Source organism: Phoenix dactylifera, chromosome 10 (assembly GCF_051530095.1).
Source record: "Phoenix dactylifera cultivar Ajwa chromosome 10, Ajwa_hap1_PhDact_Kaust_v1.1, whole genome shotgun sequence".
NCBI classification, from domain to species: domain Eukaryota; kingdom Viridiplantae; phylum Streptophyta; class Magnoliopsida; order Arecales; family Arecaceae; genus Phoenix; species Phoenix dactylifera.
Window position 1 is genome coordinate 26,232,124 of NC_143199.1, and position 143,184 is coordinate 26,375,307.

General features: G+C 38.4%; 9 protein-coding genes and 1 pseudogene across 31 annotated transcripts in view; 4 read left to right on the top strand and 6 right to left on the bottom strand.

Moving 5' to 3' along the window:
• Positions 1-5,148: 5,148 nt before the first annotated feature.
• On the top strand, positions 5,149-17,281 carry PRMT7 (protein arginine methyltransferase 7). 2 transcript variants are annotated; one of them, XR_015969408.2, is made up of 15 exons: positions 5,159-5,632; positions 6,327-6,549; positions 8,215-8,340; positions 8,920-9,084; positions 9,165-9,283; positions 9,358-9,458; positions 11,041-11,306; positions 11,762-11,998; positions 12,163-12,236; positions 14,711-14,804; positions 14,923-15,072; positions 15,217-15,291; positions 15,459-15,502; positions 16,650-16,746; positions 16,914-17,281. XR_015969408.2 is itself a non-coding variant. In XM_039115556.3 (14 exons), the coding sequence occupies exons 1-14, from the start codon at positions 5,235-5,237 to the stop codon at positions 17,054-17,056; spliced, it is 2,268 nt and encodes a 755-aa protein (XP_038971484.3). In that variant the 5' UTR covers positions 5,149-5,234; the 3' UTR covers positions 17,057-17,281. The 2 variants fall into 2 exon arrangements, 1 of the variants encoding a protein (XP_038971484.3); XM_039115556.3 differs by lacking the exon at positions 15,459-15,502 and having other exon boundaries at positions 5,149-5,632.
• A 1,206-nt stretch (positions 17,282-18,487) lies between these two features.
• Positions 18,488-36,114, top strand: LOC103710741 (uncharacterized; annotated as a pseudogene). The gene is made up of 16 exons (XR_016396664.1): positions 18,488-19,280; positions 21,768-22,310; positions 22,414-24,655; positions 24,738-24,854; positions 25,191-25,373; positions 25,473-25,535; positions 26,655-26,726; positions 26,849-27,115; positions 28,586-28,705; positions 30,899-30,958; positions 32,041-32,081; positions 32,245-32,322; positions 32,413-32,497; positions 34,174-34,513; positions 34,628-34,692; positions 35,573-36,114. The product of XR_016396664.1 is annotated as an uncharacterized LOC103710741 (transcript).
• Positions 36,115-40,933: 4,819 nt separating this feature from the next.
• On the top strand, positions 40,934-45,560 carry LOC103710708 (putative glucuronosyltransferase PGSIP8). The gene is made up of 5 exons (XM_008796581.6): positions 40,934-41,373; positions 42,661-42,916; positions 44,088-44,289; positions 44,380-44,527; positions 44,744-45,560. Exons 1-5 carry the CDS (start codon positions 41,132-41,134, stop codon positions 45,288-45,290), a joined length of 1,395 nt encoding a protein of 464 aa, XP_008794803.3. The 5' UTR covers positions 40,934-41,131; the 3' UTR covers positions 45,291-45,560.
• Positions 45,561-46,355: 795 nt separating this feature from the next.
• LOC103710706 (Thioredoxin superfamily protein) lies at positions 46,356-53,496 on the bottom strand. Of its 5 annotated transcripts, none has more exons than XM_008796576.6 (7): positions 53,338-53,496; positions 52,826-52,936; positions 50,586-50,705; positions 50,093-50,171; positions 48,219-48,305; positions 47,559-47,621; positions 46,356-46,802 (listed from the first exon to the last, which is right to left on the bottom strand). In XM_008796576.6, the coding sequence occupies exons 2-7, from the start codon at positions 52,879-52,881 to the stop codon at positions 46,725-46,727; spliced, it is 483 nt and encodes a 160-aa protein (XP_008794798.2). In that variant the 5' UTR covers positions 52,882-52,936; positions 53,338-53,496; the 3' UTR covers positions 46,356-46,724. The 5 variants fall into 5 exon arrangements, with proteins under 5 accessions (XP_008794798.2, XP_008794801.2, XP_008794800.2 ...); XM_008796579.6 differs by having other exon boundaries at positions 52,826-52,931; positions 53,338-53,479; XM_008796578.6 differs by having other exon boundaries at positions 53,077-53,474.
• A 2,927-nt stretch (positions 53,497-56,423) lies between these two features.
• On the bottom strand, positions 56,424-71,858 carry LOC103710705 (protein transport protein SEC16A homolog). 5 transcript variants are annotated; one of them, XM_039115552.3, is made up of 14 exons: positions 71,672-71,853; positions 69,603-71,540; positions 69,132-69,455; positions 63,287-63,415; positions 63,077-63,199; positions 62,744-62,911; positions 61,958-62,083; positions 61,726-61,860; positions 58,669-58,796; positions 58,487-58,598; positions 58,090-58,401; positions 57,759-57,890; positions 57,363-57,664; positions 56,424-57,240 (listed from the first exon to the last, which is right to left on the bottom strand). In XM_039115552.3, the coding sequence occupies exons 2-14, from the start codon at positions 71,310-71,312 to the stop codon at positions 56,718-56,720; spliced, it is 4,224 nt and encodes a 1,407-aa protein (XP_038971480.3). In that variant the 5' UTR covers positions 71,313-71,540; positions 71,672-71,853; the 3' UTR covers positions 56,424-56,717. The 5 variants fall into 5 exon arrangements, with proteins under 5 accessions (XP_038971480.3, XP_088561815.2, XP_008794796.4 ...); XM_088705689.2 differs by having other exon boundaries at positions 57,759-57,878; positions 71,672-71,852; XM_008796574.6 differs by having other exon boundaries at positions 57,759-57,878; positions 69,603-71,858.
• A 12,485-nt stretch (positions 71,859-84,343) lies between these two features.
• On the bottom strand, positions 84,344-87,262 carry LOC103710704 (zinc finger protein ZAT9-like). Its single transcript, XM_008796572.6, has one exon. The coding sequence runs from the start codon at positions 85,674-85,676 to the stop codon at positions 84,627-84,629; it is 1,050 nt and encodes a 349-aa protein (XP_008794794.3). The 5' UTR covers positions 85,677-87,262; the 3' UTR covers positions 84,344-84,626.
• A 148-nt stretch (positions 87,263-87,410) lies between these two features.
• On the bottom strand, positions 87,411-92,450 carry LOC103710702 (RNA-binding (RRM/RBD/RNP motifs) family protein). Of its 8 annotated transcripts, XR_005506847.3 has the most exons (9): positions 92,305-92,449; positions 91,969-92,052; positions 91,602-91,682; positions 88,903-89,078; positions 88,688-88,820; positions 88,376-88,442; positions 88,051-88,113; positions 87,774-87,960; positions 87,411-87,693 (listed from the first exon to the last, which is right to left on the bottom strand). XR_005506847.3 is itself a non-coding variant. In XM_039115546.3 (8 exons), the coding sequence occupies exons 1-8, from the start codon at positions 92,364-92,366 to the stop codon at positions 87,892-87,894; spliced, it is 708 nt and encodes a 235-aa protein (XP_038971474.3). In that variant the 5' UTR covers positions 92,367-92,449; the 3' UTR covers positions 87,411-87,891. The 8 variants fall into 8 exon arrangements, 7 of the variants coding, with proteins under 7 accessions (XP_038971474.3, XP_038971473.3, XP_038971479.3 ...); XM_039115546.3 differs by having other exon boundaries at positions 87,411-87,960; positions 88,930-89,078; XM_039115545.3 differs by having other exon boundaries at positions 87,411-87,960.
• Positions 92,451-93,710: 1,260 nt separating this feature from the next.
• NOA1 (P-loop containing nucleoside triphosphate hydrolases superfamily protein) lies at positions 93,711-104,575 on the bottom strand. 4 transcript variants are annotated; one of them, XR_015969411.2, is made up of 14 exons: positions 104,116-104,575; positions 103,292-103,477; positions 101,552-101,638; positions 101,364-101,443; positions 100,280-100,361; positions 99,531-99,551; positions 99,329-99,374; positions 97,717-97,835; positions 96,086-96,199; positions 95,893-95,991; positions 95,704-95,793; positions 95,098-95,163; positions 94,919-95,028; positions 94,066-94,092 (listed from the first exon to the last, which is right to left on the bottom strand). XR_015969411.2 is itself a non-coding variant. In XM_039115543.3 (13 exons), the coding sequence occupies exons 1-13, from the start codon at positions 104,503-104,505 to the stop codon at positions 93,840-93,842; spliced, it is 1,677 nt and encodes a 558-aa protein (XP_038971471.3). In that variant the 5' UTR covers positions 104,506-104,572; the 3' UTR covers positions 93,711-93,839. The 4 variants fall into 4 exon arrangements, 2 of the variants coding, with proteins under 2 accessions (XP_038971471.3, XP_088561819.2); XM_039115543.3 differs by lacking the exon at positions 95,098-95,163 and having other exon boundaries at positions 93,711-94,092; positions 104,116-104,572; XR_015969410.2 differs by having other exon boundaries at positions 94,054-94,092; positions 94,919-95,163.
• Positions 104,576-120,518: 15,943 nt separating this feature from the next.
• Positions 120,519-123,748, top strand: LOC103710701 (uncharacterized). Its single transcript, XM_008796565.5, has 2 exons — positions 120,519-121,724; positions 122,172-123,748. The coding sequence occupies exons 1-2, from the start codon at positions 121,183-121,185 to the stop codon at positions 123,556-123,558; spliced, it is 1,929 nt and encodes a 642-aa protein (XP_008794787.4). The 5' UTR covers positions 120,519-121,182; the 3' UTR covers positions 123,559-123,748.
• Positions 123,749-131,673: 7,925 nt separating this feature from the next.
• Positions 131,674-143,184, bottom strand: part of LOC103710700 (protein REVEILLE 8-like) — a 15,334-nt gene continuing 3,823 nt past the window's right edge. Inside the window, exons 3-9 of one of the 3 annotated variants that reach the window (XM_008796563.6) lie at positions 142,089-142,212; positions 141,832-142,020; positions 141,614-141,730; positions 139,693-139,802; positions 137,616-137,675; positions 132,267-132,363; positions 131,674-132,181 (exon numbers count right to left, since the gene is read on the bottom strand). In XM_008796563.6, coding sequence (XP_008794785.4) covers positions 132,280-132,363; positions 137,616-137,675; positions 139,693-139,802; positions 141,614-141,730; positions 141,832-142,020; positions 142,089-142,212 — 684 coding nt within the window. In that variant the 3' untranslated portion in view covers positions 131,674-132,181; positions 132,267-132,279. Of the gene's footprint in view, positions 132,182-132,266; positions 132,364-137,615; positions 137,676-139,692; positions 139,803-141,613; positions 141,740-141,831; positions 142,021-142,088; positions 142,213-143,184 lie in introns of all 3 variants that reach the window. The other 2 variants (XM_008796562.6, XM_008796564.6) reach the window with 2 other exon arrangements.

Sequence of the window (143,184 nt, forward strand, 5' to 3'; positions counted from 1 at the left end):
AGCTCGAAGAGAAAGTCTCTAAAGAGCAACGAGCCATTGTGCCTATAGAACCTATTCATATCGAGCCAGTACATGTTGTACCTCCTCCACCTCGTAGATTTAGTAGGATCTTCCATCCTCCTGAAAGGTACTTAGGTATACTTACAAAGGATGTAGAGGAAGTGTTCCTCATGGGAGATAGGGATCAAGGTAAGGATCCCAATACCTACAACGAGGCGATGTTAGACATCGATTCTGAGAGATGGCTGGAAGCCATGAAGTTAGAGATAGACTCCATGCATTCCAACCAAGTCTGGACCTTAGTAGATTCACCGGAAGGTATAGTACCTATTGGGTGTAAATGGATCTACAAGAGAAAATTAAGTTCGGATGGCTAGGTAGAGACCTATAAGGCAAGGCTAATGGCGAAAGGTTATAGTCAGTGCGAAGGCACTGATTATCAGGATACTTTTTCACCTGTAGCCATGTTGAAGTCCATTCGAATATTGCTTGTTGTTGTAACATATCATGATATTGTGATGGTGATCACAAGGTCTGTAAGCTGCAAAGGTCCATCTATGGACAAAAACAAGTATCTCGGAGTTGGAACACTCGTTTCAACGATATAATCAAATCGTTTGATTTCTTCAAGAACGAGAAGGAACCATGTGTTTATAAGAAGGTTAGTGGGAGGGCTATTGCATTCCTCGTATTGTACGTGGATGATATCCTAAGTCAAGGTTTGGTTGTCTAAGGAATTCTCCATGATAGACTTTGGGAAAGCATCCTATATTTTGAGAATTATGGTCTATAGAGATAGATCTAAGAGGATGCTTATCCTATCACAAAATATGTACGTAGAGGGAGTGCTGAAGAAGTTCGGCATGAAAAATCTCTAAAAGGGGATTATTACCCCTTAGGCATGGGATAAATCTCTCCAAGAAGATGTGCCCCAACACATCTGAAGAGATTCAGCAGATGAGCAAGATCCTTTATGCTTCGGCTATAGGGAGCCTCATGTATACCATGCTATGTACGTGACTTGATATAGTACATGCTGTGAGTGTCACAAGCATATATCGGTCAAATTCAGGCAAGAAGCGTTGGATAGCTGTGAAGAACAATCTTAAGTACTTGAGAAGAACTAAGGACATGTTCTTGGTCTTTAGGAGAAGATCAGAGTTGAAGGTAGAAGGATGCACACATATTGATGTTAGAAAGTCTACATCAGAATATGTGCAATAGTGGTTTAGTAAATAGGAAGAGTTCCAAACAACCGATCATTATAGATTCTACCTTAGAAGCTGAATTTTAAGCCGTATCTAAGGGTGCAGTGGAAACCTTCTGGTTTAAGAAGTTCATTGCGGAGTTAGGTGTAATGTCATCAGATGCCATAACATGCTACTGCGATAACAAAGGCACCATAGCACTAGCTAAAGAGCCAAGGTCTCACCAGAAGCCGAAGCACATAGAGCGGTGGTTTAACCTAATAAGCGACTACTTTGAAAAGAAATAAGTAAAGGATCAGAGAGTAGACTCCACAGGAAATGTAGTGGACCCATTCACTAAGCAGATAAGTCAGCAGAAAACTGAAGCGCATCTTGAGAAGATGGGGCTTAGGTTTATAGCTGATTGGCTTTAGTGCAAGTGGGAGATTGTTAGAAGTATGCCCTAGAAGCCAATTTGGCCGACGCATTATTTTATTCTGGGACATAAATTTGTACTTGACCTAATAATGAATTTATTAGAATGGGCATTCTTTTCATTCATGTTCTTATGTGTCCATGAATCGTCCAAGAAATTAATAAGATGATGACGCATATTCTCAAGAGTTGAGAATTTGAGGCATGTGTCATTGGTGATTAATTTCTGAATTGCTCCTGATCGATGGATCATCACGAGGACGGTGATCGATCCGCTGAGATTAGTGCACAGATCGCTTTCTTTGATGGACGAGTCTTGAGTCCACAGTGTGGCGACATTGGAGCAATTGTGCAAGTGCTTGTTAGAGAACAAGGGTACTGAGCGTGACCATAGCAAGTAGTCACTTGGATGTCTATCCACTCGTCAGTGACTTACTTGATGCTGCAGTTGTATGACTGGTCCTTTGACCTGCGATGCGTCGGCTATTCACAGTGAGGTTGCTGTAGTTTGACGAGCACATAAACATGAGCCCTAGCCAATTGGGTTCTTGTGGTGCAGATTGGCTGCAATAGGTTCATTGTAGGAGTAGGGGTGCATCTAGATGGAATCTATCGATCTTGATAGGTTAAGAGAGATCCTATGTGATTTATGAGACTGAGTTCGTAAATCCTCGGCCGGGGTAGTATGTACAGTGGAAAAGGAGTTTTCCATTCTCGAACTTAAGTCGAATAAATCTTGACATATGACAGACGATGGGGTTTGACGAGTTATCCATGACCTCCGTTCTGTAGGGATCCATGATAGAAGGACCGTATCATATGATAACTGCACCTAGAGGTTCATCATTCCATTCTGCTGGGTTGCCACTACATGCTGCTAGGTGTCACTGGTGGATGGTGAGACTCACAGGGACTATCTTGATGATCGATGGTCCCTGGTGAGTTGAGTTGGAATTGTTCCAACCCATTGAAAGGAGTTTTCAATGATATTGTGATAGAGATCGCAATATATCTCACTACCAGACAGAATAGAACCTATGGGGTCACACACATTAGAGGTATTGACCGATCCGATGGTTGAATTGTGATTAGGAATAACAAATAATCAATTTGATTGATAATTGGTTAACCCGCTAAGAGTTAGTGAGTTGAAGAAGAAATAATTGCAATTGGATTGAAATTTAATTTAATTAATTGGATTTAATTAATTGGACTTAATTACGAGTTCTACTTGGAGTAGGATTCTTAGAGTCCTAATTGGATTAGGATTTCAAATTAAATTAAAGTCCTACTTGGAGTAGGATTTCTAAAGTCCTAATTAGATTATGACTGAAATTGAATAAGTCCTAATTGGATTAGGAGTTCTTAAGTTCTAATTAATTTTAATCTAATAGATTAAGATGACTTCTAATTGGATTAGGATTCAAGAGTTCAATTGAGTCATGGTTTAATTGAAATCCTAATTAGATTAGGATTTAAAGGGAAAGAAAGATTGGGTTCACTCAATCCTCTTTGGAAGAGAATTAGACCCACCTTGTAAATGGCCCCCATGCCCCACTTAATTGGATTAAGTGAGGCGTGTGTGTGATAGGGAGAAGAGGGAGGGGCGTACCCCTCCCTAGGCTGATTACGTGAAGAAAAAGAGGGAGGGGCTACACCCTTCCTCTTGCCTTATAGGATAAGGTTGGAGCTCCTAAATTTTAGGAGCTCCACACCCAAATTAAAGAAGGATAGGGGCTGCCACCTTAAGAGTTTTTTTTTTTTTTTTTTTTTTTTTCTTTTGGTGCCGTGAACCCCTCTCCCTCTTTTGGGTTTTTTCAGCCGCAATGCAAAGAAAGAAAAAGAAAAAAAGGATAAACATGAGCTCCTAAAAGTTAGGAGCTCACGCTTAGATATTTCAAAAGGAGGGCATGCGGGCCCCTTGCACAACCCCTCCTTTGGAAAAACGTGGGATTCTCTCCTCTTCCTTTGAGCCGTGAACAGCACCCTCCTTTCTGAGGGTTTCAGCCGCCAACAAAAAAAAAAAAAAGGGAGGAGGCGTTGGCTCTCCTTTCTCCCTTCCTTCTTCCACCAAAATAAAAAGGCTGCAACTTGTTGCTCCCTTTTCATTCTTCTTTCTCCAATCCTTCTTGTTCAAGGGAGAGCAATCAAGGAGTTGTTTGCTGCAAGAAGAAAGAGATTCATCCATCCAAAGTCTTCTCTACAAGGGAGCTAGCACCCCGGGGAGATTCAAAGGCTTCAATCGGTCCTCTCCTCGTGTGGATACCTGTAGAGGCCGGACGCGTGTGCGGCTTTAAGCGAACCTTCAACAAATACCACGATCATCAGATTGCGGTGATCATCTACCCGCACAAGGTGAAGATCTGATCTTCTTAATCATATAAAAAGTATTTAATCCTAATCTATCTACGAACGACGGTTTTAAAATATGTTCATGCGATGAACGGAATCTCGCGCATGTCTTCCGCTGCGCGCAGAATTTTTCTGAAATTTTCTGCGGCGTGCGAGGGATTCCAACACAATAAGGGTTAGTATCTCCTTGGGGCTACGAGCTAGGGTCAAAAGGCACCATTTTCAGCGATTTTTATCTTAAAGTCGGGAAGAAGGGGAGGAATCGCTCGTCTTCCTCGCCAATCAACTGCTTTGCTCATCTCTTGAAACACATGCACAACTTGAAGAACATCACACTTTCTTAGTATCCGATGGATGTCACCTAGTAGCGAGTGTTCTGTCCCCCTCTGTCCTCTTTTAATATCCACTCAATCAGAGATGATACTCTCAATCTTTAACACACGTCGCGCTTAGGAGATTTTCTTTTATGCTGCTTTGAGCTCTGCCTCAAAAGCTGATGCCTTGAAGGTACGTCGTCTCTTCGTAGCAATTAATTTGGAGTTATGGTCCTTGATCACAAATGTAGCTCCAGCTCTATCTCTACCGGCTGGTAGACTGCCATCAAAATTCATCATGAGATGCCAAGCAATCTGGGTTTTGGTTGGGGACGGTAGCGAACGCCGGAAGAAATAAAGGCTTGCGGGAGCTGGTTAGTTATCGTGATCCTACGGGAGGTAATCGGTTCTCCGCTCTAGACCCAAGGTCACATTAACGCCGTTGCAAGGGTTATTATGACAATTATGGGATTGAATTTTCGACACCGGCAATGCTCATTGATAATGTTGTAATGGATGATAGCAGCCAAACAAAAACAATCATAGTATCTTTTGATAGGCAAAAAAATCATAATTTAACTGCTGTATTAATCCAAAAAAGTTAAACATTTATAACCAATATAAAATTTTGTACTTCTGCCTAATTTGAACTATCAAGTATTGAATCAATATTTGAGGGTGCATTATGCAATGCTTGAATTGTAACATCTTCTGTTAAAAAAAATATAATTATTATATATTAAAAATTATAAGAAACTAGCAAATTCTAAAAATAAATAAAGTAAATAGAGCATGGGATGTGTTATGGTATTTTCGTACTCGTGATGGTTTAGGTTAGTTAATCTGCGCCTTCGTCATATGCTGCACCCTCTCTATCCCCTAAACCCAAACCCTTTCCGCGCCGGAAAAGAAACCCTCTCCTCTCTCTCTCTCCTCGTCGTCTTCGATGCCCAGCCCTCTCCTCTGCTTGAAAGCATCAATTTCCACAAATTACCTGCGCTCCGTCCTTCCTCATCTTCTCCTCATTTCCTCTCCTCGCCGCTTCGCCAGGGGCATTTCCGCCCGAGAGATGAGACTGCGGAGCGCGAGCTCGTCGGCGTCCGCATCGCCGCCGGGTCCGACACGGTCGTTCCAGCTCCGGGTCAACCCCCTGACCGGCGAATCGGAGTGGATCGTCGTCGAAGAAGGAGAGGAGGAAGGAGAAGAAGAAGAGAAGAAGACCCCAAAGTCCCTTCTTGCTACCACCTCCTACCTCGATATGCTAAATGATTCCCCCCGGAATCGCGCTTTCCGCGAAGCGATCGAGAAAACCATCACCAAGCCCTGCCACGTCCTCGATATCGGGTAATTGTTCTAGATTTTTAAATTTTATTCTTTGATTTTTGTTGATTTTATTTGTTATTTAGAGCAGTTTTAAGGGAGCAATATAGGTTGTTCTTAGTAGGAGGAATTAGTGGATGGGCATTTATGAAGCTGAAGTCAGATACGGAACAATTTTTCATTTTCACTTTTATTGATTCTAAATATTTTTTGGTTAAATTTGGTTCTTTTTATTAAGATTTTATCAACAAGCTCCCATGGTTGTAATTATATGGTAATAGGTGACTAAGACAAATCAAATAATGGTGGGAGATACCAGTCACCTCTCCTTTTTGTTCAAGAAAAGCAAAGGTGCAAATTTTATAGATATAGTGCTTTTTACTTGTGAACTATGATATGTTATGGTATGTTTTGGACTCAGTCATAACTCCATTCATGAGACTGTTAGAAGAAGAAAACCTCAAAATTGATGTGATTATGCCCTTTTAACTTTAAAATCCATGTGCCTGTGCCATGTTGCTAGATATATGTTTGAATAATGTATCTTAATATAATAAATAAATGAAGAATGATATCATGTTACAAGAACATCTCTACAGATTTTCTAATTTTTTATTTGCAATTTGGGTGAAAGGGTGGAAGTTTGGCCTTAGCTGTGGGTTACTAATCATAAGAAGCTTACTCTATGAAAATATTTTAAATACTTTTCTGATCCTAGAGCGGGGACCGGACTGCTGTCAATGATGGCTGGACGGGCAATGGCAAAGTTGGGAGGGACAGAGGAGGAGAGGGTGTCGGCTTGTGAATCCTACCTTCCTATGGGGAAGTTGTTGCGGAGGGTATTACGAGCAAATGGAATGGAGGAGAAGGTGAAGGTCTTCCACAAGCGTTCTGATGAGCTCAGGGTTGGAGTGGACCTTGACTCACCTGCAGATGTACTGGTAGGTTGCCCTTGCACTTTAGAAAATTTGAGTTTGGTTATTCTGTGCATGGATACTAGCTTTGATCAGATTTTTTTGAGTTTTTCAAAGGAGAACAAAGAAATAGCAAAAAGTGTTTAACAAAAAAAAGAAAACACCACCTTGACAAAGAAACTTGAAGTTGTAAGCCAACATTTTTTTTCTCCCCCAAAAAATAGCATGTTTCTAGTTCTCTTTGGAAATTCCATTTCCCAGACATACAAAGTGATAGGCAATGAGTTTTTCTATCTAGTAGTTACTAAAGTTTCAAGAGTGGTAGTGAAACTTTTGGATGTCTTGGGTTTTTCTCCTGTACTGAATTTTGATATTGGGAATTATAATATTAGAATGGTAGTTGGAACTTGGAGGGAAAACTGCATTTCATTTATTCATTTTTTCGCAAGAACCTTTCGCTTTTCCTGCAACTATATGTACTGAGTCAATCTTCGAGAAAGAAATTTCTTCTTACTTGTGTCTAAAGGTTGAATGATGCTAATATGTATCTGCAACAATGTTAAAGTGAGCATGCTCCCAAGGGTCTCCCTTTTTTTCTCTTTTATTAATGTTTATGCACATGTTTGATGTGGACTAAACTATATCATCTTTGTGAAGTTTTCTGAGGAAACATGAATTTGAATGCTACTTACCTTTTCCCTGTAGATAACCTGTTAAGCTAAATAACTTTTGTAGGTACCATCTCAGGGCAAGATCCTGATATACTGTCAAATAAAATTCAGAAGGAATATGATCTTCTCGAACAGTATGACCTCCCATTGTCTGGCCATGTTTGCCAGCCAATCTGTAGCTATTGGCCTATGAGTTCCCCAAGGGCTATACATCTTGCTGGATCTCAAAATTTAAGAATTTCCTATAAAAAATTGAGAGCATTTAAAGGAAAAATGTAGCAGTAGGATATGGATAAAATGCACAAAAGGGTTATTTTTAGCAATCTAAATATTTGGAAGAGAGCACGAGAAGGAAAAATATGAAATTTTTATAGAGGACCTTGAACTTCTTCCATTTAGTGATTTGGATGCTTCGGGATTATAAACAACCATTCATTTTTCCAATTCAACTTAGCTTTTGATTTATGAGATATCACAACTTCCTGATGCATATCCAATTCAACTGTCTAATAACAGAAGTTCATATCCATATTTATGTTGACCAATTTCCAGAAATAAAATTTGGCAAATTTAAATTATGTCCCTACACTGCCTTTCTACTCATATGGTGATGCACCATTCATGTAGAAACTAACATTCAGCAAGATATTTTCCATTTAGAGGTTGATTGGATTTCTTAGGACTGGTATATAAAGATTAGAAAGGACAACATTTTAGCAAGTTTAATGGCTAATTGTGTAATGTATAAAACTACAAATAACTGTTTTTGACTACAAATTTGTTCCCCATAAAATGGACCATCTTATATGCAGAAAAGATTACTTCTTATGCTTATATTCTCCATATATTTATGCAATCATGCCTTGTCCAAAGCACATTGGATCAATCCTAGATGATGCAATTGTTCTCTTTTTTTGGTCAAAAAGAGGATGCAATTGTTTGATCTGGGCCTTAAGACAATCTTGCATGCACATGAAACACTTATTACATATATGAAAAAGGAAATTCAACTAATATGCAGGTCAGTGAGATACTAGACTCGGAGTTGTTGGGAGAAGGACTAATACCAACTCTACAGCAGGCACATGAGATGCTATTGGTGAAAAATCCCCAAACAATCCCATATCGAGCCACTACCTATGGGCAGGTACATGTCCTTTGATTTTTATATTTGTCATGCAAGATCTGCCTCAACATATTTTTAAAAAGAATCCCTTTCTACAAATCTTTATAAAAATGCTATGCTTTTTTCTTCCCAAACCAGCATTTGAAAAATTCATGGTTGACATGTTAATCACATTTCTTTATTTTTTCTACAGGATTGCCAATACAAGCCTTTTTCTATAAAAGAAACAATTCTATAGTGCTCTAGTCTGCCTTTTTATTTTTCATTTGGAACCTCAGTGTATGACCCCAGTAATATATGCAATTATTTCCTGTGTTTTCCTTTAGAAAATTCATAAGATTTTTTTTCCTGTAAATTAGAATCTAAGTTCTTGGCTTTGGAAATTACCATCAAACCTCAGGAATTATTTGGCATTAGTGCATTCTAGATTTCGAATTTCTCTGGTCATGCATTTAGTTTTCATGGTGAAGTTTATTTATATCCTCTTTGTAAAATATCTTTCTGTTTTATGATTTTGTGCTCATACCCACAATAAATTAGCATCATATATCCAAGATGCTTGAAGAAGCAAGGCTTAACTATTATATTTTGATGTCCCAGCTAGTTGAAAGCACATTCTTATGGAAGCTGCATGATTTGTATAGCAGTGAATTAAATGCATCGGATGGGATACATCTTGCACCAGCTGGATTAGAGAGGATTATCCATGTAAAACAACAGCAATATGCCATGCATTGTGATGCAATATCACAAGAGATACGATTGGTATGAGCTTAACTGTCTTCACATGCTATTGCTTCCATAGGAAATACAAATGCTTTATTCCTAATGTAGGATCCATCCAGCTGTCAGAACCGTTCAAAATTTTTGAATTTGACTTTTGGAAACGACCAGACAGTCATGGAGAAACTGAGATTTGGGTAAAAGCAATTGATGATGGAAAAGTTCATGCCGTAATTTCATGGTAACGGTCATAATGCAAATTAATTACTGCAGCAGCTTCCGTAGATGACAGTCCTTATTTGGTTCTATTTATAGGTGGGTGCTTCAGCTTGACTATGAGGGATCAATCTTCTATTCAACAGCTCCCAGATGGATGAGATCTTCCGATACTGAGATTGTACCAACACATGCCTCTGGTGAATCGAATCATCTAAATAAATGCTATGCCCTTAAGTTAAAATTTCTTTATATTTTTATTCTAAATCTCTGCATTTCTTCTTATTTGCCAATAGTTTAGACTTTAGATTGTTAGAAACCAAAGAAGTTGAGATTTTAAAACTCGCCTTGATAGAAGTGTATCTATATCTAATGTTTTAGTATATTAGTTATGATAAAAAATAAAGACATATATAAGCTAAACTATAATCAATTTTCTCTTTGTTGATTACATGAATGTACATATCAATTTGGTTAGAAGTTCATAAGTCTATCAACAAAATTAAATCATAGGTAAAGAAAAATATCAGACCGAGTTAATATGGAAAATCATAGAAGTTTTTGAAAATAGCCTTTGATCTGTGAATATGTACAGCAGATGTTGGATTATCCCCAAAAGAAAAAAATTGCGAACATCATATCTTCCAACTCGCATATATTTATCATCAAGAATTTTGAACTATAAATCAAGCCTAACAGTGTCATTATGGATTTATGCACAGAGATGCTCTAGTCTGGGAAAATATTTACAATGACTTTCTAGAGATTTTATAACTTGATCATGCATTCTTTTTTAGGAGAAAGGGGGACTGCAGTCTACCTAGAAGTGAAACATGCATGTCATGTGCTTGATGATGCTAGTCATGAATTAAAATTCCCAATACACACAGAAGCAAAGTATGCTGAACCGGTACCGGTAAGCGTACCGATCGCCTACCAGACCTATTCGAGACCGGTTCGGACCGGTTCATACCAGTATTGAACCGTCCTTTATAAAATAGCGTGCGTGGGCGTGCTGCTCGGTACCAGCGCGAACCGGTCTAGTTCGCATCTAATAAAAGACGGTACTGGGCTTGTACCGGTGCGAACCAGTCCGATTTGCACCGGTACGCCTCCGTACCGCTCTTTTCCGGACCCATAGGGGCCGAAACCATTTTCCATGCTTGAACCGGACCGGTTAGGGACCGGACCGGTCCGGTACGTGTTGAACCGGCCAGTACGAGCCAGTTGAGCATACCACATTAAATATTATATATGTTGTAGAATGCAAAATTCATTCCCTGGACAATTAAAAATGAGCAAAACTGAAGCTATTGATCACTTTCTAGTTAATGAGTTTTGGTTGAGCAGAGGTGCCATAGTGTGGTTTTTGTGTGGTAATACAATTCATGCTTTCTCTCATCATCTTTGTTAGACTAGTTTGCTCATTTTCTTACATGCTGTGCTTTGATGTTGCTATCTGCTGACTTTAGTGCAAGTATTTGACCAGTTTGAAGTTTCCTTCATTGTATGCCGCGTGCAATAGTTGTTGATGAATGACACCCTCTTTTTACGTGTTCCTTTTTAAGTTTTTATTCTTTTTCCCCTTTTCATTTCAAAGTGTCAAAGTTACGAGTCAGATTGCTCCATGCCATAAACGTAGTTATTACATTTTCTTTTCACCAATTCTCTGTGAGAAATGATGAAAGTTTGATGTTTAATTTTACAAATTCATAAATGACTCTCATCTTTTGATGTTTAACTTTAACATTATGTACTTTAATGTTGATATTTTCTCTTTAGTGGGTGGTGAAAATTGGTGCAATCATTGGAAGCAATGTGTTTGGCTCACTCATGGCACAGGAATGCCTGTCTCAAAGGATAAACATGTTCTCTTCAAAGCTGTTCACGATGATACTAGCGTTTCATATTGTCTCAAGTTTGATGAGCAGAGAGCTTATAATGACTTCAATTCTGCAAACTGTCTTATTACGCTTTTGCCAGAAAGGATTGCTCTTTATGGCGACAAAGATTGGAGATTGGCCCTAATAAGAGCCGTAAAAAATGCTGTAAGAATTTGCTTTCATCTTTGGAGATTATTATATTCAGGCAGATCTTTTTCCAGCATTCATCTGGGTTCATGGTGCATGTTTTATGTGATTACTTGATATCGATTCTTTAAACAGCTTTCTGACATGTAACAAAAAAATCAGCATTAATATTGAACATGAATATACTATTGAGGTAGTTTTAGTTCTTGATGACGAATATAAAACTGATTTGTAACTTGGACTAGCATATGTACGAAAAATTGTTATTCCGAAATATATTCCAAAAGATTCTTAATAATTTGCATTTTCGTGGGATTCAGGAATTCTAGTGACCATGGTTGCACTCTTCATTCTCTTCCATTTACTTGACTTTGTTATATAAGGATTTTGCATTTTCTCTCTTCTACCATGCGTGCCTTGCTCATATTCAATCTCTTGTATGTTTACTCATATGAAATCTTTTTTATGTCCAGTTGTGTGTTAGATCATCTCCATTGTGTGTTGTTGCTGATGACAGTGTGTTCTTAACAATTCTTACTGCATCTCTCTCAAAAACTTCAAATGTTATCTCAACCTTTCCCGGGCTGCGAGCGAAAGGTGCTCGATATCTGCAAGCAGTTGCTGATGCAAATGGTTTCTCTATAGATCATATAGAAGTTATTGGTAGAAGAACAGCATGCTTAATTTCAGATGGTTTTAGACAGAGAAAGGTAATGTCATGTTTTCCATGACCATAAATTTCATTGAGAGAGTTTGTACAGTGATTTCTGCATTCCCACTAAAGTTAAGCTGCATATAATAATGTTTTAGTTTGATGATATTGTTTGGTATTCAATTTTAACAGATCGGTGTTGTTATATGTCTGTTCAAGTAGGTTGACTTGTTCGTAGGAGAACCATATTATTACGGAAATGAAGGAATGCTTCCATGGCAGAATCTTCGATTTTGGTTAGTAAGAGATTTCCATGTCCTGTTGTTTTACATTTTTAACTTTTGTGGCCTTTCTAATAGCCATTATATAATGGGAATTTGATGCATCAAAATTTATTTTTATCTCAATTTATTAGTTATTGTTTTCTGTTTTATTTGGTTATTTTTTTGGGTCAAAAGAAACTGTGGTATTTTGCTCACGGGTACTGTTTATGCTACAGTAACTTGAGCAGTTTTTATTTAGCTATTTGAGCCTTTAATTTGTGATTTTTTGGTTGACTGTCTTGTCTTAGTTTTATTTCTTTTCTAGGTTTTGTGATGTAGGACTCTGAGGGGTTAAGGCTGCCTACATGCAATGGTGGACCTTGAGGTGAAGGATTAAGGTTATGAAGGACTTTATTGCCTGGTGTCCTGGTTCTGAGATTAGGATTGTCAATAAGAAAACTTGGATTTAGGGCTATGGCTATTTAAAAGAATGTTTATTTAGGGTGTCTTATATGTAGAAAGATAAACCAAATCACAATCTGGACCTCTCTTAGACAATCAGATATAAATCTATAATCAAACTACGTCAAATAACACACACAGAAATCTGTAGACAGCAATATGATCTATTTAAAGCTCAAAAGAAGCAGGGAGAAACAGCAGATTTATGAAATAAAGTAGAAAATCGAGAGAGGAGAGGAATAAGTAGCAGAAAATAAAGAGATGATGAGAAGAGGGGAAGAGAGATGAAGGAAACAAGAGAGCTGAACCTGGTCTCAAATCTTCAATACCCTTCACAATGAAAAAACCAGCATATAAGTCTTTTGGTCGACCCACTTTATAAAGACTTTGAAACTTGACCTACAAGTTGATGGATTTTAGTCATTTTGGGGACTCTTCACAAAGATAGCGTCACTATCATGCTATAGTGATATAAACAGTAACCCACCTCTAAACTTACCTAAATTGACTCCCTTTGTACCTCCCAGAATTATGGAGTTAAAGATTTTATGTTCAACCTTCATTGGCTATTATTGGATTAAAAAACATTCTAATGGTTTAATCTAAAGCCCACAATTAAAGAACTTTAAATCAGCATAATTAAGGCTAATGAATGTGATACAATTCAGTTCCTGCATCAGTTAGGAAAGGTGGTCTTTTGAGGCTAATGAATGTAATAGCAGCCATTATTTTTGTCCTAGAAAATCCCGCACAGGGAGGAAATGATTGTTATTATTTTCAATTATAATGGAAGATAATGGTTTGGAGGGGGGTGTCTTACATTGGAAATAATGGCATCACTAAAATCTTGCATGAAAAACAATAAAATAAGTACTTCAAGTCATAATACTAAATTTCTCACAGTTCTCCACCTGCACACATCATGTTCCAATGAGTGGGCTTTTTTTTGTTTTGGGGGGGGGGGGGGGGGGGGGGGGAGGCGCCAAGTTGGAAGCATCAGGAATGAAACATTCTTTTCCTAGTTTTTTGTAGGGTTGTAGATGTTTTATTGTCATGTGCCAATCAATTGACGATCCAAGATTTGAATATTATGTTCTAGATCACATCCTTGGATCAAGATCAGTATAAGATCTAGATCTGTGTATGCATCATTCAATCCCTTGGATCATAAGACCCAACTTCACTTGATCATATTAGATGCATATTAGATCATGTGGACGTCCATTTTGTATAATTTATTGGACTATATGGCTTTTAGAATTGCATATTTATCTCTACTTAGCCTGAGCACATAAAGTTAGCAAGCCTGTTAGGTTTTTTTGACCCCTAGAAAATAAAGAAGCAGAAGATTTTGAGTTTACAGAATTTAGATCAAGTGCAGGACTTTGTATTTTGCAACCATTTACTAAAAACTGATTTTTTTTAAAAATAATCTACCTTAAAGATAATTGAATTGATATGTTGAATGTGAATACTTTTAATAATTAGACATGATACATGTTTCGTCGACATACTATATATGGGCATATAGAAATTAAGCTTCTTATATATGGCTCTTCATCCTTCATCTGCTTTGTGTTTGACTCATTTTTTTCCCTGTCACATTTCTTTTATATTTTTAAATTTTTGAAGAAACTGGAAAAGGAATAATTTACCATCTGCAATTTGATACATGACCCAGTCTGATCTAGCTTCCTCTATGATTTATGACTCAGTGTCAATCTTGACAACACGGTCGATCAGTATGCTATAATAATGGTGCAACATTAGCAAATAGATGATGCCAATAAGGTCAAAACCTGTCCCTTCAGATAAACAGGTGTTTTGTATCGTGCCTGCGAGGACACGACATAGAAAATAGTAGAATTGCTCATGTAAACCTTAACGCAATTAGAGTCTGTCACAGTATTCAGGGGATTATACCTTTTTGCACGATAAAGCCAACAATACAAGGCGGGCTACCTTTTGATTTCTTTATCTGTTATCTTATTTATGACATTATATCATAGTCCTAAGCATTCTGGTTCATTTTAAATTGATTGAAGGAAGGAGAGGACTCTGCTTGACTCAATTCTAGCTGAAGATGTATTTATCATGCCTTGTAAAGGAACCTTGAAGGTTTGTGCCATGTCACTTCCGGTGAGTTTCTTTTCTATTTGTACCTCCTTTTTTTTTTCAATTCTATAAATTGATTGCTTGAAGCCAGTGATTTCTTTTCTCGTCATTGTAGTGTTAGAAAATTTATTTTCTTATGCAGAACTTATGGAGAAGTCAGTGCTGCCTCCAAGATGTTGAGGGCTTTGACCATTCGGTTGTGAATGAGACTTTAGGGGCCTGTGGTGACTTACCCCCAATGCAGGAAGGTCCTTGTCTGCCTTATTATATATGGCAATGTGGTGAGGTTAAGGTAAGTATATCAAATTGTAGAAGATAAGTTTGACCTGTGAAAATACTCTAGACATGTACCCATTAAACTTTTTTGGTTTGACTTATATAAATGATTGGTTTTATTCTTGTAAACTGATGTGATTGCTCGCTTAATATCCAACAGAAACTTAGTGAGGCAATTTCAATCATGGAGTTTAATTTCTCAGAGCCAATTCATGCATGTTTTGGAAAAACAAAGGTATTTTTTGTTCAGTGGCTTCTTTGTGTAGCCCTTATGTACATTTTCCTGAATAGATGCTATATACTTGATCTCCAATGCATGTTTTTGTTGGCCATTTTTATTTTATATTGCATGCTATCCAATTGTCCTCAACTGGCTAAAATATTCATTTGCCCATTTTTCAGATTTACATTCATCATATGGAATTTTACTTTTATACATGAAAATGGTGAGGATTTCTCATTAAATTCTGAGTACATCTTTGGTAAATTTCTTTGTCAACTCCTGGATTCAGAGTTATAATTAATAAAAGAGTCTACATGCTTTGAGTTGGTGGGTGCAACTAATATCTAGTCCAGTACTTGATTCGAGGTGATCTTTTGATAATGAAACAGGCAGAAGCAGTCTTTCTCTCAAATGTTGTGACAGGCCTTTACAAATTTTGGCCTGCAATCCATTTAATTAGGCATATATCAGACAGCTTGGCCTGCAATCCATTTAATTAGGCATATATCATTGTTCCCGAGGATTCCTTTCGATTCTCAGACAGTTATAGCTTAAATTTGATCTTCATTATTGATGTTTTCAATTAGCCGAGATTGGAGTATGTACCTTCCCAAATAAAGCCATAATTTTCACCACTTGCATCTTTTCAGATCTTTCAATTCCATTGCTTCCATGCATGCTTCTCACATCGTTTGCACTCATCAAATTTGATATCAACAAGCTGCTCAACCCATAAGCAGAAAGTGGCAACTGAGTTATGTCTTTCCAAACAACAAAAAAGTTTCTTACTTCCCAAAGATCACAACCAAAGATAATAGAAAAGTTATTTTTATCAAAGCCTACAAAAAGCCACTCACATACAATATAATATAATCTACAAATTTCAAAAGAAAAGGCTTATTGTAGAACAAGAAACCTACATTTGTATGGACTAATAAAGGAGGTCTGATGGGTGCAGAACAAAGATATGATAACAATGAAATATGAGAGGTGGTTAATTGTCCTGGCCTTGAAGTTACTGACAGGTCTTGGAAATTAAGATCCTGATGCTGCTGAGGATTAGGTTAAAATTTCAAATTGATGAAAACAATTGAAAAGAAGAATAGGGTACTGAGGTAATGAAAACTGGAGAGGTGTGGCTCACACATGTGCAAGATACAAAATGGCAAAAAAATTGAAAAAAATGAAGTCAACTGGTTAAACAATGAAGAAAAATTACATAAAATGAACAATGGCATGATACCAGGAACTTTCGTTCCAAAGGATACGCTTTTAGCCAACTCTCCATGTACTTTACTAAGGGGCATTCTGATCATGTTGTTTTCTACTTCTTCAGCAATAGTATTCCAACCTCTTCATTCTTTATGCAGATTGAGTTTTCGGAGCCAGGATTATGCCATGGTTTTGCACTTTGGATTGATTGGGTGATGGATGAAAAAAATTCCATTGTTTTGACAACTGGGCCAGGTTTGCATCATTGCGAATCACTTGTTCCATTCCAGTATTCCTGATGCAATACTTCATTGTCCTTGAACTTTTAATGAAGAAACAACTTGTGTACAATCCAAGATATTCCAAGCCGTATCGCCTTTCTTTTATTTATATTTTCATTCTTGTGGGACTGTTGATTTCAGATAGCAGATATTGGAAACAAGGAGTGAAGCTTTTGAGCAAGCCTGTGGCAGTCGATGCCGTTGAGTGCTTTGCTGAGATTGAGGCATTTTTTGACCCTTCAACTGGCGAAGTCACCATTAAATCCTCATTCTCATCATCTTGATTGGATCCACAGAAGACGATGTCTTTAAACCATCTGTACGTTTATTTATTAATTGCTTACTCTATAGTTTGTTTTTCTCCTGAATGATCTCTGTTCTGTTTGTGAGACGGGCACGGCTTGGTAATGCTGATGCGTGTTCAGCCGTTAAATATACATGTTCTGTAAATTGGGATACTTATTAATGTGAAGTAATAGCTGATATCAATCTCTATTATAATAAAGAAAGGAACTCTACTATTAAGACTTAACTAAATAAATAAAGTTTTCATTTGCCGATCTTATGTCCAATCAACAATGAGATATGAAAGCATAATGTATGTAATGTTGAGGCTTATGGATAACTTTTGAAAAACGTGGCAAGAGTTTTTGTGGGCCATAACGTAGGCTAGAGGATTTTAGTGTAGAGAGGAAGAAGATAAAAAAATATAAATTTGTATTTGTAACGGGTTAAAATACATATGGATAAAAATTTAATATTTAATTAATATTAACGTATCTATATCTATCCAGGGAAAAAATATATTTAGCGGCAATTATTTTATAGGTTGGAAGCAAAATAGTTATGATACCAAATGTTAGGGGTCATCTAATATATTTAATATATATATTTATGTGTGTATGTACGTACACACAGGTGTGTGTGTATATATATATATATATGTATGTATGTACGTACGTACGTATATGTATTAAAATGAAGGCATTATTTCGGCAAAGCTCTTGGTATCTATCTTAATAACATTATTAATAAAAAAATTATTTAATACCATATTAAATAAAAAGCTTATGAATAGATTAATAAGAAACTTATTAACTTATTAAATTATATTAAATAAAGCATCGCGAAATTAATATAAAAGTTAATGATATTATTAGCAACCATACTTGCTAATATATGTTGATATTAATAAAAATATTTTGAATTTGTACCTATATTATGTTGCATTAATATTTAATTAAAATTTATTGTATTTTTGTGATCATATTTTTATTTAAAAATAAAAGCATAACTATTAATAATTCTACTATATTTTATTTATATATTCTAGACATACAATACTTTTTTATTTCTTATTTATATACAAATTGGATTATGATCTTATTATTTTATGATAATATATTATCTTATTATAATGATAATTTTGCATATGCTATCGAAATTTTGTATATTAATAATATATCATAATATTAATATTAAAAAGTATTTTGAAAAATAATTAAATAATTATATTTATTTTATTTTAATTATCTATTCTATTATGTTAAAAAAAAAAGATGTTGAGGTGCAAACGAAGGTTGGAACTGGTTCCATAACACAAACTAATGTGCCAGGTGTCCCACTCTTACCCCGCCTCCCAAGGTTCCACCAACCTCCATTTGCGTCTCTCGGACACACAAACAAACACTTTCCGACCGACTCCGCCGCCCGCCATGGATGCCCCACAGCTCTTCGATTCCCTCACTGCCCATATCGCCCTCTACCACTCCTCAAAACCAAACCCGAACCCCAAGCCTCGCGCCGCCGTCCTCAGGTGGTTCTCCTCCCTCTCCGCTTCTCACCGCCAGTCCGCCCTTACCGTCATCGACCCCGACTTCGTCCGCATCCTCCTCCAGATGCTCTCCCGCCTCCGCCGTCACGGCCACGGCTTCTTCTTCCTCCTCCCTGACCTTCCCGCCTCTTCCTCCCCCTCCCTCCCCTCCCTCTGCTTCCGCCGCTACCACGGCCTCCTCGCCCGCGCCGCCGCCTCCTCCACCGCCGAGCTTGACCTCGCTCGCTCCCTCCGCCTCTTCGGGTCCCGGGTGGGCGAGCAGACCGCCGACTACCCCCTGGATTCGCTCACGGTCTCCGAGGACTTGGTCGTCGACGCGGACCGGTTCGTGGAGGTCATGGATGGGATCTCCGGTGGGAGGTTCCTGAGAGAAGAGGAGAGTGGGTTGGGGGCGCCCTGGGCGGAGCTGCCGTGGTTGAAGGATAAGGGGTACTACAGCTTGGAGGCATTCGTGGCGAATCGGCTGGAGGTGGCGTTGAGGCTGGCGTGGCTTAGCTCCCATGGAGGGAAGAATCCGAAGGGGAGGAAGGCAGCGAAGGAGAGGGCTGCGGTCGCTGGTCTAGCTGCCAATGCCTTTTGGAGGAAGAAGGGGTGCCTGGACTGGTGGATGGGGTTGGATCCCGGACAGAGAGAAGATTTTTCAGGCTTTTTTATGGAAAGCAGCGAAATTTCTGGTAATTGTTTTACCATCTTGGATTTCCAATGTAGCTTTGGTTTTTACTCCCCAATTCATCCTACAAAGTTTCTGTTTTTACCGTAAGAGTTTTAAGATCATTAATGGAAAACTTTTGTTACGAAAAAGAAAAGAGAGAACTTTAATATTTGAATAACTAATGATAAAATCTGAACCATGTGAGGATTGAGATCTTTTATTTTTCGTAAAAGGGAAGGTTTAGTTTAGCTAACTTTTGATTCAGATTCAGTGTATGAAAGTGGTTCTTCATGTCAATTGACAGCGCTTGCATCTTAAAGCATATCAGAGGATGTGAAGGGGTGCTACAATCTTATCCTGAATACCAAAAGCACCTTTGTCCTCAAAGTCTTGCCGTATGATTTTGTTACTTGTCAATTCTCAGTGAGAGAGAGTCAGAATGGTTGCAGGAACCTGGAACCAGGTTTTACTTGGGAATTACTTGTTGAGCTGAACTCGTGAAGGTCTTCCTGCTGTTTGGTTGACACAACTATTGGATGTATGTTTTATCAATAATTGGATATCCAACGTGGTCTTCCTTGGTGCTGGTTTAGACAGTGGCTTGTGTTGCATTGCAAGCTTGCTCATTTCATTGCACCATTTTGTGCACTTACTGCTAATCCTACCAACTAGTTACTCAGGTGGCCTCTTGCTAAGGAAAATGACCTTTTGAAGTAGCATGGTACAGAATCTGTTGAGGGTCCAACTTTGATGTCATGCCATAGAAATTAAGGATTCACTCATGATTTACTTTTGTGAAGAGAAAGATCAGATATTTTTTATAGAAATGGCTTAAGAACATGAAATGGGTGGTGATGAAGTTGTAGGCTATGTCTTTACTAGGAACTAATATAATTCATTTATTTAAAAACATTCTTTTGGTTTGTCTAGATTTCCTGTTTTTATATTTAGTTTAGATCCCATTCTCCCCCTCCCAACTCTATTTAAAAAATGTTTACCCTGAAAGTTCCCACATTCTTGAGAAATCTTCATGGACCACCAAGTTAAAGCATGCTAACTAAAAGGTGAGAGAATGATTAATTCCACTGATATATATGGAATACAAAATAAGAACTAGCTTACATCTACAGCATATGGCCAACTTGTTATAGTCCATGTGTGTCTGCATTATGTATGAACTGCATGCACATTGTACTAATCCACTAAATGAGTTTGTTATATTTCATGGTATATGGAATAATCATTGGGCATGAGCCCTTCCCTTCACCCCTCCTGCACCCCACAGAGAGAGAGAGAGAGAGAGAGAGAGAGAGAGAGAGAGAGAGAGAGAGAGAGCAAATGGCTTAGCATACTGAAGACACTTCTGGAGAGAAATGGGAATTTGGTTGAGTCCTTTGACTAATAACTGGGGACTTATTTAGCACTAATGAGTTTATTATAAGAAGCGGTATTATTCTTTTTTATTTCACACGGGTAAATTGAGATCTGATATCTTGTATATACAAGGGTCTTTGTTTCCAAAGCATAATTCGTTATTACTCATTACCTGATCCAATTGGCAAAGTTGGGATTCATGGGCCTAAAATAGAACACCATGATATTATAGCACTCTTCTTTGGTTAGCTGCATGCATTTTTGGGAATTTCTTGCCGAGAAAAGGATCTTCTGGTGTTGGATCATAGGTTTCATTCTTTTGTAAACTGGCAATCTATCATGAAATATGAGTGGTAAATATATTGGATGTTGATGCTTCTTTAAACTTCTGTGGATGAGATCTGAGAGCCTTTCTCTGATATAGCAGACTTACCTTATACTTGGTTTAAAGCTTCCTCTTTACCCATATATAAATTTATTGATAAAGTAAGACATGAAGTCACAGGATTAGTCTATGAGTGAAGAAATCTATCATGTAAAAAGTTGTCAGCTTGCAATTATCTATCATTCAAAGTTAACTCTGAAGAGACTTATTATACTTTTTCCAAAGAAATCAGATTAAGATTCAAATTGTTGTCCAAAAAAAAGAAGTGAAAATCATGATGCTTATTATTAATTTGATAAAGAATAAGTGGAGAGAAGCATTTTCTCCTTGTTTTGTGCCTAAATCCACTCTTTTGCCTCATGTCAATGACCGGCCAAGGATTTAAGTATTGGTGGTACTAACCATACCTCACTGTACTGGTATCAATATGCCTCTTGATACTGTACCAATACATGTTACATAATCTTATTTTTCTTGTGCTGGCAGCAAGAGGCATACTATCTGTTGACACAATAACCAATTATACTGATCTATACCCTACCTGTAAGGTATCGGCATTGGTTCTTCAACTCTTGATCGACACAACGAAGAAAAGTGCCAATTTTTATGTGGAACTACAGAGATTATCTTGATTTCTCGTATTTTATCAATGAGATGAATTTCAGCTTATTATCGTTGGCGCTTTGCTGGTAAACATCTTTCTTTTTATGCATCAATAATTGCTAATATTTGAACATTGTAACTCTTCAGGCAAATGAGATTGTTAAAGGGTCAAACAATGCTTTGAGGAATGAATTTTGTTTCTGTAAACTTGAAGATGAACTGAAACTAAGATATGGTCCTATGGCATCTTGGCAAAGGGTGAAGAAGTCATTGTTCAGAAGGAATCTAGATTTGTCCTTGGATATCATCACTGTGCCATCTCATAGAAGACCACGAATCCTGACCAATTATTTGAACAGATTGCTAGTGGTTCAGGAGATATCTACTTTTTTAACATGTTGGCTTAGTGAATCTGAAGACAAGGCATTATTTTTCAGCACATTAGAATCTCTTGACACCATTTCTGATTGTATAATAAGAAACCTGCGAAGACTCCTCATGGTTGTTTCCATTAGTTATATAAAACTTCAACTTATGGGAGGTGTAAAGTTAAAGGCCCTCCCACACAAAAGTGAAGAGAAGTGCAATGTTGGTTGTCGGAGAGGGAAGAACAAATGTCGCAGTTCAAGAAAGCTAAGTTCTACTTCTAAGCCATCCAAGGTTGATTCAACATTACACAAAACTTCTATGGTATCCACATACTTTCAGCAACTTTTTCCTTTTTCTTTTTTCTTTTTTTTTTGCCCTTTCTGACACAACTTAGTGATAATTAATTTACTGACGTCATTTTCAGGATCAAGGATGTGGAGAAGACTGTGCAGATGATAGCAGCTCGGGGCTTTGCCCCCCAGAAAGCACTCTTTCAGTAGTGGATAATCAGAAGGCAAGGACAACTAGTCCTTGTGTTCCAAAGAAAGATCCTGGGAGGGAAACTCCGTTAACAAAAAAAGGAATAGAAGTAAGAAAAAAGGTGGAAGAAAAGGAGCATGCTGCAGGTTTAGCTGTCAGCAAGGGCCATAGACGTAAGAAAAAAGGTGGAAGAAAAGGAGCTAAAAGTAAAAAATTCTGGCTTAGTGAAAGTTGGATTTTCTGAATTTGATAACAAGAAAACTGCTGTAACATCTGTTGCTCCAGAAAGTGAACTGACAGAATCTTTACCTGACCCCAATGATTCTGCTGCCAGGCATAGTCTGTCTCCTGTTTCTAATTTATGTGATGCTTCTGTTAAGCCTGATTTCATCAATCACAATGAAATGATGAGCATCCAGCTAGATCCTGACCCTCATTCTATTGCAGATTTCTGTTTTACTGGTGTGGAATGTAATATGAGTTCAAACAATTCAGAAGACTATAATTCTATTAAAATGGCTGAAGGCATCTCCCAGATATCTTCAGGATCTTCTGTGAGAAACATTAATGTTTGTTGTGACAAACTTGTAAATTGTATTAATTCTTCCATAAGTTGTTCCAGTAGCAATACTGCATGTGAAGTTATGAGCCCTGCTGTGTCTACACTCGAGCTTAAGGAACATGAGCATGATAGTACCCAGGATATAAATAACACCCATTCACAGTATGTTGCTCCTCCAAACTTGGTTCAAGGTATTATGGATGAGAATAGTTCCATAATCGAGAATAATGGTAGTGAATCTTATGTACGAAACCACACAAGTTCCATGGGAGGCACTTCATATGAGTGGCCTACCATATCGCCTCCTGATTTTACATCTGTTCATTCACAGCATCTCCCAGCTGCCACAGACAGATTACATCAGGATGTTGGTCATAAATGGCCCAGTCACTTTCATCAGTCCTTTCTGCCTTCCAGGCATCAGGGAAGAAAGCCATCAAGTGAAGGTGGGCGCAGTCGAATTTTACCTTCTCTAACTTTGCCCATGAGTTTTGACTGGCCTCCTATGGTCAAAACTTGTAGTAGATTGAGTCAGACTGTGACTGTAAGCTATGATTCTGGATATGATCCAAGGATGCAGTCTTCACTCTGCCCAGGATTTGCTACTTATGGACTGCAAATTAATGGGACTTCCGGTGAGAATGAGAGAAAGCATCCTGGGGATATTTTAGATATGTATGATTTGAAAAACACTTCTGATTTGGTGGATGATACTGAAAGCTGCTGGTTTTCTGAAGAAGAATATGAAACTCATGCATTTTCTGGAAAGGATTATAATCAATTTTTTGGTGGTGGAATAATGTACTGGAATCCTGCTGAACATGTTGGAACGGGTTTCTCTCGCCCACCTTCTCACAGTTCTGAAGAGAGTGCTTGGGCTTGGCATGAAGCAGATATGAATAGAGCTATTGATGATATGGTTGCCATGCCTGGATTATCTGCTTCCTACAATTTGAATGGTCTGCCCTCACCACCTGCTGCCCCATTTTGTTCACCATTTGATCCATTGGGACCGGGACACCAGTCTGTTGGTTATGCTATGCCAGGAAATGACAGTACTGGAAAGGTACTGAACTCCTCATCTTCAGTATCCGATGGTCCTGAAGAGAAAGCCTCAATATCTGTGAATAATCCACCTAATGGTTTTGAGGGAGTGAAAGGGGACACACTTCCATATTCAATGCTGCGGCCGATCATTGTTCCAAGTATATCAAGGAGGGGTTCGAGATCTGAATTTAAGGTTGGTCATGGTCATAAAAGCCCATGTATACCTACTACTAAGAGGGATACCCATCGCATCAAGCGGCCTCCATCACCAGTGGTACTTTGTGTTCCTCGACTACCTCGACCTCCTCCACCTTCTCTAGTTGGAGAATCTAGAAAGAGGGGCTTTCCAGTTGTAAGATCTGGTAGCTCAAGTCCTAGCCATTGGGGTATGAGAAGTTGGTATTCTGATGAAAGTAATTCTGAGGAAACTCGACTTTGTTGGGATGGTGCTGAAGTTGTTTGGCCTTCATGGCGAAACAAAGGGCTGGCTACCTCTTCAATGGTGCAATCTATTCACGGGTCTTTGTTGCAAGATCACCTTATTACAATTTCCCAGCTAGCTCGTGATCAGGAACATGTATGGGCTATATCATCATAGTTTTCCTCACATATCTTGTTTGTTTATGTTATGATCTTTTATTGAAAATTTGATGTTGCAGCCAGATGTTGCCTTACCATTGCAACCTCCTGATTTATTGAATTGTCCATCTAATAAGACATCTGTGTCTCTGATGCACAATCTTCTTCACGAGGATATTGATCTTTTCTGCAAGCAGGTATGGCAGTTTTGACAAATTTTTGTAAATTTTATTTATCAAAAATTCTAAATTTTGCCTTACCCACTTTGGACATCACACTACTGTGTACTGTTGCTCTTGCGTAGGCATTTAATATCATTACTCAAGATGCATATGTGTTGAACAGTGAACCTTACATATACAATTAGTTCATGAATAGTAAAATATAAAGACATCCTTAGCACAAATAAGCTTCATAGGCCTACCAAGATTTTAACTCCTTTATGCATTATCATTTTTAAATTTTTTTTTTGTTTGTATTTATCATCTTGACTCCAAGGTAATTGCTGGTTCATCATTAATGGTAAATCGAAGGTTGCTGCTGAGAATCTGATCAGGAAGCCCTACACTAACTGGGCTGTCAAGAGGGTCACACGATCTCTTCAGGTAATCTGGCCTCGCTCTCGGACAAATATATTTGGTTCCAATGCAACTGGTTTAGCTCTTCCAACTAGTGATGTGGACCTCGTGGTTTCTCTCCCTCCAGTACGGAATTTGGTGAGAAACATACCATAAGTTGAAGAAAAATCCTCATCATTGTTGTGTACAGTTGATTCTGTTGAAACTTCAAATTTAACAAGTGCAGTTGTTTGTCAGGAACCCATCACAGAAGCTGAAATTTTGGAAGGTCGCAATGGTATCAAGGAAACATGCCTTCAGGTATCTTGCTTGATTTGCTTCTGTGCAGACAAGTTATGTTGCATATGTGTCATTGTTTATATCTGTGGTCGTTCTAGTTGATAATTATCTACTTATCATAACCATTCCTCTAACATGAAACCTGAAGGCACATCAAACCAGGAATTAAGACTATCCTTTTGTGATCCTGATTTTGTGGTTATACCTCGTAAATCCTACATCATGGCCTTTTTAATGGCCATTTTGTGCACACTATTTTGCTTTAATTCAAAGAGGCATACGGAAATAGATTTTTCTTGTGTATGAAAAAAAAAAAGATTGTTCTTCATCGAAAGTTTTCATAACGGTTGATTTCTGTCCAATTCAATCCATTTCTTCAGTTTTTTAGGTTTTTTACTTGCAGACCTAAGCCTTTGCATTTTTCCTTAATGGTTTACTTTATGCTAAATATTCTTAAGGATATACTGGCCAATGACATTGTATTATTTGGTCTTTCTGGATGAATAAAGCTGTTCAAAATTCATCTGTTTGATCTCTTCTGAGAAGTTTGTACCCAAAAAAAAAAAAATCTCTTCTGAGAGGTACTATTTTTCCCCTCAATTTATCAATATCCAGATGTTTTTTCATTGGAACATTTGTTGCTTCTTTGAATTTTCATATATTTTCTGCCTCAATTATAAATCAAGGTTCAACTTTTTCCATAGATACAAGTATTCATAGATAATCGATAAAGAATGTCAGCTGACCTTTTATATTTTGAAGATTTAGTACATTTGGTTAGAATTTTGGATTGTTGGAAACCGCTAACAGAAAATCATTTGTTCTCTTCATGCTCTACGGCCACAGTTTTCCATTGCATATTGTCATTTACTGGGACTCACAGAAGAGAGTTTAATTTCCATAGAACCATGATACTACATTTTTGAGAAATGATAGATTATGGATAACAATTGTCAGGACACCTGTGTCTTTCCCTAGGTGTAGCTTAGTTGAAAATTTTGAGATATAGCCATTGACTATGTTGCTGAAGTGAATAGAATTTTGAGATTCTGTTTGTTGCTTCCTTGAAGTAATGCTTCTCATTAGAATCTGTTCTGTGGCTTTTCTCACGTACTGCTTACTCTTCTGGTTTTGTTCCAGCATGCAGCTAGGTACCTTGCAAACCAAGAGTGGGTTAGAAATGACTCCCTAAAAACAATAGAAAACACTGCAGTTATGCCTCGTTCTTTCTCATGTTTTTTCTTAAAATAATTCCAATTCTTTCTTTTCTTGACACTTGGACTCTCTCATCTCACTGTCAACTTATGTACTTTATCAAAATTTGTGGTGTCCAGATACCTGTCATCATGCTTGTGGCAGATGTTCCTCATGACATTAGTCTTTCAAATGACAATTCTTCCATTGTGGAGACACCAGAAGCACATTCAACCAAGATGCCTGGAAAGCAAAGCATCCCTTGTCCAGATCTGTCTAGTTCAGCAAATACCTCTTGGCCAATGTGTTCAAAAATGAAAAAGGATGTTGCTGTTGATGAGAAATCAATTCGTCTTGATATCAGCTTCAAGTCACCATCACACACAGGACTTGAAACTTCTGAACTGGTAATCCATAGCTTTTCAACATTTTTTAATTTGTTGATTGCAGATAAGTTCGTTTCCTTTTTTTATGTTGGATTTTCTTCCTTCTTTTAGATGTGAGGTCTTACGCTTTTTGAGTATGCAATTAAGGGAATGCTATTTGTCATACTATAGTTTTGTCTGTGTTTTTGGAACATATTTGTGACTATATGTGGTGAGCTACACTTTAGATGGCCTGACAAATTGGCTTGAGGTGAACTTTTAGTGTTTTTCTTTTATTTTCTGGATAAGTTTTCTTTGTTTTTTAGTGGAAGTCGAGAATTTATGGTACAAACTAAAATGTTGGACTTGATCTAGGCAAGTTGATTTTCTCAGTTGGCATATACTTTTTAAGTAATGAAAAAACTATTTTGATGTAATAAATCCAATTTTTGCTTCATTACCAACTTATGGACTTTTAATTGTTTTGTGATTGGATTTTTTATGAATATTTATTTATTAAATTATATGGAGGAAGAGATTGTTATATTACTGAACCCATATCTCTATAGGTTAAGTGGGTGACAATGCATGCTCAATTTGTTTGAACTTAATGAATATTAAAGATTATGGAGCCTAAGCTTGAGTGTCAGTCACTCTTAGGCACCATTACCATATCTAGGGGTGGGCAGAGGCCAGCTTAGGGCCTGTTCCATCTCTTACCATAATTGAACCCAAACTCTAACCTAAATTACAATCCTACATTATATTTGATAGTGGATTTGATTTGGGTACCGGATAGCTATTGAATTCAATTGGGAACCCAAACTCAAACCTAAATTACAATCCTACATCACATTTGATAGTGGATTTGATTTGGCTACTGGATAGCTATTGAATTCAGTTGGGTTGTTTCGGTCTCATTTAAAGAGAAAGAGAGAGAGAGACGTATTTGATAGTGGACTACACGTCTGTAACGAGGGACTTATGATAAATCAGGTGTCTGGTCAGAAACCAGGTGGTTGTTGGGTATCTATGGGATCATTTTCTTGCTCATTTGGAGAAAGAGAGGGGAGGGGAAGGCTGAGTGGTGTGGTTGGAGGGGCAGGGTTGATGATGACTGTGGACAGCTTGAGACAGAGATAATGTTGTATACATAATAACAATATTTATGTTGTTTGATGGAGTTTTGAATATGTTGGTTATGGTGTACTCCCAAGCCTTCGTCAATAAGGCATTGATTCCAGTGTGGTGCAATAGCTTGTTGATCTATTTTGTTATTTGACAATTTGACATTTGACCCAAACAGGGGACTCAATTGGTACCTAGTAATGCCATGAGCTTTAAAGCACTTAGACAACCTGAAGCAACTGGAGTCAATCTGTACCTGGTCATGCCATGTATAGATATGACCCTTCAGACAAATGAAGTGTGAAGGATGACCATTAAAGTTTGTTATGGCATAACAATGATTATTATGTCTAGCATAAATTCAATATTAATTTTAATTTGCAGGTTAGAGAGCTTACTCAGCAGTTTCCTGCTGCTGGACCCCTTGCTTTGATACTGAAGAAGTTTTTGTCAGATCGTAGTTTGGACCAGTCTTATTCGGGTGGTTTGAGTTCTTACTGTTTGGTAAGTTATGCTGCATTTTGTTTGCCATTCTATTAAAAAAAATAATTTCCCAATGAACATGAAAAAAGTTCAATTGGACTGCAATAATTTTGTGCTGTTAGTTTTCCTTGAATATTTTTTATATTTTCTGATATTATTGTTCTTAAGTGGAGAATCAGTTATCTTTTTGACTTAGCAGAAAGGTCAAGCCTCCCACCCAACCCAAAAAAAAAGAAAAAAAAAAGCCCTAGTCCTCTTAGCTTGTATCACTTCATTTTTCATTTACATATCACTCACACCATATGTCTTTGCCTCAGTCACCAATTCTGGTTTCTGAGCCTCTCAATAGTTCCATAAAGGGAATGCTTAACTGCATATACCCAAAAAAAACACTCTAACCTCTGCTTACTATAAAGGAATCTTATGTGGAGAGTTGTTGCTTGGAGGGCACAATTTGAAATAAGATACTATTTACATGCTTGCTTGCTTACCAAACTGATGAATTGTCATTGCTTGGACCTCTGACTCGAATGGGTAGCTAAAGGCTGAAGGCTGGAGTTGTCCACCTCTGTTGGTCTTTGATCAGTAGTATACTTAATGGCCTTAGTCTGACCTTGAGTAGTAGATGAAAGTTGGAAATCATAAGAATAAAGAGTGTGTCATGACTGGAAGTGGAGTAGGAAAATTGGACTCCACAAAATCTATCAATAATTTTGTTAGAAGTTAGAAGTTACTGGTAGTAACACTGTTTAGAGTCTTACTAGTAGCCTAGGAAGGAAAACTTAAGATCAGAACAATCAATTTGTTATGCCTCTGTGCTAAGGAATTGATGAAAGAAACACAATAATGTATTCTAGATGGATGAGAGAGCAATGAGGATTTATGATATTTAATCAGGTGTCTTGAAGGCTAGATAAAGATATGAGGATGTGGTCCATCAAACCTCGCATAATCATAGTCAAGTGCTCTGTCAAATATAAAACTACAAAATATATCAGGTTGCCATATTTTACATGCTATTCTTTTTTCAAAGATCTGCAGAATTATTTTCTGGATATTTGACCTTGTTTAGGACCCAAAATAGGTCTGCTCCAAGCCCCTTTTTATCTCTCTTTGTATCTGACTGCGTCACTGCATCAATAGTTTAGCATAAAGAGATCTAACCACATTAGTTGAATGGCAAGCATTAAGAGTAACATCGCTAAAAAAGATTCAGAGCATGTGATCTAAAAAATAATGCCTGTGAAGCCTCTATGCTGTCCTTTATTTGAATAAAAGTCTTGTTACTGATGGTAATATTCTACATTTTAAAATGTTCCTATTAACTCTTCGAACATTTTATATCTTTGTAATTATTTTGAAATATTTTTAGCTCTTTCTGGACACATGAACAGTTTGTTGTTATGGGAACCTAATTTTGCTTTGTGACATCACCATAACATAAATCATGGTTCATGAATTCCTGAGGTAGTGTAAGTCTTGGACTGGACAATAATCAATTTTTATCCTTAATTTTTTGTTTAAGATTTGTTTGGTTGCAAGGAAAAGTGCTTGGAAAACTTATTTTTCTAGGAGATTCTTGTTTTCTTTTTGTTTGTTTCAACTGGAAAAAATGATAAGTTTGGAAAGTTTATCGCCAGAACTCAGAAAAAAAAATCCTGTGGAAAAGCCTCGCATTTCCTTTTCCATGGATTTTCATGCAACTGAACAGACTTTAAACTCCTCAATGATCTAAACCATGGAATGCCGTACCGGCCAGTACGGGCCGGTCCGGTCCTAGACCGGTACCGGAACCACAAGAAAACCGGTATCTCCGGTTTTCTTGTGCGAACCGGCCGGTACGGAGCCCGTACCGGTCGGTACCGGCCTCATACCGGTGCGAACCGGCCGGTTCGCACTGGTACGAATTTTTTTTTTTTTATGAACCACAGCGCGAGGCGCTGTGGTTTTTGGCTCGCGGTACCGGCCGGTACTGTACCGATACCGGCCGGTACGTACCGGACCGGACCGGTACCGTACCGGTCCGGCCCGCCACCGGTACGCCGACCGGTACCGGTACGGCGGACCTTGATCTAAACAAAAATGTTTTTTCTTTTTTGGGAGCTAATGCAATGCAGAGTTTAGCTGTTTATTAGAAAAGAGGCATAAAACTACTCAATATATATTGTATTAAGGTGGTAATTGCCCTAATATGTTGTTATGGACTTTGTGCAGGTGTTGCTAATTATACGCTTTCTTCAGCATGAATACCATATTGGTCGGCCTATTAACCAGGTAAAGCTCGTACCTTTTTGTTAGCTACAATAGTAAGGGAAATAATTCACCGCTGTTGATGGTGTTCTATATATCTAATTGTCCATGCATGTAATTCCAATGGTTTGCAGAGCATGGTTTGACATCAAACACCAGTCTGTATAATTACTTTATTTATGTTACTATCCACATGTCCATCTCCAACATTAAACCAATGATTGATTTCCTTTGGAACTGGGTAATTTATAAGTTCCATTTGTATATCGTAGTTAGCATCATGCTAGATCTGAAAAGTTTTTTTATATATACAGAGTGGAAAGTATATGATAAGAAGCTCTCAAGCACTAAAATACTGGACTTCTGCTTGTTTCTTTTTCTATGTGATAATTCATTCTCATGGAGCAGTTTTTCAGTTCTATGGAGAAAATTTTGCATGTTCTACTTGGGCCTTTGCCTTGGATGAGGTATTTGGGACATGACTGTTTGAGATATGATAGGCATGAGGTGCTTTTCTAACTAAAAAGCCAAGCTTCTGTTTCTTCGTGGGAGGCTGATTATTATTAAGTCACTTTTGCATCCGCTCCATGTTTTAGAGAGTATCCATAGACAACTCCCTTCGCCAGTGGCAAGGGGTGCAAAATGTGCATCTATAACATGATTTTATGTGAGCTGGTGGTTCTGAGTAGAAGAAATGCTGTGCTATGAGTTAGAATATCAAAACGACAGAACAAAAGTTGCTGGATCCTTGGTGACAAGGCTTCTAAGGTAAAGAGGCAAGGTTTTTGCAAAGAAAGGCAGATTTCTCCTAGGTTATATTGAGTCGTTTGATTCTTTTTTTTTAAAAAAAACCTAACCTTTGGTGTCTGATGATATGTAATTTTTTGTATCCATGGATGGCACAAAGATGAGATGACAACAACTTAACTGCTACGTAATACTCATGCTTACTTTTCTTGTTTGTTTCTGTTTTCCTGCTTGTCTGCCACTGGCTACAAATTTAAGTATATGTTATGCACCTGATTGACTGTGGTTTTAATTCTTCGCATTTAATAATCTTCATATTCAACTTCAGCTGTATGATTTAAATCACTTGTTGTTTGCAGAACCTGGGTAGCCTTTTGATGGATTTTCTCTACTTCTTTGGGTGAGGGAAAATTGCTTGCAATTTCTTTTTAGCTATATACAGAGATAGGCAACTTAGTTTCTACTGTGTTGCAAGATTGATGTATGATTCAATTAGCTGGTTTCAGGCTAGTCGGAGAGTCAAATGTATCACTGAACATCATATTTTGTTTTGATGACTTTAGGAATGTTTTTGACCCACGTCAAATGCGTATTTCAATTCAAGGAAGTGGAGTTTATATGAATCGAGAAAGAGGGCTCAGGTTTGAGAATCACTCATAGGATTGAACATGACCTCCATTATTTTTATTGGATGCTAATATCTGGATCATTTCGTTATGTGAGTTTTGCAGCATTGATCCAATTCATATCGATGATCCTCTCTGTCCGGCTAACAATGTAGGGAGGAATTGCTTTCGTATACACCAGTGCATTAAGGTTAGTTGAATATTCACTACTTCATCCATTATTTGTTAGATTTCTTAAAGCCATAGTCATGTAATATGACTGTGGTCTCGATTTTGGCAGCTTAATTTTTCTGGGAATTAGGAGAAGAAGATAATAATATTGTTGCTCTGCTTTAGGTGATGTCATTCCAAATATTTGCTCAATCTTTGGTATATACCTAGTGGCCCTAATGTGACAAAAAAGAAGAGGCTCTTAGGATAGTCGTCAAAAATGATGCATGCTAGCACCTTAATCAACTAACATGGTCGTTGAAATTTGGACATTTTTCTGCATATTTTTTTTTTCAGGAAAGTTTCTGAAATCTGCCAACTGTCATTCAGCTCAGACAGTGTTCATTGGTCTTGATTCTTCAGAAAGGGCTGAGTCTTTCCTAATTATCCGACAGGATATTTTATTGTTACCAAACTATTTTTATTTTCCTGTTTTAGATTGCAAAGTTCTGTTTGTGTATGACAGTGGGTGGCCAATCCTCCAATTCTGAGATCATAACTACAGGGTCACATAGCTTGGTCATTTCAACTTATCATAACTTTATTACTTATGGTGTAACTAATTTACATATGAGTAATCAATTAATTGTTGCTAAATGGTTTCATCTCTTTTTCATGCTGTGTATGGAATTGATGATTTTGTTAGTCCAACCTGTTTTGGAAAAGCTAGTCCATATGTTGCAAGTGTGCTATCACCGTTGTGATCAAGTTAACTTTCTCTTGTGCAAGTTGCAAGAAGTTATTAATGTTTCAATACACTGCTGTAATATACATAACCATAAGCAGTTAAGCACCAAACCTTTTTCCAACTTTTTGGGTTTGGCTTCACAATTCCGCATTCGCCAAGTATTCCTATTTAAGGCTACATCTGATATTATTCCAAGCTTCCCCATGTCTTTCCGTGCCACTGCTGTACATATATAAGCTCTAAAATTTTGATTTTTGCCAATCCTTATATCTAAGTATGATTCATTTTCAGCCAACTGAGGCAATTCTAAATTGTCTAAATTGTTCCTTAATGAGGAAGTTTAAAAGTTTCAACTAAAATAGTTCTTGAAATGATGGAAATAAGTGATAAAAACAGTTCACAAGCAACCTTAGTGGAACTGAAACAGGGTCTGAAAAAACTATTTAAGGCCAGAGCTAGCTCGTATATTCCAAGGGTTGCTCTTTGGTTAGCTCTGTTGACAAATCAAAACATTTTTGTGTAACATTTACGCAATATTCTTCTGACCAGCCTTCCAGGTTCAGGTCTTCAAACTTTTCCAGCTAACTTCTCTGGACTAAAGTTGATTTGGTCAAGAATTTTACACCGTTTTCTTGATGGTTGTATGTCAAGTTGACAACTGGCTGAAAGGTCTGCTTAATTCCTCTATCAAATCTTTTTGGCCGAAAGTTGTGCTCCATAGCTGACCCTATTTTAGTGGGCAAAGCTTTGGATGATCATGATAATGACGACTCCATGTCTTTGTATACATACAGTTGGCTGTACTGAGTATTCCTGCTAGTAGGGTTGAACCTACTAGCATAAAATATGTATAGGGCCATCTAACTTGAGAATTAACACTGATGATCTTGGTCTACCATATCTAAGTTAATTTTATTGTAAGAATGATTTGTTGAATTATATCTCATCACCTAAATAATTGGTCTCAGGCTTTTGCTGATGCTTACTCTGTGCTGGAGAATGAGATATCACAGTTTTCTGGTAATTGTGCTCCAACTTCAATGGGAACATTCAGGCTACTTCCAAAAATTATCCCTAGTATTGTTGATGAGGAGTGATATTGGATCATGAGTAGCCATTTTTCTTGTCTGAGTGGTACTGGCTTGGCTGCACTTTTAATTGTGGGAGGCACAGGTGTTGCAAATTTTGCCTGATTGCCATAATTATTATTCTTTAGGTTGACTGCCATACTTTGCTGGTTGCTAGAATCACCTCTGTTTGGATGGCTTGCTTCACTCGAAGGTGCGATTTGTTTTGCACGGTGCTCAGGTATCTGCAGTTAAAATGAAAATATTTCTTTCCTGTAATGATACCCTCTAGTATGGTATTTCACGTGGTTAAATGGGAGGAAGCAGTTCTAAATTCTGAAAAAATTGTCTGCAGGTATGACCCAGAGGAGGACATACTTGTGGCCAGTTTTTCGCTTTTCTGTTAAACGATGCTACCAGGTGAGATCAGAGCACCTGAATCTTTTCCCTTCTTCCTGTCATCAATTCCTCATTACAGAAATTTTGGGCTCTGCAATGCTACATGAAGTAACTTTCGAGGTTCACTGGCCAAGAATAGCTAGATGTGTCTTGGTTTAGCAGGTGCCTGAATTGATTTTATCAGGTGTTCGAACTACTTGATGGTCATCCTGCCTTAATTTCATTTAACGATCAATGATATTACCGAGTTTCGAATGGATAGGATCAGCCATTCAATATGATTTTCAGGCTTATCGTCCATCCAGGAGATGGCCTATTGAACTGTTGTGCACATTTGGGCTGCATGCGATAATATATGTATAAGAATGCTGTTTTTTTAAATAATTTGCCTTTGAACTATAGTTTCTAGAAAGTTAAGGTGCTTTGCCTTTTGATTTTTTTTTTTTAATTGAATTGATGGTTCTTGTAGAGGAATGCAGAGCAAATTTTCTTGTTTATCTACAATTAAAAAAAATACTGAACCCGAATTTTAGTCAACCTCCATCTAGTGAAGGGCAGATGCAATGCTGGACTTTAAAAAAAAATTGTTTTATGATTTCTAATAGGATATGTTTGTGATTGTTCTCCTGTAATGATCATAGTGATATTTTTCCCCTTTAATGAATGGTGATCATACTGATTTTAGAAGTGCTAATTTCGCTTCATTAACTCCTATATTAATTCTTATGGGACATCAACCTCCTTTCGTGCTTCCACGCATGCATGCATGCATGCATGCTGAATTGTTGAATCAGGGGATGCCATTTTTACTCTAGCTTATCTCTATTTGAAAACATTTTCATCTTTTCATTATTTTATTCATACCTACTGAGAATATCTTCTTCATTGTTAAACCTTCTAGATTGGCAAGCAAGTTTTACACGAATGGTTTGGGTGAAGCTTTATGCAAGACCTGAATGATGGGTGGTACCGCGCGAAGATGATCTGGATGGCTGATGATGGCAGGCAAAACCTGATTGATGGCCTTGTGACTGGGCCAGGATGACTCAACAGAATGTGATTACAGAACATGAACATTGATTCAAGTCTCTCTCTCTCTCTCATGCATATGAATTATTGAAGGCTTCCCATGCAAAGGATGTTCCAGGCCCAGAAGTGAAATATTCTACTGATCAGCCATGGCAATGGACATGCGAGATACTACCATGCACACACTGAAGCTGCCCTCTGATCTCTGCAACTGCTGGAGCACTTTGATTTGTCCACTTTGAACCAACTAGTTTCTTTTGGGAGCTGCTGCTTTCTCCGCACGAAGCCTCACAATAAAAATTCCTGGAAACTGGCTTATGAAGTTCATTGTTTTTTGCCTTACCTGCTGAAATATATTTGCATAATATGCATATGGTGGAGAAAACACAATGATAATTATGTTGGTTTACTGCATCGATGAGCTTTTCCATAAAAACACAGTAGCGATGAACTAGGGCATCCTGTCCCATTGGCATTAGATCTCATTCCTCCAAAGTGGCAGGTAGTTTATTCTACTTTTTTTTTTTTTTTTCTGAAACAGGTGTATCATGCCATGCGGGTACGAATACATCCAGTAGAACGTAGTTTATTCTACTTCGGTGAAGACAATTCTACTGTATATTATTTTGCAATCACACATGCTTTGCATGCTTTTTATGTTGCTATCTTCTTTTTTAATCTTTGCATCCCTCCCCATTTTGATGTGTTTTGAGCTTGTGACATAGAATATAAGTATATAATCTGCAACAAACATAAAATTTGATGGGTATCATAACAATGGTGGAGGATGCTCAAGTAGTCCATGTCAAGGAGGAGGGGACAACATTCCTATGCTTAAAGTAGCCTATCCCATCCATATGTTTGGAAGGATCAAAGTGATCCTTTATTAGCAAAAGGCAACCAAAAAGTGAAGGCCGTATTAGTCTTCTAATCCAAAAATAGTCATCGCAATGTTAGTTGCACTATGGCACAATGTAATCATGGATAAAAATTATTTATCCAAACATAAAATATTACCCCACCTTATACCCCCTTATCCTGCAATTAAGAGTACCCATTGAGGATAGGCTGCGTGTTTGGTAGAGGGAATAAGTTTTGAAGGGATACCCCTTGTAATGTAGAAGGGATAAGCTATTCCACAGGATAGATTTTCTTTCGACTTTTGGTTGGAGAAAAAAGTAGAGAGAGAATAAATCAATGCATCGGTTACCTCACTAATTTTGATCATAAGGACCGAATTACCCTTCCACTCTTTGGTATATTTAAAAAAATGGATAGGGGCAAAATAATCATTCCAAGAAAAAGCTGTCATAAATCATTTCTTATTTAAAGCTATTTCTTCCCACTTTTCAAGTAACAAAAGCATTTTCTATCAAAAATTATTCAAGGATCATAGTCGAACAATAATTAGAAATGGAATATAACTATTTCAATAAGCAGAATTATTCTTATTCCACTTTTCTTATTCCCATAACCAAGCACAGACACAAAGCAAATAGAAAGCGAACATAGACCTCCATCTTCTTCTCCGGAACAGCCGCTCTTTTTCTCTTTCATGCATGTCCACTCTTTATTATTTCCCGACCAGGATGCTTGTCTTTTTGCGCCGAAAGTCATCAAATCCGAGTAGCACCACGGATAACTTTTGGTTCTTTATTCCCTCACTATCCTTGCTATTACTCTAGGATTTAATCTTGTCACAATTTACGGACACATAGATACGAAATAATCTAAGATATCCTATTAGATGCTTGTCTCATACTTTTCTTCTCTTCTTTAATAAATCAGGTGGTTTTGTCTCTCTTCCAATCGAAAGAAAAAGAGATAAAAAAAACACCATGCTCTTTATGTTGTAAATAAAAATAGGAATGGTTTTCATGGTAGATATTGGTGACTATTGATAAGCGTTTTTTGGCCTTCATTTTTTAAAATAATTTGTCATTGACTTTGTCCCTTCTGTTGTCCTTCTTAGCCATTCTTTTGAATGATTCTCTCTATTTTAGCTTGGCATGCATCCATCCTTGCATCCCCATCTTTTGCACGCCTATATTATATCTAGTCTTGTAATTGTCATATCCGAGAAGCTTCATTGATATTTAGGAAGATGCCATGTTAATAAAACCATGGTTGCATGGCGACCTTTTTTCTATTCATCAGGCATGCGGACACGTCTCCATCATGATGATAGGATATTCCTTGACCCTTTCTTCCCACAGATTATTGGAACAGTTATCTTTAAGGAATCTAAACTGAATCTTATGAATATATATAGTGATACCTAGGTGAAAATAATCTGAAAAAATCCACCATTAATCTTACAGAGGTTCTTGTACTCCAAAACATTTTTGGAAGGAATTTTTTTTGAGAATAGGTCGCCACCATAATTTGAAACTGAGATCTCTTATATGGAGAGGAAGGTAAAAGCTAGGTGAGCTAACATCTACTGATTACATCCTTGGAAAGAAGATAAATCTTGTATTTTGGTGCAACACACGAAGATTATAGGGTTAATTTGAAGCTAGCATGTCTAAAAAACTCTTTTGGGCCTTTTAGGATGGACATGGTGTTTTCTTGCATGGAATAAAGAATATTTCTTAATAATGCATGCGAGATAGAAGATTAACCATTTTTATCTCAAAGTGTAGCGGCATATACTTTTCGGCTATCTTTTTTGAGTGAGATCTTAGCAAATAAAATAGTATCAAAACAGATCCGGCTTATAACCTATATGGACTAGAGGACACTGCAGCACAGGCTCATTAAGGCGACCACGGGCCAATCGTTGTGCTTGTGATTAAATTTGAATAGATTCGGATTCTTAGCCTAACGAGGACATCAGGGTTTAAATAAAAGGAGTATGTGAGGACTCGTGCAGATATGCGTTTAGTCCTACATCGGTTATTCGCTTGGTGGATCTTGAGTACTTATACAGGATTAAGGAATCTAAATAATACCTTCCAATTAGTCTTTTTGAGTGGGGTTCTGAGTTGCGACAAAATAGTATCAAAGCGGATCCGGCCTATGGTTATATAGAATAGGGAATACTGTAGCATGGGTCCATCAGGGTTGGCCACCGGCCTATCATGGCTTCTGTGATTAGATTTAAATGGATATAAATTCTTAGTCTAGCAAGGACAAAATAAGAGAAAATATCAAAATCTTCCCCTCAAAATAAGTTCTAACTCTTCTCTATTCTCAATGAAGGTGCGTGCCGATCAAAAATTAAAATTATATTTATCAAAAATATAAAGATTATTACTATCCATACTTCTCTCATGCACCATACATGCCGAATGCTAATGTTGAAGTATGGTGGGTGAGTTAGGCTGGACTAAATCATTGTGCAAGCCAAGCGAAACTTATCAATGTTGCACATCGAGTGAAACTATATCTCTAAATTAAGTTTGTCGGAACTTGTATTTATTTATTTTTTCACCAGAATATCTATGATTGATTTTGCCAAGATTATACAATCCTTTTTTTTTATTAAGAAACAAATCCAAATCCAAATCATTTTGAAGTTAATCAAGATGTGTGATCATACCAACTCTAGAACACCAGATCCCATCAAAACTTTTAAATCCAGTCATTTTTAAGTTAATCAAGTTGGGTTATTAGAAATCACTTAATTCTGTAACTAATTCTGTAACTAATTCTGTAGTCTACTAGGTTGCATGATTCCTATTTCCTGAATAATTTTCTGTCTTTCACTTGATATTTAGTTATAAAACGGTTACATCACTATCACTTGATTATATGTGCAAGTATATCAATGAAAAAAGAAATATTTTCCTAATGTCCACTATTCTACTTGAGTAAAACTTGTGATATATAAACGACAAACACATTGTAACCAATCTGTCCAACGTTAGAAATTAAGAGCTCGTTTGGTTCGCAGAAAAATAAGGAGGAAAAGTGTGGTCAACGGAAAAAAAATAAAATGCCTCTTGTTTGGTTGGAGTTTTCAAAGGAGAGAGATAGAAAAATTGTATTCCCATGGGAATACGATTCCCACATTTCATGGGAATATGATTCCCACATTTCATGGGAAAGTCTTTTCCATGAGAAACATGGAAAAATTACTTTCCCATGAGGCGGGAATCACTCCATCTTTATTTTTTCCAAAAACGGCCCTTCAGCATTAAATAGGCATTAAAGACCTAACTTTTATTAAGGGTATTATGGGAATTACACATAACTTTCCCAAGAAAGTGGATGGTCAACCAAACATAAGCACTCTAAAAATTTGTTACTTTTCCATGTTAAACCAAACATGCCAAAAGTACATTCCCAGGCATTCTCTTCCTAGGAATCTTCTTCCCATGAATCATATTTCTAGGGGGAAAATGCTTCTCGCGAACCAAACGAGCCCTAATATCATATACTAATTTAAGCCTATAAACACTACTAAAGTAGCCTACATTATGCATTGAGAGTATATTAAACAATTTGTTTTACACGTTTATGGGATATTCCAAAAGGAATATATGTTAGTCTTTTAAATCTAATTAAAAAGGTTAAACCTTTTTCTTTTCTTTTGTTTGGGGTAGAAAGAAGTTTATGGGCAACAACCCTAATAGGAGAGCTCTAGCTCAAATACTTGTGCCCTCCATACCCCACTGAAGGATGGATTTGGGCCTAAGATTTTTGGGATGCAAATTTTGAATGCAAAACTTTTTGTTACAAAGGCGCATATCCTTGAAATATTATCTAATATATTTGAGGGCACCAACTTGTCTTTGTGGTAAGGTCATTCAATGATTGTATTACAAATCCATGGATACATGCATGAGTATGTGCATGTGTGTATAATCAAATATAAATAATGAGATACAAGAATAAATTAGGTATTATTCTTCATAAAAACACCAAGGATGGCCGATAACCTAAATTAAGTCCGGTTAGCCATACGAACATAAGTAAACAAATACTTCTATTTTAAGTAATCATTGCAAAGAACTTGATCATCTTACCGATCATACTTTAAACAAAATATTTCTAGAACATCCAATATGCATGTAACAACACACTCTAACTTTCATCAAAAGAAAAAAAAAGAAAAAACAATGCAGGCTAACTTGTGCCATTAATCTTATCATGCCAATCATGTGGTCCAACCTAAACCCAAACTTAAGGACCAAGCATCTCTTTTTTTTTTACGTAAATATGAAACTGTCCAGGGGCCTTCATGCAAAGTTCTCCTTTTTATATTACAAATTAGTTCTTTTCAGGCGCTTCCTCTGAAGAGAGCAGTCGCTCCCTCTCCCCTCCCCTTCTTCTTCTCTCTCTCGCCCTGCGCTCCCTCTTGCGGTGGTGGAGATCGGGGGAATGGGAGTAGAGGAGGATCGGCGGCGTCGGAGGACGAGATCGGAGCTCGTATCAGCTTCCGCTTAGGTTTTCTGTGCGTCTTGAATTCGTTTGTGGGGAGGAGATGGGGAGGCGATTAGGGCTCGTGGCGGTGGTGGCGGTGGTGCTTGCGGCAGCGGTGTCGGCGGCGGAGGGGAAGAGGCGGCGACACGCGTATGCGGCGATGATGTACATGGGAACGCCGAGGGACTACGAGTTCTACGTGGCGACGCGGGTGATGATGCGATCTCTGGTCACGCTTCGCGTCGACGCCGACCTCGTCGTCATCGCCTCCTCCGACGTCCCCATCCCATGGACTCGATCCCTGTACGCAATCCCATCCCCTTATTCCCACCGCTCTTTATTCTTATCCCGCTTATTCTCTCGCTTTGGGATTTTTTTACGGTTTTTTGTTCTTAAGGTGAGGTTGCGTCGATTTGGAATTTTATTCGAGATTAGTTGTGATCGGACGGCTGAGATCACGTGGACTCTTCGGTTTCGTACAGATTAATTTTGCCTTCTTAAAATCTCGAGCTTTAAAGGTTGTTTATTTGAAGCCTTTGGATTCCAGTAATCCACGAAATCGCCACTGTGCGTTGTTTTTCAGTGTCTTGGGAATTAAATGACTGGCGTAGTGATTTCGTAATTCTGGTGGTTGTAGTGGGGACAAAGTTTTGGAACTTCTTTTTAAATTTTTTAAAATATGGGGTTATTTTGCCGTGGCTTAAAATCCACGCGGCGTTTTACTCGTGAGTCCAAAGATTTTGACTTCAGGTTTTGTTTCTCCTTTCTGGAAACCGACAAGGATATGCTGCTATTTTGCGGCTCTGAATATACCCCTGGTTTTCTCCAAATTAACGGAAATGCCCTTTCACGAAATATGATGCAACTGGGTGGATAAATCCCCTGTTTGCGTGATAATAATTGGGTCTAATCTTACCGGTGATCATTTGATTTGGGCTTGAACCCAAAAATCTTAATTGTTTGAAATTTACAGCGTCCATAGATTATATGGGATATGAGCCGAATTAGTATAATTCCTTGACATAACCAAACATGTTGCAAATTTAATTAATTGTCTCTTGTGGTGTTAATGATGATTTATGCACAGTTTTTAATTAATTCTATGTGGGTTGTTGACAATTGATAACCCGTGCATGTTTTTTGTTTGTTTTTTTACTAACAAGCTAATAATTATACAATTAATTGTTATATTCTATTATATACATTTACCTCAGGATATATATTTATGCCAACAATTGGTGGCTTAGTTGGTTGGCACATCACTTCTAAAAGCTTGCCCTTCAGAAGATCCATGGTTCAAAACAACTAAACAAACCCATGTTGGTCTAACCAACAAAACTCGATCTTACAGAATATATAAAAAATCCCTACTCAACTTCATTACAGATATGTTACATGCTTAAAATATATGTGTTACTTCACCACTGTGTTTTTGATCAGTGCAACTTATAATTAGTATTAATTCTTATTAATATTGTAAGATGAGAAGATAATTCTTATTATCCATGACTCAGAATTTTCAGAATCAGATTCAGAATTACTGTTTTAAGTTCCATTTGGATCTGATTTGTTACTGATCTATATTAACAGGAAAGAGGATGGTGTGAAAGTGGTTACGGTGGAGAACTTGAAAAATCCATATGAGAAGCAGGACAACTTCAATTCCAGGTTTAAGTTGACACTGAACAAGCTTTATGCATGGAGCCTAGTGGCGTATGACCGGGTTGTCATGCTCGACTCCGACAACCTCTTCCTTCAAAGAACCGATGAGCTCTTCCAGTGTGGTCAGTTCTGTGCTGTCTTCATCAACCCCTGCATCTTCCACACAGGGCTCTTTGTTCTTCAGGTGCAATGTTCCCTTGCCACTTGCTTGCTTTCCAGTATGTTCTATCGAAGAACTTTAAAGTTCGCTGCCCTTTGAATGGATTTTGGATTGTCAGAAATAGAGCTATTTGGATGTTCTCTTGTGGTTGGATTATACTGTTACGTGCTGCGTCTTTGCTTTTCTTTTTGTTTTTCTTTGAATGGATAAGAGGGAGGGCGATCATTCCCCACAATTTTTTGAAGAAAGCTTATATATAGTATAAGAGAGGAGAAAGGAAAACGCATTAAGAAAGAACTACAACAGAAGCAAACTTAAGAAAAGGACTCAGGTCTCTGAAGGCTTTGCAAGCTGCAAGACACACTGTGAGACCAGCTGGTGGCCTGCCTGAGCTTTGGCAACACAAAGGTTACCCCAAAGATGAAATGATTGAAGCAGCTTGTTCAGTGATAATGGTAGATATGTTCTGCAGAAACATGCGAGCATTTCTTTTTGTACAAACATTCCAGAGCATTTCTTTTTCTACAAACATTCCAATACAATGTTGTGTTGCATCTTGTTAATAACTCGAAAATTAATACCTCATCTGTGAGGACCCATGCAGGCGTGTGTTTAGTCCCACGTTGATTATTCGCTGGAAAGATCTTGGGTACTTATATAGGATCAAGAAACCCAAATAATATCTTCCAGCTAGCCATTTTGGATGAGGTCCTAAATTGTTACATCATTCTTCATGCATTCATCTACCTAAAGAGACCATTACCTTTGCACTCTTTGACATCTTTCAATTCCTTTTGTTGGAGTCTTATTCAAGGTCCTCAGCATGGATTTAGAATTTGACCTTTGATTGTAATAACTCTCAAGATTGATTCCTAAAACCACATAACTTTCAGATTTGATCCCAAAATTACAAGGAAACCCATTCAGTTCTACTTTGTTGCAATAGCATGGGCCCTTGCAATAAAGTTTTTTGTTTTCTAAGATTCTCATGCTAATTAATAAATTGATGGTTTCTGCTTTTCATAATAAAAACTTTCCAGTCCATTTAGTTTTGTTTCCCTGGACAATTGGTTTCCTGCATATGTCAATATTGTGCTCACACCTTCTATGGACTTCGTGCCCTGCATGTTCCGTTGAGAAACTAATTTGTGCTGCTTTGAATTCTCTGATACAATTTATTCTATTGGAGCTGCAGCCTTCAATGGAGGTCTTCAGAAGCATGCTTCATGACTTAGAAACTGGACGAGAAAATCCAGATGGTGCAGATCAGGGCTTCCTCACCAGCTACTTCCCAGATTTGCTTGACCGTCCAATGTTTCATCCACCTTCCAATGGTTCCAAGCTAGATGGCATGTATCGCCTTCCTTTGGGATACCAGATGGATGCTTCCTACTACTGTAATTACCATAACCTAGCCTTCTTGTTTTCTCCCATTACCTGATAATATATGTCACAGAGACAATCCTTTGGGCTTTTTACTGCTACAGATCTCAAGCTTCGTTGGAGCATACCATGTGGACCAAACAGTGTAATTACTTTCCCTAGTGCACCATGGTTGAAGCCATGGTATTGGTGGTCTTGGCCAGTCCTGCCTTTAGGCTTTTCTTGGCACGAGCAACGTCGAAAAACTCTTGGGTAAGTCACAAGCCTCATGATCCTGCAAACTGTCAAGATTTCATGGACATGTACATTATAGGCTATCACTGGTTGTGATTCTGGTTTTCGAAAAGACGCATGTAATGTGATTAGGAAGGGAACATGACCAGATTGCTAGCTAAAACATGCACCATGCTTTATGGAGCTTGAAACCTAACATTATGTTCTGGTTTTCCTTCACATATATGTGAACAGGTACAGTTTAGAGTTGCCAGTGATACTGATCCAGTCTGTACTGTATCTTGGGGTCATGGCAGTTACCCAGATGACCCGGCCCAGCTTGTTGAAGCTGTGTTACAACCGGCGAGCTGAGAAGAGGAGCTTCACCTTCTCACACACCATGATCAAGGTGGCTGCTTTATGGTCCATATTAGCAGCATACACCATTCCCTTCTTCCTGATCCCTCGTGCCGTGCACCCGTTTCTAGGCTGGTCTCTCTACTTGTTTGGCTCATCAGCTCTAGCTTCTATAGTAATCAATCTCTTCATGCTCCCACCAGTCCCTGTCCTTGCACCCTGGGTGGGGATCTTTGGTGCTCTATTTGTTATGGCATTCCCTTGGTATTCTGATGGTATTGTCAGGGCCTTGTCATTGTTTGCCTACGCCTTCTGCTGTGCCCCAGTTGTTTGGGGTTCGTTGATGAGGGTGTTGGGCTCCTTGCAGGTCCTGTTTGAAAGGGAGGCCTTCTTTCCAAAGCTAGGAGAGCCGTCATGGCCCCCACGATTCAGCAAGCTCTATTAAGAGAGATGAGTTATTATCCATGACATGAAGGGATCTGATCGACTAATCTTATTCATGATCTTATTCGTGCTAACAATTTTGGCCATTCTTGTGCATCAGCTGTGCATTTGTGAATTGTTGTATTGTTGTATTAGTGCTGCCAGATAGCAGGGCACGTAGGAGGGGAATTATTTACATTTTATTCATTTATTTCCCCTGTTGATCGGTTGACTTTGGAGTAGGTTGTTGGATTGATCTAGTAAATATCTGCTGTAAATTAGCATTTTTCTATTGTATGTTGCTTTTTTTGATAAATATTATTTAGGATCTTTTTCAAAAAAAAAAAAAAAAGCTAGAACGTATTATTTAGATTTTTTTTTCTTATATCAAAAATTAAATATATATTTTAATTAAAAAAATCTAAAAATATTATTTAGATGCATAACCAATGTAGAACTAAATACATATATCAAAAAAAAAATTGAAAGTTATTATTTAGCCTTCTTGTTCAAGCCAAAGATCTGCATTCAATCAAATTTAATCATAAATACTATAATTAGCTTAACACATCTTTATTATAATATTTTCCACTTTAGATAATTGTAGACTAGATTTATTTTGATACCATTTGCAGCAACCCAAAATTTTACTCAAAGAGCAGCGACCCAAAATTTTACTCAAAAAGACTTAACAGATGATATTATAAAATTATTTATTTATTTTTATTCTATATAAGTATCTAAAATCTCTCATAACCAAACGCACACTTGTATTAGGGCTCATAGGTTTAGGTCTAATTTGAGTTCATGGATTAGTTGTCAGGCCAAGTTAATTGTTTTAGGACTCGGCATTTCATTCATCAGCATGATATTGGATCCATCATCTACTTGTCCTGACCCGCCTGCTACCACCACTATCATCCACAGCACCAGTATGGGACTTCATACTCCAGTTGCATTCGCTGACAACTGAAAGGCTGCTAGTTTCAGCATCATGCATGATCATGCAAATTCTTCAGCTAGACTCATGATAACTTGGGTGATATGGTGCATGGTCTCGGTGGACCTTGTAGACTACAATCTTCGGTACGTCATCTAATAATATTTAGACATTGCATTCTAGATATTCCTCCTTACACTGGACAGCTACAAAAGTTGTATTATTACAGCAGAACCCTGAGAACAGAGGATTAATGCTGTGTTCTTGACACATACTATCTCATTCATTAGATGTTATGATGCAGTTCCAGGCGGCAGCAATGGCTCGTACCCCATAATGCTGGGAATAGGGTTCAAGCTTTAATCAGGGGCTGGGACTCCAAGTCGAAGCAGAGATCTTCCCTTTCCATATGTGAAGGAACTCCATTTGCAAGTAAAATTCAAGGGCTCCTTGAAAATAGTAAAGATGAACCAGAGAAGTGCTGCATTTTTTTTTTTGGATAGAGGAAGTGCTGCTCTAGCTGGTTTCAGATACATGCGTCCCATGCCGCTTGAAAAATTCGCGAAACCCATATGCACTTAGGTCATAGTTAAACTGCAAATAAAATGAAAGGGGAAAAAAAAATTACCAACAGAACTGAGAAAAGCAGATATCCTATAACATTTCCCTACACAAAGCATGAATGATCCTTTTTCCATCAACCTACATCCAGCTCTACAGTAGATCTGGGCTCAATTCATACCACATCAACAACAAAAGGACAGATACCAAACTCCTACAAGGTCAAGTACAGATCTGGCAGAAGAATTGGAAAACTTGCTCATAATGGACCCAAGTAGACATCCTAGTTCAAGAATGCGAGCGTAACCAATTAGGTAAAATTCCAACTTAGAGGACCCTGGGCCCCAAGTATATGGACCCTTTGATACGGTACTTGAAATAATGAAAATAACCAAATCAACAAGGAAGTCCCCTGAATATTCTCGGATAGGAAAACTATTGAGAACCCGAGTTCGTGAGCTATATTAGCTCGAGTACTGTAGCTCATGTGAAAGACCTTAATAATCACCACTAGGCAGGGAAGAAATCTACTGCCCACCAACAAGCACATATGATGACTTGTAGGTCTCTAGAACATCAAATGGGTACTATGCTAGGTATTATTATGAAGTAGGTTCCTGAAAGTATAACCAACCATAAGTGCAGGAATAAACCAATATATCAGACACGAAGGGTCTGCAATTTTATTTTCTGGACTAAATGCATTTGTTACGAGGTCTCAGGAAAATATCATTTTCATGTTAAACATCAATATAAAGATGAGAAGGTAAGGCAAGATCACAAACTTACAGGCAACACTTTGACTGAGTATTTTTTTATATTGGGATCCACCAATTTTCCTTGGTCAGCTGCCTGATCAATGGTAAGAAAGTGAGAAGATAAACAGATGATGACAGAATTATGAAAGCATAAATCTCATCATCCAACCAAAACAAGCTGTCTGAGCAAGGCAACAAAAAGAAAAGGTAAATAAAACTTGAATGACATTATCTGACCAAACTGTGCTACATTATAGTTGGAACTAATTCAAGAAATGAAAGAAGACCTGGGCACTAACAGTTGCACCCCTCCACTCAATGGGGGAGGTTCTGGGCTGGTCTTGTGTGGTGCATTAACCAAGGATTTGAACCTAGATAATCTACTTTTACCTAGGTATTTGAACCTAGGTAATTAACCCCATCCCCCCCCCCCCCCCAAAAAAAAAAAGAAAAGCAAAAGCAAAGATAATATATTTATAAAATTAGACCTAGTCGCTAGAAGCAAGCAAAACATCAGACATATTTATAAGAAAATCTCTAGTACTCGTACCCTGGTCTATCTAACACAGGAAATATGCTTACAGGTCAATAGGCCTGGATTATCAAAGAATGGGAGAAGCATCTATATTTTCCTCAGTAATTACACCAGATCAAAACCAAAAGAACAAAAACTGAGTAAAACAAAGGCTACCTGCTCTGGGCTGTGATATATTTCAATGAACGGATACTCTTTCCTTTGCCTTGCAATGCAAAATCCTGGATATTTGGGGCACTCAACCTAGATGGACCACGGAAAGAAATGGTAAGTAATAAACTACTATTTTATAACCAACCATGGAACGAAATGCTACAAAACTTGAAAAGAAGATACTAAAATACACTAAGGACACTTATCAAAACTACCAAGTAAATTAGCCACTATTTCATAACTCATTCATAAATCTAAGCTGTTTGGCAGGCGAACCGTAGAAGAGTACTAAAGCATGTCAAACTAAGGAAAATTCCTGACAAACACAATATATTTGATCAAGCGAACCAAAACGAAGTCTAGCAATTGTGGTCAGCCACCAGGACAAGATATGAATGAATTAGACACACATCAACCACCAGGGCACTTATCAAATTCTTGGTTGCAACTTCTAGATATTGGGGGAGCATTGCAATAAAACAATGAGTTAAGCCCACCATAGTGATGTTAAAAACCAGTTTTGCTGTTTTCTCATCTTAATCAATAATACAGGTACTAAATTACCCTTGTAAAATGTCAAGTTTCATGAACCCTAGAGTTAATTTTGAGATCCCTATCTCCATCTTTCCCTCTTTCAGAATTGACATATCCAATTTCACAAAACACATGATGGATCCAAACAAAATCTAGACTTAGGGGAAAAGAGAGATGTAGTTTTCAATCTGAACCTAAGCCAGCAGGCTCTCATCAAACATAAGCATGAGAGAACCATGTACTGGAGGCCAACTTCTACAACCCACCACATCAAACCAATATCTTCAGCAAGAAATCTCCTCTTTTTTCTGCCAATCAGCATCACCAAACAAGCCATTTTTTTATTTGCACTGCCAAAGCCCACTTCACAATGCAATGCATCTATCAGTTGAAAAATTTTAACGTCAAATTTCACTTGTCATTATATATTTAAAAAACCTCCCCTTTCAACTTGCCCACATTATCATAACCATAGGGAAGCAGAAACAGCCAAAGTCAACATCATTTGTTGCAATAAAGGAGAGAAAACTAAGATAAATTAAGTTAATCTGGAAGTTGAAAGAGCACAAGAAAACTAAAGAATCTAATAACTCGCACCACATTATATAGAAAGGGAATAGTTAAGAGGCATTCAACATTCTAAATTTCACGGATACAAAGGGTGCCTGACTTAACAGAAAATGTATAAGCATTGCCTATGAAGAGCCCAAGTTTTGAAAGTAAACCAATACCTAAAAGATGAATGAACTGACTACAATAATGTAGCACACCAAACACTATAATCCTCACAGACCCGCAATCTGGACCAGATTAACTTTCTCCATTGAGACTTCAATGCTACTAGGGATGTCAACTAACAAAACCACCTACCTCCAGCTTATTTGGCCAAAACTTTGGGACCATAGAACATGCCTTTAACCCAGTCTAAGCAATGTTGATCAGAGATAATACAACTGAACAACTGATGGATGGTATATTGTTAAGCATCTGAGAAATTTCACATTCGTGAACAGGAAATTACATGTATTGAAGTGTTTGGAATGCAAGAAATGAAAGAATATCATAAACTGCCTGAAAGCATAAACTCCCATTATGTCTTGATATTCCTAAACAAAAAACAAAGATCTTGATACATAAATGCAGCCAAGCAAAAAAGCAGCACTGGCTAAGTTAGGTAATCGGTGGAAATGAAGTATCAAAAAAACAGCATTATGATATAGGATAATATTAATATTCCCAACGAGCAAGCTATAAAGAAGAATAATATTGATATTCCTCAATGAGCAAGCTATAAAAAATGTCTAAAAGTAACATATGCAGAACTTGCTAGATAGTAGTCTTACACGCATGAATTTTATATGGGGATAAAACTCAGCAGCGGCCTCCTCCAATACTCTATCGAGATGCTTTGTATAGGGAACCCTACAATAAAATATGTAAAATATGCATCAAGCTACAAAAATAAGTCATATAGTATGCCAATGCATGCATGCAGTACTACAATTTCCTGCATTTACTGGATTTGCACACCAACCCAATGAATTGATTACCTCCAAATCCTTATGTTCATAATACAGTTACTCTTTTGATTGAACATCAAGGGAAAATGACATATCCAATTGATGCAATTTTCTTATCATGTCATAGGCCAGTCCAAAACCCTCCTATCAAGAATTAGTTTCCAGTGGAGCATTAATTAAGGATTTAGTTTAGATGCTGGTGGAAAAACTGGATATAGACTCACAGAGAGGGAGGAGGATCATTCTTTTTTCCCTTTTCTTTTGAATCCAGTAGTAATCTCAAGATAAACTAAATAATTAACATATACAAAATAACCTTATAGTAAATGCAACAACCACAGGATGGCCTTCATGCAGAAGCTGAACAAACTGACGCTCTGAGGTAAAATGGATAACCCGCGAAGGTCCAATATCCTTTGGATATCCAGTGTAATACCTAATATTCATCAAGATTCAGAACAACATTAGAATAAAATTAATGTATAACACTAATTAAATACATCTGACAAATGGTCAACTATGTAGTAAGCAGCATGCATAAAGGCATAAACTTCAACGAGTGCCAAACACTTAGACTCAATTTGCATCAAATTGTTTATCGGTAAATAATCATTTAACAAGATGCAGTTACATAACCAGATGGTATACAAGATGGTAAAGGGAAAATGAAGAATGCAAAATGCATGTTACCAGGAAGAAAGGCTGACAGCGACCCCGTACCTTTTCTCAATATAAATTCCAAAAAGGTCATTACAGGTTAGAGGATGTCAATTTTTTTAATACAAATTGGACATTTAGAATATTTTATGTCATTGTTGTACTCTGTAATTACTCTTGTTGATGAAAAAAGGAAGATTACAAGATGTGTTCCACCAAAGAGCCTTGCACCAAATAGCATAGTAAATGTTTACATAAAACTATGCGATTGCATTTGCGGTTCAGTGGGCAGAAGGACTAGCTAGTGAACTTGAATTGATAATATATTCATAAAACATGTGAAAACTGGTAGGGAACCTTCCTTGATTGAAAAAAAAAAAAGTTGAATCATATCAATATGATGCACAAAGATTGACCTTTTATATTGAATAACATACTTGAATATATTCAGAAGTTGTCAAACAAGGCGAGACTGAAATAACAGTTAAAAGACCGAGTTTGTTTTGGATGTTGGGCTCTTGTATATAAGCAAACAAATTTAGTATAAAGTAACTCAAACAAAGTGCCTAAGGAAGTTTCTAGAGACCCATGGCTAGGTTTACTTTTACGTAAGCTTAACATGCAACAAGATGCCAATTGTGATTAAGAGTTTTTTGCAAGTCCCAAACCAGATGTCAACTGCAAAGAATTTTGGGCATTGAAGGGCAATCCCTGGAATCCAGGAAGACAGCTGATAAGCAGAAACACTAACCTTATTAGTCATCTGGATTAAGCTCATGCAACTGAGCAGAAATCCCCCATGGTCTCCCTAGGCTAGTAAATGCTTTAAACAAAAAGGAAGACAAGAAATGTTGATATCTGCTCCTAACTAACATGGATCCTGACCTCGGATGCTTATTTGTTGGCCGAGCAAAGAAAGTAACGTAAAACTGTCCCCTGCAGCCCACACCCCCCTCCCCCCAACACACACACCTCCACCCACCAAATGAAGCATATATGTTACTGTTCTATGCGCAAACCTGTTAATTCAATATGTTAATTATGATGCCTGTGATACTAGTGTGCACATGTATGTTTATGTTTGATAGGTGGATGCTTATTAATTAATACCAGTAGCTAATCAAATATGATTAGATATTTAAAATGTCGATTTATACACGATTTCCTGACTCTGGTTTTGAATTATGGAATGCTAGTTGTTGTCCACAATCCAAAGAATTAGATATTATGTAAATGAAATTTATAGATAAGCTTGCGTTCTTTATTGAGATCATATTATATAGAAGCAGTCATATTAGCTTACTAGTAATATCGTATATGTTGATATTATAAAGACCTAAAAACCTGACTCTTTCTAACTTGTTTTGGAAATTTGATTGCTGCACATGAAATCAACCTCTATATTTTGATTCTTCCTAGTCAAAGCCACCCACTCCCTATTTAGAATTGTCCATTTGCAGCTGCAAAAGGCACGAACCAGTTTCCAGTAAACAATTCCCAACTCATTTCTATTTTCCTATACTGTCAGACGTTTATGTAAAGGTGATATTTCCTTACAGGACCTTATATTTTAAGATTTTAAACAGTCCACATCACTAAGCATCACTACTAAAGCATCCCCATCATCGGTTTGATTATCACCACTAATAACTAAACAGCAAAAGCAGCAATAAGGAAAAAGAATATATATCGAAATATTGAAAAATCATGAAGCATACACAGTAAGTTATAGAGAAATCAAAAAAAAAAGACCATGCAACTGATGCATAAAAATTCAGCACTATCACCATATCTTAAGAACAACAAACACATTTTCTTATAAAGCAGTTCTAAAAATTCATCATTTAACGAGATAACACCAAGATATGCACAAGAAAAATGGATTCTGGATTCCCTCACTTGCTGGTCGATCGGAGATGGGATAACATCCGATCAAGAAACGACTGCTCCCCCATATATAACAATTGGAATACCAACGTTACCGAAAAAGAGATTTCTCTCCAAACTATCCTGCAAATAAATCACCACACTGTCATGAAGCCTGGAAACAGATTCAAAACAACAAACTGAGGAAAATTGAATGCAACATGACAAGGCAAATCGGTTTCTTTTCCCCTACAATGTAATTTTAGCTGCATCAGGCAATTTACCAATCCCATAGTCATTATAGGAAACTCGGTTTCTTCTTCTCTCTTCTTCTTCTTCTTCTTCTTCTTCTTATTCTTTTTTTTTTTTCTTCCGGCATCCTCTTGCCAGATCTGACCCGCGGGGACCGCAAGGTCCTACCCTCTTCTTCCTCTTCTTCTGTGCTCTTCCTACATCCCGGCCTTTTGCCGGATCCCGGCGATTGCCGGTAGATCTAAAGGAGGAAAAGGCAGAGGAGGGGGTGAGAAGGAGGCGGAAGTCCTTACCTCACTCCGACGAAGTGCTGCGCTCCCGATCGGGGAGGAAGGAAAGATCTGGGGTTTTACTTTTATAGCCCCCCCAACCGTTCCCTTGCCCCGCGGCCGTTCAATGGACTCGCGGCGCTCCAATAGCCACGTTTTGCCTTGGCTTTCGATCCCCTTGTTCCGGTCTTTCCCTTCATATATATATGAATCAAAGCCGGCTGGGCCTGCCGACTTTGGTCTAGGCCGGGCCCGCTGCCCTAATTCTTACATATTTCATCGAAGTTTTTTATTCTAAAAAATTAATTAGGAATTCTTTTCAAATTTATTGTGAACTCGAATTAGGTTTGACATCCAACTTTATATTTTACTCATATGATGACAAATTTGAGTACTATTTAAATACGAATTACACATAGATTTACTCGGCATAAATTGAAATCAAAATGTTTAATCTTTTATCAATTTTAAGAATTTAAATAGAAATTAGAATGGATTAATTGAGAATCCGAATATCGTGGTCAACTAAGTATATTTTCCTTCCAACCCACATGCTTTCTCGCATACTTTTTTTTTTGTGTGCTTCGACTCCATAAGAGATGGTTGAACGGTGGCCGGTCATGCCCAAATTTACTCTGAGATAGGGGACATTTCTCCTCTCTCTCCAAATTATCTTAACTAAGATTTAGCCATTATTTTTGAACTTATTCATATGAGCTAAGAGCTAGTCTAAAATATTTCCAAAAAATCTAAATATAAATTCTTTTTATTTGAGATTCCAATTCCTTGTTGAGATAATTAGGTATTCCATTAAAGTTTAATCTTTTTTTCAAATGCGTGAGGCATGGAGAGATTTGAACATAATAGAAGTGCATAAGGTGCACTTGTTGCTTAGTTTGTACCTGGCTCAATGTGCCGTGCTAGCCTATGGGCTCAAAGAAGATGCCATTTTGGATGCCAGTGTAACATAGGTGCCCCATAGCCACAGGAAGCCTTGGCTGTCCATAAGGAGAGATCAAGATGATGCTCAGGATTTCATGTACATGGAGTGAGAGCCAGCAGATCCCTTGCCTGATGATGAAAACCACGTAGTGCTTCCATCTGTAGGCAAAAAGATGACCACACTAAATGGAACGTTAAACTGCGCAGGTATATACTTTATAAATAAATTCTTATGCTCCTGCTACCTCAAAAATATTGAAAAAATGGTCCTCCTAGCTTCATAATCACCATGGCCTTATCTTAAATTTATAATGTTATGGTGCTTTGTCGAAATTTCAGAGCCTGTCGCACTGAATCACACTACCAAAAGACTCGATTTTGTGCTGGATTGGTGTCTTAATTTATCCTATTATCTGTCACCAGCTTCTGAAAACACAGGACAGGACTGGACTGAAGGTGCAGCAAACACGCTTCTGGCAATAGATGAATTACCAGTTAGATCATCAGCCCACAATTCTGGCACAAATGCAATAATTTAATCGAGGTCGATTGTCACAACCGAGAACCTTATTCAAAAAGATTTGCCAAAAAAGTATTTTTTGAGTTCTTTAGTCCTGTCTAAGTACCTAAAATTTTTTCAATGAATAATCGATATGAGACTAAATGCACATCCGTACCGATCCTTATATACTTTTCCCATTTAAATCATGGTATCTTTGTCAGACTAAGGGTCCAAATCTATTCAAATCTAATCACAAGCACCATGATCGGCTCGTAGTTAGCTTTAATGAGCTCATGCTGCAATGTCTCCTAATCTACATGGATCATGAGCTGGATCCGCTCTCATACTATTTGTCACAATGTAGAACCTTATTCAAAAAGACCAGCCATAAGATATTTTTTGGATTTTTAATCCTATATAAGTATCTAAAATTTTTTCGGCGACTAATCAATGTGGAACTAAATACACGTCCATACGGATCCTCATATGGATGACAGTGAAAGCCTAGAAATAATCATAAATTCAATGAACCCAAAAATTGCCATGTCTTATCAAGTAATAATTTTCACAAACTGCATTAGCATCATCTGTTATTAGTACATCAACAATAAAAGCAGAGTAGATTTGCATGAAACAGGCTCGTCCTTCTTGGAAGACTGCCGTTTCTCAAAGTGCTCTCAAATCATATCCAGTCTAGTATGGAATGCCAACTCTCCTACCCTTTTCCCCATTCCCCGTGCATCTCCCAACACCCCCTCTCTACATTCCCCTCTTTCAGGATCTCCCACCTCCTTAATTGGCTAGATCAGTATGGCTACTATTTACTAGGTGAAAGGTTCGAAATGCATTCCCTCCAATTCATTGTTTGCTATTATATGCCAACTCCCCCATCAAGTAGGGTCAGAATCGTTGGTTAATTAGCATCAAGTCCATGCAATTGGAACAAATTGGAGGAAACAAAAATAAAAGCAATACCAAATCAACAGGCTCTATCACAAAATAGGGCAAAAAAATCAGCCCCTTGAAACCGACAAAGAAAACTTAGGGCTCGTTTGGTTTGTTTGAATCGTACGAAACGAAGGAAAAAAAGTATGGTCAACAAAAAAAATGAAGAAAGTCTCTAGTTTGGAGTTTCATACAAGAGATAAAAAAATAGTATTTTCATAAAAATAAAATTTTCATGTTTCATAAAAAAAAAAAAACTATGAGAAAGATGAAAAAGCTACTTTCTTACCAATTAAAAATTGATACTTTTTTTTTTCAAAACTGCCCTCGAACCGTCAAAATTTGTGAACAAAAATATATTTTTATTAAAAATATAATAAATATTTTACACAATTTTTTTTATAAACAATAAATATTAACCAAATATAAACTATTTTAGAGAAAATTATTGTCACAAACCAAATGAGTACTCAGTAAATAGTAATTTACTTCACAAGAAAAAATTCTCAACCATCAAAAAGTTATACTCTTATGGCTATCATCAGCATCCTAATAATTTAAAATGCCTCACTACTTTTCGCCTTTATGGCTGCACTACCGTATAACCATGGATCCTGAAAACACAAAACAAAAATCATAATGGTATGTGGCTACTTATTGTGCTGCTTTCCTTCAAGAATATGGAATTGGAAGTATCCTCCTCAAGAGTTTGCTCTTAAGATTTCTTTTTGTATGCCCCTTCTTAAGAACAATATGGGATTTCTATCTTCAATAAATCAACAAATTATCTGTACAACGGCATCCACATGTTTTCATGTAAAAGGACACCAGTTTCACATTAGGAATACATATGCCAGGTATCCAAAATCTGGACTGTAGTACAGAAACATTTTGGGTGGAGCATTTCATCAAGCAGTATAATTCTCAAGATAATTCCGTAGAACCCTACCCACTCTGTTTTTTGGGAGGGTAGTAGCGTTTTGACCACTGCAAACATGGCATAAAATATCACGCATCAGAGTTCCACCTCATGAAGGTCATCGCCCAGAGAACCACCATTATGCCGTACAGATGAGCTGCTGCCCGAACGGGAATGCGAAGCGTTGCTGGGCGTGAGTATTGATGGCACACTCTGTCCACCATCTATCGGCTTTATTTCAGCCATGTTAGAATTGGATGCGTTTGTAAAAGTTCCGCTCCATGATGCTGCACGCGTCCGTGATAAGGGGCCATTGCCACCTCGGAATGCTGCCTCGGAACCCTTGTTTCCAGGAGTAATATGGTCCATGCTTGGAAACCGCTGCATGGTTGATGGCGAAGAAAATGATGCTTCTTTTAGAACTGATGTAGATGGTTCTTCATGAAGGGCGGCTTCTTGGCTGCTTTCTGCTATTGTTTCAGTTTTTGGCTCATCAGATGTTGCAGGTGCGGTAGGGATGAAAAATTTGGCACCAGCTGCCGGCTTCAGAGATGGAGCTGAAGGTGACTGGAATGAGTTTGTCAAAGTTCCACCACCCTTATTGAACGTATCAACATATCTGGAAAAAAAAAAGAAACAGTTCATATGTTCTCATCCCATCACTTCTGCACCAAATATATATACTCTTGGAGCCACAGATAGAGAGACAGACAGAGACAGAGAGAGAGAGCAGTTATCTACCTCGATCGAAGCCCCATTCTACCACGAGCTGAGAACTGGTTCTGGCTGGGTGGAATGGGTGGGATTCCGGAACTATGTTCTGTGGGGATTGAGGATTTCACCTCTGGCCAACCATTAGCAGCAGGACTTTCGCTACCTTTGAAGGCATTGTTTATGTTGTAATCTGGCAAACCATTCTGGAATGATGCCGCTGTTGGAGGTGGTGGTAGGGCAGCTTCCACAGCTGGAGGCTCAACACCTTCCTCGACCCATCTCTTAAGTTTCTCATCATAATAGAACTTGTTTCGTTCACCCAGTTTTGCCTTCAGTCATGATTTAGCAGACGCATGACATGTATAAGCTCAAGTTGTGTAAGAAGCTGGGAGAATTACAACTGGATTATATCAAAAGAAGTACCTGGCGGTGGGTTCTTGAGACCCAACCCATAGTTTTCTGGAGAAGATTTGAGCCAATACGCCCAAAGCGAGATCCCCCTGATTCTGACGCTTTGCTTTGAGGACTATCTGAGCCTGCATCCTTTGATGAGTTCTGTATGAAGTCAGCAAAGAGCATTGAAATATTTTTTTCAAGAATCTATTGTGATATTGCTGAACATGATTAGGAAAGAAATAAAACAACAATTTCAGAGAGAAACAGTCCTAGACAGTGAAAGTCCAACATTACTGCAAGAAGTGAATTTGGGGAGAAAGAAAAAACAATTTTTCTCCAATTGAGCAGAGGGAACCACCTGTTTAGGGCTTCTACCAAAATTTGGCTCTGAAATACTTCTGTTGTGCATACTCTTCCTACCACTATCACCTGTCCACTCACTCATGGCCTCCACTGAAGCTGATGGAATTAATGATGACATTGCCATTGTTGATTGACTATTTGCTACTTTTGGGACCCCAGAGAAGATTTCTTTATCATTTACACTGCTTTGTGACATTGGTGGCAGAGGTGGTGGTGGTGCACCCATCATGCGGTGAAGAGATCTATCAAGGGAGGTAATCAATTTACCTACGAGTTTTGCTGGGGCCAAGTTTGTGCTGTATCCACTCTGCAGAAGTAACAGGAGAGAGGCATCAGAAAGAAAATGGTGCAACTGTAGATGCTTACAGACAACAATTTTCTGCTCAAGCTACCTGCTGGTGGGTTTTCAACCGCTCCTCCAGGGATGATAACAATGATTTCCACATTTCAACTTCAGGAGTACGACCAGAATTTTTCAGCAACTTTAAAGATGCTTGACAGTACCTAAATTAACCATGCTAATATAAGCTAAAGCATAAGTAATAATGAAATGGGAACAAAAACTACTACCCACCTCAATGACTCGGGAACCTTCCCCATGTCAGCCAGCATGTAGGCATAGATTAATTTGTATGGTTGAAAAGGTAGCAGGATAAACTGTGAGTTTCCAAGCACCTTTGAATATTCATATAACTCTGTCCTCTGTAGAGATATTTTACATACTGAATCAGTTTATAAACCAACACACAGCATATATTTAGAAATCCAGAAAATGATGAGAAATCCGAGCAAACATTGAAACAGCAATATTGCTGCTGCAAATTAACAGGGAAGAATCAGGCAGCAATTGAAAGGAAACAAGCTAGGAAGAACTGATGGAAAAGAATTTCTGGTTCTGTTGGTTGCATTGGCATTGTCTGGCATATATAATAAAATGTTCAGCCTTATCCCATCTGTATGGAGTTGACATCTTGGCTTTGGAATGGCCCACTAGAGTTTGAGAACAATTTACAAGTGGCCCTCATGTGATGACAACCATTTAGAACTAATATTATATTCCTAGCCAAAGAAACTTTGCACAAAAGGTACGCCTATCATGAAACATAGAAGACCAAGTCTAGGTAAAGACCTACTTTACCAGTTATCTAAGCTAATGCAACTAGGAAAAACACCCCACCGAATTCAAATGGACTTGAAGAATATAGAAGTGGGAAAGGTTTGATAAGGGGAATTGTGTCATCTTTGGGGCATGAATCATTGGCCAAAACAAATAAGAACACAAGTTATAAAAGGCTAATTGCATATATACTCATCACAAGCACATTCCTGTGCATGCACAAGGGGTTCATCCTAGACAAAAGGCATAGCTTGCTTGGGTTGTTCCTCCCACCTTGCATAATAGGGATCATCATTTTCCACACACTCTTTACTGAACCCCATAATCCATTTGTTTATTTCGGGTATTTTACATGCAATAATCAGGGATAATTCTGCTCATACACACTCATATAAGGTATTAGGTATGTCTTGTGCATGTCTTAGACTCAAAATATCTGAGTGCAGCTTGAGTTTTCCATGGGAGGACAAGGACTGGATAGAGGCATGAAGTTTATACACAAGTAGAGCTGAGATTGGGAAATACCTTCAAAAGGCTACAAGCCTACAACCATTTACAGGCTTCAAATCAACACTTTGCACTGGCACAGCGATCTGTCTCACATTAAATTGCTCGATATTGTGAATCCATTTCAGGAAACTGCTGTTTAAAGATGTAGATTCCACGTGTAAAACATATAAATGGTCCCCTTACCTGAAGGACACGACTGCCCATGGTGACTCAAGTTCAGTGACTGCAGGGGCAGTTAACACAGCCAAGTGAAACTAGGGATGTGTTAAGCAACCTTTTAGGGTTGATATAGTTTCATATTTGAATTACAATTAATCTAAGGGAAAACTGCAGCAAATGCTATCCTAAATAATAAAAAAAGAAAGATGAGCAGGGTGATAGGAAGAAGAAGGTAACATAGAGAGACCAAGATGGAAAGGGGAGAGAGAAGTTGAGCAGAGAAGCTCGACAAAATAGAGATTATCTTGTTCCATGCCTTTGGAATTCATCATAAAGTAACAAGTGAAAACAACAATATGTCCAAAGACCCCTATTGGTGGCCAGCTCAGAATTAGTAGTGGAGAGAAGAAAGAAAGGGGTAGGGGTGGGGGAGGGCGGTGCTGGCCATCGGTATTATTTTAGCAGTTTCACAATGAAGCAATCAAAAATTACTTTAAAAAAATATTCAAAAAGTCATTTGTATACACCATACCATTTGTAAAAGAACATATGATATTAGAAATGTCTACAATTCAAGATATCAAATAACCAAACCCACATTGAAAAATTTACTTGCTGTCCAAATCACCTTTGAGTCTAGCGTCAAATGCTTCAAAATGTTCACAAAACATAGAATTAGACCAGAGAAAATGCCCCCTAACATTTAAAGAAATTAGAAAAAGAGAAAATAACCAGATTAAGAAACCTATATATACATTAAAGTTGGCTACTCTAGAACCAAATCCAATTTCACCAGTTCACACTGAAACTAAAAACTTTCGGTTTCTGTTGTAGAGTCCACAAAAAAAAACTCCAACTATTACTCTTAAGGCCTGCCATGGCCGAGAAACCATGCAATGTATCAAGTGTATAAGACTAGTGGAATGAAGATGGGAAGCTCCGACCAAGGGAGTCATGCCAATGTTGGTGATTTGGCGGATAGCACTAGCCGGGGTAGCATGACTAGGGCTACCGTTGCTAACCAAGTAGGAGATCTGGACTCCTTACTTCACGAGTAAAGGACACTGGATAGCAATGGTATCATGGCACCAACCAGCCAACATTGAGAAGATGTCATCCAGGACACTGGCAATTGCTGATGCTTGCAAGAATGCTGAATGAAGCAGTTTGAGGAGAACAGAAGCTTGTAGATGGCAGGAAAGAAATGGGGGTCATGCTCTAGGAGATGGGAGGCGGGAAGAGGGACTGGTGGTAGCACGGAAGGGATTATGATGAAGAAAGAACTTTTGTGATAGTGGGTGAATGAATGGAATATGGGCAGTTGAAGGAAAAAATGGGAGGAAAGAAACAAGAGAGAGAGAGGGCGGGTGAAGATTTGCTATAGGGTAAATAAGAAGTTAGGGTATTTTAGTACATAAAGGACCAAAACTGATCATAAGTGATTTACTCTTATGGGCAGACTCTGTCATCTCACAGAGGGAACAACCATGGTGAAGGGAGAGGGAGCAAAATTCTTGATTTCGCTGTGCAACATATTCATTCACATAAACCTCCAAAATAAGTAACATTATAGCCACAATCACTAAACAGAATGGAAGAATTTAGCAGATCTTCATCCCATGGCAATACTTTAGCAAGCTTGTTGGAAGTAAGCATGGCAAGAAACAGCAAGAAGACATGCACACATACACACACAAAAAAAAAGTCGAAATCACCAAAGCAAGAAAAAAGAAGCAAGCTAGATTTAACTGAGACCAACTAAATATAGATCTTAGAAGCCATTAAACCTAACAAAAAAATAAGTATAGATAGAACTAAATAAACTGAAATCCTACTGAACAGGACCTGAATGGCTTCTGGACAGGCATAAGTTCGAGGACATTTCCAGTGGTCAGCACCAATAAGACAGAGTCTTGCACTGTCAGAATATGACTCAAAGTTTGCCTCCGCAACCAGATAGCAGGTATGTGCAGCAGTTACCTATTCCAAAGATTTATGTAAATTATATTATATTAAGCACATTTGAAGATATAATGTTTTGAAAAAAAATTAGTAAAGAAAAGGATGAAACACAAACCTCTCCTCTCTCCTTCCACAAGCAATCACCAAGATGAATTATTACTAGTTCATCATCCTTTGTCCTATTTGCAGTTATTATGGCCAAATTCTCTTCCCAGTCATCCAACATGCCAGAGGCCTGAGTCTGTATCTCATTAGAAAACACAAAATGAGCTCAAAAGTGCCAAGCAATCACAAAGAAATTCAAAAACTGAGATGCCAGATTGATCTCAGATCAAGTTAACATCAAGCTCCAAGATATCAATATCTTCAGATTGAATCTTTAAAGCAGGCTTGAACAAAGGGTTACCCATGACAATATTTTATACCATATGTTCCCCACTAAAAGTATCAAAAAATCACACTATTCACTTAAAATCCTCAAATTAAAAAGCCGCGGGTTCCACCGCTCCCCCACGGGCTCCGCCGCCCCGCACCCCCCTCCCCCCCCCCCCCCCCCCCCGGGCCTCCACCGCCCCTCTGCGGCTCTCCGATGGCGGCCACAGGTCTCCTCCCTCCCTCTCCTCCCCACGCTCTCTCTCCTTCTCTTCGTCTCCGGCACAGAACTGGCCCGTACCGGTTTCCACTGCTCCGGCGTACCGGTTACAAGCCAGACCGGTCCGAACCGGCCGGTTCGTCAGACCCTGATTCACACAATTAAGCAGCTATTGCCCAAAAAGTAACCATGCTGAAGATTCTGTAGAACAAAATATCCACATAATTCCAAAAGCATGAATTAAGGAGTAGCAGAAACAATTATGTTACAAGCAAAATCAGCAACTGACTGTTTTAGAAGATAAATCACCTCAGCAGGTTGTTGATATATATTTGCAGCACCAGACAAACTACTGGAGGAGCTTCCCCCAGAAAAAACATCTGCAGGTTGTCCAGCAATAAGTAGGCATAATGTACGTAAAGGTGATCCAGATACAAACTGTTGATGTGCCATTTTCTTCACAGTATCAACATAAAACTGCAGCTCAATCAAACACAAATGAGATATAAGGATTTTAAAGAAAAAAAAACAATAATTTTATTTCAGTGCAAATGCATAGGGCAAGAAATTGGATAATAATAAACAGCAAAACCATCATAAAATGGAAGCAAAATAGCATAAAATGTTGAGAAAGTGACAAACCTTCTCACCAAGCTGTGCTGCAAGAACAAGTGCAGGGCCCCACAACTGACCTTCTTGTGCACATTGGAGGGCCTCTTTCCTTCTACCAGAAACAAGAAGGTTTTGTACTTCAACGGCAGTTGCCTAGAACAGGTGGCAAATGCCAATAAAAATCTGAAAGAGCATTTATAAGAACATTTCAGACAACACAGATTTGAAGTTTAAGAATACCCGGATCTGTCCCTCAGAAGGAAGATTTCGCATACAATGTATGAAGGACCCATACTCCCTTGACTGAACACTATTCTTTTTAGCAGATGCGAAAAGCTTAGTGACTGCCATTTCTGGACCATCAGTTTCCTGTCAACAGGGAAAATAAAATGACAGAAATAATAAACTGTTAAAAACTCAAGAGGTACAAACATGATGATATAACTTGGCAATTCTCAAATGACCATAAGCACATTTTTACAAAGTAAAAGTTTCTCATTTGATATATATCTTTGTCTATAACAGGCACAGATCATATTGCATAGAAACAACTGGCCAACAACAAGCTATTGGATTTCCACCAATGATTCAACCTGTTCCCCATCAAATACCATATCTTATTATTTTACTTCACAATGTTCATGCTCATAACCAGATTTCATCACCTAGCCTACACATGCTAAGCATCCACAGTTTTATTTCCACATGTTTGTGTCTTTGGCCATGAATTAAGAGCAATGTTCCACAGTTCTACCAAGTCATGGTGAAACCTGGGCAACGGTTGGATGGGGCATTTCCTTTCCCCGGGTGTAGATTTACGCCACTGACTCCCCTGTTGTAAGAGCATGTAGTTTCAGGGTAGAACATGAAGATCATAATCCATTTCCTCTTAACTCCTCAAGAAACCAAATTTGCTCCAAAAGAGATGTAAACACTAGGTAAAGAAGTTCACAAAATCAAATTTGAACATCAGCTCCAAAAATTATCCCTAGATCTCATTTTTCACATTTAAATTGAGCATAAATATGTCATGACAATCATGGATTAGAGGCACTTCCGAGTAAGCCTGCCAATTTTCATTGCGCAATTGGTTCCTTGAGAGTTATTACAGAATAATATAAAGGTTAAGCAAATTATTAGTTTGTTTGTTGACATTCCACCTCTCCTTTCTAAGCTGATCATATAAATGTGACATCGGTTTGCGGTAATTTGGAACAATCATCGAATTTGCTGCATGTTTTAGTATCGTAAATCTGTATCATATCTAAAAATAGATCCTTGCATCTATGGTCCACTTGATCCCCACATATATATATATGTGTGTGTATATATATATATATATATATATATATATATATATATATATATATATATATATATATATATCCTATAAGCAACTTGCAAGAGTCTACACTCTGACACCTGCCCAACAAGTCAATAAACTCTAACAAGTTATCCTCTGCAGCTTAAAAAAAGATATGTTAAAAACTCATTCCCACTCCTCGATTAGAACACATCCTCAAGATTCTGATTGCTCAAAACCACACATAACAACTAATAATTCTTCTCCTTTCATTTGCAACCATCTATAATGGGTGTTATTTTCACATTATTGAAGTTCAACAGCTCAGTATCTCTTATCTCTTCTCGACCTCAACACACTGGGCTTGATTTTACAGAAATTGTTCAAAATACTTTGCTTTATGCCCCAACAACACCCCTATCAAAAACTTGTTCTTTATTTTTGATATAAAGTATTAGCTTGCCTTAATAGAAGATCTTCCACCTGAATTGTATTTTGATTGTGTGTGCCTTCATTATTATCAAAATTTTGTTTTCTCTTCTTTTCCTTTTGCCCTTATACAAGTTTGCAAATCTCTCTCATTTCTTTTATTGCATGAATTTCTGTTAGTTTCCTTAAGGCAAATATTCAATCCTTTGATGAAGTCTTTTACTCTTTTCATGTTTTCAGCACTCCTCAATTTTTTTCCCAAAAGAACTCATATATAATGCTCAAATCCTCATTCACTCTCCAAGCCCAGTCATCAAAATCATTTATTGCAGTTATTATCCAAACATGGTGGCCTGCCAACAATAAAGTATTCCAGATAGCATAAACCTTGTTTAAATGAAAAAGAGATATTCTTTTTTTTTTGGTTGAAATAAATGATTCATACAATTCTAGCACAGATACATTCAAAAAAGTCAAAAGACAACTTATCATAGAGCGCACTGGGCAACTCCCTCTTTCCGATAAAGGGTATCTCCGGAGTGGTTGGCCACTTATAAAGCCACCTAGTCTGCAGCCTAGTTGGCCTCTCTATAAACATGCTTAGCCTGGAATGCCACCTCGCCACAGATCATGGCCCGGATGTCTCGAATCAAAGGGTGGCACTCACCCATACCACTGGCACTCCACTGGATAAAAAGAATATCTTTTCTTTTCAACAATGCTTCTAACTTGAACCTATAATGGCAGTCTTCTAAAAAAACACGCTATTAGCATGCACAAAGAGGTCCTGTTTTTTGTTTCCCTCCAACCCAAGATGCCGATGTTCCATGATATAATATCTATAAGCACACAAGCTTGCCTTTATTCCCTTATATGGGCATTTTATTAAATCAAATTTCCTTTTTCATCTATAGTTATCAGTCTTAAACCTCCAAAACTGATCTTCTAAATGTTTAATGCATTTTGAAAAGGCTGTTTTTGCTCTAAATTCTACATAGTTCTGCTAACAATCACCTTATTTTTGTCCAACATCAATCCTACAATGTTGCTTATATTCAAATTTAACAGATCTAAACATTTTCTAGCTTTCAAAAATAAAATCCTGCTTCCCTAAACTCCGAGCAAGTCAAGCTAGCAAAGACCTCAAGATTGTTAATGCAAATAATTATAATTTACAGCTATATTCCATCATTTTCAAATAATCTCCTTTAACATGCCTTCGGCAGAACTTCTGACTTTCCTACCATGATTAACCAAACCAATCTCCATTTCCATTCCCATGCACCAACTGCTTCCTACTTAAATCATCTATTTTGATATACCATAGCGCCTTTTGATCCCCCAATGCAATCAGTAGCATGCTTCAACTTGTTATTTTGACACCTAGGGAACAAGTTCTTGATCAAGAATTTGTTTCTGTTAAAGAATTAGTTAAAGGGGCTTCTTGCAAGGCATTTTAAGAGTCCATTGTACATGCAGTTTTTTTTTTTTGTTTGTTTGTTTTTGTTTGAGGAGGAGGAGGAGGAGGGGGGGGGGGGGGGGGGGGGATAAAACATTGAAGCAGAGTGGCAAACACCCACATGAAGCACTTTAAAATGCTTCAAATTAATTTGACTGAACTAGCGGCTCAGAAAATATGAACATTCAGTATCAAGAAAGATTGATGCCCCGAAATCTTGTGGATAAAGTAGCTTGGTTTCATACAGTAATTTGACACTTTTGTTCTCCTTGTGTTTATTAGTGGTTAAAAGGAATTACGGATGAAGTGTTCTAGAATAGTTTCGAGTGCTTGCACATTCTCATGTTTACGGTCATTTCTAGAGCTAGAAAAACAGAATCTGTTTCTCATGCTTCTTTAGATGGGCTAGAGGTCATTCACCCATTTATTGATCATTTGATGAAGCATTAATGCAACACAAGAGATATAACACAAATAGGACTGGAAGTGGGCTCGGGCTGGCCCGAAGCCCATCGGGTCGGGCCGCCCGCGGGCCGGGCTATGCGCTAGGCCCAATGCATTTCAGGCCGGGCTCGGGCTGAATAATTAAGCCCATTTCTATTTCGGGCCGGGCACGGGTATCTCATTGGCCCGGCCCGGGCCCGGCCCAGCCCGAGCCCACTTCCAGCCCGAGTAGCCCGAATCGCGGTTTGCCGAATCACAGGGGTTTGCCAAATCGCAGTTTAACTTAAACCCAGACTACCCAGTTGGTTGTTGCCCGAGGGATTTGCAAAGGTGCAGAGCGGACGAGCGGTGGAGGCGTGGAGCTAGGGTTTCTCCGCTTCTCCTTGTCGGCTCGTCGCCAGTCGCCAGTCGTCGTCGTTGACTGTCCAAGCTCGGCAAAGTGGTGAAGAGGAGCCCCGACCACCCTATCGTCGATGAAGCTAGGTTTTGAGGTACGAATGATCTTCTTCCTTTTGGTTGGGATTTGCATAGGCGCAGAGCGGACGAGCGGTGGAGGCGTGGAGCTAGGGTTTCTCCGCTTCTCTTTGTCGGCTCGTCGCCGATCGCCAGTCGTCGTCGACCGTCCAAGCTCGGCGAAGTGGTGAAGAGGAGCCCCGACCACCCTATTGTCGGCGAAGCTAGGTTTTGAGGTACGAATGATCTTCCCCTCCTCACCCCCATCACGATCTGAGGGCTTTCGATCCCTGGAAGAGGTGTGAAACATTTTTAAATCTTGAAATTTATGTTTAGGTTCTTCGATTGCACTCGAATTTTAGGTTTCAAATGGGAACTTGGGAATCTTCACGGAAGAATTTGGATTTTGTTTCTCTCTGATCTCTTTGTCTGGACGCAAGAATTATGACTTAAATTGGTTTGTTGGCGATCTTTAGTGGAAAAATCGGGAAGAAAAGAGAAAGATTTAGTGCAATCTCTGCTTTGGGCTCAAACTGGGTTTGGAAATATGTGCTCTCTCTCTCTCTCTCTCTCTCTCTCTTTTGGATCCAAGGTTCTTATTCATGCTGCGTTACCTGGAAGTTATCATGATTCTCTACCTGGAATTTTGGTTCTGGAGCCTGATAAATAGATGAAGCTACATGTCATATTTGAAGCTATTTTTTCTTTTTTTCCTTTTAGATAACATCATGCAGCTTGTCTTTTCTTTTCAAGCTATTATAGAGGGTTGACAGCATGTTGGAAGCTATTATGGGAACCAAATGGGCTCGGGCCGGGCTCGTGATCGGCCTGGCGGACTTTAGTCCAATCGGGCTGGCCCAATTGGGCTCGGGCCGAGTTTTTGTAAAACTGTTCGGGCCTAGGCTCGGCCCGAAGCCCGAAAAATAATTTCGGGCCGGGCTTGGGTAGGGGTGTGGTCCGACCCGGCCCGGCCCACTTCCGGCCCTAAACACAAACGACTTAGGAACACACAATTGTTCCAACCCTTCTTTCACAGTCACGCACACATACAGTCTCACACACAAAAAAAAATAACTAATTACTCTACTTTTTTATGTTAATTATCTACTAATTCACCAACATGGTTTATCACATTTCTATGACTAGTTTACCATGCTCTTCTGTTCCAAAGATCATATCTACAGTTTTATCTAGTTGGTCGCTGCCTTATTTTTTTCCCGTATAATAAAGGTTCTTAATTCAGTCCAACTGCAACCCAAGAAGGTACACAGCTGATGCCTTTCTACTCTCTTCTTAATTGGGATGGGAGTTAACAGGTAAAAGGTCAGATTTCAACCTTGACTAGAAGCACTATGAGTATAGAAAGCAATTCTCTGTAGCATTCATGTGGTTTCTGACAGACTAAGGGCAGCAGCAAGACATCTTAGCCTCCAAAGGTAAAGGCTTAAGCCTCAAAGTGGTTTGGGCATAAGGCCTCTAACATTGGCATGGGTTATTGTAACTTTGTTATTAGAAGCATACAAATAAGGAAAAGAATAGAACGAGTCTATATCTCTTATGCAAACATGATACTTTTGAATTGGCTATTTTCCAGCACAACTTTGTATTTTAGTTTGAAAAAGGAATTACACAAGAATATAATCAGGCACAGAGCTCTCTTTTACCTCAACAAGCATTAGGAGGTGCACGTTTCGCAGAAGAAAAATGAGTATTCCCAGCAAAATAATGAAGATGCTCAAGTAGATCCAGAAAAAAATTTATGAAAAAGGGAATGTGTGGAAACTTTGTAGAAGTTCATAAATGATCCAACAGATCACCATTTTTTTTAACATGAAGAAGAAGATTGAGAGGAAAATATGTAAACTGTGAAACACAATTGCACAAGCAGGAAGAAAGGATAAAGATCTAAATGCATAGATAATTTCAAGACGAAATCATCTAACTTCAATAAGATATACTAAAAATTTAATATTGCATTAAGATAAGAGAACGACTACCTCTAGTGAAGGATCAGATCCAAAAGGAGATCGAAGTTTTCCATAATGTTGACATGATATTTTCAGTAATGAAAGAAGTAATCTCAGAAGTTCGCCTTTCTGGAAGACCATGCCAGGAGATTCACAACTCGCAATCCTCTCATCGATCCATTTGTTTATATCCTTTGTTGCAGCATTCCCACCAACAAGCGGACCAGGAAAGGATTGTTGGCATAAAGAATGAAAGTAACCAAAGGCACCACCACTAATGGTGCTGAATGCATCAGTTTTATCCATGGCAACTTCTGCTAAGTTTAGAACTGAGACTGCTCCAGCAGCAGTGCCCTTAAAATGCACAAATAAACAAGGTTTAGTTGGAGAAAGGCTACTCTTGAATGATCTTACAAAATCACAGCAAAACCTGAAAGTTTCTAAAACAATTAATAATGATTCTTATTAGCTAGATTGAAGTGAAACATGTTTGAAGCCCACCTGGCTTCCATAATCAATTGTGCCAAAAGAGTTGGCATCTTTCATGATTATGAGTTTCCCACCAAATCCAAAGGTAACCAATGCATGTGCAGGACGTCCAGCTGATGATCTCCCTTCATGAGGAGTGTAAGAGAACTGAGAATAAGACGCATTAGCACCCTGAAATGGTTGCTGAGAATAGTCTATTGAGCTCTGACTGCCATAATAACTGTTAGATAAATGTGACTGCAGGCCCTGCTCCCCCTTTGGCTGATTAAACTGGTATGTGCTTTCGTGAGGAACAAAGCCCTGAGACCTGGCCACACCATTACTTCTGACATAGTTATGATCTACAGAGGGCTCAAAGGTCTTGAGACCTGCTTGTTGATCTGTTTGACTTCCTGCATGCCCTGTTGAACTGTAAAAGCTCCTCAACTGCTGATTTCCAGGGAAATCTCCAATGTGTTTATTATCAGAAACTGTTTCAGGCTGCCACATACTCTGTTGCATGTAGTTACTTGTGGAAGAATTCCAAACTCCTCCAAAATCTTGGCTGCCCTGGCTCCAAACGGAGTATTGGCCGGATTGGCCAACTTCATCATATAAACTTTGGTTTTGTTCTGAGAAACCAGCTGAGGAATGCACAACTCGAGTCACCTCATCCTGAACTGTACTAGATGCTATCTGTGTGGTCTGAGTATATGACTCAAGGGTATACCACTGTTGAGTGTTTGTGTCATAATACCATCCTGGGTATTGAGGATCAAACACCATATTAGATGGGAATTCTGTACTCTCCTGAGAAACTTGATTCCAGTTAGAAACACTACTCAATGTACTATCCTCTGCTATGGTCTCCAACACTGACTGAGCACTTTGCTGCAGATAAGAAACATTGGATCCCTCAAGAATAGGCCCATCAGCAACAGTAGCAGCTTTCTCTTCAAAGCTCTCTTGGGCTACACTCGCTGCATTATAGCTGTCCATTTGTCCAGTGATGCCTGTATCATAACCATCCACTTGATACCACTGCCCAGTACCTGGGTCGTACTTCCAACCTGGGTAAAGGCTTTCCCAATACTGTGCAGCATTTCCATCTGCCATCTGCTCGTTACCTGAGCTATAGAATTGGGTGCCTTGTTGTTCAGAGTAACCAACATATGTATTTAGATTTTCATCCGTGTTTCTTATGAAACTAGAATTCGGGTCAGCATCAGCTTTCAGCTTATTAGCAGACCCATCAGCGTTCTCAGTTAAGAAGTTGGAATAGGGTTCAAACCCTCCATTGTCAAATTGCTGTGAGCTGACACTGAAAGCGCTCCACTGCACCTCTTTCACACTGGTCCCCTTTGATCCACCACTCTTCATCGTCGATGAACCTTGCGAACCAATCTCAGTAGCAGGCTCTGCAGAACTGTCCGATCGGACTGCCTTATCATCAGAAGAATCAGAAAGCATGCTCCCTTCTGCATCCAAGCTGTCCTTTTTGGCAGCCCAAGAAGACTTCAAGGTCCTGTTTTCCTGCCGGTCTTCCACTTCGGAGGCAAGCCCAGCCTCTCCCGAATCCTCCAACGAGGTACCAACGTCACCTAGGCTGAGATTAGACAAATCTTTCGCCATATCCGGAGCCCTGGACTGAGATCCATCGATCGTAAACTCATCATCCGCGAGCTTGTCGAAGAAATCCTCGTCCGTCTGGTCCTCCGCCTGGAACGGAGGAGGAGATGCCATCGGATCCCAAAAAACACCCACCACCTAAGCTAAAATTCCTCTTCTCCCCAACGGTCGGAACTGAAGAAATCCCCAAAATTTACCGAACCACTGATTTACCCATTTCCAAACCCCTTAAAGAGAGATCACAGCGATTACCGAATCTAGCTGACACCGGCCCAATCCAGGAACCTCCTTCCCTATTCCACCAAGATCCAGCCAAAAACCCTAACAGATCTCCAACTCCGACTGAAAAATTAAAGATTTTTTGACGAGATCTAGGGTTTCCTCCGATTCCGGCGAATCCGACAGGGCAAAAACGCAAATTTTGCGGAAATTCGACTGGGAAAGGATTCGATAGCGACAAATAAAGTACTTACCAGAAAAAAACGATGGAATTGAAGATCCGAGGAGGAGCTGATCGATCAGAGAAAGGAGGGGAGAAGAGGGGATGACGAAACCCTCGCTTTGGAACCAGCCGACATCTCAGCATCCATCGTAACCTCGGGGTTTTCCTTCTTTTTTTTTTTCCTCTCTCTCTCTCTCTCGCTCGCTCTTTCCTATTTTGGTTATATATTAATTTATTTATATTTTATTACTCTTTCTTTACCGCCACAGATGGAATGGGAAATGTGAGCATAGACTTAGGGCTAAAACTGAAATAAAGGAGTAAAGAGGGGGTTTGATCAGAAAATTAAATATTTCATGGACAGTGATATTGAACTCTCCAACCTTGAAGATGAAAAATCGCTGCTCGTGATTTTTATCCCATACCCACCAATCTACCTCAATTTACTTGGAAAAAATCAAATTTGATTCTCAAGCATAAATGTATTAAGAAATAGATTTGCTAGATTCAAAAATCTTCAATGCTGGATGGACTAATTAAAATTTTATATGGCTCGTATTAGAGTAGGAGAGTAGATATAATCGGAGGCCGGTGCAGAACCGCGACTCGTCTGAACGGGACGCACGTCCCGACTGGCTCCGTTTACAATGCTCCTCAGTAATTTAGAACCTTTGGGGTGGGCATGGGGGCGGATGCCTCGCTGCAGTGGTAGGGGCAAGTCATCGCAACGGGCCTTCCGCGCCGCGCAAGCCCGTTGGCTCATGGCGGACGTGCCGTGCACCTTACGACCACGGCAAATCCGGCACGCTCCTATCTTTGCCGCGGCGCTCGGTAGTCGCTGTCGGACGGCCATATCAGCGGCGTGCACAGTACTTCGGCTTCCTCGCTCTGCCCTTCCGAGAAGCGCGATCCTAATGGCCGGGGATGCGCATCCCGTGCGACCAGGACGCCCGTCCGGGTCGTTCCCGTTTGCAATACTTCTCAGTGCTTTGGAACCCTAAGGGTGGACTTTGGGTGGATGCCCCACTGAGGTGGTAGGGATGGGGTTGCTGTTGTCGCAGCGGTCCTTCTGCTCCGCTCTGCGCTAGCTCGTTGACTCGCGGCAGACATGCCGCACACCGTTCGTCCCTGACGGAGCCGGCACGCTCCTGTCTTTGCCACGGCGCACAGGCGCCACTGCCGTCTGGCCATCGCAACGACCGTGTGCAGCACTTCGGCTTGCTCAGTCTGCCATCCCGTGTGGGCTTTTGACCTAATTATATTCATTTTTAGTTAGACTTGGGCTGGACTTTTTTGAAATTTAATAATTTAATATTTTCTATGTCCAAATTTGGTTAGTCACCAACTCTACATGAGAGCCGATGGATGGACAAAACATCGAAGTCCCCAAAAAATTTGAAGGTCCAAGTGTCATATAAACTGTACACGGGAAGTGGAGGATGAACTTGCAAGGGCTAAGAAGAAGAATGATTGGTAGGAGAGGAGGAGAGATATGACATTGACTGAGTAACCAAGCAAAATTCAATTCCAACAAAACAAATTGATTGGGGTTGATAGCTTTCTAATCCAACTAAACTCACGATAACTTTTGATGTGACTCCACGATAAAAAAGAAAAAAAAAAAGAAAAAAAAATATGGTGCTTCTAGAACCATCAAAAATTTTGAGGGTCTTACTTCGTAAATCCTCCCAGTAGTACATGTTTTGCATTTTTAAAGGATTACAAGAAAGGGCTATATATTATCTAGTTATAAACAAACAACAATTTTCAAGGTTTATCCTAAAACATGATAAGAGAAGATTTGCTGACAAAGCCAAGGGGGGGAGTATATATACAAGTAATACATATTTGTGCATATAAAACTATGTATTAAAATTTGTTTTGGAGAACTCAATTGTAACACTATATATTTCCGAACTATATATTATTGGGTTTTTTTATTTACATATTCTTCTAAATATTAAAATTTGCATGAATACCCTTTTCAAATTAATATTGTAGGTACAGCATTCTTATAAAATACTTATTTTGTATGTATATCTTTTTTTTTCTTTTTTCTTGCATATATGCCCACACCATATAACGTCGTTACGAAATTAGCAGTTTAAAATTAAAAATGACTGAAATACCCTTAATAGATAGACATGCAAAAAGAAACATTTATAACGGTATATATATAAATAGTAACTTTGCGAGGGTATTCATGCAATTTCATATATTTAGAACGATTTATATAAAAAGTAATTTTATTTTTATCTATTTTAACTTGTTTTAACACTAGAGCTTTAGTCTAGTGCTTGATCCTCAATATTTTTTGTAAAATATTACTTAAGAAAAATATTGATTCAACATTTAGATAACAAAAAGAGCTATAAAAGTTCTTTCACTAATCATGAAATTATTCTATTTTATTTTTCTTCATTTATAACAACCACTATATCTTATTTTATTGAAACATAGCTTGTAATATTTATTGTTATAGATGCATATATGAGGGCATATATTAGAATATAAAAAGAAATTAGAATCTCTTAAATTCACACGATATATTGCAATGATCAAGCTTTCTTGTTATTGCTGTGCTCATATATGGAAGAACAACATCAATTATTCCCAAACAAAATCATTGAAGGTTTTTAGAATCCTTCAAACTTATTAACAACCTATGCAGCTATGTGGTAGAAGGTCATCCCTTACGTTGTATACTTTAAGCTACTTTTTTTTGGAGCTTCAATTTTTTAGAAAAAAAAATTTAGTGTGTAGGGCCCATCTCGTCACAATAATTTTAAATCAGCCACCAGTTTGTGCACGAAATTTTTTTCAGCTCTAAAAGATAAACATTGCAAATCTCATACACTAAAAGATAAATATTGTAAATATCTCACAATATTTTTTTTAAAAATAATTCATAAAGCTAAAGATAGGACCTAACCATCTTCATTAAAAAAGGATAGAACAAAAGGAGAACTTCAGTAGTAATGAGAGGGACTCCAATTTCGGTGGTGAGAACTCCGACGAACGGAAGAGAGACAGAAGGGTTGCCTATAGTAGAGAAGCGAGTCGAGAGAATAGTTTTGATTCTGGATAGAGAAGTGAAATAGAGGGATCGAGACAGATCGAAAAACTTCTCAAAGGAGGTAGAGATACTAGTTTCCAGCGAGACCCATTAATTTGTTACCTCCTTGAGGGGTAAAAAAATAATTTTATAATTTTAATTAATTTTGAATTTAAATAAATATTATTTTGGCAAATCATGTTAATTAAATCACTAAGCCCAAGGTATTCATACAAATATAGTGTTTGGTGAGGGCATGATGTAAATATCTATTTTGGAGGGTATTTATGTAAATTCTAATATTTAGGAGGGTATATATTCAAAAAATCTGATGATTTTTCCCTGTGTGTATACCCTCCTAACTATATGAAATCACATGAATATCCTCCAAAATTGCTATTTACATGTATACCCTTATAAATATTTCTTTTTGCATTTTACTCATTAAGGATATTTTCATCATTTTAATTTTAAACCAGTAACTTTTTAACGACGTTAGATGTCATGGAACCTATGCAAAAAATAAGGAAAAAGAAGGGTATACATACAAAACAAGTGTTTTATGATGGTATACATGCAAATATCAATTTTGAAAGGGTATTCATGCAAATTCTAATATTTAGGAGGGTATGTAGGAAGAAAACCTATATTATTTTGAAAAAAATTTAGTGATACCTCCTCAACTTTGGATGTGTCCCCAAGACATCCCCTAAATTTTAAAAAATTTCAAATTGATCCTCCAAGTTTTCATATCATTCCAAAGCAGTCCTCCAACTCTCTAACCAACCAACACTATTAGCCTACAATTAGAATTGACCAAAATACCCTCACTCTCTTCAAACATCTATGGATGTCTTCTAACCGATGAATCAAAGAATTCGGAGTGCTTTAAGATCTATATGATGGGTGATCCTTAACTATGAGTCATATACTATGGATGCTTTGAGATCTATGTAGGTAGATGAATAAAAGAGTTCAGCGCGCCTTAAGATCTGTGCGGTTGGTGATCTTTAACTATAAGATATATACTAAGGGTGCTCTAAAGATCTTTGCAAGCAGATGAATGAAGGAGTTCAAAGTGTTTTGAGATATTTACCGTGGGTGATCTTTAGTTTATGGGCTACATATGCTAAGGGAAGCTTTGACATCTAGGCAAGCAAATAAATGAAGGGATCTCGAGTGCTTTAAGATTTGCATCTTAGATGATCCTTAATTATAAGCCATTTACTAATGATACTTTGAGATCTATGAAGGCAGATGGACGAAGGAGTTTGGAGTACTTTGAGATCTATGCAACGGGTGATTGTTAAGTATTGTCCGCATGCAAGGATGCTTTGAGATCTGTGCATGTGGATGGATTAAGAGCTTTGGATTGATTTGAGATTTGTGTAGTAAGTGATTCTAAACTATGGGTCATATAGTAAAGATGCCTTAAGATATATGTACGTGGATGAATAAAGATGTTCAGAGTGCTTTGAGATTGTATGGTAGGTGATCCTTAACTAAGAGTCGTATATTAAGGGCCCTTTGAGATCCATGCAGGTGGAAGAATTAAAGGGGTCCAGAGTGCTTTGAGATCCGCACGTGGATGATCATTAATTATGGATCCTATGTTAAGGATGCTTTGAGATATGTGCAGTCAAATGAATGAAGGAATTTCTATAGCTTAACCATGGGTCATATAATAAGAGTTTTTTGAGATTTATGTAAGTAGATGAATGAAAGGATTTGGAGTGCTTTGAGATTTGTGCAATGGGTGATCCTTAACTATAAGCCAAACAGTAAGTCTATTTCGCACGAAAGATCCTGTGAGGTTCTATCCCATTTAATACATATCAAGGGTATTTTTGTCCTATACCCATTTTATGCTATCATGTGATGATCACATGCTACCGCTCTATTAATAGAGATGAACGAAGAGGCCGTATTGGAACGATTTAAAAATTTGGAAGGTCGGTTTGAAACTTTTTAAAGTTAAGAAGGAGTCTCTAGGATGTGTCCAAAATTAAGAGGGTGCCACTATAATCTTCTCTAAATTATTCAAGTAACTTAATATAGTGATATACTTCTAAACTTAACCATAATATACTATCTATTATACTATCTTAATAAATTTCTAATTATATGAACTAGAGCTTGCACAAGTGGTCACACCCCTCTACTTAGATCTAAATTTGGTTCTTGGATAGTGCATCCCCAAAAATATAATATGTCTACCTTCATTTCTCTTCAGAAAAAATAATTGATGCAAGATAGTATGGGCAATGTTTCATCGAGTAGCTCAATATAGTGATATACTTCTAAACCTAACCGTAATATACTATCTATCTTAATAAATTTCTAATTGCATGAACTAGGGCATACACAAGTGATCACACCCCTCTACTTAGCAACCAAAGTTCTAGATTTCATTCTTGGATAGTGCATCCCTAGAAAATCCAACATGTCTCCCTCAATTTCTCTTTCTTTTTTTTTCTTTTTTTTTTGCTGAAGCGGTTCTTCATACAATACGTGTACGAATACATCCAATAAAGTCAAAAAACACTAATTTGCGGAGTGCATGTGGCAGCTCCTCCTCTTCTGATGAGAGGGTGTACCTTGAGTGGTGAGCCGCATGGGCAGCCACCCAGCCCCTCTCCCTCAATTTCTCTTCAAAAAAGATAATTGATGCAAGACAGTGTGGGCAATGTTTCATCCATATTATAGGGAAAGCATCGCTTTAATCTGAGCAAACCCATATGCCCTGTCCCAACCACTCCCTACCAATATATTCATGCAGTTAGATGGCGCGCAAAGTGGTAGCTGGGGTGTTAAACCCATTAGAAACTAACCTTCTAGATTGCAATGATCTTATTTAGTTCCCAATATTCAACGATTTTTATTATGCAATGCTTCAACCTCAATCTATCTACCTCGTCTAGAGAGCAAAGGTCCACGCCTAACCTATCACTAAATCTCGTCAAGCAACAAGCCGCAAAGAGTATATTTGATGCCAAAATTTTGTCTAACCCATGAAAATGATCTGGGTTCAATTTCATTTTCTTATATCCATCTTGGACCAAAGTTGTTTCGCTTGAAGCTTGCAACCAAGCATCAATTATTAGTCTAGCCCAACTCCAACTCACTGAAGGATCATTGGTCTTCTCATGATGTCCTGATCTATATTTTATATGCTAGCCTTCTTAGCACTAGTCTAGCCTCTAAAGTCGGATCGAAAAATTTGCTCCTCTGCAATGTGTTGCAAATTTAGTTCTAAAATTTGCGACTATTTGAAGAATTATATGCTAAACATAGAGACACGAAGAACAGACCTCGAGGCATAAATCCCTCGAAGCAAAATTTTCTAAACAATGTCATCACAAAAATGAATTGCACATGCAAGCCTACTTAAGCTTCATGATACTTATTTTGATATATTCCCAGTCCAATATATGGTTTTCTATTGTGTTGAATAACATCCCAAAAACTAGCCAAAGGACAAGGCCATATCATGGGAAGTGGTTTCACAGCATTTCTTTTCCTACCTCCCATTCTTGTTATTCTTCTCCTCTTTTACTTGAAAAAGAAAACAGAGCATTTCTTTTTGCTGGTAAGTTGGGTTCATCCCATGATCTCGAGTTTGGTAATGTCATGATCAGCCAAATAAACATGGCTCGGGCATTGGATAAGGAAAAATAAGTCTTTCAACTCTAATCAATCCATTCAAGAATAACAAGATTTTGTTGGCCTATCTCAGAATTTGGCAAAAAAGCCACATCAGAAACAGAATCTCATTGGGAAGGTATCCAAAGTAGGTATTAGGTATCCAAAGCAGGTTAATCATACCCGACGAGTATAGATGCACCCAATAAAGTTGAAAAACAAAATGTCTCGGAGTGCCAAGGGCAACTCTCCATCACTAGCCTATAAGGTGCTACCGGAATGGCTGGCTACATAAGCAGCCGCTCAATCTGCAGCCCTATTAGCTTCATGGAACATATACTTGGTCTGAAAGGCCTCGCCATCTCTCATCATAGCCCAAATATCTCACAGTAAAGGGTGGATCCAATCGTAGCCCCTCGAACTCCTCCGGATCCAACTGATGACGGTGACCGAGTCCCCCTCTAGGACAATGAAACTAGCCTGTAAGATACACCGGGCGTGACAAAGACCCGCCCAAGTGTCCCGCAGTTCTGCACACCCGGAACCGATGTGTCGAAGAGTTGATTGCCTCCTGCAGTCACAACTCTGGTAGACGGGCCCCGAATAACAAAACTCACACTGCCCCATGTACCTCCATCCAAGACAGATTCGTCGAAATTGATCTTGAGGAAACTCGGAGGTGGGGGCTCTCAGCTAAAAAACATCACGCAGGATACTGCCGAAGCAGAAAGAAAACCTTAGGTGTCCCAAGCTGTCAAGATCCCTATAACAGATGTGATGAAACTGAGCTCCACCGTCTACATACGGGCATTCTCTACTACCAATCCTGGCGGCATACTGTGCTCACCAAAGATAGTTGCCCTTCTTAGCTGTATTATAAACTCTCCACCCCCCATGAGCATTGGGGGACAAAGGAAACACTCGAACTTTGGTGCATATGCACCTTAAAATTGTTTCCTTGCATTTATTTTTTTTTCCTCTACTACATAGTGATCTATTGTAAACTTCTTTCAAGAGGAATGACTTTAGTATTTGAGGCTTGTTTATTTCTTGGTAGAATAATGCACAAGCAGTCAGTGCATGTTATTAACCAACAAAAAATTTTAGTGTTCTAGGTGGAAAATATTTCTTAACCTTCTATTTAGAATTATGTCAAGTGGCTAAATCTAATACCCTCTTTCTAATATTCAATGAAAAAGGGTCCTAGACTATAAACATCTCAAGGCTGTGACTTTGCCATCAATGATGAGGACATTATAAACGTAATGATGCTTTTGTACTTGGAAAAAATAGCAGATGTGTCCATAAAAGATGAAGGTAAGGACTTCAGGATGTACCTTAATTTTTCTAGAGGAATCCCATAAAATTCTATCAACAACTACGATCGTAAGATTTTTCTGCAGGGGCAACAACTCAGCTCGTACTAAGAACCCAAAAATCCACCAGTAGAAGCACAAGAAGATAAGAGCTACACCCCCAACCCAAACTTAAAAGGTTACGTAGTCGAACGAGCTATGATTAGAGAATCATCCCTCTTTACTCGCAGAAATACCCAATTAATCAATATATTAGAACAATAAAAACTCTAATAAAGTTATTCTTGGCCCTTTATGGGTTGGAAAGAGGTGGAGGAGGAAAATAAGATGGAAAAAGATGCTTGGACAACACTTTTTCTTCAGGTCCTGCAATTTACTCCAGGTTTATTGCTTTTATAATTCAACAATTCAATAGTATAATTAGATTTAATTCTCCAGGCAAGTGACAAGCTCTTCTAACTTGACTATTTCAAACCATTCTCCAATCTAAAACTATCCTTAATACAAGGACTAGACCAACAAACAGTCGTAATCATACCTAATGGCTCAAATCAATTAAAAGAAGGAGAACAAATAGCTTCACAAGCTTTCTAGCGATTTGGTGGATCAACATTGAAAAAGACCTTGCACTGCATTATAAGAACAAAAGTAATGTTATTATGGTGAGTTAGCTCTTGCTTACCCCCGAGAGAAAACTACACATTACTTTTCAAGTGAAGAAAACTTTTCTCCCTTGATTACATGTAGCATGACCATGTTACGAAACTACACATTACTTTTCAAGTGAAGAAGACTTTTCTCACTGGATTATATATAGCATACTTAGTCTCATTAATCAAAAACAAGAAGAAGGAATTCATATCTTGTATATATGGATTGACCAAGAAAAGAAAGAAGAAGGTACATTTGGAGCTTGCATGGAGTAGGAAGCATGCATGTGTTCAACATTTGAAGACCCCAAGAGTTCTTTGGTGCCTTGTGTTGAATTAAATTAAATATTTTTAAATTTTTTTGAAAACCATGCTGCATTTAATCTTCACTTTTTTTTTCTTGATTTCGTTCTTTCCCGCGCCCTTTATATGGGCCTAATGCCCATGTGCTGAATAAGTTTATTGGCGGCAACAATTTAAAATTCAAATAATCTTCCTAATCAGCCGCAAGGGGATTCAAACTAAGTCAGATCCCTTGCGGCCATGTGCTGAATTTGCTGGCTCCCGCGGATTGATGACATGTCTTTTTGTGCTCCTTTGATCCGGCGGCATGTTGCATCTTGGCCGTCCATGCTTCTGCTTGTTTGGCCTCTATGAAAGAGTCTACGGACTCCTTCATGGATTATGCACAAGTTCCTTCCTTCTTTGACCCATTGCTTGTGCTTGGATGTTTGCCACTTGTCCCGTCCGCACGCGATCGCGTGCTGTCCGCGCGATTGGGCCGCGTCAACAGGCTCTTTTCTTCTTTTAGCAAAATTCTGCTTCTTTTGGCCTGCATCTACTTCTTTTGACATGCCTGTTAGCTTTTTTGGGTGGCCCACGAGCAATTTAACAAAGGGCTCTAGGGATCATTTCAAAGGGACAAAAAATTTCTTTTCTTCCTCTTGTTCTTATTTACTTCTCATCATAATTTTCATTATTTTTTCGAGTTTCTTTTGAGCTATCTGCAAGCATCTCCTGGAGGCGCACTGATGGAGAAGATGAGGTTCTGTACTAGGTCGTCGTATCTCTAGGAGATCTATGCCAGCAAATCCATGTGTAGGAGATATAAACTTTTCTAGGACAGCACGTCAGCATGCTTCGATCTACATACCATTTTTTTCTTATTTTTTTAATTATTCTATTGTCAAGTAAATAATTTACTAATTTATTCTTTTTATTTACTCTTCATAAATATTAGGACCATTGTATTATTGATTTATTAATTATATTTGTACATCTAGGCTAACACCTTGGACTAGGAGCATAGATGCATCCCCATAAGGATGTTATCATGTCACTTAGAAAAAGGACAAGAATACGGAACAGTGGGAGAGGTGATCCTGCGGGGATTTGCATTGCATTTGTTCACGGGATTTCACTCTCTTCTCAGCGCCCTCCCCTTTCTCACGCGTTTCTCCGCCAGTTGTGCCGCTCTTGTTGCCCAACGTATTAATTTGCCTTGCGCCATGTCGGGGGGCGTATCTTTCGCGCGGAAGAAGGAAGGATTCAGCTTTCTTCGCCCGCATGCACCGTTGGATCATCCACTGATCCCCTTTGAAATCTGTGCCACCGGATCGATGATGAGTATGGAGTGCTTTGCGATCTGTGCTGCGACAATCCCCCATTCTGGAGCATTTTCGTAATTTAGCCGAATCTTTTCAGCATTCCTACTGACCTTCAATCCGCGGTCGGGCCGGTGCGTCTTCGACATGATTGCTGTCTGTGCGCTCAGAATTGCTTGAGAGAGTATCACTTTCGCGAGGTGCATCTTAGGTACAAATCGTCTTCTTTTTGAGAGTGACACAGCAACGGTATTCGAGTAGATTTGGAGTCAGAGAGGTGCTAGGAGAGACGGCCAATGCTCTACGACGTCTGCGACTATTGAAAAAGTGTGGTTTCTATACGGCCACGCAAGTCTAGCGAATAGTGCGGCGGATTAGGTTGCGTTTTTTGCTGCTCACCACTTAGAATTTATATAGGAAGACCAAGAATTTTTATCAAAGCTTTTTAGTGAGCTATTATTTTTTGATTTTATTGGCCGCATTCGTACCTCCTGCTGCTGCATGTGAGCTGGTGTACCATAAAAAAAGGCGTAGAAAAGTAACATAATTTCTACTTTCACCTGGTTAGCACCCAGACTTGCACCCTCTCACCAGCAAATGGGGACCACAAGGGATGAGATTCACGCGAAATGTGCGCTTTCCTAGCGGTTCAACCGATATCGGACGTACGGCGGAGAGGTCCACTCGATGGGACCACCACTCCACGCGTCGGGACCGAGTCGTTGGTCGGAGAGTCCGGTCGCCATGTCAACGGAATCCAGCTATAACAACAATGATGACGACGACAATAATAATAATAATAAAAATTATGAAGAGGATAAGATAAGATTACATTATTTAGATTTTAGAACAACTCGATAGATATCCATCATTTATGATGGATACCAAAGTCCCTGGTCGGATCTGGGAAGTTTTGAAAGGCGGATGAACAGCCGAGAAAATCTACCGTCGGGTGAACGGAACCCGCACTGGAAGAGAGCGTATTTATTTCCGGTCGTCGCCTCCACGTTATTCTTGCTCCCAGTACCCGATACAGAATTTAATGATTTGGGGGATGTTTCATAGCCGTAAATGGAAACATTCCAGAGGAGCGTTTCAATTGCCGTTCACCTCTGGTCCATGCTTGCATGCATTATGATTTGACAGGTGAATGAAGCATGACCAGATTTTACTGTTGGGAAATCGAGGTTAATTGACATCACTTTATATTTAAATCTTTATTGATAAAATTATTTTTTTTACTGGATCCTTGATTTGATTAACCATTTATAAGTGTTATAACTTTGTTTGAAAATATATATGGCTCTATACCGCTGCTCCATAATATCTGTGATCTCTTAAATGAGTAATTTTCATCGGCCATACATGTCCGCAGCTAACTAGGTAACTCATTATTCTGAAGGCTTCACCTAAAAAAAACTATGGTGTTTTACCTTTTGTATTATCTTTTTTTTTTTGATTTTGTATGCTGCAATCATATCCACAAAATAACATATTGTACTAATATATATATATACACATTGTACTAATATATATATATACACAAAATAACATAGTAATACTATATAGCCAAATAGATATCAAATATCAGCTAAACAATGTTAAATGGCATTAAACCATGTTGGGGTTTGCCCACCCCTAATATTGAAATGGAAGTAATTTTATAGCGAGAATGGGACAATAAATCAAGTGCTAAATAAAAGAAGGATTCTAAATATAAATAAAGTAAAATGAGAAATAGGAAACAGGTTTCAATTATAAGTCAAAAATTGCATAGTGAAACAAAAACTTAATTGTATATAGAGATTGAAACATAAAATGGACTAAACATTAAATGGCAGTAGTCAAATAGTAATAAATGCCAGTAAATTAGGGGTTGGATAACGGAAGGACCCTGAAGTGAAATAAAAGTGAGAAATGCAAAACAGCTTGTCCACTACGGCATCAATAATGGCATATTAAAAGAAAAAAGAACAAAAGGGAAACGAAAGGAGGGTCTCTTTGCTCTAAAATTCTCAGCGACGAGCGAGAGATGTCAGCGAACTTAGTCCCTCGACTGTTATTTTCACTTCAGGGGAGGGTCTAAGCGCATATAGAAATAGCCGGGGAGAAAAGCAAAGACCAAAGAGCCAGCATAGCACAGCTGGAGACAGCGCTCCCCCACCAACACCAACTTCGACTCTTCGTTTGTTACACAGCAAACATCATTAATTAATTTTTCTCAGAGACGTCTATTAATTAATTAATACTCAATTTAATCACAGGAATTTCTATGAGAAGTTTTTTTTTTTGTTTGTTTTTACATGTTGGGAATTTCAATAGTCTATAATTCCATTCTAATGTTCGATTGACGCAGTGAGCAACTGCAGCTCGAAAACCAGATCAATTTTTTATTAATAACTGAAAAGAAATTGAAACTGGTGACACGAGAACAAGTTTGGATGAAAACTATATGTAACAATAGTCAATTCAAATTTAAAGAGAGTTCTTTTTCTGATGATTTTGATGATCTATGCTTCCTTCTACTGTTCAGTGTCGCAGTGAGCAACTTGTAACTGAAGGACCAGATCAAATTCGGAAAAAACGAGATAAAAATTTGAACTTGATATGAGGTGAATTCGAATTGGATTCCTTTGCGCAGGATTCAGTTGTAAAGATGAGATTTTTCGGTGGATTTCGGCTTTGTTTCGACGAACTTCACCTCAGATTGCTTCCCAAGTCACTTGGATTGCAGCACCGTGGCGTCGGAGAGAGCGGAGAGCTCGACTTCCTCCTCCAATGGAGCTGGTTGGTTGAGATCAATGAAGCCCTTGCCGCTGAGGTTGGTGCTGCTGCTGTTGGCAGAAAGAGGAGGTGGAGGGAGAGGAGGGGAACGGGCGGCGGTGGCGGAGGAGGAGGAGGCGAGGTGGGATCGCTTGTGGCCGCCGAGAGCCTGGGCGGAGCTGAAGACCCGGGAGCAGGTGGGACAGCGGTGGAGGCTCGAATTCCTATCAGCATTGGCCTCGGAGAAGGCTTTTCCGCCGATCTGGCCGCCGGCAGCCGGGACGCACCCGCCGCCGGCCACCTTCTTGTGGCTCGCTCGGTGGCCCCCGAGGGCCTGGTACGATCGGAAGAACCTCTTGCACGTGCGGCACTGGTACCCGCTCCGCCGCCCACTCCGCCGGGACCGGGCGGAGCCACGGATCCCGTCGTCCCCGTCTCCGCCGTCCTCGTCGTCGTAATCCTCGTCCTCCTCCCTGGCCTCGTCCCAACCGCCGGACTGCTGGTCCTCTGCTTCCTCCCCTGCTATCGATCTGGCCCAGGAGTCGCGGGAGAGGAGCATCAGGCACCGAGCGACGTCCTCCTCGGAGGAGACGTCGGAGATGGAACTGAGGGGTTCAGCCTCCGCCGCCGCCGCCGCCGCGGTCTCCAGGGGGCGCTTGGATAGGCGGCGGAGCGCCGGGGGGAGGGAGGACTCGGTCTCGCTCTCGCGGTCCTGGACGACGGAGGAGACGCCGCCGCCGCCACAGCCGCCGTCAGCGGCGGCAAAGGAGGAGGAGAATTCCGGGTCGACAAGTCGGAAGCTTTTTCGGGGGTTCTCCCGGAGGCCGTAGCCGAGGCCTTCCGCCGCCGCGTCCGCGGCGGAGGAGGAGGATGATGAGGCGGAGGGGGAGGGGGGGAGGGGCGGAGCTCCGGTAAGGCGGGGAGTCACGTGTGAGCGCATGTGACCCCCCAGTGCGCGACCACTGGAGAAGCGCCGGAAGCAAAGCTTGCATCTATGGCTTCCCATGGATAAACATCGGGGAGTTTTTTTTTCCAGCCTTTTTTTTGGCAATGGAGATGTTGGAGACTTTATTCTTCTCTCCCCATTTTCTTATTTGCTTGTGTCTGTAGCTGCCTTCTGCTGTCTTAGACGAGATATAGAAAAGAGCTGGGGATGGAGCATTGGGGACTGGGGAGTGTTGTTTTGGGGGGTTTGTTCAGGGGCAGGGCAGAGATATTGGAAGTTAATTAGAAAAGGCTAATTAGTAAAGGTATTAAAGTAATAGATACAGGCTGATATGCATTATTAAAGACAGGAAGAATTTGGATGGCGAAGGTTGTCATTGTAGTTACCAAAGTTTAGAGGGAGTGATACGACAACATTTCAAGTATATCCTCACCTTCCACTCCTGGAGTTGGGCATATTTTCTTCTTTACTTTGGATTTTCTATTTGTATGCATGTTATAAATATCAATTTGTCTCAAATTTTTTGAAAAAAAATAATTGAAGTGACGGCACCGTATATAGCTATGTTTTTCATGGGATGGTATATTAGTATGGTAGAAAAAGATTGAAGCAAATGTCAATATGTTTTTCATCTTCTCGTTTATTTATTATGGAAAAATAAATTAACAACATGGGTTCTAGGCTTCTAGCAAATGTTAGGAAAAATATTTTCTTTTGGATAAATTACATTTTTACATGGTAATCACAGTTTCCAAAATAATTAAAAAGGGATGATACAATCTATACTGCAACGCTCCAAAACCGACGCTATAAAGATGTTAGCATAGAAAAATAACTGTGCCGATAGGTATTTAACTATGCTTATATATCTATCCATTGGTGCATACCGGCAATATTATACACATTGTTCAAGTCGGTAATAATAATTTTTTAAATTTTTTAAATGCTATCTTCAGTATGTATCATTGACACTAATACCTTATCAATATAGTATAGTTTTGATTAAAAAAAAAAGGTATAGAGTTCTGTATTTTTTTTTTTGAAAAAATTATAGGGAGGCTAGGGACAGCCTCCCAACTTAAAGTCTATCCTAAAGACACCCCGTCAACTTCAACTTTAAAAAATTTCAAATAGTTTCTTTGAGTTTCTAAATTGTTTCAAACAAACCATGTCTTTCATCTCTATTAACAAAATGATGCCGCATGGCCATCACATAGTAGCATAAAAGTATATTATGACCAAATTATCCTACATATCAATTGTTTGTGAAAGAACTCTTAGTACGTGATCCATAACTAGATCATACGTTGCATAGATCTAAAAACACTCCAAACATCTTTATTCATCCATTTGCACATATCTTACAGGGAACGATCACCCATCACATATATCTCAAAGCACTCCAAACCTCTTCATTCCTCCTCCTGCACAGATCTCAAAGCATCCTTAGTATATGAACTATACTTAACACCGTGCATATCTTCTTAAAATACATCGAATGCCTTTATTTATTCACCTGCATAGATCTCAAAGCACCCTTAGCATATGGCCCATAGTTAAAGATCACCTATTGCATAAATCTCAAAGCACTTGAACTTATTATAAGAACACAAATTAAATTTGCAAATGATACTTGACCACCTTCCTTGCAAACAGTGAAGCCAGCTCCACCACCATCTCTCACAAAACCAAAGATGGTCAAGAAAAAGCACATAAAAGACTAAAGAGGTCCTGGAGCCTCAGTGGGCATAATGTACAGAGGAAGCCAATTGACAAGAGGAGAATAACTCAGGATGAGAGAAAGCAGCATGCATAACCTGATGCCCTGATGGAGAAGATAACATACATGTAAAAATAGTCCAGCCGTCGTCATGGCCTGACCCGACTTTGGATTCAACCAACCCATCACAACAGGACTACCAAAAGCTTACTCCAAGCACAACTCATTGTCTAGTGCTATGACAGTTAAACATTTGAAAAAAAAAAAATTCCCCTTTACTGAGAGTGAGCGGACAGACACCATTACCATATGATTATCGCCATAAGAAATACGGCCCAAGGTTTCCATCTGGGTTACCTGACAAAAAGGAATCCTTGCACCAGATATTAAGAAGAAACACCGTGATCAAAGGACTTCACATAATAATAAAATAAGACCTGCTTTTGTCATAATGACTGCTAAGTACATGATCCACTATTATCGCACGGTATGACAAGAAAGGAACAAATTCAAGAGGACAAGTATAGCACTGCAAGCTTGCTAGGCTTTCAAACATCAAATTCTTCTTCTGTTGTCGGGCCATGTTCTCTTGGATGCTGGCGCAACTTCGCTGGTAGAATGTATCTAAAATACAATAGGATTCCAAGGAGCTTAAATTGCGCAAGTTTTAGAAACCGAAAACAGATCAAGAAAATCATAAGAGTAATGATTCACCTTATCCAGCTTCCCTCTGACCAATCTAACAGTCTCATTCATTGATGCTGATGCAAAGTATTCCTGCAATCAGCATAAGAAACTTACCACCTAGATAAAATTTTAGAAATCATACACATTACAATTATGCTCGTATCTGTTGCACAATTCCACCTGATCACAAATAACAATACAGCAAAATTTACCATTTCAATTTTGATCAAAGCATGCAACTTAGATTGCTACGAAACATAATGAACTATGTATATTGTATTTGGCATTAGAACGATGCCTTGTTGGCAAGTAGCAACAACGTCAGAAGCTCAAAATATAGAGCAAAGCATACCTTGTTAGAGGACACATGGCTGATAAAATCATCTTCACTAGAATTTTGACTGGCTTTACAATAGTTCCTGGAGAGGGAAAGCAAGCAAGCATGCCATGCAATCAAACAATAACAAAGCTAATAGTCCTTTTATGGAGAACTCTCTTTAAGAGCGTTTAAAGAATATAGAGTAAGCTGCAGAACTAATGAACACCAGTACTTATCTGCAACGGGCATCAGTCACTACAGCAGGCTCATATACTCTGGTACAATAGCATGCCAATCATACTATTACACCTTTTGATAAGCTCTAAAATAAATGTTAGAGCTTACCTCTGCTTAGGGCTTATCTGCAGCTCTAAACTATTTGATTCTGATGGCGCCTGAGTTGGCAAATGCTGATAAGAAGTCTCTAGGGTTTGCGAATAATTGGTAAGTTGAGAGCTCGACCCTCCCATTTTCCCAACTGCAACAACAATATGGCATTAGGTGCAAACCTAAGAGAAAAAAAAATTAAATTGCTTATGAAGCAAATAGGATGCTAGGACCTTGTGTGCAATAAAATGAAAACTCACACTCTATTCGTCCTACTCGTCCTAGGACTTCCTTTCTCCTGCCCTCCAGTTTCTCCTTTGTATCCAATAGACTCTCAAACTGAGATGCATATGAAACTTGTAATCGGTTTCCAAGAAAAACAGACTCATCCAGTTTCCGCTTTGCAAATCTGCAATTAGAAGCTAATGTTCAAATAAAGGTCTATAGTTAGTACGTATATACATATGCATTCTGCATTTACATGTTTCATCTGTGTCCTAGCGGTAGCCTGTAGTGGAGTGAATGATCCGTGTCACTTTTATGTTTTCTGCATTCATTAGTGCATAATTTTGTTTCTAACCATCTGTCTCTCTACCATGAAGCTTTTGGAGTAAACTCATGTATAATTTCTTCTGGCCAACTGGCCATAGCCAAGTACCCGACACTTTCTGCTTTACAATAACTACCATCCCTTCATGCCTGCTAGTGTAAGCCACAAATGTTTTACAATTCCTGAAAGGCAAAGTTCAGCCACTGGCTGAAAAAATCAGATCGAAGAAGAAGATTTCTCGACCTTGAATTGCTATACAAAAGAAACCCATTTGGGCAGGCAAAAGGCCTTATTTATGTTCGGTTAGTACAACGTGTCCCAGGTCAACTCCTAGATTCTTTCCAATCATCTATAAAAGTCTCAAACCATGTCCTCACTTTCATTGATTCTTCATTTAGTCTAGAAATTCCACCAACTAGGATCTCCTTTTGAAGCAGTTTTCTTGAATGTAAAAGCTACTTTTCTAGCTTATCTACTATGGTTTTGTTTTGCTTAAGTGTCTTATTTTCAGCTTGAATCAATCATCAACATGGCCTGGTAATCAGTGTTATTTAGACTATTTTTCCATTTGCTTGAGTTTAAAGAGAGGAGAAGGGAGGAACTAATGGTCATAAATAATACCTTTGAGAAGACTTCCTTATGACAACATTACATTTTGAAAGTCTTCTGAAAGTTTGGATGCATTAAGATAGTCGGTTTCGAGAAATTTATGCGAAAGGTTAAAAGTTTTCAACTGTTATCCTTCTTCACACAAATAAGCAAAATCTTGTTTGTGATTAATGAAATCTTCAAATTTTGGGGAATAAATTTAATGTATAAATTAAGCAAATCATAATAGTTTGTCACTATATCAAAAATAAATCAAGAAATTGTGGATTTCTTAAATTTCAACACTGTAAAAAAGCAAGATATTGTTACATTCATATTCGAGTTGAAGATACAAAAGTCAAAGATTTCCAATGTTCAACATGAATTTTCCTTCACAATCTATCAACCAATACACTACACTCTAAAATGATCTCTACTCTATTGTTAGTTTGGTCTTTCTTTTTCTTTCTTCTTTTTTTGGAACTTTTTCTATTTTCCTTTGTATTTAATTTTTGTATTTTTGAAAATAGTTTTGCAATGGAAGTCTAAAACCATATGTTTTTACAACTTCTGTTATTTCTATCCTTTTCAAATTCTAATCATTTTTATTACTCTAAATTAGTTTCAAGCTGACAGCACTAAAGTCAAAAGAAAATACTGAACTATTTTACTTGAGGCATAGGCCCTGTTTGGATGTTAAGGAAAACTTACCAGAGAATTTTTTAAATTCATTAAAGGAGAGATCCATCAAGCGAATACTCCAATAAGCCTATACTCCAGTATACACCCTATTTTAGTGTTTGGATGTTCATTGAAAATTTATAGGAAATTTTTTCTGTAATCAAAATTTAATATCTATTATAAGATCATGAAACGAATATTAAACAAATTCATCAAAAAAAAAAATTCTCTCTCTTCTTAATCTATGATAGTAGCAGTTGATTGTCGAGGTGAGGGTGGTGGTGGTGATGGTGGTTAAGGAAATGCAGATGGTGATGTTGGCGGTGGCGGTAATGGTGGTGGAGATGGTGAAGGTGATGATGAAAGAAGAAGTTGACCGTGGAGGGGATGGTCGAGTTGACAATGTGCGGAAGGTTGAGGCATTGGATGGATGCCAAGCATGTAAAGAAGCTAGATTTGGATGGCTTTGCATGGGTGCAAAGCCAGTGAGGGTGCATATAGCCAGGGGTTCGTTTGGCCCAGCAATGGGCCACGGACAAAGCTTGATGTAGGCTGCTAATGGGGCAAAGACAGAGCTTGCAGTTAGCCAGAGGTAGGGTGTGAGTGAAGCATTGGGGTCACCCAGCACCAGAGTTGTGGTTGTTGCCGTCTTTGCTGGCGGTGGGCTGCCGCCAAGGTGGAGCTTAGTCAGACGCCATCGAGACAAGGAGGGAACTCGCTCATTGGCAAAAAAGTGGGGAGAAAGGAGGAAAAACGACGGGACAGGAAATAGTGTGAGCTTCTCAATGAGTTCTGCAAAGTTTTCTAGAACTCATTGCAGATTATTTTTTTACTCTGGTATTGAGGTGTTAACTATAGTATCTCCACCCTTCAAGAACATCATCCAAAGGCCATATTGTAAATTTTACTCCGGAGACTAGATATACTAGAGTAGTGTCCCGATACTCTGGTCTAAGAGTACCCAAACAGGTAGATTGAAATCGATACCTAAACAAAGTTATTGAACCTCACTGTCCATACTGCATTGCCAAATCATAGATTTGGCAAGTAACCCATGGTAAAACTTTACAAATAAGCATCCTTTTCACAGGAAATTATGATCGAACAAATCACCTTGCATTGCCGACCTGTGAAAATTTAATCCAATAAACATCAGTGAAAGGTTCACAGTCTTCTGCATCCATAGGTTTGCATCTGCAAAATATGAATTATGAAGCGAATAAATAAATGAAGATCAAAAGGCGAAACAAATGATGATTATCATACTGTTCGGTAAAAAAAACATGCAATCCTCCAAGAAATTTTCCTAACTAAGGAGCACTGCTTACAGCTAAAAACCCGTAATAAGATTAAGCCCCAAAACATCTTTAATTTTACTACAAGAAGCTTCGCCCCCTCCTAATTGTTTTAATTGTAACATCAACATTGGTTCCTTTACTAAGGATTACACAAAACAGGAAAAAAAGGGAAAACAACTCACTCTTCTATCTCTCCATACGATCCGAACAACTTCAACAGTTCGTCGCCGCATCCTAATGCCGGCACGTTTCTCACTATTAGATATCTGCAGAGCCTTATTGAAGTCAGAAAATTCCATGGAGCATCCAAATGGTACCATAGAACAAAAAAGATCTTCTTTTCTTCTTTTTCTTTCGGTGCAAGAAGATCGTTCTTTAAAATACCCCGCGCAAAGAAAAGGGGTGCCGGAAAAGGAAAAAATTGAAGCAAGAATCTACAAGCCTATAATTTTGATAGGAAAAAGAGATCAACAGTTAGGGTTCAGGGATGGAGCAAGAGAGAGAGGTTGCGGTACCACCTGGACTCGTCGCAGACGGTGTAGATACGGACGGCCGGAGGTTCGCCTCGGTCTCGCGGCATCGTTCGGATTTATAGACTCGGGAGGGAGGCCGGGAGGACGGACGCAAGGACGAAGAGAGAGCACAAACTGAAGTCGCCGCAATGGCCGACCTTATATAGGTCAGAGCCGGTCCGGTTCGGTTATGGGGACCGAACCGAGCCGGACCTCGAAAAGGTTTACTCCTAACTCAGCTCGATCGGGCCGGTCTGGCTGCAGTTCCTTTTTCCTACTGTTGTCATCCTTATTATTTTTATTTTTACACACCCAAATAAAATTGTTAATTGAATCGCCCCGCTGCACATTATTTTGGAGATATTTTATGAACCCACTCTGTATCTGTTTCTTTACCTCTTTATAGTATCTTGTTCTTTGATTCAAATGGCAGTGCTTATTGAAGGCTAGTGTGAGCTGTTGATATTAAAAAAAACTATTTTTTAATTTTAATTGCTCTTTTATTGCATTGCTGTGGTTTTTAGTTAATATAGATAGGATAGGTAGGAATGAACCATTAATATTGGATGTTAAGGATAATAATGCAGCCACATAGCTCTACCTTCGTCCATTGCTGACGTGATAGCATCATAACCGGCAAGCCGATGAGCCTGAAACACTTGTACCAGCTGGACCAAATGGTTCAAGCAGTCCTTACTTGCTAAGATTAGTACTTTCAATTTAATCTCTACTTCATTAGGAAAGATATAGTACTCGTGAAATATGAAATTTAAACAGGGCATGTTTCTTATGTGGTTTTCCTATACTCGTACGTTAGGTTCTCTTACCTATTTTTTAGTTTTAGATTGCTGACTTGCAAGGATCCTGCTAAAGTTTCCTTGAAAAGAATTTTGGCGAGTAATATAGGATGGTAAAATAGATATAGCTTAGTCACCGATTTCCTAAGTCCTCACCTAGCATTTGCTTATGATAGATTTCTTCCTTTAAGAATTTATGTTTTTAGTGCACACTTCCACAAATCTTCCTAACAGACAAAATTAAATCAAACTTAGATATCAACTTCTAATAGAAGAGTCAGATGCACACAACCTTATCTTAAAATATATTTCTATATTTCAAATCTGTAACATTTACATCATAATAGAGTAATCCTATTTGTGCTGAGGCTCACCCTATATCAATTTAACGACTTTGATGGTGTCAATATAAGTAACCTCATCATCAAACTTTGGTGGGATAATGAAGATGAACGTTTTTTTAATGTTTTCTTCTCATTCAGCAAGACCTGACTGAATAAACAAACACTTTTGTCATATATGAACTTGTTAACGGATCTTGGCTAATAATGCAATTTACAACCGTATTTCTTATGATCAAATATTCCAGAGGAATATTTGGTGCAGTAACATGGATATGAGGTATCTCCGTAGAATAAGGAAATAATCTTATGATTAGTTACAAATTAGACTATTTAATTAGACAAAAGCATCATATTTGTACAACAAAATTGAAAATACACCACAACTTTACACGATTGAACATCAATAAAACCATTTAGGTCGCACTTCTTCTTCTTTCTCTGTCAACTCTTGATAATGATACCAGTCCCCACCTGCTTTACCAACAGGCATTGGGGTCCGGACAAAAATCTCCACTGGCTTGGGAACATGTACAGCCAAATGCAATTCCCTCATGCTATCATCTTCGGCATTGTTTGAATCAGTCTCAAGTTGCATGCCAATTGGTTCCACAGCTATCCACCCCAGACCAGAAATCGCAATGTCACAAGCAGGCCTGCACAAGGATAGAAGCATGAACAGTTAGAACCCTACTGCTAAAAGGTTCTCGAATTTTTTTTTATCAATCCACTTCTTTCAAAATCTCCATTAACAGACTCTCATAGTACAGAAAGATGCTCATGAATAAAAATGGAGATCATTTCTATTTCGCCTGAGAATCTAAGCTTGACCGTAACGACTTAACAAGATACCATGTAGCACATTTATATACAAAAAAAAATATTTCGAAAGTTTGAACATGGATTTGTTCAATATGCGCCTTGCATATATGAGTGCAACAAATGTCACACAATCTTTTGTTTCTTCCCTCTTCTTTGTGGTCAATCTCTTAATAGCATAAAAACTTAATTGTAATGACGTTTAACATACTTGTCTCCTGATAATTTTAGCTTGGCGACAATGCTCCGAAAAGCGATGCCCTGCTTTTACTGTCTTATTATGCATGACAGTATAGGCATCTTGAACTTCGCTTTCTGATATGTGGATATCATAAGGCAATTTCAAAATAAACTGTACTAGTATATGATGAGTGGTATTCCCGATTGAGTCAAGGGCAAGGCTTTGCAAGTGTGTGTTTGCTAGTCAGGTGATCCCATCTCAACTATATGATTTTCTTATTATCAGACAATTCTGCTGTCACTTCCACCCTGCTGTGCTTCGTGACTTCTATATATCAAAAAAATTTATGACTTCATAGTTAACATTTTTTTTCAAAGAAATAACCATATGAAGCGTACTCCATTATGTTGCACGTATCCATATGTGGCATCAACTCGATCACTAAAATAGTTCATCAAAATCCTAGTACTATAGAAAAATACCTCCTTTGGTCTTCAAATTTTATCTGCAAATGACGTACTGCTTCTAGTCCAATCCAGGATTCTGCTCTTTCTTTACTAGTTGGAGGCGTCAAAATAATTCCAAGCTCTTTCTGAAAAATTAGGAAAAAATTAAGCCATAGGAAGTTCAAAACTTATAAGAAATAGGTGACAGGCATTACCTAATAAAAAAACGGACAACATTATACGCAAGATGGGGGATTAATTTGAGACCTTTGTTCCTTCAACTGCTACAGAAAAAAAAAATTGTGACCTAATAGATGCCCATCTGTGTCCTACACACCCCCTTCCCACCCCTAAAACACACACACAAAGGTCATTTGTGAATTGATAATTTGATAAATGCATAAGATTCATTTACTTGGTTTTTCTATAAAACTTCTTCAAAATCAATGTGATGTCTCCATGTGATGAACAGAAGTACCAGTATGACAATTCTTGCTAGTAACACCTTTCGTACATTAATTACTGCCTTATGGAACATTAATTAGTGACAATGTCTACCAAAAATAGTCATAGCTCAGTGGTTTGAAGGACTGCATTTTGTGGAAGACCAAATGTCATGCAGTTTCAGCAGTTACTTTAATCAAACTAATATTGTACCAAAAAAATATGCATACAACTGTACAAAGAATTCAACACATTAAACACAGAAATTGAAGACAACACGCACTTCAATTAGATAAGGAAATAAATTTATTGGCAAAAGAAAGACAGCAAATTAACCAAACAGAGGCAAATAACTCATAAACTGATTGTGATATTACATGGTAAAACTCATTTGCCTCAACAGTCGGAACCATATGAATCTGCAATTTTTTGGGCCCATAGAATGTTAGTCGTGTCTGTGGAAGAACCTGCATTTTCATTACATAATTAGCTGCAACTACTCAAAATTATAAATTCCTAAGGACCGCTCTAAAAAACTATAAAGTTAATGCTGATAATCTGGAAACCTTAATAACATCAATGCGAACAAGCCCAGCCCAGAATAATGAAAATCCATTTAAACCAACATCATCGGTATCCTTCAATGTACTCTTCCTTGAGAGTGCCTGAACATTTTCAAAACGTTCTGAGAAAGCAGATTAACATGCCAGTGCTTTTTGCAATATCCAACAAATAATGAAAAAGGAAAGACAAACATACAGGGAACGATTGTCCCCTTAGACGACTTTGAGGTGCAAGAGAAGGCAGATCTTCAGAATGAACAACTGCTGCCTGCCTATGGTGAAGATGCACTCCAGGTGTGTCAAATAATTTCTGTCATTAACAAATACACTACAAATCATTGTTTTGTTCCAAGTACAGGATCTCAATAATTTCTGCTAACATATATCATAATCTGCAAATGAAACGGAGCAGCTACTTGATGTGTTAAAAAACTATGGAAAAGACAAGTTTGCTACATTCATAGAAAAATAAATGATTTCCAAAAAACAGAATTTTTTTTAAAAACAACTTCATAGCATCATTTTATTTTTATTTGCTGCTCTGGTGAGTTTCTGACTGGAGGTTAGTCAGACAACATGATTGTCAGATAATGCTATAAGCAATATAATCATGACAGTATCCCACAAAGATACATAAATGTGATAAGAACACAAGAAGGAAAGTTTTGGTGTATAAAAAGAAAATCCAAGTGAGCTAAAACAATAAATTCAAGAAGTGTATGCTAAAAGTAGAAGCCAGAATTAATAAATTTGGCAGAACTATCTTCTCTACCATCTTTTCCACTATATTAGCTATCATGTGCCTTATAGATACTGCTTCTCTCTTTTCCTAGGAAATGCAAACAATGTAAATAAGCAATCCATAAACAATCTAAACATTAATTTTAAACAGCATAGACAAGCTTGTCTCTTATAATCTTGGTCACGTGTTTGGCTTTACAGGTCCTGCAAGTCTATTTAAGGACTGTATCTCCTTCAGACAGTGAAGTTCCTTGTAAGTATTTATGCTTACATACTCCCTTTTCGTTCTTTCCCTCCTCTGACTCTGGTTTTCATTGAAAACGATCGATGATTTATGTGTATCAATTTATTTTCTATACATGGTTTCACTTAGATTTTCTAATTCAAGCATTTCCATAGCCAGTTGTCTCCTTTAACATCATTATCTCCACAGAATTCATCTTATTCACATCTATTCATGCAAAAAGCTTTGATCAATGCAGAAAACTCCCAATGCTGATACTCTCCAACAGAACTTGATCTAAACCACAGTGCCAGGTGACAAGTTCACAAATCAGAAAATGTTTCTCCTTTTCATCCATCTACATCGACTCCTAGTACAATTATTTCCATCATGATTCTTTTCTTTTGTGAACCAGTATGAGAAACCAAAATCTTACCTCTGGGCCTTCCCATGGCTGTTAACAGGTGACGGTACAGAACAGTTGGGTGAATTTAAAAACAATGGTGGATGGAAGTCACAGACAACAAAAGCAACAAAAACACAAACATTACAAAACCACAGGATACTGTACCAATACAACAACATATTATTATCCTACCATGGCGCCCTTTTTAGATCCATAAAGAGATAAGTTACATAAAACAAAAAATGACTTATTAGATAAGATGAAGAAACACATTTAGCTAACTTTAGATTGCCCAATGTAACTAACTATTGATTTATTATACATAGTAAATATCTCATAGTATAATAATCAGCATCTTACAGTTATAATTCCAATTTTAAAATAGCACACTTTCAAGATATGCAGATAATATTAAAGATGGATAAAAGACCAGAAAAGGCAATTCTACTAAACATACCCCTCCTCCCAGAAAAGCTTCAATTTCAATGGGACCAAGGGTTGTTCCAGGCACAGCAGATTGCATTGGTTTGTATTTCCGAGCTGCTGCAGCCACTGGATCTTTTTGTGACATCATCTCTACAGTTATTAGAAAATTTTAATATATATATATCAGTAACTACTGGACAATTTCTACGCAACATTATAAAAAACACAAGAAGAGCCAAAACATGTTAACCTTGTGAAATTTTGAAAGATAGTAATCTCATGTTCAGAAACAGAAATGGTACATAACAATTAAAAATATTAATATTGAAGCATTTATCAGCTTAAGCAAATAAGTATTGCACAATCATACACCATGTATGACAGGGTAAAAAGAATTGCAACCAATCTTGATAAAATCTTCTAATGCAATTAAACATGATAATTATATTAAGATCTCTGGATCTGTCAGGAGAGATTGAAAAGTTACTTGCACCATAGCCAAGTTTACTGTCATGTAAGTCCTCACAGCAACAGGTGGAACACATCATATGATATGATTATATAAAGGATACAGACTGGTGAAAAGATGCACAAATCATTTACATCTTGCATGAGATATGGGAATATAGCTGACCACATATAATTGGGATCAAGGTTCGCTGTACCGGTCGGTACCAGTCGGTACCGAGTGTACCGTACCCGTACCAATGGGTACCGGTATCGGTACACCAATGTCGGTACGGTCGGTACTGAGCGTACGGTACCGTACCAACACTCGGTACGCCTATACTAGTGCGGCACCGGTACGGAGTTCGGTACCGGTACGGCGAACCTTGATTGGGATAAGGCCGGATGGCTGTGGTTAAGAGATAATGGAACAAAGCTAAAGAAGAAAAATCAAAGACAATGAACCTAAGTTATCTAGACGTTTGGGTTAGTCTGGAATATCTGTGCCAACATGGCATGGATATAGGCATGACATTTTCATACAAGTCCAGAAGAAATGATGAACGATCAGAAGGCTCTGGGACATAAGCATGCAGCAAAACCCTACAATTCTACCCAAGCCCAGACAAATATGAACAAGAATGCGATATGGTTGTATTGTTTCATATTGCATACATATAGACTAATGCTCTTTGAAGGTTTTTCCTGATGTGGGCCAATGTTGCAGATCAACGGTGGCTTCCAAATCTCACATTATACCTCTAAGATTGTCATAAAGAGACTAGGAAGGCAGTCCCAACGTTCATAGCATGTAACTTATGAGAAAGATGGATTGCAAAAGTGCAAGACGATGCACCATTATGGGTGAATTCAAATACAGGCATAACAAGTATAAAACACTCTACTGAATTTCCACAGGAAAAAAAAAATCCTAGTAGTACGACTAGTCCTGGCAACATAACTAGTCTACCTCAACAAGAGGTAGTGCTAGTCCTGATAAAACTAACTTCCAGTCATTGATTTGTAAATCAAAACAGATGTATGTCAAAAGCCATGTGAACTTCTAATATGATCATCATATGGTTGTCCATTGAGTCAAACTAAAAACCGTATAGATAAAATACAGAATATCTTATGTAATCCAAAGGTCAAATAATATTGCTAACTTTGACAGCAACGGTGCTACAGAAGCTTACTAAGCAAAGCATTGACAAAAGCAGACTTTCCAACATTTGCTGACCCCTGTAACAAATGGTGATTAGAACTGATGATACCTCAAATGTACAAGTTTCAGATTAAATCAACGGAAAAGATGATTTTTGAAAAAAAGAGTCCAGATGAAGCACCAATAAACAAAACAATAAAAATTGTAAAAGCGGAAAGGTGGAAAATACTAACCAAAATATATACATCTCGGCCCTGCAACAAAAGCCAAAAAAAAAATATCATCAGCAGCTGTAACTTATAAAAAACCTAAGCACCGCATATTCTTATAATGGAAGGAGAGAGATGAAATTTGTAAGGAAGAATTTGAAAAAGTTTGTAATAACATCATATGTAGCATTTAGACTAGATGAATGAAAATAAGTAGCTGTTGCTAGCAATTGATGGTTATGATTATGGTTGTTTGTTCCTTTTTTTTTGCTTAGTTTGTCACGAATCCAACCAGCAGGTTTCATGCTCATCTAACCAGATATGCTCCCTTGAACTTAGATAATGTGGTCTTGTAGATATACTGCACAGGTAATTGTGGGTTTACTTGCAGCGAAGCATAAAACAATAAATCAATCAGGTGTATCTCCTTCAGATATATATATATATATATATATATATATATATATATATATATATATATATATATATTGCCATGAGGTTGTTGGCCAAAGTTAATGACAAGACCCGTAAGTACTAGATAATGGAAATAAAACAAAATTATAATAAAAAAGTAATTTCAGTTTTTTTAATCAACTAGGGTTATTCCAAACCACAGGCTGATATGAGTAAGAGAAATATATGGTACAAAAATACAAGATGTAAACCTTAAGGACCGAACTCAGTTTCTCAAAAGAATTGAATGAAGTCAATGCACAGACATATCACCCTATAAAATGATGATAAATTCAGTATGATAATATATTAAAATGGACCTTTTTCTCCTTTTGAATCGTTGATATGACCCCTGCAATCCCCACCAAAGACTTTGAACTAGTCAAGTGGATGCTGATAACACTACAATAAAAAAGACATATCTTAGGACAAAGCCTTTTTTCTAAGCAATTATAAAATTAAAAAATAAAGTTTGCCGCATGTGCCCCCACATGCATGCACCCACACTCATTGCAAAAGAATATTTCCACAAGAAATTGATTCCTAATAACAAATCAAAGCAATGCCGACATGCTAAGCACAAAAAATATCACAAAAGCAGATGCATAAGACAAAAGGGAAGAAAGTTGACTTCGTCAAGCACCGATAGCATGTGAATATTTGCAATATCTTTCGATGTCCAAGTTGTATGACAAAACATTTCATACTAATGAAAAGCTATGTGATCATATTTTTAGATATTTTATTAAACATCTAACTAGAAGAAAAAAATTTCATGTGGAAGAATTTGTTGACATCATACTGATTACCTCCATGTAGGTATGGTGGTATATAACCTATCCATGATTGTGTATTTTGCTATTATAGGGGTCATTCTCATTACTAGCTGTTAGTCCAATTAAGAATACCCTATAAAGAAATATGATATGGCACCCACCATAACAAAGGGGTTGCATGAGATTAATGTTCACATGAAAAGGCTTTATAAGAGCTAGCAATGAGGGAAGCATGGAAAGAATGAAGCAAATAGATGAGGAAAGATGTAGGGAACAAATAAACCTTGCTTGCATGTCGAGTTGACATGACATGTCATAGAAGAGTCACCGATCAACCACTTTATATATTAAATACAAAGACATCTTTGGGGCTTACTATAGAATCAGCACTGAAGATTCACTATTGTTAAGATAGGATGTTTTTGTAGGCTCATGGTTTACCAATATGACCAAGTACTCACATAGAGAAAATAAAATAACTGAGAATCTGCAGGCCAGTAAGAACCTGAAAAACTAACTACAGGTCAACATAACCAAGTTAAATACATAACAAAACGCAGAAATTACACTAGAAAAAAAATATTGCAATAATTGAAAATTAGTTACAGAGGAAAAGATAGATACATACTTCAGCTTCTTCTTTGTGGTGGCTTCGACAACCCAATCACCAATACAATTTAAGTCTGTACCTTTAGGAAGGAGATCGATCTTAAAACAGCAAAGAAGAAAAGAGAATTGATAAGCATTCAAATGACAGCTAATGGCTTCAAACAACAGAAAGAATCAAGTCATAAAATGCAAGTTAAGGATTGTCACCTTAGTTATGACCAGTATAATTGGATTAGCACCTGCAAGATCACGTATGCGTGCCAAAAAACTGCCATTGAAGTCAATAATATCAACCTACATATTATAAGTGACAAAGAAAAATATTTTAGCAGAATAAGTAGCTGAGAAGCATGCTAATTATGTCCATGCTGAGAGAAGAAACTTTGCCAATAGAATTTTATCATTTATGTAAATCCAATCATTATTATATTAACTTTTACACATTTACTGGGCTTTCATGTCATAATGGAAGCTACTTGGCACAAAAGCTACTCCTTTTGAAGCTGCAGTGAGGGTCTATACTGCACGGAATCAAGTAGTACAGAGTATAGTTCAATGTCCAACTGAGAGACCCCTTTACTCGCTCAAAAATTTCTTCTTTCTGATCCAAACCTATGTAACATCATGTTGACACAATTTTCTAATGTATACCAGTGTCTAGGTAAACAAGGAGAGAATGAAAGGTTAAAAATGGTTGCTCAAATTACTCAAAAAGCAGGTCAGCTGCACTATATTGGGCCTCCATACATTTGACCAGCTTGTTTCTTGTTTTGTGGCTTGTTAAATTTCAGTACACTAATCAGTCAACACATAAGCCTAAAACAATCAAACCAAAAGAATTCAACTAAATTATTTTTTAAAAGTATTGGTATGTGACATGTAGTGCAGAACCCCCTAACTTGAAATCATCTAGCATAGTTCAAGCATGGATAATTGCACCTAGGAGCTTAGTATTGTGCTTCTATTGATAGACCAGAATATATTACAGTGTAGTTCACCAAAGCTAAAAACTTGAAAGAAAGCTTCATTTCAGGTTAGCGTCTTGTGCTTTTTGTTCTTGTCCTCGCCATGATAATCCAAGCCTGATCAAAAAAAGTTGGCCATGGAGCACAAGTGCACAACTCTAGGTTTAGAAGGTCAAATGGAATGAGTATTTTTTTTGTGATAATAAAGGCAACCCTTGGTCAGAGGTCTTCCCTACAAGATCCATTGTGATAATAAATTTTATTTGTTGAGCTCGTGCAACCAAGGTATAACCATCCAAAAGTCCCTTAGACCTGGAATGAGTTTTAAATGAAGAGGAACGAGACAAGATTTCATGTACGGAGCCATGTTCATTTCAAGGTTACACCAAAAAGTAAAATTCTGACATGACCTCAGAGAATGCAGCATGGGGATTTCTCAAGTAATATCTAGCATTATGCTCACCCACGAAACCAAAGGTACAGAGTTCTGAAACAATTTGGTGATCTAGCTTTGGTGGTTCTTCTCAATGTCAAGCAAGAAAAATGGGATCATGCAGGCTACTAGGTTATATTTATGTTGGGGAACTGTGCGACAGCAATTAGCAATAGTAGTATCATTTCGCATGAAAAGACCTTTGATTATAGCATAACAAACCACGTTTTGCTATAAACATAGGTAGAGAGCCATCTGTTTCTCAGTAGTGAACTCATGCCTAAGGGGATACCTCATTCAATGCCATTGGGAGTTCTAATCCTCACAAGTTTATGAGTGATAATGATCGAGATAGAAGACTTCACACAGTTTTGGTAAAAAAAAAAAGAAATGATGTTGCCAAACGAACAATTTTTTTTATTTTTAGGAGAACCAAAAGGAAGTGTAATGGAAATGTAATGACCAGCATAAAATCATATATTTCATATATGTTTCAGCATAGTAGCTAAAAAGCTGTAGCTAAAGAGTAGGTAGAAATGTATCACTTACTAGCTTAACTATTAGCACTTTCTCGCGGCGTAAGTGGGACAACTTTTCTCGAAGTTCCTCTGCTGACACAAACTGTTTACCCCCAGGATATCCACCATGTCCACCAACAGCAGTTACCATGTGCCCATGCGACAACAACCTACACCTCCCACAAAGGATAGTTCTAAGCTGGCGATGCCTCTTCTTCTGCACCCAGCAAAAAAACAACACAAAATAAAACTCAAATAGAGAACTGCAATCAACCCAAGTATGACCAAAATAAAAAACCCCAAAAATCATCAAAATAGAAGTCAGAAGAACTCGAAACAAGTATAACTACAGTACACCAGATTGCTTTCAAGATACTGTGAATGCATGATATTCTAATTAATGGTGTTTTTTTGCCCCTCAAACCTAATTATATGAAACACGACAGTCAATCAATTCAACACCAACTCAAGATCAAGAATCTCAGCTTGTATGACATTTGACAAAGTAGCACACAATCAAGGTACAGAACTCACTTAAATTGTAATCAAATGACAGATGATAGCATCAAAAGAATCACAAAATACATAAAATTTCAGGATTAGATCACCCATGAATCTTCCCAAAAACGAACCAAATCAATAATGAATTTAGCTGACATATGATAAACTAGCGGGTGATCAAGATGCAGAACTCGCTAAAAATTATCAAATTACAGATGAAAGAAACAAAAGAATCATCAATATGTAGCATTCCAGATGAAAACTACCCATGAAATTTCAACAAAAAAAGGTTTTTTTCCAAATCAATAATAAACACAGACACCAATCCATCATCGGAAGGAAAAGAAGAGTTACCAATTCGTAGGTGCCGGAATCAACGTAGCCCGGGGCATCGACTTCAGTGGTCTGCAAGGGAGCGCCGCAGCCGTAGCAGCAAGCGACGGCGGAGGAGGCCTTGGCCTCAGGCTTCTTCTTCTTATTCTTTGCCCTGTCCTTCTTGATGACGACGGCGGCTGCGGACATGGAGTTGTGGCGCTCGAGGAAGCGGTCGCCGCGGGTGGGGGCGGCGGCGCCGCTGCCTTCGGGCTCGACGGAGAGCGGCGGGGGAGGGGGAGCGGCGGCGGAGGAGGAGGAGGTCCGGCAGGTGATGGAAAAGGGCTTGCGGAGGGTTAGGGTTTTGGTGGAGAAGGGGAGGAAGATAGGGTTCAGGGTTTTGATGGAAAGGAGGAGCGGGTTGGGCGCCATGGAAGAAGAAACGGGATTGTGACGAGCTCAAGAGAGGATGGGGTTGTAGCCTCTCTATCTACTCCTACTAGTTGCCGCTAATACTAGACATTTGATTCTCGACTGAAAGGCCCGCGAGCTCCAATAGAGGGGCAGTTGGGCTATCTGGGCCACATGACCACTGGGGAGCCGGGCCAAGTTTGGCTAGGCCTGTGAGTGGCCCACAAGAGCGATTGGATGTTTTAGAGATGAGGTTGAGAGTGGGCTGGTCCAACATTGTTTGGGATAGCACCAACAAAGGAACGTTCTCAAGAAAAAGAAAAAAAAGAAAGCAACAACAATGAAAATGTGGGTTTGGTTTGTATCTTTTGCGCAAAAGAACATCAACCATTAGATCGCGGCAAATGAAAGAAAGAGTTCGGAGTGTTTTGAGATTTGTGCATATTGCGATCCAACAATTGACATCACGAAGAAAGATACAATATAAATAATTGAGAATAGGAACTGAACATTATGGCAAGAAAAAGTTTGATTCAAAGAGAGAAAAAGCGGCAGAAATTGGAACAAAAATACCATTTGATTTGTCAATGTTCAAAAAATAAAAAAATAAACGAAGTTTTATCGTTGAGTGAAAAATGAGAAATTCATGAAAAATTGCAATCCCCACCACGTAATGGTGCACCTATACATCTTTATCAACGTTGTTTTTTTGACCGAAAGATCTAGAGCTAACTATCGAGACGTTGGGCTATCTGGACATATACTTCGAGAAATAGTTCATGCATATTTGTTACCGGGCGCAACAAGATCAAGTTGGTAAGAAAAAAAATCGTTTCATATTTATATAGATCTAATTTTGATAAATCCGTTGCAAGACACGGCAATATGCTTATATATGAAGATAAAAGTAATTATAATTTTTTTGTTCTTGAAAATATACTATCTCCTTTCTAAATCCAACTCTATATGCATTCCTTTATTTTTCTCAAATTTAGAATAAAATTCTTTTAGGTATATTTTTGATACCACATAGTCTGCTATCTAGCAGATGAACATATATATTTGCTGAAGCAATAATGCTATATTTACTAGTTTTTGGCATGTGTAATGCGTCCATGGAAGGATGCATTAATGGGCGTGCCTTCTTCAAAGGAGTGCTAAGCTCAGAGCAGTCATGCGGACTGAGCCTGCAGGTGTTTTATTATTGAATTACTTCAAGAAAACGAAAAGGGCTGGGCTTCCACGTCATGTACAGACGAAGGCAGCATCTTTGCACCGTAAACATATTTCATAAAAATATTTAGTTTTTTTTTTTCATAAATACTCTTCTAAAAATTTAAATTTATACGAATACCCTCTTAAAATTTAAATTTATTTGTATATCCTCATAAAATATTGTTTTTGCACAAATGCCTATAACATAATGATTCTTCTAACATTGTTAATAAAAACTATATATTTTAATTACAAATAAAATAGAATTTTAAAATTATTTTTTTATCTTCCATCACGATCGCCTTATAAATACTTCTCCTTGCACGGTCTACCTATTAAAAGTATTTTTAGTTATTTTAATTTGAAACCGTTAATTTTTTAACGACATTAGATTGTGTGGACACATATGCAAAAACAAGGATAGAAAAAGTTAGAATAGTAAAATAAGTATTTTATGAAGGTATACATGTCAACATTAATTTTAAAAGGGTATTTATGCAATATTTAATATTTAGATATGTATTTATATAAAAAAATTCAAATACTTAAGCTAGAGTACTTTTCAACTAAAAAGTTTAAAAAATATCTACCAATTTTTTATCGAGCATTATCGCCCTACATGGGTGCATGAAACAATATCACAGCATATCCACTCCATCAACAACTAACATTGGCACTAAATGTAAAAGAAACATCAACACCACTCTTATAAAAACTAACACTGCCACTTATAGAGATGCAATAAAATAACCTAAAATATAGCTCTCAATTTTTATAGTCAATTCACAATCCATTAGCATGTATGGATACTGATTTTGAGCCATGGCATCAACCCAAATCCTGGTTTTCCACACTTGGCTCTATCTGCGAGGAGTTCTTGCTGAGAACATTTAGTCGCACAATTTTGCCGGGCAACAACATGAAATCATACTTAACTTTGCAAGTTGATTATAATTTAATCTTAAATCATATACTAGCGGATCTTAGAATTTGTCTTAAGCTCAAAATATTTTCTATACTTACGGACAACCTTTAGAAAGCTATCCAATGACCCGAGTCCAAGCTGCTCATAAATAATCATAACGCCCGAAGCGGTCCAAATCTTCAAATTTTATTTATCTACCCATAATATTTTACTTAGAACATAAATCTTCTAAAAAAATAAAGTGATATCACTGCACGCAATTTGACAAACTCATTTGAGGACCACATTAAACTCCTAAATAGACAACCCCATGCTTTGGTGGTAATCCCCCTAAAGGTGTTTGATACAAGAATCTTCACAGGAGGGAGATCAACAAGGCCTGTTCAAATATTTATATAACAACAAGTGGAGTGCATTCTTGGATATCAAACCTTTTAAAATAAAAAGAAAAACTACTGCACACTGAGGACTGGGCACACTTGCACCGTGATCACACACTGGTACGTAGAAGACAAAGCCATGCATGCCCCCACCCCTCATCACGGATGCTGTCCCAGTCGCTTTCCTATATAAATGAGATGTGGGACTAAAAATATTGGCAAGAGTGTGAGTGGCACTGCAAGGTCCATGGTTTCATGAGCTGTACGCGTTGTACGTACCACTGTGCCATTAAAAGCCAAGGGGAGGGAAAGAGACAGAGAGAGAGAGAGGGTGGCAGCAGCTTGGCTCTTAATGGAGTGAGTGAATGCGGGGGTTGGACGAGCGGGTCGTACGGCGGAGTGCCCTGGTGCGCGGGGTTGATCGGAGCAACGGGGCGACACGGGCATTCGGAGGGGCCGCCCCCGTCGCCGTGGGGGAGGGCCACTCTGGCGTCGTCAACCCCCTCTCATAACTTTGGTGCAGGGATTTGCTCCACCTTTGGTTGGAAGGAAATGGACAGAGGATCTCGCTTACCCTCCATGTAACCTAATGCCGAGGGGACAACAGTAGGATCCACATTTGGAAAATAAGTTTTTTTTTTCTTTTTTAAAAATCAGATATATTGTGCCATATATGTACAGGCACATCCATACCTTCAAAAAAAAAAAAAATTAAAAATTAAAAAAATAAGTTGGCCACGTAAGCCGTCATCGAACTACAACATTATTTATTTTTTTATAGATATATATAATTCTCTAACAATTATGTACAAGAAAATGAAGTCAGACGTTTATTGATGATGTATCAGAAAGCTACTAGGTAACGATCAAGAGGTCCCCCTCTAAACATATATAGGAATTCTAAAATATTTTTGTAGTATAAGTCAATCTTTTTCATGCAACAGGTAGTTCGGTCACAAAAATTGTGGAGAGGAGTCTTCTTTCAAAAAAACAAACAAAAAAAAATTATATATTGCAGTAGCTTCGTGCATTTTTTGGGTAAGTACTATGCCGATGTGTATTCTATATTGTTAGCTATGAAAAACCATGCATGTATTCTACACGCGCCACATGCTAATATGTGACACGTATGATTTATACATGATTATCAACATAACAGTATTTTTCAAAAGTTTGTTTAATGGAACCTCCTGAGCCAACTTTGCGCACAAGAAAGATACTAAATCGGAGATCACCTAACATATGATTACTTCAATTGGTCATTTTCCTTGATGTACCCATCGTTCTTTGTGGAGCTTAATTCAAGCTAAACTTTTGCACCTATAACAAAGATTTTTTTTCTAGGGTAGTTGATATGCACATATCAACTATGCTGGCACATAATTAAGTTGGCTCGGTAGGTAATTAACTTGCATGGTTGTACATGAACAAATATATGCATCATTGATACGTGCGCATATCGTACAGTTGCTATTAATTTTATGCATCAAACTTCTTTATTGTAGCCTGACCTTAACTTCGAACCATTTAATAAATTTCTCATGGTTGCCAGGTTTATAACTACCACTGCTTGAAACACAATATAATGAATACTATACATTAGTATCCAATAAAATATATATAGGATTCTGGTTGGTTTTGATAACTAGCAAGTGTAAGAAGTTTTTGTTGGTTGTGAATACGAAGATGTCGTAAGATGCAAAGTGTCTTGAAATGTGTTTTGGATGACTAGCTCTAAGATCAACATGCATATCTAGGCGGCAGGACACATATCTTAAAAAAAATTGACCTGCTTCTCATGATGCGGCAGGGAGGAAACCTAAATATTCTTACAAAATCTTAATTAATTAGAGATAGAAAGTAATTGCTTAAAAAAAAGTAGTGGTTGGCATCTTTAACATTAATTATAACACGAAATAATGGTCACTTGGGTTACTAAATTTTGTCAAAAAAAACCTAGCTCATTATAAAGAAATGGATATATATTTGCCTACGAACAAACAGTATTGCTTATGGAGAAAAATTCGTTAATATATACAGATTTTTACTGATGGTTATTTTGCTTGTCTATATTATTAGCTACAAATTCTATTATCTATCCATGAAAGACATAAATTGCCTATGGATGTTTTAATCCATCAATAAAAAGGCTTGTATAATGCTGACTGTTTAAACCACATCTCAACGACCTAAAAAACAATCAAGTACCACATAAACCAATTTGGATAAAGTCAAAACATGTTGAAGCCACGAAATTCTTGTTGGGTTTAATAAGATATGGCTATGATAAATTTCACTAAGAGTGGAGACACAAGTCAAGGGAGGGGAAGGAGGGAAATTCAAACATGACATAGATATGCGGGTTGACGGATGGAGCTTTAGTCGTAATTAACTGCAGAGCATATGAAGATGGTCACTAGAAGACTGAGGTGACTGAACAAATCTTAAAGATTTCCAAGTGCTGACTGTATCATAGACTGAAATAAAAGAAACGGCCAGCATAAGCCATGATAAGCTAGAATCGATAAGGTATAATTATTGATCTAATAGTTAATGCAGGGTGATCTTGTGATTGAACTTGCATAGAGAAAGGCAACTGATGTTAATTACCAAAATCGTTATGAGTGTGACGTAGATGGCATGCAATCATCAAACTGGATAGTTATTTTATCTTAGTATAAGTATTGACATTATACTTTATATTAGATGCTTTCAACAATCAATCTAATGCATCTTTTTATCTCATCTTAACTTTACTCTACTAGTAGTTCTACTATAGAAGTAGCTATAATAGATTTCTACCATAGCCCAACGCTACATCCTTATCCAATTCATCTCCTTCGAATAACAATGTAACAGTGGCTAAAGTTCTTGAAGGTCAAGGCATCTGGATCCACACTACTCTCTATCTTTCCTTTCAAATCCTCATTATCATCTTTTTCACTAATCAAAACCTATAGCATGCTTGTGCACACCAATCTCGCTAGTATTGAGAGTCAATGCTTTTCTCCGCAGACCAACCGAGCTCCCTAGGACCTCGAGTTCACTGATACTTATCCAGACGGGACAAAAAAGTAGGCAATAGTTACACATTTTATGAATTGGATGATAATAATCCCCCATTGACAATTCGACATGTGATTTGAAGATCCCTAGCATATACATTTTTGACCACTTAATGGCTTAATGCCAAAGATAAAAATCTTCAAATCATGTAATTTTTGGTATATAAGTAATTAAAAATAGTAGATTACATCTAATAGCTTGAGTCATTAATGTCGAATCTCTACCATCTAATTCTAAAAAAATATAACTCTGCATCATGTTTAACTTGATCTTATCCCTGTTGCTGTAGAAGGCTACTCTTACCACTTCTTCTTTCACTTATATTTGCATTCATAAGCCAAATCTTCTCAAATACCATGGGAGTAAATAAACCATACACTTCTGCCACGAGACCGAAGAAGACACTGGTGAATAGTTTAATGCAGCTTAATTTTCCTCAAGGAAAATGAAAGTATAGAGATAGAAGACAATAAAATAAAAATTCTTGGTTAAAAAAGGAGAAGGGCACTCAGGGAAACTATCCACCATAACAAATTCAATATAACATTGTAATAACTTAGGGCCAAATCTAGCTAACCCGGCAATCAGCTAGAAGAATGACGAACATAGAAGAGTATAGATGAATGAAGGGCCTCATCTAGACCTATTGCGTCACCAGCTAAATAAGCTATCAGCAACTGAGACAAACCACAGTTATTGGTTTTATTCCAAAAGCTAGTGCTATTAACCCAAATCTTAATAAACTTTATGCTTTGTCATCAATTTAATATCTCGAGAACTCAATGAAATCAAATCGAATAGAACTTCCGTTTCCCAAGAAATTGGAGCATAGAAAGAAGTCAGTCTCATATCATCTTAAAAACAAATGCAGAAGCCTTTAAACAATCTCATGCAAAACTATCGTTCAAAATGCTATCCAACCAGGTAATGGTTGAGCTTGCCCTTTCAACGAAAGGCAATTTTTTCTGTTAAAAAAAAGAAGGCGGCAAATGTTTTTTGCTTGCTATCCAAGTGGAAAAACGGGGCAATGAGTCACAGTCCCTTATCAACTAGTATTAAGAAGGTTGCAGAAGGGCCAGACATTTGGTTGCATGTCATCGTCGCACAAAACTGGGGTTGGTATGGAGCGGTAGGACTCCATAATGCGTGCCATCCCATTTACGTCGCTAGGACCACTGTTTTGTTTGGTCAGCGAGATAACCGCAAGGAATGAGACAAGGAACCTTTCTTAGTACTAATTCTATGGAGGATTGATAAGGAGTTTTGGAAAAGTACGTGGTCGTTTACCCATAAAGTTCAAGTTTACATGAAGAATAATCTGGTCATGAGCAAAGGAATATCTATTATCAAATGAAATGAAAATGAGTTACCTTGAAGCACAATATTCAGGAATATTAAGTGTGGCTTAAATTTCTTGATCGCCCCATTTTATGATTCAATTAGACAAATTTAGAGAATTTTTTGCGTGATCCTATAATACATATTTGATCCGATTTTGATATACATATCTTTTGCCTTGTTTTTTGGAAAGTATTGAAAGACGGGCATATTAGGGTTAGGGTTTGTTGAGATGAGGCTCTATTGTTATGCTCCATTTTTTTTATTATGGTTGAATCTCTGCTCCATTATTGCTTGTTAGTGTACGTTTGTTTTCGAGAAATGGAAATCTGTGCATGCTGTATTTTTTCTTTCTTTGTCTCCTCAAATCTCTTTATGCTTCTTTGGTTTTATCTAGACCCATTCCAACAAAGATTTGAACAGTAAAGTGTGGCATTTTGTAAAAGCTAAAGAGCTCTCTGTCTAATTCTGTCATAGCAAAGAGCTTAGTTTGGATACCCCACGCTCGGCTGGCTTGTTGGCGGTTATGCTTTCCTTCCACTTGTACCAAGGTGGCACTGGGGTGACGTACCCACACGTGAGGCGGTGAATCCAGTGGGGTGAGCCCGCGGGTCGGGGAAGGCACGCGAAACCTGCGACCTGTATCGAACATTCCCTAGTGGAAGGGGGGCTCAGTAATGGGGCTGCTACGCGGGTGGGCTGGTCCCTCCCCCTCCCCTCCTATCTTTGACCAAAAAAAAAAAAGAGCTTAGTTTGGAAGACATAATGGGGCTTACCAAGCTTAAGATTCAATGGGAAACTGAGAGACTGGGAATCTTAGCATAAATGAAACCAAAACTAGTATGTCATAATTTGCTCAGAACTAATGAGTCATCAACTGGAAGTTGACATACAAGTAGTAACAGGAACTCTTCCTATATATCTATCAAACTGATTCAACTAAGATCCAAAGCAGATCATGTTGGATGCCAGATCCTTGGTAACTCAGAAAAGATCCTAGAAAGTCATAAGATGGATATAGTAGTACACATAGCAAAAGAAGTTAATTCTATATATTAAGTAATCAAACATAAATTCAGAGCAGATTGCGTTTGTCTTCAAATATTCTTCTTTGCAGGTTGATCTTCATCAGATTAATCCTTCAGCTATTCTATAGTTTCTATAATAAACTGGGCTCGAATACATTGTTATTTCATGCTTCAGGTTCTGTAAACAACATGTTAGCAAGTGGGATAGCTCCAAGATTTTAGTTTGCTAGTATGATAAGTTCAAACATTGATATTTTCTAAATTTTACCATGGATGCCCTTTTCTTCTTGCTTGTAGGGTGCTACTATTTAGAAAACGAAGATTTATTGCCTGCAATTTTGGATCATCACTTCTTATGATAAAGTGAATCAACATTTAAATGATCTGGGCATTCATATTTAGGGTGGAATAGTCAAAAAGGACATGAAATTTGAAAAGGGCACAGGACAAAGCAGAATGAAAGCCCTATATTCAACATGATATAGGTTAGGTGTTATGCAAGAAGCCTAAAATATCAGCAGTGATGTTCAATGACAAAAAGAAAATGGAGAATCTGGATCTCCAGATGTTTTAGCATGATCAGGTCACATAGGCAATTTTATAGACCAGCAATTGGCCTTGAACTTATCACGAAAGTTGAAGCTTTACAGGACAACAGTTCTCCTAAACAAGCTGTATCTCAAGATTTATCTTTATTTGCTTGTTTGTTTGTTTGATCTAAAAGAATTTAACTTTATTAGTTGCAGATGAAGGACGTATTGCCTAATCAATTATTTTTGGGTCATTTGAACTCCATGAAGTGGAATGAAAAATGAGCAAAGCTTACATGACTTCCATTGGAGCATCAAGAAGCTAACTGTTAGTTAAGCCAACTGCACTGTCTTTTACGAAGATCGGAAGCATATTTACTTGACACAAGAAACAGATTCAAATGCATGCACTTTAATCCTAACAGAGTGCTACATATTCTTCATGCGAAAAAATATGCTCGGTCAAAGGCTCGAAGCTGCATTAAAATATATTGTTAGGATCGATATAAGCGCACGCATGTTATCATCCTGGTAAAATGTGAAATTATTTTCGAAATCAGTCCTCAGGTAGTAGATTGAATAAAGAAACAAGTCATAAGAACTCTAGGATTAATCTTGTTCAGAGTTCAGAGCACCACTGATATCCTTCTCAACAAAGCATGCAGTTCTTTCTTTGGATTCTACATAGCACAATGAAGTTTGTGCACCCAAAAGAGTACAATGCAGTAGGTGTTCTCCTAAATATTTCATTAACGCAACTTGATAGCCATTTGTTAGGTCCTTAATTTGAGGATAATGTTAGAAGTTGGTTGGGCTAAAGGTGGTGAAAATGAAGGGTATTACATGAGCACAGGAGTTGGGTCTCAAGTGAAGAAATCTGAACCAAGTTCTCTTGAGCAGGGCTGCTAGATTGAGTGAATGCTAGGAAAAAAAACATAAGGAGAGGGGCACAAGCTATGTGCAAAACCATAGAATGCAAGAAGTACTCACCATTCATGATACGTACCTTGAGATGAACCTTGTTTCTGTGGAGGACTAACCTGAATCTTTATCCAAAGTAGGGTATATCCGCAAGGCACTCGACTGAATAGAGTGGGCCATTTCAGGTACATGGTGGGTGCTCCTCAGTGACTTCTTGATTTATGCTATAGCACCACCTCAAATTATGGCATTCATTAGGTTTGAGCATCCAGACCTAAACTTCACTCTTCATGTGAATACAATTACTTCCTAACTAATGAAGCTGAAGCTAAGTTTGAATCTTTATAAAACTGCAATCATAGGAGGGATGTGTATGAATCCTCTATATCATTAGATGCAGGAAGTTTTCTATAGTCTAACACATGGCAAATGTCTATTAGCTTTGCAATTGATTAGTTTACAAATGCAAAAAATGCGTTCCATCAAGGACTCACTCACCAACTCTAAACCAAACACAAGCTCAGGATCTCACACAAAATAGCTAGTCGGAAGGTATTATTTGAGTTTCTTGATTCTGTATGAGTACCCAAGATCTATCCAACAAATAACCGATGTGGGATTAAATACATGCCCGCATGGGTCCTCACATACTCCCCCCATTAAATCCTAACGTTCTCGTCGGGCTAAGAGTTCAAATACATTCAAATCTAATCACAAGCACCATGATCGGCTCGTGATCAACCCTAATAGATCTGTATTGCAGTGTCCCCTAGTACATATAGGTTATGAGCTAGGTCCACTCTGATACCATTTGTAACAACACATGACCTTATCCAAAATGGCTAGCCAGAAGATATTATTTGGGTTCTTTGGTCCTATATAAGTACCTAAGATCTAAGATCTACATAGCGAATAACCGATGTGGGACTAAACACACGTTCTCACGAGTTCTCGCATACTCCTCTCATTTAAGCCTTGACGTTCTCGTCAGGCTGGCTAAGTATTCAAATCCATTCAAATCTAATCACAAGCACTACAATCAGCATGTGGTCATTCCCAATAGATCTGTACTATAGTATCTTCTAGTCCACATAGGTTATGGACTAAGTCTATTCTGATACCATCTATAACAACCTATGGCCGCACCCAAAATGACTAGTCGGAAGGTATTATTTGGGTTCTTTGATCATGTATAAGTACCTAAAATCTATCTAATGAATAATTGATGTGGAACTAAACACACGCCGGCACGGGTCCTCACACCTTTACTATGGATGTAGCGGGTTTTGCATACCTTGCACTTCATCCATGTATTGTGGGTAAGTTTCCCTTGCATGGCCTTTTTTTTTCTATGAGAAGAATTAGGGAATTCTAATCCAATACAGTAAATCGAGTTTGAACATAATGCATAATACTTAACATAGGGGTATGTAAGAGAGGGTGGGTAAGATTAGAAGTTAAGGTAATATATATAGAGGAGTGCATAGTATCTAACCATCAGAAAAAGGATATATAAGAGTCGTTAGAATGCTGGTATGCGAGATATTCCAAATTTCTTCAAATTAGATGGAAAAGGCTGCCAATGTCCGTAGGTTGAGAGTTCGTTGCTGCCAAATAGCAAGAGAGAACAAGCACTACTGTAAAGACACCTACCAGTGCATGTTTAATACTACATTGGTTGTATACAGAAGATATCTTGCAACTAGCTAGCCTTTGTGGGATGAGATAGTCATGGGTCATTCCATAAGTATTAAAATAACAAAAATATGTGAGATTCCACTCGTGAAGCTTGTCGAGATCCATTTGAGTAACTAGATTGGTCCATAGTGGATCAAATTAACGATCCTCCTAGATCATGTCCTAGTATACGGAACGCATGCATGTTAAAAGCACGTTCACACACACATGCATGCACGTCCATGCAACATTTTCTAAAAGAGGAAATAATCATGCTGAAGCCTTTCATGGTGACTTCGCTTATATCCATAGAGCAGACGCTGTTCATTCAGAGCTGTGGTATAATATATTGTAAGCATGATGCTCATATATATGCCATCCATGCATGCTATGTCTTGACTCTTCTTTATTTTTGTACGTTGTGCATGTTTGTCCAATTCAACTTGCAGATTGGAACTATATGCATCTTATCTTTCTGTTCTACGTAACCTTGAAAAAATTTAGCAGTGGTAGGTGTAACAGTGTGAGGTTGGATGGTTTTGGTTGGGAAAGACACGGATCAAAAAACCCCACCCCCACACACAACTCCATGGCTCTCCGCCCGTCCATCCATCCATCCCTGTTCCTGGCCATCCTTTTCATGTGGAGGGGACCGTTGGAATTCTCCGCGGCCCCGGCGTCGGCATCCGAGGAGCCACGGCATTTGTTTTCCGGTCCCGTGACATCCACGTCGAGGGGAGGCGGCAGAGATCCAAACGGCTCTCTCCCCTCTCGCTTTCCATGCGGGCCCTCCGTTGCATGACCACCGAGGACCCAAACAATCGTTGGGTCTCCACGGCATTCTAGTGGAAGGAAGTTTAGCCCTTCGGTTTGGATTTAGGAGTGCCTTAAAAGGGATCTTCGCTGGCTGTGGACCAAAGCTAATTAGGAGACAATTGATCAACAGATGCTGCAACTAATCAGGAGTTGTGGCTAGTCTCTTGCATAATCCAATGACAATTATTCTCTCTGGAATGTCTCGACACCAAGCATGTGATTGTTCGTCGTTCATGCGATATCTTCGGACGAACAAAGGCGATTTCGATGGTCATGTTTTGCCATGTCGTTATGTATATGATAATTGTCCACCGATATATACAGCAATCTAGTATATAGACAATATTACTAGTTGTTGTTGTTGTTTGATTGGATAGTAGTTGCATACGTGCTAGCTCCATTGTGAAAGAAAAAGAAATACCGGTTTTGAGTCTAGCAAGGATAATAGAGCTTAAATTCTATAAGTTAACACATGATTTATGCTTACTTTCTTATCTTTAATTATTTTGTGAACATAATTAATGAAGATGAATTGTTGCCTCCTAAATATATGAAATTGTATGAATACCCTCGTAAAATTACTATTTGCATGTAAAAAAATAAGGAAGTAAGCACATCTCAATAAATACCCTTGTAAAGAACATACATTGATTTTGAGATGTGCTAAATAGCTCAAATAACATGTATCTAATAGATAATTATAGGGTCAATTTCTATACTCAAATTCACAAATAAAATTTTCAGAAGAAATCCACCAAAGCCTGCTGGCATAATTATAGTTTATTAAATAAAAGATGCTTTTCCAAAGTCGTTTAAATCATGTGTGTGTGAAGATGCACAAGCACAAAGAATTTAATCCTAAATCCTATTACAAAAACGGAAAAAAAGACAGGACAGATAATTTTAATAGAGATTCTACAATACTAATTGCAATTTGAACCACTTAAAAATGCCTAGAAAATAAACACAGCGGAGTTTTCAACTTTTCTATTTTTTAAAGAAAAGGAAACTTTAGAGTCCATTGTTTCGAAGTTTCATGCTAAAATAGTTTTAAATGACATGAAAATATTATTCAAATTCTCTCATGACATATGTTTTACAAGTGTCCAAACAAATGATATTTGCATTATGTTATCTTAAAATGTGAAATTTTCCTAAAATTGAATATTCCACAACAAATTTAAAATACGAAAATCATGTCGACTAATGATGTGGCTTGCTGATTTGCGAATCCCATTATATGAATTTTAATGTATTTGCTCTACTAATATTATTCTTATCTCTACTAATAGTGTTCATTTTAACATCAACTAGAAGCACTGCCTCTTTCTTTATTCTTTTCCTTCTTTTAAGCTGCCATAAAAGCATATGAAACATTTAGTTCTTCAATATTGCAGATTAAGATAAATAGGTGAATTCTTAATTTAGATAATCCTTTACACAAAACAATTCTCCTATTTCAAGTAACCTCTTTATTATATGATATTATGATCCTTTTATGCATTAGTAAGAAGTAACCAAAACATGATTTTTTTTAGAAAAATAACAAAACATGACAAATTATAAGACTACAACCATTAGTTAGAATCACTAACTGTCAATATATTTCATAATGTCTACCAACTAAAGTTGAAGAAATTTGGAGATTTCTTATTGCTAAATCATTAATGAATAGATAATTTTTAGTAGTAGAATAACGATTTAATATTTTTTGGAAAAATATATGTGACCATCAAGGTTCGCACTCTTGACTTCTCTCAAGGGACAACCTACTAAACGAAGGTTGGTTGGCACTAAATGATTAATAGTAATCAGGCTATTTATGATGCACCCATCTCCGCTTGATGGATTCCATATACCACTGTACCACTAGTAGATTTGATGGAAACTTTTGCTGAGGGGTGTTTGTCCTACTCTCGATCAGCAAAACTTTACTCTCCTTGCTCTTTTGGATGAGCCAAAACTAACGGAACTAACATTCCTGACATGCTTATCCTTTAAAAAAAAGAACTCATTGATAAATGACAATGCTTTAGGGTAATAAAAAACAGTATATTGGATAGGGCTGAAATCAGATATTATATTGATTATTTATCGAATATTGGTATATTTATATTCATATTTATTTTATTCGATACAAAAATTTATATTCATATTTGTCTTTAAAAAAATATAGATATAAATCAGATACTAGAAGTACAGATATAAATTGAATAATTAAATTTTATGACCATAAAATCAAAAATATGACTAAGCGGATAATAAATCAAGTTAATAATACATTAATATGGTCATTTATTTTTTAAATTAAATAAATTTAAAAATAGATATTCGGATACGTATCGAATAGTCATTTATTTATATTTGTATCTTTTTTTCTGGATACAAATATAGATGCGGATATTAATTGAAACTTTAAATTTTTATTCATATACAAATAGATTTGAATATAAAATAAATCTACATAAATATGATTTAATTATTTTTATCTTTAATATTGGATGCAGGAGTAAAAAAAAATATTATACCTAAGAGCCGGATGAGACGTGATCCACTGGCCTTGTCTCGCCACCTCGCCCATGCCGGGCTTTCAGAAATATCAGGCGATTTGGTCGCACTCCGGTGAGCATAACACGCAATCCAAATACCAAGGAATCATTTCTCTCATGAGCCATCATGACTTGACTCACGTAAGACGCCGAGGGGCACAATGCCCTTAACGGAAGCTGTCTTCAGCTGCACAGCCCGCACACAGACACCAAACACAACCAACCAAAACGGTCCACGACATCAAATCTGTGAGGACCCAGGGACTGTTTTCTTGCGTGGTGTGATTCCTTTGGAGTTTCTTTAAGTGTTGGGCAGTGGGTTAAGACAGCTGGATCTGTTCTTTAATGTATGGGTCCGGAATCGGGTACCCATTCTTTTATCAGTCGTATCCAACCATCCATCCATCCTTTTTACGTGACGACGAAGCAGAGGCGGTTCTTATTAAGAAAAAAAAAGGTTTTTTTATATATATACCCTTATACATATATAAAATTATGTGTGTGTGTGTATATATATATATATATATATATATATATATATATATATATATATATATATATATATATATATATATATTTATAAATTGACTAATTATGCATGTATTCTTATAATTATTTTTCTTACATGCAAATCTTTATAATTTCTGAAATTATATATATATATATATATATTCTTACAAATTTTACTATTAATATGTATATCTTTATAAATTATTTCTATTTACAAGCATATCATTAACAACATAATGCATGCAGAAAAAAATATTTATAATGTATGTATATGCAAAAAAATAATTTATAAGTGTGTATATATGAATAATAAATTTGTGAGGTATACATATATTTCAGATATTTATGAGAATATGCATATAAAAAAATAATTATAAGCATATATATGAAAATAACAAATTTGTGAGGATATAAACGTAACTTAGGTATTTATAGGATATATATATATATGCTAAAAGTTCACAAAATATCTAACAATATTTTTTTAGAGATACCTTTCTACTTGCATAAATAATTTTTTTAATAAATATGTATATAAAAAAGACTTCGAATCCTCGGTCGTCATTCGATAAGTTTAGTTTAATTAACCATGGTTATCTTACGTGAAGTAGTAATGGCTGAATTTGAACTACACTTCCTATTTAAATGCATGTAGGAGAGGATCTTGATTCTAATAGAAGAGAACACTCTAATAGTGGCACTACCATAAATTATACCTTTTTTTTCAAAGAAATATGTTTACAAATCAAATAATTTTCAAAAAAAACTAAAAAGCTAAGTTGCATGAAAGTATTGGTGCTTTATACCACAACCTTCACTTACTTATTCCTCTAGCATAAATATATAGCACCAAGCCTCCCAAACCATGTGTTATGCCATTGTGCATGATAAAATTTAGGAGTGCGATTAGATCCCGTAATGCTATTCATATTTTAAGACCATGTTTAATTTTTTTAGCAATTATAGATTCCTCCATAACCTTTTCTGCTAAAAATATTTTGACCTTCTATAACTTAATTCTTCTGCGAGCGTCTAAATCTTCTGCCCATCAAAAGAGGGGGCGGCAAGCTAATAGCCTTACGGAAGAGGATGTATCTATCTGCGGCTCTTAAACCAAACTTCGAGGAGGTAACCTCCTGCCCTCTGACACGTGCAGGGCACGTGCATAATAGTAGATGCTCATCCCTTTCTCCGAGATGACATCACCCTACCTTTAACCTTTCCGTCTACCACCGTCTTACCTGAGAGAGAGAGAGAGAGAGAGAGAGAGAGAGAGAGAGAGAGAGAGCTCAGCTCTCAGCCTCCCAGCCAGCGTCCTTCTCCTTACACAAACAGCAGATATGCAACCCCATCAACCGTAGAGAGAGAGAGAGAAACGCAGAGAAAAACAAGAGAGAAACCTCTCCTACGTTTGGTTTCAGGTTTCCTTAGCTTTTTGTTAAGGAAGCCACCCAGTCCTTGCCACAAGCAGTGGAAGAGCTAGTAGAGAGAAGGAGAGAGACACAATCCAAAAGAAAGAGGAAGAGACTTGCCTCTACTTGCTACTAACTTCCAGGAGAAAGCAAGCAGGAGTGTGAACACATAGGCAGCAGCACTCGAGTCCTATTTCTCAAGATTTCCAGTGGCTAATTTTCAAGATAGAGCTCATAACAGTGCAGATCTGAGCCTGCTTAGCTCTATTATTATCGTATAGTATTGCAAACAGAAAAGAAGAAGAAGAAGAAGAAGAAGAAGAAGAAGAAGATGCAGTCAGGATATGGAAGCGTGTCGGAGATCCAGCAATTCATGATGGAGAGCTGCGGCAGCTCGATCTTCTCCATGTCCTCGGCCGCCCCCTCGAACCCCTCGGCCGACATCCATGCCGCTGCCTCCCAGCCTCTCAAATACCATCCCCTCCACCACCCCCAGCCCAGCTCCCACCACCAGCAGCAGCCCCAGCCCCAGCCCCAGCCCCCCCCGCCGCCCCCCCCGCACCACTTCTCCTACTTCCACCCCATCCCGATAACCCAGCAGCTCTTCCAGCAGAGCCACCAGTTCCAGCTGCTCCACCACCAGCACCAGCTCCGGTTGGATCACGAGTCGGGCCCCGAGAACTCGACCGCCGCCGCCGCCGGAGGCGGTGGGCCGGGTTTTCTCGCTGCTGCCATGAATTTCAAGCTGGCGGCCAATGAGAGCAGCGGCGGCGGCAGCCATGAGGGGCTGAACGACGACGACGGAGGGTCCGATAGCCGCCTCCATCACCACTGGCAGAGGGAGGAGGAATCAGCCATCAAGGAGCCCTCGTGGTAATTACTCACCCCCACACCCACTTTTCTTCGGTCCGGTCCCCATCTCTCTTTGCCATAAGATCTCAAGTTGGTCCGTGGAATTTTTCCAAATTTAGTTCTTTGAATTCTTGATTTTAGCTAATTTCCTCATTCTCTAACTAGACTTGAAAAAATTGTCCCAGCCAGTATTAATCCATGATTATATGACTTATAATAAGGGAGACATATATGCTAAATAGAAACAATTAAGGGGAAATGGAGGAAAGGAAATGAAAAGGTTGCTCCAAGAAGATCCTACGAAAAAAAAAGAGAGAAGCTCTTTTCTTTTGCCTTTATCCAGAACGAATGTTGGTCTTTTTACAGTTGTAAAAAATTCCTACAGCTGATGCTGAATTCTAAATCCTTGTTCTTATTTTCCCTTCTCTTCTTCTTTATCTCTCTTTCTTTGGGTTGCTATCATTGCAGGAGGCCTCTGGATATAGATTACATGAGTAGGAACAACAAGAGGTGCAAGGAGAAGGAGCCCGAGACGTCGACGAACAAGTACTGCAAGAAGAGCAAAGAAGGAGCGGAGCCGGACCATGGCGGACACATTACCGGCGGCAGCAACTACAAGCTCTTCAGCGAGCTCGAGGCCATCTGCAAGCCCGGCGGCAGCACTCCTGGTGGCGGCGGAGGCGCCAACCAGACCGGCTCCGGTTCTGCACTCACCGGCGACGAGACCGCCCTCGTGCACACCGCCACCAACCCAACAGGACTGGCAGCTGATCGCCACGTCGGCGGCTCGGAGACATCGGCCGGAGAAGAGGCAACGGTGAGGAAATTTTCCAAAGGAAGTGGGAGGAGGAATCGGAAGCGGGGGCGGCAGCAGAAGAAGCAGCTGAGCACGATCATGGCCTTCTTCGAGAACCTGGTGAAGCAGCTGATGGACCACCAGGAGAGCCTCCACCGGAAATTCTTGGAAGTGATGGAGAGGAGGGAGCGGGAGAGGACTGTCCGGGAGGAGGCCTGGAGGCGGCAGGAGGCGGCCAAGTCCAGCCGTGAGGCCGCCGCCCGGACCCAGGAGTGGGCCCTCGCCTCCTCCCGGGAGGCCGCCATCATCTCCTTCCTCGAGAAGACCACCGGCGAGACCGTCCACTTCCCCGAGAAGCTCCGATTCCCATCCCAATTCTCCGAAGAACACGGCAAGGAGGCCGAAACCACCGAAAACCTCCCGACCGAGCCCTCGAATAATACCATCATCAACGGCGATGGCAGCACCAACAAGATTCAGCTTAGCACGAGCCGGTGGCCGAAGCCCGAGGTCGAGGCGCTGATCCAGGTGCGGAGCGGGCTCGAGTCGAGGTTCCAGGAGCCCGGCCTGAAGGCCCCGCTGTGGGAGGAGGTGAGCTCGACGATGGCCGCCATGGGCTACCACCGGAGCGCGAAGCGGTGCAAGGAGAAGTGGGAGAACATCAACAAGTACTTCAGGAAGACAAAAGAGAGTGGCAAGAAGAGGCCGCGCAACTCCAAGACCTGCCCTTATTTCCAACAATTGGATCAGCTCTACTCCAAGTCCCTCACCAAGTCCCAGCCCGCTTCCTCTTCTTCCCCTAATGCCAATGCGGCTAGCTGTACGGCTTCCGGCACGGCCAGTGATCAACGGAAGGATAACTCCGAGCTCCTCGATGCCATCGTCGTGTCCACCGATCAGCAAGGCTTCAAGTTCCCTGAAATGAGCTCGTTGCACTTTGATTTCAATGGCAAAGGGGATGGAGACAACGAGCTTCCTCGCAATGTGGGAAGCAATGGCGAGGAAGAGGATGACGAGGATGACGAAGAGGGAGAGGAAAGAGAAGAAGGAGAAGGCTAGAACCAAGACCAACTCCACCAAGACGAGCACCATCACTTCTTCCGGTGTCTCCAATCCTAAATCTAGTTAATTACCTCCAAGAGGTAATCCTCTTCCATGTCGATGGCTACACTCTCTCTCTCTCTGTCCCCCCTTCTCAAAGTTTGCTATGTTTTCATATTATTTTCGAAGTAGAAACCAGTTTAGGACATGAATTAGTAGCACTAGTAGCTGAATAAAACCATGGATATATATATATATATATATATATATATATATATATATATATATATATATATATATATATATATATATATATATTAATCCCACTATCGATCGAGTAAAACCTGTTCTTGCAATTATCACAACATGATTCTCATTTCCATCCCTTCTCTCTCATCCTTTTCCATTCTCCATGTAGCTTACAAGACTGAATGCTCTTCTTAGTTTTGAGCAACATCTCAGAACTGAAATCAAAAGAACAAAGGTAGGCATCATGTCATCCAAGTCCTTTTCTATACATATTTTTTTTTTTAAAAGTTTCCACGCTAGAATGTTGTCACGGTTACTGATACAATAATGTGGATATTCTCCGGGCTTGCATGGATTAGAGATTTAGAGGGAGATAAGTGTCTTATTATATTAATTTAATAGTTGTTGGAGTTTGAATGATATGAGAGAGAGAGAGAGAGCCGTGATGGGGTTTGCGCTGTCTGAATCGCGTGACGTCAGTGATTGGAACCCCGCACGGCGCTGCTCATGCACGATGTTCGCATAGGAGGACTCGGGTGGGACCCATCGGCTCTGAATCCCATTTAAAAAGCACTCTCGAGGGACAGCGAGAGATAGGATGGACCCTCGGCGCCTGCAGGGCCTCGGACTATATCCATATTTTGGGAGCCCCCATTTTTAAGTTTTTTTTAATATAAACTTTAATAGTGATATGAGCGAGAGAGATGATAGTGGTGGTGCCAGATTTATCATCAGAAATCAAGAAGCTAGACTGATGGCGACCGAAAGAGCGATGAATTTTCAAGTAAACTGTGATCGGTGCTAAGGTCAAAGTTGCGTAGAAGGGCATTTCTTATGCAAAACGGATGCTGAGCGCAAACCGCATCATTCTTGAGAAAAATTCTGCCAATCATAATTATGTTCCTAGGAGATGCGTTTGATCCATGATACCTAGCATCTCTTGGGTGAGTGCGTCTTCCATCAAATTATTCATATCTACAAGAAGGCAAATAGTATGGCGGACTGGATGGTATTCTTTGAGGCCCAGCATTTCGAAGGCTTCATCTAGGACGACCATTCCTCAGTTCCGTCTTCATTACATTATGTCATTTTTCTTAGTTTCATGGGCTAGCTCATTATGTATGAGCTACTGCTGAAAAAAAAAAAAAAAAAAAGAGAAAAAAAGAAATAGGGGACAGTGAGAGAGAAAGAGAGAAGAAAGAAGGCAGCCTTCTCTCTCCCTCGCTCTCTTCTCTTATTTCTTCTCTCTCCATCCCCCCACGTCCACCTATCGCTGTGTACGGTGTGTGCTCTCGAGTCGCTGATCTAGTGCTCGATATTTAAAAATTTCTCCATCGTCTCCACCCATTCCCCCTGGCCGAAAAAGATAAGCGGCCTCGGTACCCGTTTTGGCACCCGGGGTCAGAAAAGGCCAGCCACCTTTTTGTTCTTGTCTAACAGAAACAACATGTAGCCTGGCAGGATGTTTTTTCCCTAAAAAAAAAAAAAAAAAAAAAAAAAAAAATCTCCCTTGGCAACATTGGAGGGTCTACTGCAGATCCGCTGTAAAGTGTGTACTGCACCATACTGTGTTTTGGCAATACATGGATGATTTCTGAATTTCTTGTTTGGATTTTTGGAGCAATGATGATGGCTTGGTAATGTTTGTGGGTGCCACCTTTTTTTATTTTTTGCTGATCTATCTCTGTAGGCTAGTTATTGGTTGTGGGCTAGTTTTACAGTTCATACCAATCAATCTTGGTTAGGTTAGTCTCAACCAATGTTTTAATTGAAATAATTGAATGGCTTTTAACTCACCAATCAGAACAAGCACCTCTGCACATCACAAGATTGCATTGTTCGATATTGATGAAGAATGAACCCATTGCGAGCATGAGTTTGTATTGTTCGATCTGAATGAAAGTTCTATATATTTTAATTGGATTTGCACATGCATGATTCTGCAACCAGGGTTATCGAAATTTATACAACCTGTGTGTGTGGCTGAGCTCAATAGGCCGAAAGAGAATCCAAAGAGATATTTATTTTTTTAATCAACTTCTTCAATATTAAGTTTTTTTTTTTTGTTTTTTGGTGGGGGAGGGGGGGCGAATCTTCTTCAATGTATTAAATGCAAGTCATCGTCTCATGATCAATAAAATATTAAATGCATGTTGTCGTCGTATGATCAATAAAAAATTGCTATGTACTCCAATTATAGGAATTTTCTTATAGAAATTTACTATAAGTAGGGTTTTAGATCACTGAACCGAAAATAAGACTCAAACTGTAAATAACACCTCCAAAGACTAGCATCAATGTCAAAGTTACGTACCATATTCAGCAAGAACATGAAAAAAGGTTCCACTTTGACCTAACCCTATATTGTCACTTGAATTCTCTTGATAAGTTATCATTATAATGCTTCAAACTATTAATCTAATACAAGATGAATGTTGAAAACATGCCAACATAGATAAAAGTTAAAAAAGTTGTCGATCAGTAATCGGAGTGGCAAATTGTAAATTGCTTTTTTTTTCACTTTCTTATTTTCTTGGCTTGACATGTTTATGCTGTACTCTTTTTCCTCCTTTTTTTTATAAGAGATGGATAAAGAAATGGAATCTAAGGATGCAAGAAAATGGTGGTTGAAGAGCTTCCTTGGGAATATATAAGAAAATAATTTGAAAAATCGAAGGCCATGCGTAAGGAACAACTTATGCACTTAAGGGATAAACAAGTTACAAATTGTGCTTAATAGACAACCAATTTTCAATAATTAAACCCTTTTTTTTTTGGTAGAGGTTAGTTCTCACTCTGTTCCTTGATACAAGATTGGAAATTAACCACTCCCACATATGGAGAATGAGTTTCACATATGTTACGGTATAAACTCTAGCCATGGAAATTCTCGTTTCGTGCATTCATTTTCTCCACAGTCAATTAATCAAAAAATTTCCTTTATCAATTTTTCTCTTTATTACATGAAATGGACTTGGACTTGATTCCTAGATTGGTGACTATGATGTAAGGACAATGACAGGATACTGCAGCACTAAACAATACAAGCACACCTCAGCATCTTGCTCAAAGTATATATATCACCTTATCAAATTAATGTGACACTTTCCTATTACTCCTGAACCAGCACCATATAACACATCAAACAGTTGAACCATGAAAAAGCTCCACAGCAACTGAATGATTTTTTTTTTTTTCTCTCTCTTTTCTGATTGAGACTTCTGAGTTAGTAAACGATTACTCTGATTCTTTCTCAAAAACTTACAACTTGGTGTTCATATATATCATTTATCATGGGCTAAGTGTATACAAAACAAAATGAGATCGAAGCAGCATTAGCTAGTCATTTTCTAAAACAACCAAGGAGCCTTTCCAGATTTCCTTTTAGGACTGTGGGCCCTCAAGTCACATAAGAGACCATGCAGGATAAGTATATGATGTACACATGGCATTCCTCTGACCAGGAGTCAGGCACACCCAATAATTCCTCGACTACAAAACACAAGCGGAAAAGGTGGCATCATGGTAGATGAAACAGACACAGCTCCTTCGTCTTGAAATTTGAATCCAAATATTTCAACGATACGGAATTGCCTGAAGGATTTCTCGTGATGCGGATGCCTTCCATGGTTACTGTCATGACTCAATTTTTTCCACTATTTCTATCTAAAAGCCCGGAAGAAGTAGGTGCATGGAGAGGAGGAAACACCAGAGACAGTCCCTCTCTTAGGGGCTGGTGTATGGTTGTCTTTATTAGGTAACTCTCTCTCCCTCTCTCTCTCTCTCTCTCTCTCACACACACACACACACACTCTATCCCATCCCATGGCTCTCTCGTAGCTATATACTGTCGTTTTAAGCAGTGCCTTCAAAGCCATCAACTTTAGGAACGGGCATGCTGGTAGGCTCTGCAATGAGCTCATAAACTTCAGGAAACAAGACCTGTTTTTTTTTTGTTTTTGTTGGCAAGCCAGTACATTGGCCAGGTTTTGGCAATTATGTGAGGGTTCTCCGGGCTGAGGCACTGAAGGACCACGTTTTACCATGAGATGTGGGCAAGGGTACTGTGGCAGACTTGAACTTACCATTTTTTAGAACACTTGTTGTTCTGTGATAAAAAAATTAAATGGTTTGGGAAATCATTTAGTGAATAAAATAGTTATGGAAATCGAATGCTGCGCCATGGTCCTTTTTTTTGTTTTGAGAAAGAAAAAAAAAAAAGACCAGACATTCCCACAAATTCAAATATGGAGCCTTCAAGATTGTAATGAAGTGTGTTACTTTGTCATGTACGTGGGAGAGGCATCCCCAGTACCATGCAGCTACGGAAGAGGCTTAAGAGACTTTCCAAGACAAATGTACCAAGCAAAACGCATGACTGTATTGGAACAGTGATATGGCAGATGGTATGCCTAAGAAAGACATAAAATTAGCCTTTTAAGCGCCGTTAAGTCATATAGCAGTGTACTAAGATGAGCGCTCCATAAATGAAGCTCGTAGCAATGAGTGCCTGTAATTGGCATCGTGCATGACCCATGGCTCATGCAGTGTAGGATATAATTTCTTCCTTTTGGCTCTCGAGAGAAATAAGTCAAATAAAAAAATAGTTTATATATGTGAACATAATTAGTGATCCTAGAAGTCCTATTTTGTTATTTATGTTAGCCAACAAGTTCAAGAATGGCTTTGTGATTAGAGTGCTTTTGTCCTTAAAAGTACCGAGAAAGATAATTTTTTTTATAGTGAAATAAAGGAAAAAAGACAAGGGCATGAACGATGGTTTCATCGGAGGAGGAATAGCTTATGAAAGTACTTACTTAGAATGGTTGTGCCGGGTATAGACAAATTGATTGGCATAATTGTTTTTGGCATCTATTTTTCTGAATATGTTTAATAGACACAAGGCTTGCCTGCTCTGTTTTGATATCATATACTGTCTTAGAATGTAAGGAACAAAAATGCCGATATTGTTGGATTGGTACAAGAATTTTTTGAGTTGTTGTTTGCAATAACATCTCGATCGATAACACTGGAGGAATAAATATTTTTATTTACCAAATTTGGATTACAAATATGCAAGGTGGGTTACTTATCACTTGGACAGTACTACCATCCCTCATTGAAACTGTAATTACTTGCATGTGTGCTGATTTGTGGCACAACTTGAACCGCATGCTATCCCTCTCGACCATATACCGTGACTGATAAGGGTTCAGGCTGTATCTTTTGCACGAAAGAATGAACGATCTTCTTTCGCAGCACCGACCGTTGAATCGCACCTTGCATAGATCTCAAAGTACTTAGAACTTTTCATCCATCTGCCTACACAGATCTCGAAGTAGCTAGTGTGTGATCCAAACATATTGGAGTGCTTTGAGATTTGTGATAGAATTATTCCTGCATCATTGGATTGCGGTCCGCTATGCTAAGGCGAATCCTTCTTTCGTGTGAAAGATACAACCCTTATCCTGTGACCGGGTGCAACTTGAACTCCTTTACCTTTTCTAGAGAGATAAAAGTCCCCAGTAGATCAAATTGGCCAGGTCCAAACAATGATGATGAGGACCTCCTCCAAATCGATCGAGGATGTGTGATCTCTGAGGCATCACCCAGCTCACAACACATGCAGTATTTTGTAGCACAATGTGATGCACCATGAGCATGCTGCTTGCTAATTAGTCTCCTACCCCTAAGTTAAATATTTTTCTTTTTTCTTTCATATTTTTCCTCGAATTAGATCTGTTGCATAGTGTGAGAAAAGGTGGGCATTTTCTCGCACAACAGCAAGAGGCGAATAATATCCCCTAGGCATAGCTCAACAGATGACCTGATCTTCATTTTTATTACATGTTTCATAACAAATTGATGCCAACAAGTAAAATTTTATAAGTTGACATGCATTCTCATAGGAGTATTTCCATTGGTTGCAGTCAAACCACCAACTTTTGGATTATAAGGCTTACAAGTGTGCAATCATCTAACAGAAGGAAAACTCTCCTATCATAGATTCATAGTTCATTCATTAATATGTAAGCATGCCTTTCTCATTTGATGGAATACTCTTGCAAGCCAAACTTACAGAGATCCCATTCAAGCAATCTAGTTAGCAGTCCGCCACCCACTAATGAATTATACTTGGCAAGCTCAAGCAGCTACACTTTTTTGAGAGTGCATGCCCAAAATACTCTTTAACATTTTTTTTTTGTATCGAGGGAAAAAGTGAAGTATCGGACTGAGAAGAATTAGAGCCAGGGCTTTGCCTTATCTTTTTCCTCATATAAAGATTCTTTTGTCTGGACTCTAGAATGGTGGCTGCTGGAGGTTGCCAGATCTTCGACATCTCAGTCCCTTGAGTAGAGCTGAGGACGGCATGGGCTAGCGTGGGCTACGCTCGGCGAGTGTCGCAGGCTTCCTCTGTCATATTTGAGGAAGACTCGGCCACTGTGATTGATTAGATTCAGAACCGCACCAGCAGCGATCGAGAAGAAGGCCGCCTCCTGCTTCGGGATATACAGGCTATGTTGAGTGGTAGCGTGGCCTTTCAAGCTAAGAATATTTTCAAAGAGATGAATGGGGTGGGTAGCATCGTATATGGCTGGTCATTCTGGGGGCACCTTGTAAGTTGGAGAAGCGGAGCTGCCTAGAGCGCTTCAGAATTTTTTATTTTCTGATTTTATTGGATGTATCCGTACTACAACTATATGAATCATCCGTCACTGGAAAAAAAAAAAAATTCTTTCGGGTGTATTTTTCTTCTCTTTGCCCCCTTTAACTCCTGAAAGGTGCTCGGATGTGATCATATTGAATCCCTTGACCAACTCTTCTGGCAGGGTGGAATTATGTGAATGCCCAAAAAACCCCAATAGATCTCTACCTGGGAGATGGGGCACCAGTTCAATCCACTGCCAATTCTTCAGCTGAACAAAGGCATTGCTAGTTTTTGCTCTTTGGCTCAGATGGCTGTCGAGGAAGCTGGAGATCTTTCAGCTATCAGCACTCCAGGAGTATTTACAATCCATCGAGGCTTCTAATATTGATACTACCTGTCTCTGGGGTGTTCATTCTTCTCAAGACAGCAAAAGAAATCCTTTCATTACACTTGTTTGTCGAACAACTCCCCCACCCCAGTCAAAAAAAGAGAAGAAGAAGACGAGAAAATGTTTAAATATAAGATATATAAAATATATGATGGTTCTTAACACCCTGTTAAAGATCATCATGCCGTCATTACTGAAAAAACGAAAAAAAGAACTTCTCACCGTAATATCACAATATTACAAGTGCAAACTTATGAAAATGCAATATTAATTTTGCTAGAATGCTCATCCATATTTTTGCCTGTTATCTTATAATCCTGATGGGTATATAATATTGTATTAGGATGAGGATTTCGTGCCTGAAAACTTAATAAAATAAAGATTTCCAAATCTTTTGAGATTTTCATTTACCAAGAAGTCAAAACATATGCTCATTATCATGGGGCAAGATGCACCAGAAATTAAATTGCACCAATTTTCCAATAAGGGTACGACACATGAAAGCACACTCCTTTCCACTATCATTTCAAAACAATAGATCTATTAATTCCAATTCAGCAATGGTTACCACCAAGCATACTATGGTTCTTATTTAGATACACTAACTATTGCCATATACTGCACCAAAGCATTTTCCCTTTTGTACAATATTAAGATAGATATTCGATATTCCGAAGTTCACATGCTCGAACATGCATGGTGAAAACACCATCTTATTTGAATTAAAAATAATAAAAAAAAAAGAACACCGGAATACAGCAATAGCCTCTTCTGCTGAAGGGGTTCCATTGGCAAGAAATTACAAAAACACAGTTAGCAGTTGATTCCACATGTCAGAAATACGTCATTATTCAAGAGTAACTCGCCCTTGTTATATATTTCATAAAAACTTTAAGAGGCACTGTGTCAGGGATTCTACATAGGAAACTGACATAAAATATAGATACAGGAGAAATCAAGCAGCATGCATCCTCTATGCTGGCACGAATTCTCAGAAATTTACATAGATTGCAAAAGCTGATATATATATATATATATATATATATATATATATATATATATATATATATATATATATATATATATATATATATGCGCGCACAAATCAAACCCTAAGAAACAGAAGACGTCAGGGATCTGTACAAGAGTTATCTCATCACCAGATGTCCAGATCTTACTACAAGCATTATTCTAGACCTCAAGGCTTGTGGATCGAGAAAGCTCACAATGGAAAATGGAGAAACTCCCCACTTAGATGTGCAGGCTAATCCTCACTGCCTTGGAGTGTATGAGCCACTGCAAACTGAATATATTACAGCCGTAGAAGCTTGAATGCCATTCATTCACCTTTCACCCTGATTTCCAAATATGCAGTCTATTGATTATGCAGAAGACACAACAGTCTTGAAGTGTACATATACGAGGACATGAAGAACTTACATGAATGAAGTATTCATAGTTCACTAACTTGGAGAGACTTGTTAGCACTACCAAGTTTAACTTCCTCTGTGCTACTGTATGAAGAGAGCAACCTTCTCTGCAAAAAGGTAATATGTTTAAGTTTATGAACCAATTGTGTTGAAACACAACAGAATTTTCCAAATCTTCAAACAGGCAGAAATATAACAGATGATAGATGTTGTCGACCATGAAGCCATGAAAAGTCTACAGGCTGGACTAAGGTGAGACCTCTCATGACAAAATATTTCTAGCAAGCATTTTATAGGGCAGCCAGAAAGTATGAGTAGATTAAGCTAACCCCTAATGTATTAAAAGAAAATTAACACAAAAATTGACAACAGTTTATAGGTGCAGCAGGTTGTACCTCTGGAGGAAAAAAGAGAAATAAAAAAGAGAAGTTCAGATGATAGATCTTATTGATTAACTTACTATCCAGTGCCAGATAAATGCAAAAGAAACTTTCTAAAGGAGATAAGAACCAGATGAACTTTTAAGCTTCTCAGAAATGCGTAGCTACCTCATTGAGTATGAGACTCCAGAAGACATGGTTCAGGATTCAATTCACTTCAAAAACTATAGGGGAAAAAAGACGCATACAAGACAAAAGACATTCTGTATGGTAGATCAAGATACATACACAACATGCTTACATGTATCACAACTTTTTCATATATATAGTTTTAGAAAATTTGACCTCAATGTTTTTTCCATAGCTAGTATAATATCTAAATCAAAGTTTCCTTAACCAATACCGGGTGCAATACCAGTTAGGAAGGGGATTGATACGGTAAGAGGTACAACACCATACCTCATTAGGGCTGTCAACGGGCCGAGCTGCTCGGGCTCGGCTCGGGCCCGGCTCGGTAAAAGCCCGGCTCGAGCTCGGCTCGTTAGTCAAACGAGCCCGAGCCCGAGCCCAAAATGAGGCCCGTTTAAATCTGAGCCCGAGCCCGAGCTCGAGCCCGAGCAGCTCGCGAGCCCAAACGAGCCCAAAAGAGGGCTCCAAAATTGAATTGGATTGGTTTGGGTTCGGACTTAGCCCGTTAACCCAAACCCAATCCGTTAATCACTTAATCCTTCCCTCCCACAGACCCACGGTCCCACCTCCTCTTTCTTTTTTTTTTTTTTCTCTTCTCCTTTCGGACCTTTCTTCTGGGTTTCTCCAGAAGCGTCCGGGTGTCCGGTGTCCCTCCCCTCCCCTCTTCCGGATGTCCCTCCCCTCCTCCCCTCCGGGTGTCCCTCCCCTCCCCTCTCGCCTTCCTCCTCCGCCGCCGATGCCTCGCTGCCTCCCTCCGCCGCCGATGCCGAGCTCGGTTCCGGAGGTTTCGATCGGAGACTGGATAGGGTTGTCCCTCCCCCTCTTTCTTCTCCGTTTCTCCCTCTCTCTTTTCCCCTCTTTGCCGACTCCTCCACCGGCGACGGCGGCGAGACTGCGACAGAGGAGGGGAGTCCCTCGCACGGGATGGTCGGGCCGCGGCCGGCGACGCCCGCGGCGCCCGTGGCGTCCTCGGCCGTGCCTGCGGCAGAAGCCCGTGCCGGCGGTGCTCGCGGCCGAAGCCGGCGGCTGCCGCACGCGACGAGGTGAGTCATTCTTCTCCTTTTTTTTTATTATTTCTTTCTTTCTATCCTTCTTTCTTCTCTTCTTCTTCTTTTCTTTCTTTCCTTCATTCTTCTCCGACGAACCGTCGGAACCGAGCTCGGCTGGCGGCTGCTCGTTCTTCTCTCCGACGGTCGACGGAGACAGGAACGAGGATGAGGATGGGGCGGGCTCGGGCTCGGGCTCGGGCTCGCCGCTCGGGCTCGGGCTCGGGCAAACGAGCTTCACGAGCCCAAGCCCGAGCCTGAGCTGTGCCGCCCGAGCCCGAGCCCGAGCCCAATACTGGGCTCGGTACCGAGCCCGAGCCCGAGCCGGGGAGTTGGTGAAACGAGCCGAGCCGAGCCTGCGGAGGCTCGGGCTCGGCTCGGCTCGTTAACAGCCCTATACCTCATCAACAAGGGGATTGATACAGTAAGAGGTACAACACCATACCTCATCGACAAGTGCTCGTCGATGATAAATGAGAGGACAAAGGCATCACCATGGCCTTTTCCCTTTGTTTTAGCCCATGACAGGCCTGGAACCGGCAAGAACCGGTTCAAAGCAGATTGGGGTGATTCTGCTCAGTTTGGACTAGTTATCTGCGTCCCAAACCGAAACCAGGAACCATCCTGTTTCTGCACTAGTGCGGTTTGGTACGCTTTGAACAAGGCAGTTCAAAATGGTTCCGCTTTCCTTGATCTAAATACTGTCTCACAAAAAGTCTTAGCTTCCACTATAAGAAATTGCAAGAAACTTATATTAGCACAGAAAAATTTTGTCCATCTATATTATGTATTATTCAACAAGCATGAGAAAATCAACCACATAAAATGGATGGTGTAAAACCATTTTAAAAGTTTGTTCTTTTCTGCACTAAGAAATATGAAGCAGTATATATCTATCTATGCTATGACAAACATGCAAATTTGGGTCTTTGGTTCTATCAAATTTGCCCCAAGGTGGAAAACTAATTAAATCTATATATTAGAACTTCATACTAGATAGATTGTTTACATAAGTAAAATTGGAAAAAATACATATGCACCTGCCTTTTCTTTCTCAACCACTCTATGTAACGATTAATGATAAACCCCTTTTCTTATCTCTCTGAACTTATGATTTGCAAATTTTATCCATTCAAGCCCACTATATTGGTTCAAGTTACTGACAATCACACTTTTTTTATAAAAATTTGTTTGAAAATGCCCCTGTACTGATTATTAAAACAGACCATATCTATGGGATTTTTGCAAGAAAAATCCACTTTATTTCATATTTGAAAAAAAGGAGCTACCTTTTTCTTGTTTTGGCAAAAATGCTCCATATTGGACTTTACAGGACCCTTATACCCCCATCCCTGATGACTGCTTATAAGACATTTCTATATGTGCACTGACCTGTATTATCTTGGCACAAGTTAGCAATATGTGAGCATTGATTAAGCTAAATGTGTGCGCTCATTTAAAGGTTGAGGCATAATGGTCTAGTGAAGTCCAAAATAAACTACTACAACAAAAAAGAAATAAACAAAGTGGCACATTTTTGCCAATATGATAACAAAGTGCATTTTTCTTGCAGATCCCCTTACACAAATATATGCACATAAGCATAGACTAAAAGTATGTACATATGTAGACATTTTCTTACGTACATATATATATATATATATATATATATATATATATATATATATATATATATATATATATATATATATTTGTGTGTGTGTGCACATATATATATATATGCACACATATAAACATATATGTAAGTAGATATAGAGTAGACTATCATTTAAGCATATAATGACCATTTGGGTGGCAGTTTTAACCCAAACCAATTGCACAGACCCATCCCATTTAAGCCAACCTACTGGGTATGCAGTTCTGTTATGGATCCAAAACACCTGACCACTAACAGATGCGGTTTGGTTTGGATGATAGGGTTCTAATCTGATGGGTCAGAAACCTATCAATTAAAAGTATATTATACTATCAGAAATATCAAATTATACCATATCTTATATCCTTCCAAAAACAAATAAAAAAATAAAATAACCTACCTCTAATCTTGATCCTACTCTACCAGTCATACACTCCAACACCCAATGGCTCCTCTCCTCTCTTCTCCTTCACCCCTCCTCTTCTCTCTTTCCATCTCTCTCTCTCCTCCTTTCTCTCTTTCTCCCTTTTCGATTTCCTCTCCCCTCCTCCCCTTTCCTATGTTCTTCTTTCCCTATCCTCTTCCTTCCTTCTCTACTTTGCCCGCCTTCATGACATCACTTTGCCACATCAATCACCTTATCATGTTATATGTCCATTGCCCGCTTCCTCTCAAACTCCATTTTACCACCATCTAATCCCCCGCCTCAATCCAAATCCACAACACTCCTTTACCCTGCAGCCACTGATCGTCCAGCTCAAATGCAGATCCATCACCTATTAACATCACTGCCACTAATTGTAGCGAAGCCTTATGGAGGCCTCATTTCTCCTCTCTAACATCACCTTTGAGGGCATTCTAAGGGGATGGTAGATTTGCCCTCATCGATCATCGTGACCTTCCAGATTGACCTCACTGCCACCTTTCATTGGCCCACCATCACTGTCAAGTAGCCAATAGCAATGGCTCGACCTAATTAGCACCAATTCTATGTCCCCTTGATTCTCTTTTTCTGATTCCTTTTTACCCTCTTCTTGTATAAATCAGTTTGTGTCCATGTTAATCACCATTTTAAAAAGCATTTTATGAGGCCATGTATGCAGAGAAGGTTCTTGGATTGCACCACACAGGCCATATGCAGTCAGTTAATAAATTGGCTGTGTAAGCAGGCCACATATGCCTGGGCAGCTACATATGCAGTCGTATATGTGCCCACATACTACAAATGAGGCCGCATATGCACCCGCATACTACAAATGTGGCAGCATATGCACCCGCATATCTTAAGTCCTATATGTTCTGTCACTTTTGTTCATGTAGTATGTACTTCAAAATTTAGACTTTGTTATAGACTTCTCACAATGCTTTGTTGCAACTTATATTATACTCTTTGTTGCAAGTTTGAGTATGGTCAATTTTCATAGGACAATATTATCATTTTACTCGGTTAACATGTCATGTTACGCTAGAACTTACAATATGCACACAAACGTCTCAAATAAGTATATGCATACTTCACTCCTTTTTTAAAATTTTGCTAATTTATTTCTAATTTCTAAGCATTTATACATTTTTATTTTATTTATTCTTAATATTTAAAAATATAAATCATATATGGGCCTACATATGCACCTACATACCGCATATGCACCATGCAGTGACCTGATCACATGCATACAGCTTCCGCTTTTTAAAATATTAAGGTTATTCCACCTAATTCACCAGTAGGTTTGGGTTAGCCAATCCTAATCCGCTGGCGAGTTGCATTGGGTTCTAGTCAGGCTTAGTAGTTCTTAATAGTTGAACTTGATGCAACCCTAGCATGACTTATCTTAGCATATTGCCATCCCTAACACACCACCCAAAAAAAAAAAAAAACAATTTGTTACAAATAGACATCAAGTTAGCAACGATTACGATCAGTAATTGAATAGAACAACAGAATTAAAAATACTGAATGCAGTTTCAAGGTACTATGTTCTGGTTGAAGATGCAGAGAACAAACAATTCAGATATGAAAGAATCAAAAGTTCCAAAGCTACTAACAAACTATTAAAATAAATTGGAAAGAATATGAAGCCACTTACATGGGGCTCAAATTCAGGGCTAATCAAATTAATTGATAGATTCTTCATCAACAACAATACCTGAACAACCATTCAAAACATCAATCGTTTATGGAAAACAGTGGAAAGCAAACGTGTATGGATTATACACTAGTAATCTAACATGGAATGAACATCTTCACATATTTTCACTGAAGAGCATTGATTAAAACATAAAATGTGCGCATAATAGATGAAGTCGTGATATGACGCAACAGAAAGATCAACATCAAAGCACAACAGTTCAAGGGATACATATTGCCCTTTCTAAAATAAAGTAAAAAGATTCAAAATAATTAATAATATTATTATAATGTAGCTTTCAAAAGTAGCAGAGATGAATCAGTCTCCAAGAACTTAATTAATAAACATAAAGTATAAATTTATATCTCCTTCAGTCATTCAATAATAAGTTAATGTTTAATAATGGGATATGCCATATTTAAATTTCTTGACCTACAAGCTTTATCCTATACGTACAGGGCCAGCTTCATGAATCAGTAAATACAGAAAAAGCTACATAATTGATTTATCAAGTCCATTAGAAATAATTATCTTCCACTTTATACCTATTAATTATCAACAAATGCTGATATATGCTTTAATGCGATTCATCAAATAGTGAGTGAAAAGAACAAAGGAACTAACACTATGTTCTACAGGCCGTGCGAAAGAGACCAAATGCAATAGCAAAGGCCAATGGGTAGGTCTAGAATAGAAGAAATTATCAATAACAAAGAGAGGCTACGCTCACTATCTTCAATTAAAATGTTTAAAAGACTATTTCTCTCTTATCAATGATCTAACTGTTTTCACATCCATGTACATACAAAATTTTTGAGAAATGAAAAAATCCTCAAGTCATTTTATTTATTTTTTTATAAAAAATGATTTTGGAAAATGAAATGCTGGAAATTTCATTCATTACAAGTTTCTTGATAATTCGCAAGTTACCGCAAATTTGAGTTTGTCATGGTCTTGTGAGTTGTTGAGTCAAAGATGACTATTGTAATTAGTATGGTTAATGTACATTACAGTACTTACATATGTTATAGTTTTGGTGACTTCGACCTTCGTGCTCCATGCACCTATTATATTTGATACTAGATAGTTTTATTTGATGTCAGTCAATGAATATGAAAAATATTTGTTAAAAAGGCTAGGCTAAGAGTATTTGGCTATATTTACATTATTATCCACAAGCACATTTGAGATAACCTGTGATAAACAAATTGGTTTGAGGATTCAAACATGTTTACTGTTCAGACTGTGACTACTTTGATTGTTTTTATATTAATCTGGTCCAAACTAAACAAAGAAACTAAGGTTAATTAAGTCTTTTTTAATGTTTAGGCATGGCACCTGATATATCCAACCTTGCACCACAATGCTCTTTTAAGCTTGGTCCAAATTTTCTCACTTTTAATGGGTGAGGCAATAACCTCTAATTCTCATAATCAATGGAAATTGTTTGTCCCTGAAACTTTGCGATATTTAACAAAGTTGAAAACCACCACCAAATAAGGCATTTAAGATCACAAAATGTGAATGATGCAAGATGAAGCACTTTAATTATGTAAGATTGAGGAAGAGAATGAGATGACATGATCAACACAGTCATAGAAGGAAAAAAAGAAATCAGGAGGAAACAAATGCATTGCATTCAAGATCAAATATGTTTCTGTGTTCATAAATATGTATCAAACGCAGGAATCCATCATGCACATGTGGTGTGCACAATTTTTTTTTCATGATAATAAAGGGAGCCATAACCTTTTCTCCCTATTGTAACATTTTCACCTATCCATTTAATCAGAACACTTAGCTGTGAATAACACCAATCAAGGGTGTGTCCAATCAGAAAACAAATTAATCATAATACTGCTTAATTATTACCAGTATTCTTCCAAAATTAAACACTGGGACAACTGAATTAAACAGTTCATTTCATGATACAACTATTAACTCATATATGATATGAATTGCTCAATAAAGAATCAAGTTTTTCTGCAAGACAACAAGAACAGTAAGAATAAGATTGAGCTTGAAGATGGCATACTGTTTCAACATCAATTGGATCCATTTCTTTCAGTTGCTTCAAATGACCACTTGTATTCGGGTCAAACACACTGCCAAGAAAGCTGTACACCTGAGTGAAGTCCGGCATAACTTCACGAAACACCAAAAAGAAAACATAAAAGGGTGAGCAAGGGAATCTGCCAGATAACAGAATTACTGCATGTCAGAAGTAATGGTTATCTAGTTGAAAATAATGAAAAGTAAAACTTGAAGCAAACATATATGCAAAGTTCTAATATAAACACTATATTTTGAGGGCAACAATGCACAAGTATCAGAGCATCTTCCACCTGTCAAACTTGCGCAGAAAATTTACCCACTGATATTATAAAGAGAAAAAAATGATCCAGAACATGCTGATGGCAAAGCAAATTCGAGGGATGCTAGCTTGTTCTACAGCACACTAACAATATTAAATGAGATAATATGCAAAAAGAAAATTTGTAAACGAACAAGATGACAAAAACAGAAAGCTTACAGAAGATACAGCTCAACTTTGGAAGATAGAGTTTGCTGTCTACATTTACTCAATCAAGACAGCTTCAACTCAGGTTTGGACATATTTTTCATATAATTTGAGTCTAACAGGGTGTGTCTAGACTATGTGCCAAAAGTCAGTCTGAATGATTGTTATCGCTACTAGCATCAGCATGTCAGACGCATATAACTGGAGTGGATACAGACTGATTATGTGCATAATCAATTCATATTCCCATTTTGTCATAGACACAAATGTGAATACAGATATCATTGAAATCTTGAAACTTATACCTATAGTTGGCAGACACAAATACTGGATCAAATACAAGAAATAATTGCATCAGATTTAAATAGATATGAATCTGAATAGAATATGAGCAATAACCATGTCCAATGTCAACAGAAACATATAGCAAATTTATACACAGGGATCCAAAGTGTCCAGTAAACCTTCCTAGGGTGCCCAAGTCCCTCTAGTTGTTGGCATAAAAGTGTTTGTTTTTTACAAAAGGGCTGCTTAATCTAAAATAATAACAAGAAAATCTAGTGGTGGCAACGTTCTGATATACTTTTTCCTATGTTGCATATATATGGATCCCCATATCTGAAATCTCAAAGCACAAGCATATCCATATTTGAATCTTGTAAGTTGAACTTCTGCGAATTTTGTGTATATATGAATAATGCACACACAAATAGCTGTCATCTAACTGCAAATCATACTCATGTCCAAATCTCAACAAAAGGAAAACTCCTCAAAACCCAATATCTCTATCAGCATCCTACTTAAGTCAAATATATTAGTTAAACCCAAGCTTGATCAGCATTTTAAAAAAGTTATTCGATTGGATTGGATAAACCAGAAACCATTTGCATCCCTAGCAATGAGAATACACTTGAGAAATAGGTGGTCTCTCAATATGTATGCTGAGATCAAAGGCATCAAGAAGCCAGAAGATACAACGAAGTAGACTAAAGTATTTAATAAGAACGCAAGAAAGAAATATGTGTAATCAAGAAGACCATGCAAAGATTCACCTTGAACATACAAGAACTTATTGAAAACTTCCTTAGATAAGAGAACATATCAAAATATAGGCAGATGATATAGGCATATCAGTTGATAGTTTAATATAATCCAGGCATGGAAAAAACTTCAGCCTTCTGGTATGCAAGAAACCCTGGTGGATTATATTTATTATTCTTAATTTTTCTACATAGCAAGCAACATTGTAGCACCAAAGTCATTAATCTTCAGTGAATTCCAAAAGATAACCCAGTCGATAAATTCAGCAAGTGGAACAATGGAGCAGAAGAATAAAGAGGTGAATCAGTGAGTCATGTATTTGATTTCCTTGACACCAAGCATTCCAATATGCAATTCAAAAAATAACATTCATAAGATAGAAAGAGGTACTAACCACGAAGAGACGGGACATGATTTTCTTGATCAGTTGTTTCACCAGTTTGCCAAGTTATAGATGGGCTCTCAGTGCTGCTACAACAGCCGTTATTTGCCGTAATAGCTCCAGCAGGTCCTACATCATCTACAAAGCTAACATATTAGCATATCCATTACAAGCCACTGTAAAATGATAAACTATACAACAAGGGAAAAAACATGAGTAAATTATTTTACCTTTTATTGCATGAGATGCACTAACAGGCTGAACAGAACTATGAGCCCGTGGAGAAACTGTTGTGCTGGTGGTAGAGTTCCGCAGCACAGAAGATGCATCTGTCGTGAGGGCATACCCTGGTTCAAGCAGACGTGGAGAAGCTTGAAGTGGAGTTGTCACTTGAGGTATCAGGGGAGCTGCAGATGTTCCTGAAAGAAACATGAGTTGCAACTATATTCCAGTATGAAAGGTTATAATTCTGCTGAACAGGACTGACCATTTTTAGAGGCCTTCTGTGGATATGGATGAGCTGCTTTTCGCTTGGGTCGAGGGGGCGGTACATGTTCACTTGTCCCATTCTTTTGAACCTTCAGAAAGTATTTCTGTGCATGGCTCCTTATCTGCAAAGACTGCTTTTCAGAACATGGAAATGGGACTTATATATAGTAAATTAACAGTTTAATAATTCAAATAGTCATTATCAACATAAGAACAAGACTTACTATGTAACCTTCTAGAATTCTTTCTAGAATACTGTATGCACATGCAAGGTGCTATTTTCACTAGTGATGTAGACTAGCAAAGGACTAAAGAATAGCATGAATTACACAAAATTCATTTCCTTATGACGTTTATGAGAACACCTCCATGTAGATGGTTCCAAGCATGGTCTACTGTGCCGATACTGGGCCCCGGACCGGTTGCCCAATAGCACAGGTTGGTACAAGCCCGCGCAGTGCCGTGTTGGGCTTGTACGGACACAATAGAAGAGGCAGAGGAGAAGGCAAACAGGAGAGAGAAAAAAAGAGAGAAGGGGGGAGTGAGAGGGAAAGAGGAGGCTGGTGGAGGGTGGCGGAGGGCCATTGGAGGCCAATGACCTGGGCAGGAGGCAGAGGGCTATCGGAGGCCAATGACCCAGGCAAGAGGCGGAGGAAGGCTCCGTGGTCGGGTCCTCTGTTTTGTTTGAAACAAGGACCCCGATTGCAGAGCCCAGAGGAGCGTCCTCCACGCGGCTTGCCGGCTCTCTGCCGGCCGGCCTCCACCTCCCTCTCTCTTCCTTCCTATACCTCCCCCTCCCTCCCTCCCTCCCTCGCTCTGTCTTTTCCTCTCTTTCCTTCTACTCTTCCTCCGGCAACAGATTTCATTTTCATTGCCGGAGCCATCCCGGTCCGCTGCCGAGACGGCTCAACACGACCAGAACAGTCCGGTTCGGGACGGTTCCGCTAACCCTGGTTCCAAGGATTCAAGTCAATATCCCGCAAGATGCAAGGGACAGAAAATCATGCCAAAGTGTTGGGATAGGATTTTCCACCATCATCCTAGCATCCAGTTCCGCACATTTTCAGATATTACTTGTCCCAAATGTCAAAACA

What these genes read in the sequence shown, in the direction of transcription:
- PRMT7 (XM_039115556.3), top strand. Translation starts at nt 5,235, where the DNA reads ATGCCCAGCCCTCTCCTCTGCTTGAAAGCATCAATTTCCACAAATTAC. An exon ending in TGCCACGTCCTCGATATCGG is followed by an intron (nt 5,633 to 6,326) that starts GTAATTGTTCTA and finishes TTCTGATCCTAG; the next exon opens with AGCGGGGACCGGACTGCTGT. An exon ending in GTTCATGCCGTAATTTCATG is followed by an intron (nt 9,284 to 9,357) that starts GTAACGGTCATA and finishes TTCTATTTATAG; the next exon opens with GTGGGTGCTTCAGCTTGACT.
- LOC103710706 (XM_088705685.2), bottom strand. Translation starts at nt 53,091, where the DNA reads ATGACTATGGGATTGGTAAATTGCCTGATGCAGCTAAAATTACATT. An exon ending in TATATCACAGCCCAGAGCAG is followed by an intron (nt 47,622 to 48,218) that starts GTAGCCTTTGTT and finishes ACCATTGATCAG; the next exon opens with GCAGCTGACCAAGGAAAATT. An exon ending in ACTCAGTCAAAGTGTTGCCT is followed by an intron (nt 46,803 to 47,558) that starts GTAAGTTTGTGA and finishes TTTTATTTGCAG; the next exon opens with TTTAACTATGACCTAAGTGC.
- LOC103710704 (XM_008796572.6), bottom strand. Translation starts at nt 85,676, where the DNA reads ATGGGAAGCCATAGATGCAAGCTTTGCTTCCGGCGCTTCTCCAGTGGT.
- LOC103710701 (XM_008796565.5), top strand. Translation starts at nt 121,183, where the DNA reads ATGCAGTCAGGATATGGAAGCGTGTCGGAGATCCAGCAATTCATGATG. An exon ending in GCCATCAAGGAGCCCTCGTG is followed by an intron (nt 121,725 to 122,171) that starts GTAATTACTCAC and finishes CTATCATTGCAG; the next exon opens with GAGGCCTCTGGATATAGATT.
- LOC103710705 (XM_088705686.2), bottom strand. Translation starts at nt 71,312, where the DNA reads ATGGCATCTCCTCCTCCGTTCCAGGCGGAGGACCAGACGGACGAGGAT. An exon ending in CTTCTGAGGGACAGATCCGG is followed by an intron (nt 63,200 to 63,286) that starts GTATTCTTAAAC and finishes CACCTGTTCTAG; the next exon opens with GCAACTGCCGTTGAAGTACA. An exon ending in CAGCACAGCTTGGTGAGAAG is followed by an intron (nt 62,912 to 63,076) that starts GTTTGTCACTTT and finishes ATTGAGCTGCAG; the next exon opens with TTTTATGTTGATACTGTGAA.
- LOC103710702 (XM_039115545.3), bottom strand. Translation starts at nt 92,366, where the DNA reads ATGCCGCGAGACCGAGGCGAACCTCCGGCCGTCCGTATCTACACCGTC. An exon ending in ACCGTCTGCGACGAGTCCAG is followed by an intron (nt 92,053 to 92,304) that starts GTGGTACCGCAA and finishes AAGGCTCTGCAG; the next exon opens with ATATCTAATAGTGAGAAACG. An exon ending in GCCATGTGTCCTCTAACAAG is followed by an intron (nt 88,114 to 88,375) that starts GTATGCTTTGCT and finishes TGCTGATTGCAG; the next exon opens with GAATACTTTGCATCAGCATC.
- NOA1 (XM_039115543.3), bottom strand. Translation starts at nt 104,505, where the DNA reads ATGGCGCCCAACCCGCTCCTCCTTTCCATCAAAACCCTGAACCCTATC. An exon ending in GCCGAGATGTATATATTTTG is followed by an intron (nt 99,375 to 99,530) that starts GTTAGTATTTTC and finishes CATTTGTTACAG; the next exon opens with GGGTCAGCAAATGTTGGAAA. An exon ending in TTCGCATTGATGTTATTAAG is followed by an intron (nt 95,794 to 95,892) that starts GTTTCCAGATTA and finishes ATGAAAATGCAG; the next exon opens with GTTCTTCCACAGACACGACT.
- LOC103710708 (XM_008796581.6), top strand. Translation starts at nt 41,132, where the DNA reads ATGGGGAGGCGATTAGGGCTCGTGGCGGTGGTGGCGGTGGTGCTTGCG. An exon ending in CAGGGCTCTTTGTTCTTCAG is followed by an intron (nt 42,917 to 44,087) that starts GTGCAATGTTCC and finishes TTGGAGCTGCAG; the next exon opens with CCTTCAATGGAGGTCTTCAG. An exon ending in CAACGTCGAAAAACTCTTGG is followed by an intron (nt 44,528 to 44,743) that starts GTAAGTCACAAG and finishes ATATGTGAACAG; the next exon opens with GTACAGTTTAGAGTTGCCAG.